At 50.5% G+C, this 143,624-nt stretch overlaps 1 protein-coding gene and 1 long non-coding RNA gene across 4 annotated transcripts; one reads left to right on the top strand and one right to left on the bottom strand.

Moving 5' to 3' along the window:
- Window positions 1-12,230: 12,230 nt before the first annotated feature.
- LOC309630404 lies at window positions 12,231-33,194 on the top strand. Its single transcript, XR_014245645.1, has 4 exons — window positions 12,231-24,657; window positions 28,160-28,217; window positions 31,210-31,305; window positions 31,413-33,194. It is a non-coding gene; the product is annotated as an uncharacterized lncRNA (long non-coding RNA).
- On the bottom strand, window positions 26,177-119,605 carry SH3BP4 (SH3 domain binding protein 4). Of its 3 annotated transcripts, none has more exons than XM_082395567.1 (6): window positions 119,159-119,605; window positions 64,760-64,832; window positions 46,224-46,471; window positions 39,233-41,592; window positions 29,069-29,257; window positions 26,177-28,252 (listed from the first exon to the last, which is right to left on the bottom strand). In XM_082395567.1, exons 3-6 carry the CDS (start codon window positions 46,339-46,341, stop codon window positions 28,028-28,030), a joined length of 2,892 nt encoding a protein of 963 aa, XP_082251693.1. In that variant the 5' UTR covers window positions 46,342-46,471; window positions 64,760-64,832; window positions 119,159-119,605; the 3' UTR covers window positions 26,177-28,027. The 3 variants fall into 3 exon arrangements, with proteins under 3 accessions (XP_082251693.1, XP_082251692.1, XP_082251691.1); XM_082395566.1 differs by lacking the exon at window positions 64,760-64,832 and adding an exon at window positions 81,932-82,007; XM_082395565.1 differs by lacking the exon at window positions 64,760-64,832.
- Window positions 119,606-143,624: the final 24,019 nt, after the last annotated feature.

The following is a 143,624-nucleotide window of genomic DNA, read 5'->3' on the forward strand; positions in this document are numbered from 1 at the left end:
GGAGGGTTTAGAGTTGACTCCAAGCCCTCAGTGGCACCCGCAGACCCAGTTTTCTGTGCATTTGAGCTCTGGGCTTCTTTGCCACGTGGCTTTCCTGGTGTTGTGTGTGGGGAGGGCTGCCATCTGCCCCTGTGCCCGTTTGCAAGGACTCTCAGGATGGGGAAATCAGTGATGTGATCCTCCCAACTGTGACCCGCATGCCTTCTGTGGACCCACGCCTGAGCCCTCACATCTACAAAGCTCTCGTGCACGTGACGATTCACACTTGCCCGTGTATATGGGGGTGGGGTGGGGGGAGCAGGATGTCACCAGGAGGTGCAGGAGGCCAGTTCAGTTCCTGCCTAGAAGCTTCTCACCCCTGGGCCCTGCTTTCCTTGTCCTTTCTCGGCCGGCCTGAGCGTGGGCACCAGCTGCCTGCAAATCTGTGCTACAGAGAAAGCGCCTCTTCTGTGACCTGTAGGAGGCTGCGTCAGGGATATGAAAGATAAGATATCTTTCAACTTTCCCCAACTTTTTGTATTGAAAATTTTCTAACTTACAGCAAAGTTGAAAGAATAATCTGGACATTGATTCATCACTTAACATTTGGCCTCATTTGTTCTCTCCCTGTATGTGTGTATATATACAGACATGATTTTGCATATATCTTATGTACGTATATGTACATGTACGTATACCTGTACCTATATCTGTATGGACTTGAACTATTTGATATTTGGAAGTTGCAGGTATCCTGAAGCTTCACTCTTAAATATTGGCTTGGCCAAAAAGTTCGTTCGGGTTTTTCGTAGGCTGTTACGAAAACCCAAACAAACTCTTTGGCCAACCCAAACTAAAAATAAAGACATTATCTCTTATCACCATTTATACTACTATTGCACGCAAAAAGTTTAACTTTAATATAATAATACTATCTCATATTCAATCCATATTCAAATTGCCCCAATTATGTCCTTTATAGATTATTTTAAAATCCAGGATTCAATTAAGAATCATGAATTATATTCAGTCGTCACGGCTCTTTCATCTTCTCTAATCTAAAGCAGCCCACTGTTTTGCTGTCTTTCATGAATGATATTTTCCAAGAGTCCAGGCTGGGCCCCGTTTTTTCCCTAGTGTCCCATAATTTGGGACATTGTTTTCTCATGATAGATTTGAGGATGGACGTTTCCGGCAGGAATACCGCATGGATGAGGCATGTGGACACGTGCACCGCATCAGGAGACTCACGCGATGAACATGAGTTTGTCCCGTTGCTGGAGATGTTAAATTACCATTTTAAAATACACCTTATCCTTTAGTAAGTAATCTGTGAAGTGACATTTTGAGATGATGTGAATATCCTGTTCCTCAGAAGCCTTCTACCTAATGGTTTAAGCACCGATTATGATCCTCACCTGAACAGGTTATTACATCAGCGGCTCTGAAACGGTGCTTTTTCTAATGCTATTGTTTCTTCTCTATTAATTAGCTGGCTTTCTTCCTTAAAGAAGACCTGTCCCTTCACCACTTTTTAAAGGTATCATTTTGGATTCATGAGTACTTTTCTAAAAAATTCAATGTGTTACAATCAAAAATCTTTTTACACCCAAATCATTCCAAATTTGTACAGTGAGAGGTCCTTCACGTCAGCTATTTTCATGTGCCCTCATACGTCTTTGGACACTTCCTTCTTTCTGACATTGTAAGACATTTCGGACTGACCTTGTACTTTCCCTGCTCCAGGCCTGGAATCTCATTTTTCCCTTTGGTGGAGAAAACTGTTTAGAAACCAAGATCTGGGTACTAGGTGTGCTCCCTGCAGCTGTGTCATTGTTTCCTTATCTCTTCAATAGAAAAAGACTCAAAATATATATTTTTTAAAAAATCATGAGCTCATACTGATGGTGCCTTTACCTCCAATGCAATGTCAGAGGTTTTGTCCTCACATTCCCACACCTCATATTAGTTTATCTCCCATCACAGCAAGAATCCTTGTTTCAAGAATCCTTGTTTCCCGACTTCCCTGGTGGCGCAGTGGTTAAGAATCCTCCTGCCAATGCAGGGGACACGGGTTCAAGCCCTGGTCTGGGAAGATCCCACATGCCGCGGAGCAACTAAGCCCGTGCGCCACAACTACCGAGCCTGCACTCTAGAGTCCGGAAGCCACAACTACTGAGCCCACATGCCACAACTACTGAAGCCCTCGCGCCTAGAGCCCGTGCTCCACAACAAGAGAAGCCACCGCAATGAGAAGCCCGCGCACCACAACGAAGAGTAGCCCCTGCTCGCCGCAACTAGAGAAAGCCCGCGCACAGCACTGAAGACCCAGTGCAGCCAAAAATATATAAATAATTTATTTAAAAAAAAAGAGAATCCTTGTTTCCGACATTTATATATTAACTCATTTGCCCAGTCCTAGAATACATGCAAAATGGTTTTGTAATTACTACCCCAATATCACTACTGAAAACAAACTTATTAAGTAAATTCCAACTTTTTTGTGGTTCTTTTGTCCTTAAAATATATCCCACTGGAGGGTCCATAGTCAGAGAAAACTTTTCAAAAGTTACTTGAATTCACTGTTTTTTTTAATGTGGTTGTGATATCAATTTGATCTATAGTTAGGCTCATATATTTCTGCTTGCAGTCAATTGTATTTAATCCCAATAACAAAAGCCCAGAAAAATAGAGTCACTTTATATAAAACATGTATACAGCACCATGACAATGAAAGATATTATTCAGGAATTTAAAATTAATTTCAAGTAAACAGAAGATATTTCTCAAGAGATTTGGTAACATGAGGTTGACCAGACTTAGAGGATGTATTTTTCCATCACTGTTCTTTTGAGCTATCTTTGGAGGTGTAGGGACACTTCCTAAATAGTCACACAATAAACAAGGGCAAAGATGAATTTGAGATGCAGGAGTAAACCGTAAAAGATGATCATGGACCAACCAAGAAAGGAAAAATAGTGTCTGCTGAAGGAATACACAAGCACCTAGTAATCTCAATGGATGCAAAATAAAATAAAATAAAATAAAATAAACCCCAGTATGCACTGGATATTAAGACTTGCCAGACATTTTTTTTTTTTTTTGGACTGGTAAATAAGGTGTAGAAGTAACTGACAAGATAGGGTCACAGTGAGGATGGTCTGTATGAAACATCAATGTTTTGTGTCATTTTTCCACTGATATAATATGCCGTTGCATTGTTTCTGCTGGAGACGCTGCTGCCTTTCGATTTACAAATTGTTTTGACCAAAATTTGGCAGCTCAGTGACTACTTTACATCTTTATTTTCCCAAAGTGTAATACGTAATATTAATTAAAATTTCAATTCTCATGTGATTCATAAATTCCATAATTTTTAAACTTTGTGATACAAATAACGCCGACCTCCCCATGGAGCTACTGCACATACAACAATAAAATTAAAATGTCAGATGTGAGTGAAATATGCTTTTCTGCCTTAATAAATAACTGAATACATGCACACTGTGAATTCAAATACATTCCCCTGTGGCTCTTCTTCCAGTTACCTAGCAAGACGGTGATTCATTATCCCGGGTTTCCCTGGAAACCATTGATAAGATTTCAAAACACTTCAAAACAGTATAACCCTTCTCATGAGATGTTTCCTTGGTCGCCTAGGAAACCTGTCTCTTATTTTGACTAGGGAGTGGACGGAATGGAGATTCTTATGCCAGGAGCAAAACGGGTTTCTGAAAATTCCTGAGAGGAGGGTCAGCCCCGAGCATGAGGGTCCTCAGATGTTTCCATCTCTCCACCCACTGGATTTAGCCCACCGCCCTCTGGTTAGGGGTCCTCACGTCCAGGATGACAGGGCTGTGGGAGATCTCTGCCCCGAAGGCCACAGCCTTCATTCCTCACCATCCTCCGCACAGCTGGAGGTGTCAGCTTTTGCGAAACGTGTAGGTGATGCAGTGTGTAGTATCGTGGGTCCCTCTTCTAGGTTTCTTGCTGTCATCCAGATAATTCATGGAAACCAAGCCTGGAAAAGCACATCCCACCCTCTCCTCCTGCTCCAGCCCAGAAGCTGTGGTGGTGGGCAAAGGTCTGGGGGAGGGGGGGTGTCAGTCAGAGCCTCCTCTGTCCCTTCCAGCCAAGGTTCGGTCTGTGCTCCCAGCTCCCCAGGGAGTAGAGGGAGTGCAGCACCGAGGTCAAGGTCAGCCTCTCCCCCTGGTCTTGTCAGAAGGTGCCTCAGGGCTCCAGGGGGCTGCAGGGTGGGCGGGGGGGGGGGGTGGGTGGGGCGTGGCGAGTGTCCCATGGGGATGAAGACAAGGAGGCAAGTGGAGGGAACTGTGTGGAGACCTGACTGGCCGTGTGTGTCCAGCAGTGGGCGTGACTGGGCAGCGGGCCAGGACGGGCTGAGACCAGGAGAGGAGTCCAGCCGCCACTGGTGGGAGGCTCCATGGGGGAGGGGAGGGAGGAGAAGCCCAAAAGGAATGTTCCAGAAGGAGTCGGAAGCATCAGTTTCCAGCCACAGGGTGAAGAGCCTCCTCACAAACACATAAATCCACTTTTTAGAGAAAGCACAATAATTTTCAGGAAAGTAAAACTGTGTCACTCAGGCTCAATTTTGTTTTCTGTTTTTTGGGGTTTTTTGAAAGTTTTTTTTTTTTTTTTTGATGTGGACCATTTTTAAAGCCTTTACTGAATTTGTTACAATATTGCTTCTGTTTTATGTCTTGGCTTTTTGGCCCCGAGGCAGGTGGGATCTCAGCTCCCCGACCAGGGATCAAACCCGCACCGCCTGCCTTGGAAGGCGAAGTCCCAACCACTGCACTGCCAGAGAAGCCCCTCAGGCTCAATTGTGAGTGATGAGTTTGACTCAGGGTGAGGCCTGATTCCCGGCCGCCCCAGCCCTGCGGAGGGATCACCAGACCCCCGGTGCCGGGGAGGGCAGAGGAGGGCTTTGGGAGCCTGGTTGCCCCCGGGCACACAAGGTGGCCGGACACCGCTGAGTCCTCGGGAGACGGGGGCGGGGTGGGTAGGGGACCTGGGGACCCTGCGTGTGGGACGCAGCATCTGCACGAAGCCTGAGGTCGTACGAACTGTTTCCTACCCTTGAGAAGGAAGGAAGACACCCCCGGGCGCAGCGTGACAGAAGAGTTGAGGGCCCAGTGTCTGGAGCTCAGGGTTCTGAAGGGGGAGATACAGGTGGGTCCCAGCAGGTACAGCAAGCCTCGGGGTCCCTCTGCAGACCGCTGGGGGAGCCCACAAACCTGGCGGTGGCTGAACGGCGGCTGAATGTGTCCTCCTTGGAAAAGTGGGAGATCTTCCTTTCCCCAGGAGAATGGGGGTACAGGCTGGATTCGGAGGAACCGCAGGCAGGTGGAGGGCAGAGCTTGCGTCTGGGGCTTTTCACATCCCTGCAGGTGCGGCCAAGCCTGCTGTGCGCCCGCAGGCCGGTGTGTAAGGGAGCCGCGAGGTCTCGGTTCACACCTGGCACCACGCTCCCCTGATGGAGGACCGCACCTTGTCAGGTGGGGACGGGCTCCTTCGCAGGCGGCTCTGCTGCTTGGCGTCGGGAAGGAGGGCGGGTTTGCTCCCCGGGCTCGGGGTCACGCTCCCTCTCGCCTCCTCAAGGACGTCGGTCCTGGATCTCCCTTGATCCTGCATCCTCCGTGTTGCCAGCTACCAGGTGATCGCCATTAGCAAATAAACTAAAAACGAACACACACAAAACCACCTGGGGACCTTACCTGCTCCTCTGGCTGCTCCCATGTTTTCTTCTCCCCTTCACTGCCCAGCCTCTTGAAAGAGCTGCTTTCTACCCCTTCTCTCCTCCCATGTCCATAGTCTCCTTCTGTGCCCTGTTGGGCCTCATGGACACAGAATCGCATTCATCACAGTCCTCGATTCCTGGTCTACCCTCGTGGTCGATCCATGGCTGCCCCACATTTGTTTATTTACTTACTAGTTATCGTGAAGCACCTTTGAACTCACCACCCAAAATGAAAGCTGGCACATTGACAATGACCTACATGTCACCACGTGGTTTTTCTACACCTGCCCATCCTCCTGGCTTCTGCCACCGGAAGCTGATCATCACCCTGAACCCTGGGTGCGTCTTTCCCCGGCTTTCCTTTCTGTATAGTTTTATCACCTTGCTGGGTGATAATGAAGAGGTCTTCTCTCCCATTGACTGGCTTGAGGTTGTTCCCACGTCTTTGCTAAGGCCCTAGGGCCGCAATGAACATTCCTGTGAAAGCTTCCTGTTGTATGCGAGCACCGTGTCTCCAGGGTTTGTCTCTCTTCTTTTTAAATTACTTTATCCAGAACTATTTTCAGTGCACACATATCTGTCTCCCTCAGGAAATGCACACAACAGCACGTTCTGTTTCTACTGTCCTCATGTAAAGTTGTCACAAAGTCCACGGCATGGATGTGGCCCTTTACCTGCCAGCTTCCTTATTGTGTGACTCACGGCTGAGGCAAATGATTCCACCAGGAGCGTACTGATGGCATAACTTCCTTTGAACTCAGAATCTTTGAATCCAGGATCTTCTGGAGGCTTCTTCACGCACACGTCTGGTGCTCGGGCTGGGGAGATTTGAAGGCTGATGTTTGGCCAGAGCTCTTCTCATGGCCTCCCGTGTGGCTTGGGCTTCCTGCAAGCATGGCAACCTCATAGGACCCCTTACATGGCGGTCAGGATTTCAAGAGCAAATGTTCCAGAGAAATGGCAGAAAGTAGGCGGCCCCTTCTGTCCCGCCCCAGACGTCACACAGCATCACTTGGCCGTACTCTGCTGGGTGAAGCAGTCACGGTCCTTGTAGCTTCAAGGGGAGGGTGCAGAGAATGTACATCTGGATGGGAGGAGTGGGTTGGTGCCATTTTTAAACTACAGACAGCAAGGGAAGGAAGCTCAGTCTGAAAGAAAGGGCAGCTCTGCTGTTCTGAGAGTCCCAGGAGAGAGCACGGTGGGCTGGAGGTGGGGTGGTGGGAGCCCAGCCTGGGGAACTCTGAAGACTTGGTGCCTTGGTCACGTTCTCCCAGAACCTGAGAGCTGGGCAGCTCCACAGCGCCCTTAATCCAGCCACACAGGGAGAAGGACCGACTGTCCAGATTCAAAACTGCCGAGGGGTCCACGGCTCCTGCTCTTCAAGTGTCTTCCCCACCGTCGTTCGGGCTTGGCGGCTGCTCCCTGAGTAAGATAAAATGAGTTGAGATTTAACTGGAATAAATCCATCCTAATGAGAAAGAAGAGAATCGGACAACTCTAGTAAAAGAGTGTTTGGGATCCACTGGCTTTTGGGCTGGAGAGAAGGAAGCAGGCTGGGGAGCTGGCAGAGGGGAAACGGACTGAGGAAGGGGGCGGCCAGTGGCCTCAACGGGGCCGTGGGGTCAGGAGCTGAGTGGGAACTGAGAGTTTCTTAATTGTGAAAATGGGAACCAACACCTCTACATCACTTTTCCAAAGATAAAATAAGCATCTGTGTGAATGACTAGTAAGAGAATCCCGTGTCCTTCATTTTGCTGTTTTTAAGGTGCAAATAATTTCCCCTTGGGGGCCTTTTTGAGAGAGGGGTCTGGGACCCAGGGCCACTCAGGGACAAAATCCTGCCTTCACAGCACTCCAAACTCAACCGTTATCCCCCTCTGTGCTCTGTGGATGTGTAAATGTTACCGCTGCCATGGTCACTAGCTGGAGTCCATCCCTGTGCCCCTCACCATGCCAACGGGGACTCTGTATTGGAATCCCCTCAAACCAGTAGATGACGAAAAACTGGTAAAAAACAAAATACACCAAATTCCAAAACATGTCCTTGATCAGGACCTGCAGCTCAAGAGAGTTTCTTGTGGCAGGGAAGGGAAATGCCTGCCTTGTAGGTGTTCTACACGCTCCCCGTGGGTGAGGGGTGGGCGTGGCAGCAGTCACAACAGTGCTTCTCAAGTCTTTCTTTCCTACAAAGTCCCGCGGGGGATTTTCAACATTTTCCACAAAGACACCTGGATTACTAAGAAGATTTTTTACATTGTTTTCCTTTTAAAAAATCTTTTGGTAGCAGTGCCTCGTACCTCTGAGAATACCGACCACATTGCTCTATGTCACTGTTTAGTGGGGACAGGGTTCCCGAGGCCCAGACTAACTTGTGCTCATCCCAAGAGTCAGACAGATTTGGGCATGTCTCTGTGGCCTCTGGGCTGATGTCACCAAGGTCATGTTTGTTGAGAGCCTTTGGAGCTTCCTGGGAGATAAGTCGTCTGAAGGGGAAGGAGAGGGGAAGAGCACAGGGTGACCCAAAGCCAATTTGGGAGGGGAGGGGCCATTGTGATTCAGGACAGTGTCTCTTCCACAAACTGCCCATGGCCCGGCCCATACAGACTCATGCCTGTGTCTTAGAAAGAGGATCTGGAAATTAAAAGGTGAGTTAGGAATGAACAGACTTAATGTTCCACTAAACTTCTCCCATTCTGCAGTGTGGACCATGACAGGGACAGGATGTAGAATTGGTGGCTTTGCAGCCTGTGAGCTGGAATCAGGGGCTGGCATCTCATACCTACCCGTGGCTCGGAATGTGGAGACAATTCCTAGGAGCTGTGCATGGAATGGTTTCTGCATCAAGCACTTCAAAGGGCTTGAGGAGAAGGGCAAGACAAGGAGTAGACCAGAGATGATGAAGACCCAGCAAGGAGACCTGGCAAGGAGGTAGGGAGATGAATCATGGAGGAATCCCTTGACTTGAAAAATAAGCAACAAATAACACCAACCAACTAAAACAGATGGCTCTCATTTCTCAGCTATCAAATTGGCAAAGATAATTTAAAATTATCATTCCAAGGGACAGCTAAAACCATTAGGTGAAAAGTTGACAGGCTGACAACAGCTGATGCCTTTCATCTATCTTAATGTTGCCAAAAGTGGGGCAGCTAGACCTCGTGTATCCCCTGAAGCTCTGCAATAGGAAGGTCACAGACCCACCTGAGAAGTATTATTGTTGTTAGATTGAACCTGAACCCAATCAAGCCTCTAGACCTAACTGCCCATTCACAGCAAATGTGAAGTTGAGAAGAGATTTAAATGATGCCCCAATGCGTCAGCCAGCCAAAGCCAGAAGTGAGACATTCTGTTGGACAAGTGACCTGGAAAATGATCAGATTGTTTCTAAGAAATAACTGGCATGGAAAAACCAGAAGAGGAGGTAAACTGTTAAGATTACGAAAGAATTAAGAGTCATATTATCTGAAAGCAAAGAGTAGAGCAAATGAACCATAAAGGCACTTCTGAGACAATCAGGAAACTTAAAGGTAGATTGGTTATCAGGCAATATGAAGAAATTATTGCTAATCTTTTGGGTGTAATAATGGTATTATGTGTGTGTGTTTAGCTTTGATCAATTATTTGTTAGAGATGAACACTGGAGTATTTATGAGTGGAATGATATGCTATCTGAGATTTGTTTTCAACACTCCAGATTTTTTTTAAAAAACTTTAAGAGGTCAAATGAAACACAAAGAGTAGAATTTGGGTAAATGTTGACATGAGTGATGAGCACCGGGAGTTCATCATACTCTTTTCTATACTTTTGTGTATGTTTGAGATATTTTCATATTAAAAGATAAAAAGAAATTAGTTCCTCTGGATTGGCAAAGGTGTGGAGAATTTTTTATTTCAGATTTGTATTATCCAGCTTATCAGTTTCCTTTGGTTTTATCTTCTATTTCTCTCTTCATTATATTCTTATTTTCCTTAAAATTCTTAAGCGTATTTATAACAACTGTTTTAAAGTCCTTCTCTGCTAATTCCATCATTTCTTCATCATCTACATCATTTCTGGATCTGTCTCTATGACTGATCTTTATCACGGTGATGTGTCACATTTTTTCACACCTTTGCATGTAGTAAATTTTGACTGGATATTGGACATTGTGACTATTGCATTATTGAATGTCCAGTTTTTGGTGGTTTTTTTTGGTCTTCCTTTAAATAGTATTGCAGGGTTTTTTGGCAGTCTGTTAAATTATTTTTGAATCAGATGGATATTTTTGAGTCTTGTTGTTAAGTTTTTAATGACAGGTTTAGAGTAGCCTTTACTGTTGGGCTAGTTTTATCTATGACTAATACATGACCTTTCTGAGTTCTTTTCTGAATGCCGTGTATGTTCTGTGAGTTCTCTCCACTTGACTGGTTGGAACTGTGTGAGGTCTGGAAATGGTTAACCTTACAAATCCTCTAATAGTTGTTTCCCTGACCTTGGAGAGTTGGTCCTATGCAGGCACATTATGATTTTCACCCAGAGACTCAAGGGCACGGAAGGAGGCCTCACAAAGAGGATTTTTTTCTGTGTAGCTCATTCTACTCCAGTACTCTGCTCCACAAATTCTGGCCTCCTTGGCCTCTCTGAACTCCGATCCCTGATGCTCAAGTCAGCGAGATCTTTACGACCTGCTTGGATTCCCTCTCCCTGTGCTGTGGTCCAGAAAGTGCCTCCCAGTGGAAATCTGGGGCCATGGTGGCATTCACCTCATTTGTTTTCCTTCTCTCAAAATCCTGCACTGACACACTGACTTTGGTCCAGTGTCTGAAAACTGCTGTTTCCTGTATTTTGTCCAGTTTTCTCATTGTTTATGGTAGGTAGGCAAGTTCAGAGCTGGTTACACCTCCTGGCTAGAAACAAGAGTCCAACTTTATCATTTCTTTTAAAAAAGTCATATAACCAGTCTAAAAGCTTCTTCTACAGAATGACCAAGACAGAAATGAGATCTAGACAAAAATAGAATCAGTGTTTTATGTCCAATATGAGGGACACTGAAGGGAAGAAGTGACCATGACTCATTATTTCTTCATTTGTTATCTTTACAGGAAGAAAAAAAAAAAGTGGACAAAACGAAACAACAATAAACCAGAATAGGAGAGGGAATCAGTTCCTCTGTGCCTGAAAGACTTTTAAAGATTTCCATCCTTAGAATGAATAATGACCAAGCTCACTGGTTAAAAACAAAACCAAAAATAGAAACAGACGTATCTTTTGCTCTCCAGCCACTGACCAACAGCAAGTCCAGAGGACTTGGTCTACTACCCACATATAATAGTATCTGGATTCAATACATTGCAAACTTGCATTGATCTCCATGGCAGGCACAGAGGGCTTTGAATTTCCAACAGCAGTGCTTGAGTGGAGAGGTGTTGGTACAAAACCCCTTTTATTAAGAGTGTGAATTCAAAACGAATGAACCCGTTCCAGAGCAGTCAACAAGAAGGGGGAGGATGAACAGTGAAATCCCCACTCATTTTCTCTTTAGGAAACTCCCCACCCTCCTCTCTCTCTTTCTCTCTCTCTCTCTCTCTCTCTCTCTCTCAAGCGCTCAGGTGCAGGGCAAAGCAGGCTTCTCTAAGTGCTGGGAGAGCGGTTGGCCTGGTGGAGATCACATCTGATCTTCCAGGGTGGAAGTGGGTTTTCTAGAATGTGGTTCAGGCCAGCCAGGGGAACACGAGCTAGCCACAGCCACTCATGTTCGCAGATGCAGCTGCATCTCCAACATTCTGAGCTGACCTCCTCATGGACTTCCACTTGTAACACAAAGAATCAAGCATTTCCCCTGATGTGAGCTTCAGGTTGACTTTGCAGAACTCAGGCATCATTTTGTCTTTCTTCATTTAACACTGGATGTGTATGGATAACTCAGGAGGAAAAAGCAGCAATGGAAAGTATTTGTTGCACAGCACAAGGCTGGTAAGAGCAGTTAAAGGTCCTAAGTTTTTCCAGAAGACTAAAAGGAACTTCAGCTGAGCTCCTGTTGGTCTATGGCAGCCCTCTATTTTGACGATATTGAGCTGTAAAGCCACAGGCAATGGTATTCGAACCAGACGCCTGTAGGCAATTTTCAGAAACGTACCATACATTCAGATCTCTGGGTATAAAATTAGTTTTATAAAACGTGATGGCAGTTTTGCCTAAGCAACTCTAGGCACGACAGACGATGCTGCTTGAAAGCGACATTAAAAATGGTTCAGGAGCAGCAAGGAAGTTGGCTGAGTTCTCCAAACGAAGGAAATTCTTGCTCTCCGGCTGGCAGTAGCTGGCTGTCTGCCTTTGGATATAATCAAAGCACGCAGCCAAATTAATTCTGTGTTCAGTTCCAATTTTGAGCTCTGTAGGGGTTGTCAGACCAGACCTTCCATGCGGGAATTCGGGTGACTCAGCAATGTGACCCCCCCACCCCCCCTCCCCCATCCCCAGCAACCCTCTCCCCTTCCCTTCCTTTCTTCCTCCACAAGTGTTTATTGTGCAGCCAGGGATACAGTGGCGAGCAGAGCCCCGAGTCTCCTTGGGGGGCAGACGTCAAGGAAACAATCATATTAAAGAAGGTGTAATTACAAAGTGAGATCAGTTCTCTGGAGGAAAGGGTCATGGGTCTAACAAAGGAAACAACCAAGGCCAGGGATGGAAGAGCATCCCTAGGACACGCTGGAGAAGAAGCTCCCTGGGGGCGGGGCAGGAAGGAGACGATGGAGAGATAGCTGTCTCCAAGGAGGGGACCCCACGCATGCCAAGGAGGCGTCAGGGAACTGAGAGCAGCTCCCAGATGTGATTTTTCAGGTCTCAAATGTGACCCTCCCGTTCATCTTGTCCCCAGAGGGTTCTCTGCTACGGTATGGCACTGTACGGCCTGACAATACATTATTTTGGTCCTCCTGAGTCTGTCCAGATAAGGAAATTCCTGCCGTTTCTCGTCGGAGAGACCAGAGCACCTTGAGGACCTGTGCCAGACACCCAGCACATGTTCGTGCGCTCACTTCACCCATGGCACTTACAGCGCCTACATTTTTTCCCGGGTATCTCTTTAGTTTTGTGTGCAGCTCCCACCGGGACATTTTAAAGATTCACAAGCTGTCGTAGAATGCTTTGAAATACTCTTAAAGAATCAGACTACATGAAATCTACCTCTATAAACATATTTTAGAGCCGTGATAAACAGAGAATATTTATGTGAAAGAAACAGGGATTTAAATTTATCCTCAGAAACTAAACGAAAGGACTAACATTTCCCCAAACTACAGCTTTTGAATCACCTTATAGTTATTCCTTTGGGTGTAGAGAAAACATAAATCAAAGGTACTTTGGAAGATTTTAAAAATACCATCCTGTGTAACCATGAAAGAGAAGCTATGATCTGAATTCGTTCTCAAATAATCTCTCTAAAAGGCTGAGCAAGTATCCATGTATTCTGAGGTTTCTCTTTTGGAAACGAAGAAAATCGTACTCTTTTTTCTTAAGCTGTGGGTACTTCTGTAAGGATATTACACTAGGTATTTTTTTCCTCATGTGTTATATTTTGATCCAGACAAATCTACCATGTTCGGGACAACTATTATATAGTCATAAACAGGAGGGAAAATTTGAACACTATATTTTCCAGTAGCATCTCTTTAAAATACAAGGTTTTCAAATTAAAACTTCAGAGTTAATGTAAAGAAAATGGAAGTTTCCCAAGGGAGAGAACGCTTTTAAGTTTATATTCATACTTAGTTTCTGGTGAAATGCTACCATTAATTAGTGGGTGCTTGGCCTTTGGAGAAACACCACATTGCAAAGATTTTCTTAACAAAACGTCCCCCAAAACAGAGAGAGAGAGACAGGCAGTGGTAGGTGTGATCCCAGGAGGCTGGCTGTTATCCTGCGCGGAGAATGCTTTTAGTTAGAATTCGAGACATCATCACAATAATAATGTCAGTATTATTTCCTTAAACTCAAATTCTCTGTCACCGTCTGAACAGTCACTCTCTGTACATTTAAACACCCATTTGGTCGTTTGGTCCAAGACCTACATCTCATCACTTCCGGCACCCACTTTTCTTCCATCAAAATTCTTCACGGGTGACCCACATCATTGCCTGCCCCAGCTCCAGGCCTCGGGTCCTAGTTCGGAGAAATCCACCCTTGTTGGATGGTATCTGGTGGTGTCTAGGAAAAGAGCTCAGAGAAAAGGCTTCCTTGTTTTGTTTTTTCCACAGTGAAGAATGTGAGCCAGGCTCATGGCATTTTTTGTTGATAACAGAGGTGCCCTGGAGAGTCTGCACAGAATTGGAACTTCGGCTGAATCAGGCACAGGTGGTTGCTTCATTTATTCTTTTCTTGTAGGTTATTTTTATTAAAATGTATTTTCCATTAAACTTATAAACTTAACTCGCTAAACTCATAAACCTTCAACTTAGACGGTGCTGTACGTCAATTATATCTCAATAAAACTGAAAAAGAAATGCGGTTTGCTTCCATCAGGAATTTTTTACCACGTCCCAAGCTGCGTCATGCACTTTTATTGGAGTTACATTGGAATAGTTTAAAATCATATGATATTCAGCTTTGACTCTAATGGCATTAGTGGATGCAGGTGTGTAAGTTACAGCCCCAGGCTGTACTTTCGAAATGAAGGTATTAGGCCAGTTTTCAGGCCCAACTGACCGAATAATCCATGCTTGTTGCTTCACGGTGCAGGAATAGGTCCAGACACACGTGCTCCCGTGGGTATGTACGGGCTCCACTTGGGGTCGTGCAATCGGCACTGGTCCCTATTCCTCCGTCCTAACAGGATTTCTAGTTGGTTTATGGTTACACAACAACCAATTAGTGAACAGAACGCTCCCCGCACCAGGCTCCCTTATAGCTGGGCGGGGGCTGTTTGAGTGTGCGCTAATGAAACACAAAGGAATTCTACTGAGTGCAGTTGCCAGGAAGGTTCTTGTTTCCCTTGTGAGAAAAAGACAGACAGCTGGCAGATCCCATACCCTTTGCCCTCTCCCCCTCTTGCTGACTGGAAAATGGACCTGGTACCCAGAGATGCAGCATGAAGCCACAGCCTAAGGATGGCTGTGCAGGGAGATGAAAGTCTAGTTCCCCGAGCTTGTGCATCAGCCCTGGACCGTGCACTCAGCCTGGGAACTGGTCAAGTTAGAAAAATAAACCCCTTCTTCGGCACAGCCGCTTTCGGCCAGGTTTCAGCTGCAGTCAGCCAAAAGTGGTCCCGGCAGACTGATAGAATGATGCATGTCATATATGTGATATGCGCAAGACGCAGTTGCTGGAAACCTCCGGGCAGGGTGTGCCCTGGGCGTGGGTGGGCTTCATTTGACCAAGGCCAGTACCTATGAGTACCTCTCATACTCATTAATGCTCTGCATACGAGAGTCTTTTAAACGGACATCGCCTTTTTTTCACAGCCTCTAGGCTAGTGGTTGTTGAACTTTGGGGGACATGAACCTGTGTGAGAATCTAAAAAAAAAACTCCAGACATCCTCCTTGGAGGATACACAGACCGAAGTAAAGAAAAAATAAGCGCACCGTTTGAGGGTTTCAGAGAACCTCCTAAAACCCATCCAGGGGTGCTGGCTGCAAGCGTTCTGCTCTGTTCAATCAGTTTTCATGATCCCTCTCTAAAGGCTCACTGTGCTAATTAACAGGATGCTAATTAGGTACTTGTTTGATTTTTAATTTTGCAAATTGGGGTATTCGTTTTATTCCTTGGATACTTACTAATTCTAAATTATTCTCATTTCATAAATCATTATCTATAGCAAAAAAAAATATCACTGGTACAGAGTAGGAAATCAAATGGCACAAAAACATATACAACGAAAACTGAGTTCTTCCCCCAAAGGCAGGACTCCAGACCTTAGCAACCCCATGACCAAGCTTCTTGGGTGTCATTCCAGGAATGTTTTGTGTGTAATTTCCATAAATGGGAGATTTTATGGTCACTGTTCTATTTTGTTTTTCACTTAGTATATCTTGGAGATCCTTTCACACCAATTATTATAGATCTGCCTATTCCTTTTAATGGTTGAACAGTATTCCATTGTGTAAGCGTACTGTGATTTATTGAACCACCTCAGTATCAATGGACATTTCTGTTGAGGCAGATTTTAAAATCACTCTTGGTTCAGCAGGCTCTGTGCTGTCTCCATGCCAGCCATTGAAATATGTGGAGAGAATACAAACTAATTACATCTGCTTAACCAAAGGAAATTAAAAACGAAAAGCCTGTTACAAACCCCTCCCCACTTTTCATCATCTCCATGTAGAACATTCTGAAGTCAGAAATACAAGTTTTGCTCTTTACCACTTTCAGTTATGCAAGTCCCTGTTTCCTCCTCTCGCTGGGGTTTTTGACTCACAGGAAAACATCACCTGGGTACGGTAGGAATGGGGTTCAGCAAAGACCTTGGAGCCAGACTGCCTGGGTTTGAATCTCAGCTCCACACTTTGTAGCTGTGTGACCTCGGGAAAGTTACTTAACCTCTCTGTGCCTTACTTTCTCATCTGTAAATGTGGATAATAATTTTACCAGTTGCACAGGGGTGTCAAGAGGATCAAATGAGTTAGAATCTCTAAAGTTCTTAGGACTGTGACACACAGAGAAAGCGCTAAGTGTTGGCCGTTACTTGTCTAGGTGGCCGTGGAATAAAACTGAGGGGCCAGTGGCTTCTGCAGTGGTGGTGTTGCCCACGGTGAGGAATGCTTGGAGGCTGTCTCAGAAGCCTCCTTGACCTCTGGCGCAGAGGCCCACATGTGTGCTTGCACACTTGTGCACACACAAGTACACCCCGCACACACCGCCCAGGCCCATCCGAGGTCTATTGAGCCAGGGATGGTGTGCAGGAGGGAGGGACTTCTGCAAAGTCCTCCTGGGGACCAGCATTAACCAAATGAGAGACTGTACGTCTGCCTGCACGGTGCCTCCCATGGGGGCAGGAAGCAGCTGGAAATCCCTACAGCCCTGGACATTAGCCCCTGAATGCAGAACACGGGGAAAGGTCCAAACCCCGGCCTGGCCTGGGGGGCACAGTGTCCAGCGGGGATAAACATCACTACCCCTGATGAATAGGAGGCCTGAGAAGGCCCAGGACAGAGGGAGGCGGGCCCATGGCTGAGCACTGGCCCATTTATTCCTCCCATCGGGGACAGTCCGACAAGCCCTAGAGACATCGTTCGTATCAGAGAAGCCTCCCTGAAAATAACTGCCTGGATTTTAATTAAGGTTCAGCAGGAGGTGACTGAAAAGTGGGACAGTGAGGAGAAGCCAAGAAGCCCAGGAGAGGAGTCTGGAGCCAAAGCTGCTGAAATATTTAGAAATCACAAAACGAAATCCATACCCATCCCCTCCTACTCAGAAATCATTTACATTTCTTTTCTGTCTAGTGTTTTACCATAAAATGAAAAATTGAGCTTGTCCCCATGCTTCAGAGCACCCAAGAATCAGATGGAAAGCTTGGTAAAATACAGATTTCCTGTACAGGTCCCACAGCATCTGACTCAAAAGCCCTGGGAGATCTTGGAATCTGCATTTTTAATACAGATGAAAATGCCACCAGGAGAGTCCTATTCAGGTGGTCCGTGGATTACACGTAAAAAATCAGGCCAGTGGTCACAGCAATTTCGTTTTAAAAAATGGCCTTAAATAGTTGAGTTATTTCATTTTCTCAAGATTACCAAGCTGGTACCCACTTCACTTCCTCCCAGAGTTGTGGATCCAAACCTATGGGAATCCCGAATAATAAGGATATTTTAGCTAGAGCTCTGTTCTGATCTGATTGACTTGCAAAATACCCAAATAAGAGTAAATATTATAAACCTTTGAATAATGTATATATTTTGAAGGCATTTTGAGAATAATTATACTAATAAACCACCTTGTTTGAAGTGAAATATATGAGTACTGTGCAAAGTTCTTTCTTTCAGGGACAGAGTGCTGCCTGATACATCAAAGGTATCCAATCATACTTCCAGCAGAATTTTGGAATATATCACATGTCACAAACAGAAAACGGAGTCGCTTTTACTTGGGTATGAATTTCGGAATGCAAAACCAATTTATTCTTGTTCTGATAGTTTGAGATACACTGTGCGTGGCATCGTGACACCAGCCATCAGGACATCTTTATGCATTTTCCACAAAGCTAATATTTGAAAAATGATCACTGTCTCCCAGGTCCTGGGAAAAATACATAAACCTCCAAGGTCTGTGTAAATTATTTCTAACTAGGTCAAGTGCCCTGAGTCCCTCAATACACATTCAGCACCTTTTCTGTCTTTAATTTCTCAACTCATCTACCACATAGAAAATGTGATAATTAGAAATATGTAAAGGTGTTTTGAAAAATGAACTTGCAGAACTGGAATATGATTTTCCAAATTATTTTAACCCATAATTGTTTTCCTATTAATTCACCAGTTGCACAAAGAATACACCTTCATACAGCACTTCCATATACACACAGGAGGTTGCATTTGTACATTTCAATCTCACATGTCATTAAGCTGACTTGTCAGTGAGGATTTTACTATGAATCCTTCATTCTGCAGATGTTGATCCTAACCAGGCTCAGGGTCAAAAATGAAAGTGACTCAGTTCTCCAGACCCTTTCTCTTCTAGGCAAGAAGGACGGCCCTGTGATTCCTTAGAGTTGCCAGGCAACCACCCTGCCTGCTCTACTCAGGTGACTGTCCAGGGAGGCCTGTGACACCAGGACAGCTGACCTGAGGCTGCAGGTGTTGGCCCTGTGTACCCACGTCTGCTATTCTCACCTAGGTGTGATCATCCACACCTTGGGTGTGAACTGATTTTGCACTTGGAGTGTAGAAAACTATGCTGCTGTGTGAAAAATAAAGCAAACACTTTTTTTTTTTTCCCGTAAAGTGTGAGCTTCAGCTGAGCTGAACATATGTAATGTTATAGTGGAAAGACCAGTGAACTAAAACAAGTAGAGATAGAACTTTCTAGAATAAAATCCAAAATGGACTCGCCACAAAACTTACATTTGTTTGATTTTTAAACATCATTACAATTACACACAAACCTGTTCAGGCACTTGGTACTTGGCCTCCATCCTCCCAAGCGAATCGGTCAGCAGTGGTCATTGGGAAGTTGTTTATTCAACAAGTCATTCATCCAAGAATGTATTGAGTGTGAGTGTGCGTTTCTTGAGCGTGAGCGGGACACTGTGGCATCTGCCTTGTCCAGTTTGCAGTCTGTGAGGGCACAACAAGGAAACACACGGCTCTAACACGGACAGATTCGGGTTATATCTGTGGTAAGGGCAGAGGGCTGGCACGTGGGTTTGCGTTTTCTGGGTTCCACGCATAGCAAGAGTGTCCTCAAGAGGAGGACAAACTGACCGCCTGGAAAGCATAATAAAGCCACTAGCTCAGTGAGCTCGAAACAGCCACAAGAGCAAAGAGCCACGGAAACAGAGAGTTCACCTTGTATCTCCCTTATTTGTCCAACGATCCAAGTCGTGAGGGCTGCACGGGAGTTGGTCATCAGCCAACATTGTACTTTGCCAAGAAAGGCATTAAAACAACTACGACAGGATTTCCCTGGTGGCGCAGCGGTTAAGAACCCGCCTGCTAATGCAGGGGACGCGGGTTCGAGCCCTGGTCCGGGAAGATCCCACATGCCGCAGAGCAACTAAGCCCGCGAGCCACAACTACTGAGCCCGCGTGCTACAACTACTGAAGCCCACACACCTAGGCCCGTGCTCCGCAACAAGAGAAGCCACCACAGTGAGAAACCTGCACACCGCAACGAAGAGTAGCCCCCACTCGCCGCAACTAGAGAAAGCCTGTGTGCAGCAACAAAGACCCAACGCAGCCAAAAATAAATAAATAAATTTTAAAAACAAAACAAAACAAAAAAACAACTACGACAATATACTATCTTTATCAGTTGCCAAAATAAAGGACACGTTAACACTAAAAAGGAACGAAGGCTTAATCTCAGGATCAGGGAGCGTCACCTGCTTTCTGTAAATCTGGCTTTCACGAAAGCCTCCGTGCACTGTCCTTATTCCTCTCATTTTGGGGGGGCAGGTGGAAGCTTAGCAGGGCCAACAAGAACCTGTGCGCCAGCGTCTGGGAGACACGCCTTCGTCGGCCCGCAAGGGTGGGGTTAAGCGGCAAGGGGCACGGGTTTCTAGTTCACAGGGACCACGCTGGCGGCCGTGTGGAGGAAGAGATGAGGGGGCGGGGCTGGAGATGCAGGTACAGGGAGAGGTGATGGTGGCCAGGACCAAGGTGGAGCCCGGGAGAGAGGGGAGAGGAAATGAGAGGGGGCGACCCAGGAGCCTTAGAGGTCGAGGTGATGGCACAGGTGCTGGGAGGGGAGGCCCCGTGGAGGATGTCCATTCAGGTTTCCACACGGTCTGCTCCAGCTTCTCGCTGGCTTTTTTGGTCTAAACTCTTTCAGTGACGCCTTCCATTCTTCTGCTTGGAGCCAGAGTCCTAGAACTGCTCCCCCGTCACTGCTGTCCCCGACAGCCACGTCCTCCACAGCTTAATCAACCCCTCCCCACCTCCCAGTGAAGCCGTTCGTCCACGCCGGGGACCCCCAGCCCTGACTCGCCGTGTTCTCAGAGGCCCCTCTTGGCCTCGCTGCTCCTACCCAATCAAAAGCCACACCGAGGGCTTCCCTGGTGGCGCAGTGGTTGGGAATCTGCCTGCCAATGCAGGGGACAGGAGTTCGAGTCCAGGTCTGGGAGGATCCCACATGCCGCGGAGCAACTAGGCCCGTGAGCCACAACTACTGAGCCTGCGCGTCTGGAGCCTGTGCTCCGCAACAAGAGAGGCCGCGATAGTGAGAGGCCCGCGCACCGCGATTAAGAGTGGCCCCCGCTCGCCACAACTAGAGAAAGCCCTCGCACAGAAACGAAGACCCAACACAGTCATAAATAAATAAATAAACAAATACTAAAAAAAAAAAAAAAAAAAAAAGCCACACCGAATCCATCTCCCCCTTCCGTCGCCCACACCCTCAGGCCCCTGACATCCAGGTCAGTGCAGGGGCTTTGGGACCCCGGGCTTCTCCTCGGCTAATCCGACCAACACCTCCTGGCCGGGTCTGTCACCTCCTCACTCCCATCCCCCAGAGCCTCCCCTTCCCTCTGCGTCTAACCTGGCATCAAGCCTGCTCACCCCACTCTCCTTCCCCCGGCCCTTCGTAGAGCAGCGTAAACCCCGGCGCCTCTGACCCCGCATTTGTCCCCAAACTTCGCCTCATCAGAGGCCTTCCAAGCCGTCCTGATCTACACCCGCTCCTTCCCCTAAGGTCACGGTTTTCTCAGTGTCCCTCCTAGCACTTCACCTCCACCTGACCTCACACTGAACATTGATCTAGTTTACCGGCTGTTTCCCCACTAGCGCGGTGGGCTCCATGGGGACAGGGGTTACAACCCCAGGGCCCGGAACAGTGCCGGGCAAACAGAAGGTACTCAATCAGCATGTCTTAGTAACCCCCTTCCCCTGCCCTTCCAGAATCGTCTCAGGATTTCCCCTCCACCTTGGGGTTTCTTCTCAGAACCCCCAAATACACAACCACACTCTCGTTCAAAGCCCCGTCACCCAACAGGCTCCGCCCTCCCTGGAATTCCTTCTTGGTCCACTCTCATGACAGTGCCTCAGTCTCCCTGGAGCTTTGAATATTTGCCCCTGCTCTGGGTTACAGACTCCTGGAAGCCCAGGAGCTGACTCCTCTCCCTTGATGGGTCGCCCTTGAGCCTCTGCATGCCCACGACGGCACCCAGACCACATATACCGACGAGCAGCTCGCTGGCCCTTCCGCCAAGCGGCCTGCATCCCGCTGAAGTCTATGCTGTTCCCTCAGTTTTGGTGGTTCTTTTGCTGTCCCCAAGGTGAAAATTGCCTTGAAAATTGTACCATAGACATATGACACGAATACAGATATTCTTGTATTGATAAAAAGTAAACCAATTGAAATAGAAAGTTGAGAAAAATGACTTGAGATATTTAAAAAGTCATAGACAAAACCAGCTAATTTCTTCCAGTTTTTCTTCTCCCCTGTTAGGTACGCTATTGACTCAGAGAAGCAGAGCTTTATAAAAAGACGATTCTTGCCAACCTGGAGCAGAAAATATTAATACAAGCAATTCAAACAACAGGTATAGCAAATCTTGGTGATTCACTTTCCTTAGGAGGAGCTTTTTTTTTTTTTTTAAATAAGGGAAAAAATTGCGTCTTTACTTTCATGAACTTTTAACTGCACATTAGCATTTCCTTCAAGTATGCATGGAGGCAACAAACCTCTGTAATATTAGAAATTCCTGTGGTTTTGTAAACAATTTCTAAATCTCAGATACTTTTATGCCCATTAATGTTTTTGCAGCTATTGAAATCCTCTTCACTACGTGGAGCTTATGGGGGATACGAGACCTGCTACTACACAATGTTATTTGGTGCATAAAGCAGCACGTCACAATTTAAAAAAATCTTTAGGTAACTGTATGTAAGAATAATTGCTTTCATTTGTGATCCCAGGTCACGAATGCACATTACTTGATGCATTTATGTGATTCTGAGGTGTCTACAGACTTCATCAAACTGTCAAGGGGGTCATGGCACAAAAAGAGTTAAGAGCCCTGAATCTCGCTCCCTAGTTTTCATAACCAGACCCTGGGGGTGCAGGGAACTGGAGCTATAACTTTTTTCTTTCACATTAAAAAACTTGTGGTAAAATGAACATAAATTTACCATCTTCCTGATTTTTAAGTGGTTCACTAAGTTCAGCAGCGTCAAGCACACGCATATTGCTGTGTAACCCACCAAGGATGAGCTCTCGGGTGGAAATGACTAGGTCTTAATAAAGGAAAACTTTGTTTGTATGTTCATTGTACCTCAATAAAGCTAAAATTCCAAAAACAAACCCAAAAGGGAAAACTTTGGCTAAGTGTAAATATTTTAAATACTCCTGATTTTAGGGAAACGGCCACAAAATAGTAATGCCCAGCGTGCATGCACATCCCGCCAGAGATCTGTGAGGGCAGAGTGGAGATGCCCGTCTAACCCTGACCCACAGCCGGCTTGTCAATGAAACTGCCCCGGCTCTGGCTTTGGGCATTTGCTTCTCAAGCAATGGCTTTTACACCGTTTCCTGCTTCTAATGCTCTGTATCTGATGTGGCACGGCTGGGGGTGGACAGAGCTGGGCGTTGGCCACTGCGCCAGCTGGGCCTGTTCGCTTTCCTTGAGTCTCAGGGTTCCCATTTGTGAAACCAAGGTGGTCCAGGGGGTTAAACAGAACCAACCTTTCGTAGAGCACAGGTGCTAAGCAAAGCCTGGGCACTTGGCATTCCCTTTTGCCCCAACATTCAGGTTACTTGACTATTTAGGATGAGGTCATTTCAATCTATTCTATGTAAAACTCAGTTTTATTACAGCAAAAACCAAGGTCCAAATATACGTTGCCGTTGTGCCAGGAAATGAATCATTAGGGCGTGTCATTGCTGTCGGTGTACACTCCATTGAGTTCCATCCCTGTCATGCTTTTCCCTTTGAACTCTTTTTATTTTTTAAAAAATTTATTTGGCCATGCCAGGTCTTAGTCGAAGCACACGGACTGACCAGGGATTGAACCCAGGCCCCCTGCATTGGGAACGTGGAGTCTTAACCACTGGACCACCAGGGAAGTCCCTGAACTCTTTTTAAAATATGAGCTGGGTTTGATGCTTTCACTGCTGGACAAGTTTCACTTATTTTTAACATTGGTTGTAAACCCAGCACAAAGCCCATTCTACCCACTCCAATAGCCAAAGTCATCCACATTCTGAGATGCATTTTTATGGCAGAGATATGGGTAGGTCCCTCATGCAACACACATTTACTGCACAAAGCTCTGGGGACTCAGAGACGAGTTTAGACACGGTCACCGCCCCAAGGAGCTCAGTGTGGCTGATGAAGGAAGGACAGGTGTTTCAGCTCAAGAAGAGCCCAGGCAAAAGCAGGGAGCTCTGAGAAGCGGAGACAGTCAAAGGAGTTCTGCAGTTGGGCGCTGGGAAACCCAGAGCTGACTGCACAACGGGCTGTAGGAGCGTCTCTGGGTCTTCCTTTGTATCCCATGGAGTGGGGAGGAGAGTGGGCAGGTGCACTAGGTGAGAGGGCGCTGGAGTAGCTTGGCCATGAAAAGCAATGAGAGCAAAGGCACAAGGCAGAGGTCGTTAAGTCCAGGCATGGCAGTAGGGATGGTTGGAAGACCAACTATGGGCTGCGGGGATCTGCAGACCAGACCCCTGGCAGGGAGGGTCCCAGGACTGAAACTGGGCTTGGCGGCTGTGGCCAGGTGACCGGAGACTACCTGAGAGGTGGGGTCTTGGTGACCACAAAGTAAACGATTTGGTGCATACCCCGTACGATGTGACTGCTCGACAACCAGGCGAAGACCAAGGCAGGAATTGACCAGGCACAAAATTGCCCTTTTCTTGGGAAATCAGAGCACAGCTTTTTTCAACGAAGTCTTTCTTCTGAATATTTGGTCCTCAAAAACACCTACAAATACCATAACTTTATATGCCAATTATTACCATTATCAATATCAAAATCAACATCAATAAAGAACTAGAAATTTTAACCAAGCTTCTTGGGAGTAACCTAGAGAATATTCAGTAAAAGTAGAAAAGTCGTTCATGTTCAGACTAGTAGTGCCCAATTCTGGACGTGCGCAAGCCAAGGAAAACTAGTGTGACTAAGTTCTCCTCATCTTTATCTGACATCATCCAGGTGTGAGAGGGATGTTTCCCTTTTAAGAGCAAATCCGTCACCCCTCCAGCTTTTCCATTTACAGCAGTCATCTGGGAATACCGAACCTGAGATTGAAGGGATGCCGGCCGCCATAACGCCACAGCCTCCGGGGCCTGGAGGTAAACTGGTTGCTGCAAAGCAAACCTTCAAAGGCGTCATTTGGGGACCTGGGCTTTGCTGCCTGACTCTTCCTCACCTTTAGGTCCCTGGAATTCCTTCTGTTCAATTGGGACAGTGGAGGGGTGCCCAGAAGGTTCTATGGGACCGGCCTGATGGCGCCTGTATCACCAACACTCAATGTGCCACTAGCTGAGTCACTCGGCCACTTACTTGCAAGGGAGGTTGGAAAACACTTGAGCTGTTTGCTCAGGAAGAAAGTAGGTTTGGTGACCTAGCCAGTCCCATCCGAAGTAGCTTCCCCTTTTAAAGATTTACCTTCCTCCGCCCCTCTGACTTTGGCATTAACCTGGGCAGAGACCTCCAGATAGATCCAGCTGGATTCCTTCCCTACCTTCCCCCAAGGAAGCCACATGCAAAGGCCTCGGGGAAGGAGGCGGGGCTGTGAGTTGAACTCTGTCCTTCAAGATCTGTTGGAGGTCCCATCCCCCCAACCTGTGAATGTGACCTTATTTGGAAATAGTGTCTTTGTAGAAGTAATCAAGTTAAGATGAGGTCACACTCAATTCAGGTGGGCCCTCATCCATGACTGGGGTCCTTAAGAAAAGAGAGGTTTGGATGCAGACACAGGGCAGACGGCCAAGTGATGCCTTGATCTTGGGACGTCTGGCCATCAGAACCTCAAGAAAATAAATTTGTTATTTTAAGCCACCCGGTATGTGGCACTTTGAGACAGCAGCTCTGGATTAAAATCTCCACTTCTGCCACTAGCCGTGCAAGTCAGTCAACTGCAAAATGGGTGTCAGGATATGGCTGGCGGGGCTGGAACTGAGAAGCACGGAGGGTACAGGTGCACCCCTGTATAACACGCCCCAGGCCCGTGGTGGGGAGGGGGTGAGCCCTTTGTGGTCCCTGTACTCTCAATGCTGCAGACACCCTGTTCCCCAGGTCTGGCCTGGCCTTGGGCTCACTGGTGCCTACTCAGCCTTTCGCCTTGGATTAAAGTTAACTTCTCAAGGGGGCTCTCCTTAGCCCCACTCCTCCCCACCACCTGCAGGTGGGGCTGGTCTCCATCAGTTGCCCACCTACCCTCATCCTGTTCTCTCCCTGGGCTTGGTCCAGAGGGCATGGTGAGCGCAGGGCCCGTGGGAGTCCAGCTTGTTGTAACCTGATGAAGATGCCCGGCACTGAGAAATGGCTCGGCCCTCAGCTGTGTATTGTGGGTTTGGGATTGGCCAATTCCAGGTACACAGGACCAAGAAAAAGGCAAGCCACCCACTTGCACCCTTTGGGTGCTCTAGGCAACACTGATTCCCATTAGTTAGTTGATGACTGAGAGCCCTATATTCCAAGAACAATTAAATCAATAGCAAGAAAACAGATACCCGCTAAACCAATTGTCACACTGTCACCTAGGGGAGACCGGGTTGGGACGGAGCCATTGTTCTATGCACAGATACTTACACTAGGTTTTGTGTTTTATTAAAAGTCTGGGTGGGTACAGAAAAAAAACACACACACTTATGTTAAAATATCCAAAGAAAATTTACTGCAACTTCTGTAGAATTGAATTTGTGCTACAAGACATGTTGCATAGGAAACTATTTAAAGCCCCTGAGGAAAAATCTCAATAATTAAGGTGCGACTGGTTTTGTTTCTTCTTTGGGGAAGAGTGAGAGACGCTCTCTGGGAAGACTGAAGGTGGAGAGTGAAGAACCAGTACGTAAGGTGATTTCGTGTGATGATTTGGGGGAATTGTGTATCTTGGTTCTTGCAGCATAAAACATGTAGTTTTTTTTTTTTTAATTGTTGCTGTTGTTTTCCAGTCAGTTGGTCTTCCGTATTTGAATCAATAGATATATAAGAATGTTTTAGCCCAATAAGGGATTTACATTGATTATACTAAGTAATTAGCATGCTTCCAGAAAGCAGATTTAGAGAGTGAGATGCCGGAACCCCAGATGGCCCAGCATCACTCACGTAAGCGCAGCGCATATCCTGGCCCCGTCCTGGGGATCAGCTCTATTGATCTGCCAGTATTTCTCCATCCCTGTCCCTCACTCCCTTCCGAGGTGCATCCACAACGCAATTGTAGAATTCAGCCCAGCAAGCTGATCTCCAACCATCAAGGTTATCAATGCAACAGTCCGCCAAGTCCCAGATTTTACGTGGGAAACATTTTCAGATGATATTCATCCTGCTCAGATAATCTTCATATTGTTAAAAAAAAAAAAAAAAAAAAAGATTTCCCTATGCTATTTATTTCCAAGGAGAGATGGGCACACCAGGAGGGGAGAGGGGTTACATTTTAGGTGGAATGAAGTAGAGAATTTGGCAAATGGCAGCGGGCACCTCTGGACGTCAGCGTAGGGTGTGCTTGTGGTGATGTTTTCTTCGTGCCCAGAGGAGAGGCTTCGAGCTCTGCAGCAAGCACTCCCCTGCCCCCGGGGAGAAGCAGGACCTCTCAGAGCTGCAGGGGCCACCTCTCTCCAAATGGCGTAGCTCTTTTGCAGGATTAAGGGCACACAGGCAGGGGCCATAGAGAATGCCACCTGCCCGCCGCCCTCTCATCTCAAGTGCACCCAAATTGCTCCTGTTGGATTTCACTCTTCCTGCTAAAGCTCAAAAAAGCTTCCCCGGTGCTGTGGCCGTTCCTTTACTGCAACACGAGGCCAAGGTACAGAAGGTAATAAAAATCACAGGAAATCGCAGGACTAGGACAGCCTCAGAAAGAATGGGCATGGACCACACTCATTTACTGAAACACCACGTTTCCTATTTGATTTCTTTTTTTTTTTTTTTTTTACAAGTACAGAGGCAAAAAGGTCCACCATCTGAACAAGTGTCTTTCCGTGCTAAGTGTTGAAATGCAAAGAGAATCCGGCAATCAGAAATGCCCCCATGACCCTTAAATACATATATACATCTGTAACATAATTTAAAAAGGTCTTTATAGAACATAAAAACCTCAACAGCATCTGCCCCTATGAAGTGTTTTCTTTTTTTTTTTTTTTACCTTTACGGTTCGTTAAAAAATTAGATACCACCTTTCTCGTACGCGCCCCACCCCCCATACTTTAAAAAAAAAGTGATTTAAATTTAAATTTATACTTAACAAATAGAAAGCTATTTGATTGGCAACAACCTGCAGTAGAAATTCCCTTCAAGTCTCCCCCGTGACAGAGGAGGCGGGTGGAACATCGCGTGTGCTCGGTCCTGGGTGTGGATCCAGCCAGGAGGGACCCTGGGTCTGTCTGAGCTGACCTTCCCTCCCTCCCCAGCTCTATGTGCCCGCCTGGGCATCCGGGGCAGACAGAGGGCATGAGCCCCGGAGCAGCCCTCCGGGAGGGCATCAGGAGGTCGGAGACCAGTTCAAATCACAAAGTCGTCGTGGTCCACGGGACTGAAAGCAGCCGCTCGCAGGATGTCCAGGGAGTTCACCAGGATCAGGGTCCCTGTGAGGTGTTTCCAGCGCTTGGTGATGGGGTTTTTCATCTTATCCAGGCCGATGTGCAGCTCCTGGATGACATCCCGGTAGCTGTCCCCGATCTGGTGGCTCCAGGTGAGTAGAAAGTCGTACGCAGGCTTCCACATGGCCTGGATAGTGGAGTTGTCCAAAACCAAAAGAGAGAGAAAAAATTGGGGGACACTGAGAGACTGGGTCTTAGAACCTCTCCTAGTACCAGCATCTCTGTTCATCACTGATGCTACTTTTTAAAGAGTGAAATGAACCCAAATAGGCCGCCTCTGTCCCGGGCCAGCACATTTCAGAGGGAAGAACACACTTTGTGTGAGAGCAGGTGTATAGTACCAAGTAGTGACCGAACAAACAGAAAGGGTTTCTCTTTCCTTCCAACCTCCCGTAGCACCTTCCATTTATTTAGAAACTCATCACATCCATAAAGGATGCCCTTATTCTTGGGACCTCTGCTTCTGAGCTCTTGCAAGCCTGACTGTCTTTCCAGAAACTTAAAGTGACCACCACAAAACAAGTGAGAAAACAAAGACTCCCTGAGCAGGAACCCAACCAGCCTTGGCCGAAGCTGACAACATACCAGGTATGCATTTCACACCGTGCAGGGCAGAGCCCCAGCCAGAACTGATCACAAAGGGCTCCGTCAAGCATCATTGGGCTGAAGGTAATTCAAGATCAGCATCAGGGACGGATGGGCAGTTCCGAAGATGCTGTTCCAACGTCCCGCTTGACGGGAGAGTGGCCTTGCCGCCGCCGCCGGGGCCCGGCTCACAACTAAGGATCCCGAGGAGGATAAGACTTGCTCCCGCTCAGCGAGAGCCTACTAGGTGCTAAGCACTTGCTTCCACATTTTACCTGTGTTGTCCTCGTAAAAATGCTGTACAGTAGACGTCGTCATCACTGCATCTTACAGGTGGAGGGAAGGGCACCCCACTCACCTCGCTGTCTACCACCCCGTTCCTGTCGCGGTGAGGGGACTCGTACGCGTCCATCTGTCGCTTGGACACCTTGGCGAGCTTCTCGGCCAGCTCCCTCCAGCGCTGGGCCACCTCGACCGCCGTGGTCAGGAGCACGAAGTCCTGGATGAGTCTGACCACCAGGCCCTGGCAGTCCATCTTCAGTAAGGCCTAAGGAGGAAGGAGCAGGCATGAGGCAGAACAGACGTGAGGCAGGACAGAGGGCAGGCTCCGGTTTCATGGGAAGCCCGCACCGCAGAGACCACGAGCCAGTACCCTCAACGCGGCAAGGCCTGAGCGCCAGCACCGCCGCGACTCCCAGGTGCAGGAAAAACCACGATCTGTGGGAGGTACCGGGTCCCCCGCCCACAAATTCTCGTCCTCCTGGAACCTCCCAACGTGACCGAATGCCAAAGTAGGGATCTTGGCAGATGTAATTAGCTAACATGAGGTCCCACTGGACTAGGGTGGGCCCCTCATCCAATGACTGGTGTCCTCATAAAGAGAGAAACAGACATGCAGAGACAGAGAGAAGAAGTCCACGTAAGGATGGAGGCAGACGTGGGGTGATGCGGCCACGTCACTGGAGCCACCAGGAGCTGGGAGAGGGGCACGGGCCAGACCCCCGCAAAGCCTCGAGGAGGAGCCAGCCCTGCCGACACCTCCAGACCCGTCCCAGGATGAACCTCTGCGGCTCGGAGCCTCCCAGCTTGCGGTACTCGGTCGCGGCAGCCCCGGGACGCCGCCAGGCAGGGTGCGTGTGATGACGGCTGTTCATCTGTTCCCTCCCCGACTGGGGCACCTGGAGAGGTGATGCCCTTTGCCCAGACAGCCAGCTCGGCACGGCCTGGGGCTCAGAGCAGGACAAGCTGACGTCAGCAGCGGGGGAGCCCCAACGGGCAGAAGAGGTGCAGGTGAGGGCTCAGAACCAGGCCTCTCAGGTTCTGGAGACACACGAAGGCCTCGCGTGGAGGGGAGGCTAACAGGGCCATCAAGAAAGTCTCCAGAATTGCTGGGACTCTGCTCCCTTGACAAAGCTGCGAGAGCCTTCTGGTGTCTCTAGGACAGGGATCACTGACTATGGAGGGACACAAACGCCCGTCAGCCGGGAAGGAGGCAACGGGCAGAGCCTTGCCCAAGCCCCGGCTCGGCCCGAACAGCACAGGCCCACCTTGGACTCGATCCCCCATCCAGGAAAGGGGCTGGTCAGTCAGGGGGGCTTCCAACACAGGGCTCGACGTCCTGTGGGTTCTGTGCGGCCCCAGGCTGGAGGCTGTGTCACATGAGCATTTCTGGCTTAAGGAAACACAAAGCCACATCAGTAGCACAAACCTGCAGGCCTCCTGTCCGCACGCATCACCCCGAGCTACGAGCTACACGGACGGCTGCTGGGTGTCGGGCTGCGGGTCCGGTGAGGCCGGTACAATGAGTGTGCAGCTCTGGGCGGCCAGGATGGAGCCCCAGGCAGGGGGAGAAGGCGCGGTGAGGACCAGCTCTCCTGGGCCATGGAAGGCGCGGCTCGCCCTGCTCTCATCCGCAGATCCTCTGCCGGACTACAGCCTGACACCTGCAGAAGCGACGGGGTCTGAGACCCCCTTGGGTCCTCGGACGTCGAGGATGCAACCAAAGAGATACCGCTACCAGTCACCGGGCCCGGCCCTCTTTCTGTCCCTCTACGCTCTGTCCAAGCACCTGACGTCGCTTCAAGGCTCCGAAGAGAAAGTGTTAGAGACGGCAACCGACCGACCAGCCAGCCCCTCCCCAGCTGAGCCAAACACGCCGCTCACGCGCTCCCTTCAAACATTTCGTGACGACGCAGGCAGCCTGGCATCTGTGCAGGATCAGTCTGCGGGGCTGCTACTTGAAAGAACGCAGCTATTTTTGAGTATTCTCACCTACGTTTTATGTTTATTTGGGGGCAACTTAACAAATGAAGAAATGGTGACTTTTGGGGGAGTCCCTGAATGCAGAGCCTGATGCCCCAGCATCTCAATCTTTGCCTTTAAAACATAAGATCAATCGGAGGCCGTCCTGGGTCCGAGGGGGCTATAACGGTGGGAAGAAAGAAGGCAGCTTGAGGACCACGTGGTCCTTTTCTTATTTTTGTTTTTGATTTTAAATAGACTACCTTCCCTGAGTGTTCCCAGTGAGCCGGGTGCAGGGCGCGTCTACCTCTCAGAACCCCCATGAAGGGAAGCCAGGCTCACCCCAATTTGCAGGTAAAATCGGAGGGAAAGGGAGGGGCTCCCAGACCTGGGGAGGGCCTCCAGGCAGGCTGTCCCCAGCTGCTACCCACCGTGTGGGTTGCACTGTGTCTGTTTTATAGACCCCGTAGATGCTGGGTGGCTTGTCCAGGGGTCCCACAGCTCGAGGGCACAGAAGTGGAGGCAGGTCCAGATTTCCCAGTGCTCAGGCCAATGGCCTTTCCAACTGTGTGGGCACCACGTGACATCAGCACGAGGCTTCATCGCAACGATTTACACATTTCAGAAAATGGTCTCTGAACTTTGGTATCTTCAAGTGAAATTGTTTGAAAAAACTTAAATGTTTACTAGATTTGTGCTGCCGAAGATGTGAAGAGTATACAGGGATGTGTTTATGGTATGGGGGAGACGTGTGACAAATTGGTAGAATTCTGGATTTAAATTCTTTTGCTTGAATAAAAAACAACAACAAGGTCCTACTTATAGCACAGGGAACTATAGTCAATATCCTGTGATAAACCATAATAGAAAAGAATATGAAAAACAATGTATGTATATGCATAACTGAGCCCTTTTGCTGTACAGCAGAAAGTAACACAACAATGTAATTCAACTCTACTTAAATAAAATAAATTAAAAAAAAAAAGTTAAGAAGAAATTCTTTTGGCGTGGCGTGGTTTGAGCCCAGACACACAGGAGACGCAGGGTGCCCTCTAGCCACGCCTGGTGTCCTGAGAAGGCGTCTGGCCAACCTCCCGTGACAATGGTCCCACCCAGGCTTCCTCATGGTGTCCCAGCAGTGTCTGTGTGCTCAGCTGCCAGGTTCCGCAGGTGGCCTTGTTTTCCAGGTAACAGAACACTTCAGAGTCGCCTGCTTCTGATTTGGGTATCCCTGGTGGGGGCGATCAAAGCTGCTCTCTCCCAGGGCACTGGGTGCAGGCACAAAGGTCCTGAGAAACTCAAACCCTCTCTCTGGCCCCGAGCAGTCACAGCTGGGGCAGAGCGCTGCCCACACCACCGCCAAGGGGTAGTTCATGCATTTATTTTTTCTGAACGGCACATTTTGGGTGCCCACCAAGTCTCAGCAATAGAAAACTTCTCAGTGGCAGGGATATGGTGCTGGAACCCTTTCCCTGAAGCACACACAGCAGTATACACAGGTGATACCAGAAAAAAAGCACAAGGCTGGTTCCAGCTGGACTCCCACGAACTGGAGTGACCCATGACTTCAGTCAGGGTGGCCAAGTCTGTTCCAAGGGCAAGACAGGACCTATTTTTGGCTTTGCGGGCATGGCGTCTCTGCCTCAGCCACTTGACTCTGCCAGTGGGGCGTGAGAACAGCACGACAACACTTGAACGAGTGGGCAGGGCTGCGTTCCAGTAAAATTTCATTTACAGAAGCAGGTGGCCCGCGGGCCAGTGTGTCAACCCCTGTTTGAAGGGACATTCTTATGAAAATACAACGAAACATCCCTTTGCTGTATGTCCACCCCAGTCATGCTCCCATTCCTGAGATGTTAGAACACCAGAGGGCAGTCACCATGGCAACCCTGCTCCTCCCTGTATCCGCAGCCTTGGGCTTTGGGACCACCCGGCAGGAAGTCCCCAGGCACCTCCCTAAGTGCACAGCAGGTAATTACTGTGTCCTCTTCTGGGGGGTAAAGAGCTTTTGGCTCCTGATTCAGAGCACCGCTCCACACCGTCCTCTCCAGCCCTAGCTCTCCCTGATCTCAACATCCCCCTTTATTTCCATTAGTTTTCAAGGTTCTCGGTGTTGATTTCACCCCGCACCTCACTCCTAAAGCAACCACCCACCTTGACTTATATCCCACAGTAACTTTCCCTTTTTCAGAGAAACTTCTCCAAGAGCCCAGAGCACTCTTCCTTCCTTCCTTCCTTCCTTCCTTCCTTCCTTCCTTCCTTCCTTCCTTCCTTCCTTCCTTCTTTCCCTCCCTCCCTCCGCCCTCCCTCCCGGCCAGGAGGACACTGCGCCTCTCGTAATCCCCAAAGTCGGGAACAATCTCTTACACTGAAAGTGTGTCGTTGAATGAAAACACTTCCAGTTCTCAGAGCTGGGCTCCTCAGGGTTCTCTCTGCCACCCTCCACACACACACACACACACACACACACACACACAAGCACGAGATGGCCATCACCCCAATCCACGCAGTTCTACAGCATGAGCCAAATCCTTCTCTCTACTCAGTGCTGAGTGTTGTCATTAAGTCCTGGTACAAACACATAGCAATGTCTTCCGCTTGGGCTTTCGACCACACTCAGAAAACCCTTCCCCAAACCCACAAAGTGTATCAGAAGCAACATTAATGCCCTAAAAACAGAGGAACATACTCTGTCGTTTCTTGCCTTCATGAAACAGAACAAAAACCGACATCGAAACCCAAGGCTCAGAGAGGTGAGGGGAGTGTGTACACACCAGCAGGGCCGTCCAGTCTGGTCGCTGCAGTGATAGCTCTCGACACCAGCAGGGCTGTTAAAGCATCCCCTGTCATTCTCAGGCCTTGCACGCCCCGAAGTGACACCCACTGCCACGCGCCAACGCTGGCTCCTCCCGTGTCTGGAGGGCTCCTACAGCTCGCACATGGAACGCACAGGGACAAGCGTGCAGAGCCACGGGGCCGGGACCCGGCTCGGAGCAGCGGGGGTAACGGTGAGACCAGGCGCCACCGCCCTACCGGAGACCGAGGACCAGAGCACCTGCCCAGCTGGGGGGCCCGCAGGCTCCACGCAGACACAGACAGAGCCGCCTGTACATGCTCTCCAGGCGTGTACAGAATGCAGGATGTGGACAGCGCAGGGCAGACGCAGGGGACTGAGGAATACCCGCAGTGTCTACACTGCAGACCGCTAACACAGGCTGCCTCTGGGAGACGGGCCGGGGGCCTTCTCTGCTGCTGTTCCTCAGGCCTGGCAAATAGCAACGCAAAAAGCAGCATCTGCTGTTTTTACAAACAGAAGAGTCAATGAGGATGATCTTCATTCTGGAAAAAAGCAAAACCTGGGGTGAGCCACAGCAGCGGGGCAGACCCCAGGACCCCAGAGGCTCTGACGGTCAGCACCGATGTGCACGTGGCCTGGGAACTGCCCCTCTCGGCCACGCCGCAACCCAGACCCAGGGCCATCGGCCATCCAATCCCCACCCGCCAGGGCAGGATGGAAAAAAACCCAGGGCTACTGCACAGGGCGCCCTCTTGCTAAGGTCGGCCAGGTCTGAAGGCAGATGGGGGTAAAAAGCCAAGGGATCTAGGCACAAGCGTGTGAGGGGCTCCCTGACTCACAGCACTTCCGTTTCACCTGTACTTTTCATCTCTGACCTCTGCTAAAAATGACCCGCCCACTCATTGCCTTAAATAGAGGAGAATGCAGGGATGTGTGTGAAAATTAGATCCTCCACCGCCAGGTGTCCTGGTATTCTGAAAGAATGACACTCAGGGGGGCGGGGAGGGAGGGGGAGACTGGCTGTCACCTGAGTGGCTCTGAGACTAGAAGGCAGCAAGGAGCAACACACCTGGGTAGATCCCCAAGGAGCAGGACACACCTGATCCCCAAGGAGCAAGGACACACCTGGATCCCCAAGGAGCAGGGACACACATGGATCCCCAAGGAGCAGGGACACACCTGATTCCCAAGGAGCAGGGACACACCTGGATCCCCAAGGAGCAGGGACACACCTGATCCCCAAGGAGCAGGGACACATCTGCATCCCCAAGGAGCAGGGACACATCTGCATCCCCAAGGAGCAGGACACACCTGATTCCCAAGGAGCAGGGAGACACCTGGATCCCCAAGGAGCAGGACACACCTGGATCCCCAAGGTGCAGGGACACACCTGGATCCCCAAGGAGTAGGGACACACCTGGGTAGATCCCCAAGGCACAGGGACACACCTGGATCCACCTGGCTCCCCTTCACATCCCCTAAAATAACACACCCCTCCCCAATGCCCACGGAATAAAGCACAAGCATTATCCAGCCCAGGTGGCTGTGTGCCTCCCTCCCATCCCCCCACGTATCATCAACTTGATTCAGCCCAGCCTCCGGCCTCTCGCAGCCTCTGGTTCTACCCCATCCCCTGTTCCTCTGCACCCTTGGCCCTTGCCCATACTGTGCTTTCAACCCGACAGCCCCTCCCTGTTGGATGGGATTCTGCACATCCCCCCTGAGTCAGGGGGGATATTTGCCTTTCCCTGGTCCACCCACGCCAAGGGGATCTTTTCTTCAGGGCCCATTACGAGTCTGTCTTGCACTCCTGTGGTTGTTCACTCCGCATGTCCCTCAGGGAAAGGCCCAACACCCAGCATCCCCACTAAGCACACAAATAGGCACCCAAGAAATGTTGAAAGAGTATGGAGTGCAAACACCTGCCCCTGGCCGGCCGTGATGGCTCTTCCGAGCTCTGTTAGAAGCTGCAGCCATCTACCCGCCACCAGCTCTCGCGGGCCTGTTTCTGACAACAGAATTTGACTTCAAAAGCTCTTCAAATAGGTGGTGCCCATTCCAACCCACAAGTCCCCCCAGCTAAGAGATCCCCAGGGGTTCATTCAATGCCCTCTAATGCGTGGGGACTCTGGGAGCTCTGTCCACCCTGGTCACTCTCCTTGGGGTCAGCCCAGCATCATGCCTCCCCCCATTTTCATTATAGTCGGCGGGGGGGGCATCATCGGTGTTGGATGGCCATCCTCTGTCACAGACATGCATGGCTTCTACTGGAGAGCTGGGCGGACCGGGCACAGAGGGGCATTTTCCACGGTGGTCACACCATGCAGGTAAGCAAGGGCAGCAGAGGCACAGCGGGAGGTCATACGGTTACACAAGATGCCTCTGGACCAGCTCTGAGATTGAAAATATGCACTAAAACAATAGAAAGAGGGAACGGAACCAGAGAGCAGAAACACGTCTGACCTCACGAGACTGCGTCCAGATCAGATTCTTAGTCTGCATCCATTCATTCATTCACTCAACTATCTGGTTGTTTCCTACGTGCCAGCGTCCTTTCCCTCGTGGAGTTCATATCCAGTTAGGGTAATGACAAGAGCCATGAATACAAGTAAACAAGACCATTTCAAATTCGAGAAAGCACTGTGAAGACAATGATACAATAACACAGAGGGTCAGTGACCCAGAGACACAAGGTTGCTTTATCCAGGGCTGCAGGAAAGGTCTGACAAGAGGACATTTGAGCTGGAATCTGAAGGACGATAAAAAGCCACGACATGAAACTGGGGGAAGACAATTCCAGGCAGAGGGAACAGCACGTGCAAAGGCCTGGGGCAGGGCAGCTGGGTGTGTCCGAGATACAGAGAAAAGGCCAGAATGGCTGGTGTGCAGGGGCAGGTAGGGGCCCCCGGGGTGTGATAGGCGGGGCTGGGTCTTACAGGGCCTGTGGGGCCGAGGAAGGGGCCGGACCTCGTGCAGAGGGCAGTGGAGGGATGGACACCTCAGTCCTTGATTCCTTTCTCCTTCCCATCTCCCGCAAATTTACCATCCAAAACCTTCACCACTTCTAATTCGTTCAATCACTGCTTCCAAACCAAGGAGCCATACTAAACAGAAAACTACCTTCAAAATGAGAGGGGTGGGGAAGAGGTGATCTGGCTGTGACAGGGCTGGAGAGGGGGTGGGTTAAATCAGTGGTTGAGGCCATAGGAAGCTTGACTGCTCAGTGATTTGTTACGTCCCTGGAAATAAAACACCTGGTTTCCAGTGACTCCTGAGACACGCTGGGATAAATCAGCCTGTGGTTTCTAGAAGTCTGGCCAACCATTCAAATCTGCCAGCCCACAAGATGAAGAGATAGGAGAGGAGTGGGGGAAATGTTGCAAAACCAGTTTCACTTCTGTACCGCAAATCTAACCTAACCTGTCTCGGGGCCAAGTTCCTGCCAAGGTCAAGGTTCATTTCCTCCTCTCTGGGAGTCCTGGTGGGTGTGGGGCTGGCGGGGGGGCGGGGGCCAGGGAGAGGGACTTGGGACGCACACAGACCCCCGTCCTCACACACACTAACCCAAGGAAGCCACCTGAAAAACCTGCTCTCAGAGAAAGTTCTCCAAGTTGAATAAAAAAAGATGAAAAGAAATGAGGAGGAAATGGAAGTGAGAGCCACCTCTGTCCAGGGCGGGAGGAAGCCATTCAGGTTGATGCATCCTGCACGTCTGCCGGTTCCAGGTGGGCGTTTTCTAGCTGTGACGAAGGAATGGTCAATACCCTTTATGTTCCATGAATGCACATCATTCCACCATCGAGCGCGGATCCCAGCTGGACGCTCACCCCGCCCACTGTGCGAGGTCCATCCACGAGGGCACCGGGCAGCTCGGGCTGGAAGCAAGCTCCGGGAATTGATCTCACAGGTGGGCCGGCGAGGCAAGCCCCTGAAGGGAGGGTCCTGGGTCCCCGCTGTGCAGGAGCCCCATCCGGCTCGGGGGGAGTTTCCTCTGCTGCCCATCCCCACCCCCGCCTCACCCCCCCATTGCCATGACAACCGGCTTCCTCCCCCGCCTCCCCCAACCGAAGCTGCCATCGGCGACCCATCAGCGATGGATGCCCCCAACTACCCCCCGGTTGCCACCTCCAGTTCCCGTCTCCCTCCTCTGGGCAATTTCAGGCTCTCATCTTGCTCCACGCACCTGGCGCTTTCTAGTATCTTGGGGCCACCGACAAGGGGTCTTTCTTCACGCCCCGATCCCTTGCCGGGCTGCAATGCATATTCCCTGCGGCAGGGGCCGTGCCACCGTGGACCGTATCCCTTCTGTCCCCCCAGCCCCACGGGGCAGCCCAGGACGTTCATGCAACGATGACCCTCAGCTGTACAGCTCTGGCCGCGCGTGCGTCCTCGCTCACGCAGACACGCCTGGCCCATCCGTTCCAACAGGCGTTCACTCAGAATGGCAAGTGTGGGGGGAAGGAGGGGAGTTGAAGTGGCAGAAATTCAGGGGCGCTGGGAGTCACACCTTACAGAGATCAGGAGGCGAAAAGGACCGTGTGGAGTCGGCGGAACACGAGAGAAAAGCCTATGACCAAGTCCCGGGGGTTTCCCGTGGGAACAAAAACTAGGGACGTGTCCACATCATGAGGACCAGGAAGAGACCTGAGTCGGCTTCTATCATAGAAAGAAGTCGACAGAGAATGTCCGGCACAGATGTGACCAGGGATGCCCAAGGACATTAGGCTTCTCCCAGGTAACTCCTCCAAGGCCACCACAACTGAACTGGCAGTTAGAGTGGACCGCCTGCGGGCGGCATGACCAGCGCAGAGCGCAAGCCTGTTGGAGGCCGTGATCGGGCCCAGAAAGCTTCCCATTTGGCTTGTGGGCCGGCTGTGCCCAGCAGTGGGACTCTTAACTCCCCCTTCTTTACTTCTTAGGGTCCAAGTTCCCAGTTGTGCTGGCAAAACAGAGGCCGTCCTCACCCCAACTCAAACACACACAAGAAGGAGGAAGAGGAAATGACACAGAGAGAGGGGAGAACCTTCAAGTAAGGCCTGGAGAGAAAAATTCACCACAAGATAAAGTCAGACTTTGGGGCGGTGGTTCATCAAACTTTCGAGTCACAGATCCCGCTGGGAATCTGATGAAAGGATGGATCTTGTCCCAAGAGATCTAAACAGGGGCGGGTGGAGCACAGGGCCCCCTTGCGTCCCCGACCGGGCAGGCAGAGATGCATTCTGGACCTCCAGAGGAGCTCACAAATTCAGCAGGAAGAGACCTGAACGACCCTCGCCACAGTGGCTCCGAGCTGTTTGGGGGTCCCTACCGGTCCCACGTCAATGCCTATCCCCAGGTGTGTGTGAGTTTCAGGGAGCAGAACGGGGGCCCAGACACCGGTCCACGGACTCCCGACACCACACCCGTTCCCACACGTGCAAGGGGAGAGGCTGAGGCTGGACCGAGCCCCATTCTCCACGCATCCGAGCCCCACCCGGCGCTTACCATCATGAGCTCCTTCTGGAAGGACTTCCGGTCTTTGCTCTCCGTGCTGTTACAATCCTCCTTCAGCTTCTCCAGGACGGACGCCACCCGCTCGGGCTCGCTGTCCAGCTCGGCCCGGCAGAAGAAGGTGAGCGGCAGGTTCCCGTAGCCCAGGGCGTCGGCGAAGGAGCGCCAGCTACTGATGTTCTCCATGAGCAGCGTGCGGACGGAGGCGTAGATGTAGGTGAGGAACTTGCACGGGCGCAGGATCTGTTCCAGCAGCACCGCCGTGCTCAGCTCGGGCCCGGACAGGAGGCTGGGCCGCGCCTTGCCCACCACCAGCACGTTCTTGGCATGCACGAGGCCGACCCTGCCCTGGTGGTAGCCGATGTACCACTCCTTGGTCCACAGCTGCCCCTTCAGCCGGATCTTCTCCTCGCTGAGCAGGGCGATGGCGTCCCCCTTCTTGTACTCCAGCAGGTAGTGGTTCTTGCTCTGCCGCACCACCGTCTTGAGTAACCTGCCGAACTTGAGGCTGGACACAGGGCGGTCCTGAAAAGTCGGGTACTTGGTGGTGGCAGCAAACGGGGACAGGATGATCTTCCCGACCTCGTTCTTCTTGAGGAACCGTCTCTGCCCGGACGGCTTGATGGCACTTTTCGGGGGTGGCTGTGGGGTCTGGACGCAAAACTGGGTCAGGATGGCCTCCTGGTCGTCTTTCACCTGGACCCTCAAGGTGAAGTCGGAGAGCTCGCTGGCGTTGTGGCAGCTGATGGGGAAGATGAGGCGGCTCACCTTGCCCAGCTTCACCTGGAACCCTCTCACGGCTTTGGCCTGCTCGCTGGCTTTGACCTCGTAGTTGGTCATGTTGGAAAACATGCAGACTCGGAGATCCTGGGGCCTAGACAAGATGAACTGGTGCTTGCCCCAGAGCTGCAGTGCCACTGGGGCCGGGCTAGGGGCCTGGCGGGTGACCTCGCTGACCAGCAGGGTCTTGGGGGCACAGTCATGCCCGAAAATGGTCACCACCGTCTTGAAGGATGGGTGGATGTGTTTGGGGCCATAGAGACCCACGGTGACTTTTTTATTGATGAAGTCCCAGACCGTGGAAGGGTAGAGGATGTTCGGGCCGTGGGCAACGATGGCCAGGTACATACAGGGCTCCAGGTTGTCCAGCTGGACCCGGACCGTGTCCCCATAGCTGTAGGTGAGTGGGATGGGGACAAAGGGCCCCTCCTTTGAGTCGCTCCTCAGGCACTGGAGGCCCACTGTGCTTTTGCTGAAAATGTCATCTTTCACCTCAGCTGAAACCTTCATCTCCAAGACGATGTGGGTTTTCACCTCCAGGGTGCTCAGCTTCACCTCCAGCACCGGGCTGATGCAGCTGCACCTGTCGCTGTTGAGCTCCAGCGGGGGGTCCAGCAGAGCCTTCATGGAGATCTGCTGCGTCTCCCCTGGGGCCACGTGGCCTTCGGGCACGTGGATGCTGATGTTGGTGTCAGGAAGCTGCACGGCGCCCCCCGAACTCTCCAGCTTGCACACGATGTTCGTCTCCACCGCTTGGGTCTGGCCCCACCCGGGACTTTGGCCCAGCAAGTCCAGGTCGTGGCAGGACCGGGCCAGCTTCCGGTGGCTCAGCCAGGCAGCCCGGAAGTCCTCCCGGCTCTGGAACTGCTCGGGGGCCGGCGATTTCAAGCCCGTGAAAAAGCCCGAGGACGCGGGAGTATCGGACTTGGCTTGGAGGACGGAGAGTTCCGAGAGGCTGTAGGAACGCTTGCTCCGGAAGAAAGGGTTGTCCCGCCTGACCGTCGGCTCCGCGTGAAGGCGGCTGGTGGCCGGCAGCTCGTCGAAGATGTTGCCGGCACTGTTGGTCATCGCTGAGCTGGACTCGGTGAACAAAGATGTGCCCGTGTCGAAGAGGAGCAAGTCCACGGTGCTTTTGGGAGTCGGTAGGTCCGCGCTGGGCATGGCTGGCACGTTCCCATTGAGAAAGGGGTTTGTCTGGACACCGTTCCAGAAAGGATTATTACTGTAGGTTTTGCTGGACTCCCTCCTGTCATCTGTCCATCCTCCGAGCAAATCTAACTCCTTGGCTACTTCGTCCGGGCTGTCTGGAAGATTGTCGATCATCCCGCTGTCACTTAAGGTGGAGTTCCGGTAGTTTAAGGGCTGCACGTAAGAAGAAGGGATGTAGCCCATCTCTGTGGTGTTGTGTGCGTACCACCACTCCCCGCCTGACGTATCCAGGACGTAGAGGTGGTCGCCCTTGGAGAACTTGAGGGTGGTGAAGTTGGTTGGGCAGTAGTCCTTGATTGCGATCACTTCCTTTGCATTTCCAAAGGGCGTGGGATTGTCTACGAGCAAGGCACTGGGAGAAGGCACTGCGTAAAACACAAAGAACAGGAGGTGAGGGCGGGCCCTCAGGGCGAGGCAGAGCAGCGTCAACACCAGGGAGAAGAGAGGTCTGGAAAACCATCACCCCCGACATGGAGACAACGAGTCCGGGAAGTAAACGACAGACACAAACCAAAGTAAAATCTGGTGGGCGATTCACCTGGCCGACAGCCTAAATCGAGCGTTGTCTCCCCAGATTCTATCCCATCCCAACGCGCAGTCTGAGTCAGGTGGAAAGGCCACAGAGAGTCTCTCCACCATCCACAGAAACATGAATCAGCATAATGGAATTATCAATATGTCCCAGGTTTTAAACATCTCATTTTGACCCAACTTTTCTTTATGTTACTAACTTACCGGGACTGCTGCTAGGTCGAAAGAGAAGCTGAATGTGATTTACTTAGAAAACACAGTGATGCTGAGTTAAGTGACCCAATGCATGTAACCAGGGACTGGAAAAGACCCGCAACAGAATCTCTCGGTGTCTAAGAGCTGATTCCATGTCCTGCCTTCAGCATAAAATACATAAACCAAGGGGAAGGTTCCCTTGACTATCAGGCCTGTTTCCTAGTTTCCAAGTTGAACCCATTCTTCATCAAACTGTTTATATGAAATAAGAATTTTGAGGTTGGTCTCTTTCAACCTCTTTTAAACGATCATTCAGAACAACATGGAAATGGTCTCTCTGTCATCCCTTGAAAATCAAAGGTTTAGGTCTGGTTGTAATTCACATTCTTTTTGAACAACTCTTTAAGCAGTCTGAAAAATCCCAACACTTTAAACGGTGACGCAAGCTAATTTATGGTTCTTGGCGTTCAACTGAGTGTTACCAAGGTAAACAGCAATTGGAACAGCAAAAAAAAAAAAAAAAAAAAAAAGTCATCTAAACAAGTGGGGTGTGTTTTGAAAAGTAACAGATAATTAGAAACCTAAGTGTTTTCTCTCCCTCCCATACATAACAAAGTACATATACTCAGAGGATGAAGAAACTTCTTTCTTCTTTTGTGCCAGGGGCTAACGACAGGAAGGTAAGCCCATATATTTCTCTCCAACCCCCCCATCCCAACTGTCCTTGTTTTATGGAGTTTGCTGCCTTCCTGTAACAAACAAATGAAAGTAAACTTTTTTTAGTTGCTTATGTAAACAAGCAAAGAAAGGACTACATTTTTACTGGAACTACACCTACATCTTGTCTAATGTATGATTAAGTCAACAGACATCCTATTCTACCAAATTGGCCCTCCCCCCCCAAAAAAAATCATTTGCCAGTTTCCCTTTCCTTTAAAAGGAAATAGTGAGGGGACTTCCCTGGCAGTCCAGTGGTTAAGACTTTGCCTTCTAATGCAGGCGTTGTGGGTTTGATTCCTGGTGGGGGAGCTAAGATCCTACACACACAAAAAAAAAACCCAAAACATAAAACAGAAGCAATATTGTAACAAATTCAATAAAGACTTAAAAAAAAAAAAAAAGGTCCACATTAAAAAAAAAAATCTTTAAAAATAAATAAATAAAAGAAAATAATGAAAATTAAATTCCATGTCCTCAGCAAAGTCTCAGGCAATAAAGTAGGAAGCTTCTATTTATTTATACTAACTAAATTACAGATATACGCTTATTAGCAGGGTGTGAATCTGGGCCTCGAAGGCTGTCACCTACCACCCTGTCTGGGGTGTCGGGGAGAAGCTGGTACTGGGATCACCAGACCTGGGATTTGAATCTACACCCTTAGCAGCGGTGTGATCTCCGGAGCCTGACATTCTTCACGATGGATGAACCACCTTTCCTCGATGGGCTCTGGCGAGGATTAAGCAAGATGATGGTGATGAAGTGATTAGCATAATAATGCTTAGTACAAGGTAAAGACTCACAAAATGTTATGTTTAAATAGACATCTCCGGCCCCCTCCTAATTTAATTTTTCTTCATAGCATTCATCATTAACCAATATAAAATGTACCATACGTATTTATGTTGGTTTTGTCGGGGAGGGCTCCATTGCCCCACTAGGGTGTAAACTCTGTTAGGCTATGTTTTGCTCGCAGTGGTGTCCTTGGAACAGGGCCTGTGTCACATAGCAGGTGCCCAATAAACATCCGTGGAATGAATGCTCATCCTGTAAGCTTACAACAGAGACGCCATACCCATGTTATTGGGACAAGGTGTTGTCCAAAGGCTACGTTCGAATCCCCCTGGGCTGTGCCCTTCTGCTATAAAATCACACCAGAGAGCAATCACTTAACACTGAAGGGGGGCAGTGAATAAAAACAGCAAAGTCAAAGATAATGGCTTCGAGGGGAGGTGGAAGAAGGTAGATGGGTCAGCTGGGGTCAGGGGATAATAAATATAAGATTTTCCCTCCCACTTTGTTTTCCAGTCACAGGCTCCAGTTTCCTTGACACATCTAATGAAAATGTCACATAAAAATTAAAACCAAATGAAAATCAAAGAAAGCTGGCCAGCTACTAAAATCTTGTTGGAATTCCTCAAAAGTTATATCCCTATTGTGTTCGTCCAGAATAATTCTCTTACAGTAATATTTTTAAAATTAAAAACCAAAGCTATTAGGCAGGCTGTGTACACAACTTGAGAAAACGTATCAGTGCAAATGATCACTTTAGTCTTCTTACCAGACGGGAGAATAAAAATGGTTTTACTCAAAATTCCAAGCACTCTCCTTAGGAGAGGAGCAGTAATAGATATTTCACTCAAGGATGAGGCTTGTCTGATGGGAGACGGCGCCCCTTCCCGTCGGGCCCCCGTGGAAGTGGACCGCGGTGTGAGCTCCCTTCCAAGACCCGGCCCTCTATCAGACAAGGGCCACAGACACCTGGGGTGTACACAAGGCTGGGGCTTCCATCCAATCAAATGCAGGAAAATCCGTATCGAATTCCATCTTAATGAATTCTGGAGAGTGTTGCCCAGATTCCCAGGTACCTTGATTTTAATACAAAAAAAATATCCCTGGGTGTCAGGAGGTTCGGTTCACTGAATAATACATTTCCTACCCTCTGCCTCGGTTCTTGTGCAGGAAAAACATTCATTAGGGCAGAAGATTCTGCAGCAGATATTCTGGCTGGAATAGATTCCCACCTTGAAGCCAGTTCTACCATCGGCATGTGTGGGGAGCAGCTGGGCCGAAATGCTGCCTGGGCCACAGGCTGCCCCTCGGGAGTGGAGTCAGGGGGTCTCCCCGCCCCCCCCCCCGCTAACCAGCCCCTCCCCACATCCCCGGCTGTCTCGCCTGCCTTCCTCCCCCAGCTGCAGTGTTCCTCCCACATCAGCAGCGGCATCATCATTATCTTTTAAAATTCAGCTCTCTGCCCCTCGTTTCAAAATCCCAGCCCAAACTGCACGACTTGAGCTCCCAGTTTCCCGCTTCAACCATGACTAGCTGGGTTACAAAGTAAGAAAACAATGCCCATTACCAGACCACGAAAAACAAATGGCGTGATTACGTATAGCAACACCCAACAGGTCCGCTGCTCTTATTAATAAAACCTCATGATTCCCTTGTTAGCCTTTTCTTTAAAAGAACATTTTAAGCACTGGTCAGGGCCACAAGCATAAAGGACAGACAGGAAGAAGAGGAAGTTGAGGGTAACTGGAAGAGAGAAGAAGAAAGGCAGAAACAGGCACATTATGATTTTAGCACATCGGGGTGGTGCATCATGATTTTATCTGGGAGGCAGCAGATTAGTTCCAGAAATATTTATTTAGCACCGATTTTGTGCCAGGGGCTAACGACACAAAGGTAAAGCGAAAGCTCTTGCCGTTGAGCTGTCTGTGGGCAGCGCAATGGATCATTTCAACAGAATTCGGTAAACGTGGTGGGAAAGTCAACTGACGGTGGTGATGGTGACGAGGACGATGAAGTACAAGATGCCAGGACGCTCACGGGAGACACCGACCATGGCCGGTGAGGGCAGGATGGACTCTAGAAGGAAAATGACCCACTGGCATCCACCTCGGTGTCCAAAAGATAGGCTTTATCACCAGCCCAGTTTTACGTGGCTGTTAGGGAAACCCCGGGGCCACCTCTAAACCAGGGCTTGGCAAACTCTGGCCCCCGGGCCAAATTCAGCCGGCCGTTTCTGTAAAGTTCTGCTGGAACACAGCCATGGCCATTTGTTTTCTCTCTTCCGTGACTGCTTTCTCGTTACAATCTCGGAGTTAAATAGCTGTGACAGAGGCCATATGGCCTACACAGATTCAAGTATTCACTCTCTGACCTTCTGCAGAGAAAGCGTGCTGACCCCTGTCCCCGGCCACCCTTTTACTCTCCAGTGGCTCGCAGGACCTCACTGACTTAGTACACTCTCCTTCCCCTTAGTTTTGTACACCACCAAGCTCTTACCTTAATGTCACCAAAACTCATGAAAAGAGAAACATATTCTGCATTAAGAAGAAGTATCATTACAAAGAGGAAAATTCAAAACAACCTCCCAACCCATCAAAACAAAACAAGTGGATATTGTTCCAGGGCTGAATTCATAACACGATGAAGTTTAGAGAGCTGAGATTTAATTATCTGAACGTGAACGTGGCAGCCTGTAAGGAGAGGAGTCCTTGGGTCTTAGAGCTCTTGCAAACCCCAGCCAGTACCGTTCCCAGGAGCTCACCTTTGACATCATTAAAGCTTGCTTCTGAAAACCCTTCACTCAGGTCAATCAAGGTCCCCTCGGACTTGCACCGCGGGAGGCCGCTGGAGTTGGCAGCTCGGATGCGCTGAGCTGCCATCTTGAAACTCTCTTGCCGGGTGAACGGCTAAGGTTTCATATTTCCCCTCCAGTTATTCCAGCAATTGCTGAAGCTTCTGTCTCAGGCAACCATGCTGCGCTACGGCGTCAGCTCTGCAATGTGCTTCTTCCTGTGAGCAGGGGAAGGAGAAAGGAATTGCCCTTGAGCAAGTGAAACACGGTTAAAGAGCAAACTGACGGCAAGTGGGAATCCTCTTTCTTCCAGAGGCCGTGTCACTTTTCCTGGCGCAAGGGAGCGGAGCAGGGCTCACTCCCCGGATTCTATGCCCACTTTATGCCCGTCTCATCTGTTCTCTTGCTGTACACAGCCCCAGCAGTGTTCCCTACCCTGCTGTTTGCCCTCCCTCTTCCTGGGGCACAATGAGGCTTGTGAGATCTGCGTGAGCACCTGGCCGGCCCATTCATTACAGTCAAAGAGGAGGACAAAACAGGATCTGTCCACACCGCGAGTTCCAGGGTGCAGGGAAGGGGAAATAAATCTCCTTCTGCCCAGAAAGTGGCTGGTCCCATCGTAGGAACAGCCACCGCTGTGATTCCAGCCCTGGGCAAGCAACACTCGGCATCGCTGCCGTGGATTTGAGGGGACGGCTCCCTGCCCACATGCTCCCTAAATCCTCCCTGGACCCCAAATACACAAACACAAATAAGACACACGTGGCCGCTTGTGGATATAAGGTATTCTTGTGTGACTTCTGCAGATGAAACGTGGGTATATTCACTGGATCACTGTGCTGTTACCAAGTCAGCAAAGGAAATGTTTGTGGGAAAGAACACAGATTCTCTCCTAAGGCCTCGGTTTCTCTGGGAAAGGGGCACCCAGGCGTGTGGCGGGTTCTGGAGGTGAACAAGGTGGCTGGTTCCAAGCAGACCTCTCACCAGGGCCAACGGACAGGAAAGGACCTGCCAGGAGCCAATTTCAGAGCAGGGAATTTCACATGCTCTCCCAGAGCGGACCTGGGCAGACGACGCTCCAGCTGGCCACAGCTGGCCACAGCTGGGCCACAGCTGGGCCACAGCACTCGGAGCTGAGGGCTACCCGAGGGCAGGTGAGTTTCACCCCAGTATGGCTGGGTTCATGTAACCTGTTCTCAGGTCCCTTGTTCTTTGACTGCTGTCCGCAGGCAGCTGGAAATTCGTCTTCTGACACAGGTGGGTGGCCCTACTCATGCGAGGGACCTGGGGGCCCAGCGCCAGCCTCCGCAGCTCCTGCAGTGGGGATGACATAGCCCGGCCCCAGGCTCCGCGTGCAGTGAGCATGCAGCCAGCAGACCGAGTCTGCGTCCACACTCTATGGCTCCCGGGGATGACCCTGAGTTAAACAGCTTACACAAGATTCATTTTCATCTTTGTAACATGGGGTAGTAATAGCACTGTTCTGATTTGATTTGCGTGAAGGAGAAAAAGGGAACCCAGGCAAGGCGCTGAGAACAAGGGGCAGGGCTCAGTGACTACTGAACCCCCCCTGCCTCGGCCAACACAGGCGGGCATCAGCAGCCCCAGTCCTGGCTCTGAGTGACCCGCTGGCAGTGGCTCTAGGGTGGATTCCAGGTCATCCCGAGGCCAGAGAAGGCCGCATTCCTGCACCTGAACACCCTGGAGAGAAGACCTGGGTTATGGGCTGAACGCGTCCCCCTCCAAATTCATCTGTTGAAGCTCTAACACCCAATGTGGTTATATTTGGAGGAGAGGTCTTTGCCGGGGGGCGGGGAGGGATGAGGTTAGATGAGGTGGGTGGAATCAGGGCTCTTACAGGAGGAGGCACCAGAGAGCTCACTTCTCTCTCTGCTGTCTGCCAGGTGAGGACACAGCAAGAAGGCAGCTGTCTGCAAGCCAGGAATCGGGCCCTCACTCAAGATCCAAATCAGCACCTTGGTCCTGGGCTTCGCAAACTCCAGAAATGTGAGGAAATAAATTTCCATTGTGCAAGCCCCCCATCCTACGGCATTTTGTTACAGCAGCCCTAGCTGACTCATACAGTGTGTGAGGAGGGCAGAAGGGGAGAGCAAGGGCCCTGGCATCCTCAGGGCCAGGGGGCCTAGACACACATGCACAGGAGGCAGGACAGCAGTGGCTGCCTCTCTGGGGAGGGAGCAAAGGGGGGCCTGGGGGTGACGCGTCCCTTAAAAACATGCCCAACCCGCGCCCAGACCGCCGTCCCTCCCACCCACCTCCCATCCTGGAGTTCCCCAGTCCATCCGGAACACCCCCCTGCAAAACACACACACACACACTTCTATTTGTGACTCATACATCAGCACTCACAAACATGCCAGTTATTTGAAGGAAGGGGTGAAGCACCTGGATGGTTTCCCCAGTTGAGTGGGATCCCAGATTACTTCCATGCCGGCCCTGTGAGGTTACAACGGATGTGACCACGCGCTCGGACTCCCTTTCCCGCCCCCGGGCTCCTCTCCGCAGAGAACCGTGCACGGAGCTGGGCCTCCAGGAGAGGACGGCACTGACCCAGCTGGAGGCACGAGGCAGCTGGGGCCAGGAAGTGCTGCCGGGCTTTGTCTCCCGGTCCCCACGCAGTTCGCATGGCTCCTCCCCACCCAGAGTCCACCCTCCAGCGGGGGACACCGGCCCCCCCCCCGCCCATCAGTCGCGGTGACCGCACGGCTCTGTCCGCACAGGCTGTGTCGGAGCTGGACCAGAGGTCTGGTCACCGGGCTGGCACGGCTCTGCCCCGACCAGGCAACCTGTGGCCGCGTGTGGAGCCATTTACTGAGACGAGAGAACGTGAAAATACTTCGGATCCAAAAGATGAAGCCTTGTTTCCTGATGGGAATCAACGCAGAGGATAAAATGGGATTTGTGGGTGGGCGGGTGAGGAAGGAGAGCTTTATGATGGTTTCGAGCCCGCAGCCTGCGTGTGACGGGTGGGCTGTCACATTAATGACAATTCCTACTTGAGACTCTGGGTCTGACTGGGCCTCTTAGGAAGCGGCAGCCGGACACAGGGGAAGGAGCTGGGAGGCAGTGGTTATGGCCAGGGGATGCGGTTAGCTGCGGGATCTGACGGCTCCGCCAGGCCAGGCTGCTCCCGGGACTGAGAGGCACGTCCAGAGAGGGGACCGCGCTTCCTGCTCCACGTCCTCCAGGGCCCCCACCCCACAGGCTCCCGCTCAGGACACGGGGACCCCAGCAGCGGTGTGCGTCAGGACAAAGGACGCCAGGGCTCTCCCAGGGCAGTGCATCCTGACCACGCTTCGAGAGATCGAGAGATCGGAGTGAAAGAGGCGCCGGCCCTGCCCCCCACCGCCCTTGGGAGTATTACCGAGTCCCACTCACTGCAGGGGTGGGGAGCATCTAGTGGAGGGTTTTAAAAGAAGCCGAGATGGGCACAATCTCGAGGCCTTACTGCACAGCCCTGCTCCCAAGGCCCCCAAGGCCTGCTGCACCAGCGAGGCTCCGCAGACCCGGGCCAGCTGCCCAGAGGAGGTGAGGTGCCCAGAGGAGGTGAGGTGCCCCTGGGTTCTAAGCGGGGTGGGCGGGGGGAATAGCCAGGCAGAGCAGGGCACGCAGGCCTGGAGGACACGGCGGGCTGAGCACTGCGGAAGCTGGAGCGCAGGCGCCAGAACGTGACGGCCAAGGGTCTAGCCGCGGCCCTGGACGCTACGGGAAGCCACAGAAGGCTTCTGATCGAGAGACTTCGGCTGCTGATGACATGAACGCAAGCAGCAATGCCGTTTTGTCTTTGAAAACTACTGGCACAGTTTAGGAGAAGCCGCTGAGAGAGCTGGCGGAGGGGAGAGACACAGGTGGACGTGGCAACGGAGAGAGGACATCCAGACGAGCCCCAGCCCGCCTCAAAGCCCCGCAGAGACGGCCACGTCCTCAACGGAGGGGCTGGGTGAAGTCCGGATGGGGCGGATTTTACCCAGGGCTGGAAGCCTGAGAGCCGAGAACTCAGCTGAGGCCCCTACAGGACACTGAGACAGCTTGCCAAGGGCGGCCAAGAAAAGCGGAAATTAACATTTAAGAGCGATCGGATTCCTGCCGCCCCTGCCAAGAAGGCAGGAGGGCCGGGGGAGAGGCCGGGAGAGGGGCGGAAAGCAGGGCCTCAGGGCTGGGCAGGGAGAACAGAGCACAGGCCACCACTGGGACTCTGGGAGACAGATCCTTGTTCTTGTTTGGTCATTGATGGGGGACACAGTGATTACCCTGAGCCACTGTGTGTTAGCAGCTGCATAGAGATGTGCAGTCCTTTTAAAACACAGATACACGCACTGAGCTTGCCATTCAAGGAAGCTGGAAGCCAGTGTAACTGCGCGGCCCTGACAATGTCGCCACTTCCCAGCCAGGGACTGAAGTCTGAGTCTGATTCCCGGACCACCAGCAGCCTTGTTCACAGGAGCTTCAGGGCACTCATTCACTCTCTCTTCCGCGGGACCAGGACCCTTTTGTCCCGTGATGTTCAATGCCCCGTGGACAGCCCAGAATGGCAGCTTTTCCCAGGGGCAGGCGGAGACTGTCCTCGGACCCAGTCCTGACGTCCACCAATACATTCGCAGAGTGCAGACACCAACCTTCGCCTCGAGCATGTTACTTTATAGCAGAGACAGACAGGCAGGCAGCCTGGCTGGGCCACGCCTGGGGTCTCGCCCCTCCTGGCACCCTCAGGGTGAGGGCTCAGGGCTGAGGCTCTGTGTCTCCACCTCCTCCGGACCCCGGCGTGGAGAGACCCCTGGAGGGACCCGCCTGCCCGGAGGCGCAGCTACTAGACTCTGTCAGCTTCCCGCCCTGCTTAACAGAGCTCACACCTCTGCGGCTGCCCGTGGCCGTCAGATCCCTGAATACTCCATCCCTGGTGCAATCCATATGTGACCTTAATTTTCTCAAAGGTCCCTCCTGCAGCTCAAAACCCTCCAGGTGTGACTTGCTTTTAAAGGTGGACTTCCCGCCCTGGCACTCGGAGCCCTCCACTGCTAGGCTCACCTGGGCACCCAGGTTTATCACTTACCTCCACCCCCATGCGAACCAGGGACACACTTCTCAAGCATGCGTGTCTCACCTTGGAGCTCGCTGCCCTCACCTGTGGCACCAGGAACACCGCCTTCTCTCTCCCCACCCTCTTTCTGCTCCACCCTCCTCCCCACAGCCCTGCAAGCTCCCGGTTGACTCGATGTGCTGACTTCAGCTCTGTAGCCAGTATCTTGGAGCCTCAAATTCAAGTGGCCCAAGTTCAAGGCCACGCCACTTGAGTTAATCCCTGCTTTATTAGAAAATAATGTGGGAAACTGAGTTATTTGTAGTGAGGTGGATGGACCTAGAGTCTGTCATACAGAGTGAAGTAAGTCAGAAAGAGAAAAAAAAATACCATATGCTAACACATATATATGGAATCTAAAAAAAAAAAATGGTTCTGAAGAACCTAGGGGCAGGGCAGGAATAAAGTCACAGATATAGAGAATGGACTTCAGGACACGGGGAGGGGGAAGGGGAAGCTGGGACGAAGTGACAGAGTGGCATGGACATTGTATACACTACCAGATATAAAATAGATAGCTAGTGGGAAGCAGCCACATAGCACAGGGAGATCAGCAAGGTGCTTTGTGACCACCTAGAGGGGTGGGATAGGGAGGGTGGGAGGGAGACGCAAGAGGGAGGGGATATGGGAATATATGTATATGTATATGTATAGCTGACTCACTTTGTTATAAAGCAGCAACTAACACACCATTGTAAAGCAATTATACTCCAATAAAGATGTTAAAAAAAAAAGAAAAGAAAAGAACGTGGGGGTAGATGACCTGATGGTCTGATCTGCTTTATAATGAGCTCACAAAGGTTCACTAACACTGCATTTTACTGTATGTTATACTACTAGTATATATTACTATACGCTATGCTATTTTTTCTATTTTTTAACCATTTCTCTATTTTCTTATTTAATTTTTATTACTATTACTTTCATTATTAATTATTTTTACCATTTTCTTATTTATGTACATATTTCAAAACGTCCACAACAAAATATTTTTTAAAATTAGGAAAGTAATACTAGGAAAACTTCATCACCTGCCTTTCCAAGAGGGATGTGTCAGGAATGAAGGTGTGTGTGTGTCTTCTTTTGACTGGGAAAAACTCTAAGGAACCCTAAATCTAAATGCCCAGGCGGTCTGAGCCCCCTCACAGCACAAGTGGATGTGGCTGAGTTCCCACTTAACTGACAAGTGACCCTGTGAATCCGCCAGATTCCATCACTGAGGGCTCCCCTTCAGGACTGATGGGCATTCAGCACCTCCCAGGTCCAAACCCAACTTGGGGTTTGCCCCAAACCCCCTCCCCAACTTCACCATCTCAGCCAACGGGTGAAGGGCTCACTCAGCCAGCCCCAAAGCCCATGTCCCTCCCCAGCGGCCCCTCCCTTACCCCCCCCCCCCCCCCCCCGTGGAGGGCATGCACTGCGTGTGTGCACGCCACCCCCAGGCAGCTCCGGCTGAGCTCCCCGCAGCACCTCCACGCCACTGTCACCTCTCAACTCACTCATCAGCTCCCTTCCACCAGGTCTAACGCGTCCAGCTCTGCCCTCCCACAGTCCACCCGTCAATTAGCAGCCAGGACTTTACAAAAGTCAGTCGGGACCCTGTTCAAAACCCTCCAAAGCTCCTTAGGTCTTCGTGCTTACAATGAATGCCCTCAAGGCCAGCATCCTGGGTCCTGCTGGCTCACTGGTCCTGTTTCTTGAAGTTCTCTCCCTCCCACTGCAGGGCCTTTGCACATGCTGTTCCTGCGTCCTGGGAGGCCCCTGCCTATTATTCGCCAGACTGGATCCCTCACTGTGTTCAGGTGTCTGCAATAGAAGCATCCCTCAGCCCACCCTCTTCCCCTACTTTCCTTTTTAACACTAGACATATCCTGTGCTCTTCACTTTCTAGCCTGATTTCTCCAAGAGAACGTAAGCTCTCCGAGGCCACGGGACTCAGCCTGTTACCTCGCTCCCTGCATTGTGACAGGCCTGTACAGAGCAGGCGCTCAAATATGAATGAGCAAATGAACTCCATTTAAATAAAGAATACAGCTTTGGAGCTATCTGGTAGGTATCCCTGGGATCATCTCCTTGAAAGAGCCCAAATCCCCCGAAAGTGTCAAATGTCCCCCCAGATGGCTGATGTGACTTAATTATACTCAGCAGGCTACATTTAGGAATCTTATTCTCTTTTGGAAATCCAAGTTATACATTTCTAAAACACTGATGGGTTAGCTGGGTGGGCACCTGGGAGGTACCTGGGCAGCTTGGCCTACAAGTTTGGCCACCCTCCACTAGGGTCTGGACGTCACCCACGGGCCCCAGGAGCCACCACCTCTCGGGTACAGCCTGCAGCTGCACGCACTCCTGGTCAGGGCGGCCGGCACTGGACCTCAGGACATCTCAGAAGGGTAGGCTGTGGCAGTCACTGTATCCCCCATCCCCGGAACCACGCCTCGACTTGGGAAGCCTCCCGCCCCCCGCTTCACCTCCACATGGTAGAAGTCAGGTCTAAGAAGTCAGGAAGGGACATTAAAGCTTACTAACGTCTGAGCCACAGCTAATGAGGTTTTCTTATCTTTAGTATAAAGGCCAATTCACTCAGAGAGAAAAGAGCCTGCTGCCAGCTCCTCCCTGCTAACTACGGGGCTGGCCTCTGAACAGACGACACCGCTGTACAAGGACAGACTTATCTACAGATTCCGGTGGCAAACTCGCGACCCCGCACACAGCCCCTCAGCTACCCCCGTGGATTTGACACGCCCAGATCCTAGAATCCCAGAATATTCTTGTGGGGGCCTGTATGCCAACGTTCTGCCCGAGGAACAATTAAAAAACCAACCAACCAAGAAAAATAACGGAACACGAGCATCTGCAGGGTGGAGAACACCCTGGTCAGGACCCCAGCGTGTGCACAGCCAAGCGCCAGGTCCTCCGGGTGGCCCAGACCCAGGAAGGTGCAAAAGGAAGGCGCTGGGCCTGGACCCCTCCCGCAGGAGGGCATCGGGCATCGAGACTGCCTTGGGCTCCTCCCTGGAGAATTCTGTTGGTGCCTTGTTTAAGATGACTCATTCTCCACATTTGATTTTAATTTCTGGAGTAGGAGTATCATGTTGATTTCATCAGATTTCCTCTGGGTTAAAAAGAAAGCATGAGTTTCGACCCGCTCCGGGCGATGTCAGTCACCAGGCTCTGTGGACAAACACTCCAACCCATCTGTCCCCACCTCACTCTCTCCCCAAGAAAGAACATGTTCCCAAGGATGAACGTAATCCAGAGATATCCTCCCTCCCAAGCTGATCTGCTTCCTGTGAGCAACTGCCCGAAACCCAACGCCCTGGGCTCCCAACCCGACGGGCCGCCGCGGAGAAGCCGATGTGCCCGGTCAGGCTGCAGGGATGGACCAGGGACACCTGGTGTCACACCTCCCCACGTCGAGGAAGATCCCGTGAGGAAGGCGAGCCGGTGGTGACCCAGCAGGGTGACAGTGAGCCTGTCTGCGTGCCTGTAGACGTCTACGACATCCTTTTCCCTCCAAAGCAAACTGCCCTGGAGGGAGGCCCATCCCACAGACTCCAAACAGCACCCCAGCTCCCCCCGCCTCCTGATCCTTGACCCGACTAGTCTGGGCAACGGCCCAAGTGGAAAGGCAAAACGTGACTGGTGTCCCCTTTCCAGGCTCTCCTCTCTTGGCAGGGAAAGGCACAGGTTCCGGTTACGAGAGCACAGTCTACACAGCGAAACTCGAACCTTCCCATCGCGGTGGCGGGACGCTGCCTCCCACCTACAGGAGCCTGATCTCCAGAACCCTCCTATATCCACCTGGAGCAGAGCCGAAAGCGCTGCCCGGTGGCCTGGAGGAGGGCTGCCTCCTTTAGGGGGAAAGCGCATAGCCCCACCGGAGAGAGGGGACCACAGGGAATCAGCTGGTCGTTCCAGCGTTTGGGATGCATTTCACTTTGGTTCAACAGTGACCTCAATTTACGAGCAGCAGCGCGGCTATCGGAGGCCCCCAGCCGGCCATCTGGGCAGAGCAATGAGGTTCGCGGGCAGAATCGTGGGTCCTGCTCCCTGGGCACCTCCCGAGTAGGGGACCACAGTGCCTGGGTGAGCAGCCCAGCCCACGAGAGCTGCACCTGCTTCTAGGAACAAGGCTGTTGTGTGCAGGCGCTGGGCTGGCAACATGCACACGTTCAAGGCCTTCTCTGTTCACCCAAAGCTGGTGACTCAAGCTCAACACCCCCTCAGGCTCTACGGGGTGCGTGGGAGGGGACCCCGCAGTTGCGGGTGCCCGCTTCTCACTTGCTGCTTTTATGGTGTAAAGTGTGATCATTGGAGAGAGCTGGCCCAATGACTCGGGGCGTTTTCACCAGCCAGTGACAAAGTAAGAAAATCAGAGCCTGGAGAATCACGGGTTGTGGGTAACGGTCAGGGAGATGAAGGGGTGGCCAAGCCTCTCTCCACCGCCTCTGCGGGGCCTGAGCCTCTTACGCCCTGGCCTCTTGTCTCCAGCCTACTTGATGCCCAGCTGTGAGACTGTGCTTCAGGGCGGGCTGGACCAATCCCATCATCTCCTTGGGTAGAAACAACAATCTCAGACTTCCCTGGTGGCGCAGTGGTTAAGAATCCGCCTGCCAATGCAGGGGACACGGTTCGATCCCTGGTCTGGGAAGATCCCACATGCTGCGGAGCAAATAAGCCTGTGAGCCACAACTACTGAGCCTGCGCGCTAGAGCCGTGAGCCACAACTACTGAGCCCGCGTGCCACAACTACTGAAGCTCACGTGCCTAGAGCCCGTGCTCCGCAACAAGAGAAGCCATTGCAATGAGAAGCGTGCACTGCAACAAAGAGTGGCCCCCGCTCGCCGCAACTAGAGAAAGCCCGCGCACAGCAACGAAGACCCAAAGCAGCCAAAAATAAAATAAAATAAAAAATAAATAAATTAAAACAAAACAACAACAATCTCAGCCTCCTCAGAGGCTCCTACAGTCTGTAGAAGTCAATACAAACCTGGCTTGTCTTTCCAGACCCTCCTTGCACTAACTCACCCGCCATGTCCGCGTCACACTCTCATTTGGATGCCCTGAGCTCTCCAAGCACAGCGACTGTTTCTTTCACTCGGCTCCAAACACCCCCCCACCAGCCCTCCCCCGACCTCAAGCCTCCATCGCCCCACTGACTTGAAGACCCAACAGTGCCCCCAGTTTCTGCTACGTTAGGACCTACCCATTTGAGAGGGACCCCCGTCAAACAGTGCCTTTGCCGATGGAATCCTACCTCTTCCCTGAGCTCTCTTGGGACTCATCCGTCATCTTCTCTGGGCACTTACCGCTTGCATTCTGGGCACCACAGCTGTGATTCTGCACGTGATTTCTCAGTTCCCTAACAACTACCCTCGTCTCTTCGAAAGCCAACTGGATACCTGGCTCCTCTGTAATCCTCCCGCACCAAGCACAGTGCCTGGCCCAGGCTGGTGTGTGGTGCCATCTGTTGAAAGGACAAATGCTCCACCCAAACATTTATTCAGCACCACCATGCAGCGGGGACCACCAAAGACACAAGTGGATGGAGACCTGGTCTTTTCCCTCAACTGCTGAGCATTTAGTTGGGATGACAACGTGTATGAAACTGACCCCAAGAGGAGGGGGAGGGGTGATGTCTCCACCACACCTTCCGGGTCTGCTCAGGACCTTCCGAGCCTGCTCGGGACTTTCCGGGCCTGCACGGACCTTCTGGGCCTGCGTGGGACCGGAAGCCCAGACACCTCGGTTTGCCCAACACACCGTGTGTGCTATGTGGACGCCTTCCACCCACATGTCCTCCTGCCCTATCACCCTGCTGCTGACAATGGCAAGGAGTTCAAAGATGACCCGACACGTGCATGTCAAGTGCTCCCCAAGCACGGGGTTTAGGAGGTCTGGTGGAGTGGGGTCAGCCTCCCCGAGTCACATGGGAAGAGCTGCAGCAGACAGGCTGGGAAGTAAAATCTTGTGATCAGCCCAGACTAGAAAAACTTCCCCACTCTGGTCCCCAGCCAGCGACTTGAAAGAAAAAGCATGATTATCTCTGCAGATGTTACAAAAGACATGAGAAGAGAGGCCCATTCACTTGACCGGCTGGCTGGGGGTAGACTCAGATTCCTGACCCCCGTCTGATGAGTTCAACAAAACTGCAAAACATCAGCACTGGAAAGACTTGTGGTTTCCAAACATTAACCGCTCATCTACTGTCTTCCTTAAAAAAAAAAAAAAAAAAATCAAATTACTGGGCTTCCCCGGTGGTCCAGTGGTTAAGACTCCGTGCTCCCAATTCAGGGGCCCCGGGTTCGATCCCTGGTCAGGGAACTAGATCCCACATGCCACAACTAAGACCCGGAGCAGCCAAATAAATAAACAAATGAATGAATAAATAAATAAATAAATAAATGTTTTAAAAAATCAAATTATTTAATATTTCTCTTTAAACCAACCTACTTTAACAATGTAAGTTTATTCAAGAAAGTTATTTTAAAGGCAGCTTTCTATAGCATTAAAAAGGAAGCTTCTATCCTTTAAAAAAAAAGGTCTTCCTTAGATATACTGATAAATCTTTTCCAGTATATATTAACTTAAAACCTTTTTTTAAAGTTCAGCTTAGCTACCATTCTGGGAAACACAAAGCAGCTGGTGCCACTCATTTTACAGGTGAGGAAACTGAGGCTTTTTTGGTTTTTATTGAAAGAGGTTTTCCCTGGGGTTCATTTCTGAGACTCAGATGAAAATGCCAGATTCAGACGAGCTAGCTGGCCTGGGGAGGCAGCTCCTAAGGCTTCATGATGCCCCCAAATCTACTGATGGTTCTCATTAATGACAGACGTGCCACGTCTGAGGCTCAAGTTCAAGTTCAAGTGAAGACCCGGGAGGAGGCAAGAGTTGCAGAGACCAAAGTGGTAATGGGGGTGGGGGGGCGGGTGATGAGCAGGGTGAGAACACTCCCCAGGCAGAGACCAGAGCCACGCCCACCAGATGGCACCACTGAAAACAACCGGCAAACACAGTGAGAGCCTGTCGATGGGCCCCCAGAGCTGGGGAAGAGACCGTTACATGCGGCCCAACTGCTGAGGACCCAGGTGAGGTCAGTGCTCAGCTGACTGGTTCACTGCTGCCTCTCAGCCAGACCCTCCCCCGGATGGAAGAACTGTTTCGGCTTTATCCACCCGTTTCGGGTGTTATCCACTGTTACGGCTTTATCCACCCATTTATCGAGGATCTGGCACCTAGCACAGGAAGCAACCAATGAAACTCATGGAATGAACGAATTTCTTTACAGAAGTTCTACCGTGTCCATGAATGACAAATTGAGATATCCAGGGCAATAAACCAATCACTGATCTATATACTTCATCAATATTTATTAAAGGAAGTAGAGGGGACAGGATTCTTGTTCTGCCTCCCGTCCCACTGCCCCTCAAACTATCTGTCCTTAGGAAATCAAAGATGTGGATGAAGTGACATGTACAGCACTGTTTACAGTGATCCAGGAGGGGGTTCTACCTCCAGGACGGGTTACGTAGCTGTTAAAATTTGTTTTCTAATACTCAGCAGAATGGAAAACCCATACAACAGAACGCTGAGAAAAATGAAATCGACAAACTTCACAATAAAACTCATTCCACTTTGTTCTTAGAAATGTATATTTACTAGAAAAAAGAAGAGTAATTTTCACACCAAATGCTGACAGCGACCACGTCCAGGTGTGGCAATCGTGTGGATCATTTTGTTCTTTATTTTTCCTAAGTTTTCTACTGTTTGTAATTTTAAAAAAAACACACACATTTTATAAAAGAAACTTCCATTCTCCTTCCCCAACACCATGATTCCAGCAGGTTCTTTCCAGCCTTGCAAGGCCATTTTCTGAGCGTGTATAACAGTATGCCATCTCTGGGGTTAATCCCAAACACCTTCAAACACTTGACTGAGCGCCTAGAACGATGTATTAATCCCAGTGGATCTAAATCCAGCCTTCCCAATTCCAGCTCCATGACTTGGGGAAAGTCATTTTCCCAATAACTGAAAAAAATGCATTCCTATTCCTCCTGGCCTCATGATTCTACTAACTAGGAAACAGAGGATACCTGATTGTGATATTGTGATTTATAGTATATAATATATATATTAAATAAATAAATATAATATATATATATAAGTCTGTGTTCTATTTCTGGCACAGAGCTCCTAAAACCCTGGGGGATTTCTTAAGCAAATAGAGCAGTAAAGGCATCTTTTGTTATGTTAATGAGGTGACTTTGGGGCCGCCCCCAGGTAACCTAAGGATGGGGGCTTTCAGTCCTGCCCTCTGACTTCTGCGGAGGGGAGAGAGGCTGCACAGTCGCATAAACTACAGATGGCCAATGATTTAATCAATCATGTCTGTATAATGAGCCCCCCGTAAAAGCCCAAGGCTGGAGTTCTGAATGCTTCTGGGCTGGTGAACACACGGAGATTTGGGGAGGGGATGCTAGGAGACGGCGTGGAAGCTCCGTGCTCTTTCTCGATACCTTGCCTTCCGTGTCTCTCCCATCTGGCTGTTCCAGAGTTATATCCTGTTATACTAAACCTGTAATCTAATTAGTAAAATGTTTGACTTCTGTGAGCTGCTCTAGCAAATTAATCAAACCCAAGGAGGGAGGGTCATGGCAAGCTCCAATCTATAGCCAGTTGGTCAGAAGCACAGGTGACAACCTGGACTTGTCATGCGCGTCTGAAGTGGGGAGGTGGGGGGCAGTCTTGTGGGACTGAGCCCTCAACCTGTGGGACCAGACTTCATTCATCTCCAGGTAGAGAGTGTCCGAATTGAGCCGACCGGCTGGACACCCAGCCGGTGCCTGAGAATTGGCAGCGGCTTTTGGCAGGAGAAAGCCCTTTGCAGGAAAGAGCTCTCTGCAGGAGGCCCCTCTGTCCTGTCATTAACCTTAAACCAGATGCCCCCATGCGCTACTCACCTCTGGCCCTAGCACACCTTTCAAATCTTTTGATCACGAAATACTCTGCCTAACCTGTTGGTTCTTTCCGTAGATGGAAGAAGTAGAAATGAAGAATAAGTAATTAACAGATGACGAGATCTCTTTCCCAGCTCCCCCTTCAGTAATTTCGCCAACAAACTGTGAACAAAATAGTATCTAAAGAAAGATCACGAGGAGTTGACAAGCCCGTACACAAGCCTGCACGCAAGCCTGCACACAGTGGGGGATGGCCACAGCGCTGACCCCCCTACCTCACTGATTAACTGAGATGACTTCCCTGTTTCCCTTCAAAAGCTTTCATGGCTAAGCAGAATCTCTGGAGGTGGTTTTTGGGGGACGCTGAGTCCACCATCTCCCCAGATTGCCGGCATTCCGATTAAGGGCATCTTTCCTTTCTAACAACACTTGCGAGCACTGATTTTGCATGCGGCGAGCAGCGGGACCTGATTCAAAAACAGAATCATTCCTGATGGAGAGTCATCACCAAAGCTCCGACCAGCGGGGCTTGAGGCGGGGGAGCACCCTGACCTGCTGCTCACCGAAGGCTCCCGACTTTCCACTACTATAAACGGCAGGGCGGTTGGTGACCATCTTTATCCCTAATCTTCCTCTGAATTTTGGATTATTTTCTTAAGAACACTTTCTAGTAGAGGACGAAGCATTGCCAAATGCTTTCCTGGAAAGCTGCAGACATTTATCCTCGCCACAGCACTGGGGGGGGGGGGGGGTCCCTTTTCACCCTTCTGCCAGCAATCTGAGAAAACCTTCCCTAATATGACAACTGGGCAACGAAATACCGAGTTTAAATTCACATTCCTTTGACCATCGGTCAGAAACTTTCAAATATGGACATCTTATTTCTTGATTCGTGACTATCATTTTGCATCCTTTGCTTGATTAGAGTCTGAAGTTTCATATCAGTTTCAAATACCTTCCCCACTGTTGCTCACGCACACCCATCCATTTGCTAACTTTAGGTAAAGTCTCAGCTCTCTGACCCTATCAATCCTTCCTTTGTAATTTCACCCTGAAGCACAGAAAAGACTCCCCTAATGAAAAATTTGATAAACATTTCACATCTATTTTCCTCTATTTAAAAAAAAAATGGTGTGTGGACTGACATCAATGTACAAAGAATTTATTTTGCTGCTCAGCAAGGAACTTTACAAAATTAATTAGCAAACAGCTAAGCGATTACTCCGGTATCGGTTCCCGAACAATCTGTCCCCTCCGTGATGTCATCTTAATGCTTTTTAAATGTGCATAGACACCAGGGTTTGAATCTGGCCAATTCCATGTCATGAGTCTGCCTATTTTTATAACAACACCAGCCCTTATGTAACTCCGGGAGCTTTACCAAGTTTGGCCATCTGGAAGGACCAGCCCCCAAGAACCATTCTATTTCAAAGTCTCCTATCAGTTATTTGAACCTGTTTTTTCCTTCCAAATGAACTTCGGAATAATTAAGTAATATGTCTTCCCACCTCTTCATTACTTCAAAAAAGTTACCCCACTGGGTTTTTGTTTTTGTTGGCACAGCAATGGTAAGAACTGACATCTTTATACTATTTTATCTTTTCTTCCAGAAATAGGGTGGGTCTCTGTTTATTTAAAAATGAGTGCCAGGACAGTGTATAGGGACTGGCACACTCTTCCTGTAAAGGGGCAGACTGTAAATTAAGCTCTGGGGACCATACGGACTCTGTCAAAACCCCTCACATCCAGGCAGTTGCACAAGTCCAAGCAATTCCACCTCCGAAGTATGCGGATCTGACCTCTTCTCTCTGCTCTCTGCTCCCAGCTAAGCACCTCCTCTCTCTCTGGACTCGCCTCAGCAGCCTCCCACCTGGTCTCCCTGCTCCTCCGGCCCCCAAAACACACCACGAAACCATCCTCCTTAGAGCAGCTGGGCCCCTCAGCAAGTAAGTCTCTTCAGGGGCATTTCCCTGCAGTCACAATAAATCGAACCTCCTTCTTGGGACTACGTGACTATGGCCCCACCTGCTCCTCCACGACCTTGTTTCCTTCTTGTGCACTCAGTTTCTGAATTTAACTCATTTCTGTCCCAGGACCCTTGCACTGGCAGTTCCCTCTGGCTGGCAAGCTCTGTTCTGCAAACTTCACTTGCTGACAACTCTTGCCACTCAGGTTGACTCGGGTCAATGTCACACTTCAGAAAAAACCCACCTGACCACTCACCAACGTAGCCATGCTCAGTCTGACCTCTGTGCCTCAATGTCCGTAAGTGCAAGAGGACCATAGAGAGAGCTTGCACGTGGGAATCACGGTGTGCACACACAGGGCACGGGGGCCCCCGGGCATGGTACACTCCCCCTCCGACAGAGTTTGTGGTCATGCTGTTTACACTGACCCAGTTCACGCATAAGCCCTGTACTTTACACCAAGTTCTAGATACACCCCATTTTTTACACACCACCATGGTCTGGAATGCTATGAGTTTCACTGCAGCAAAGAACTAACCTTCCTTGGCTCATAGGTGCTTTACTAAATGAGGTAGTATAATTTCTTTATAAACCACTAATCACTTCATAAATTCTATCTCCATTGCTAGTTACTACAACTGTGGGTTGTGGGTAGTGAAAGTTTAGTATCACTGTACCTTATTTCCATTTGCTTGAGCTATTTAAGGCCCGACCAAGGGGTTCAGGTCAAGCACTTAAGCAAGCATCTTTTGGCTAAAACCTAAAAGCCACCAGGCTGGGGAGAGGACAGCACTGAGAAGTCACGTATGCTCACATTTTTCTAATACCCTCTTGTTATGAGTTGAACTGTGTCCCCCGCAAAGGATGTTGAAGTCCTAACTTCCACTACCTGCAAATACAACCTGATTTGGAAACAGGGTCTTTGCGGATGACCACGTTCAGATAAAGTGCTACGGGTGGGCCCTCCTCCAATATGACAGGTGTCCTCACAAAACGGGGAAGTGTGGGCACAGAGTGAAGATGACGCGGAGACAGGGAGAAGGCGGCCGTCTGCAAGCCAAGGAGAGAGGCCCGGGACAGCTTCTCCCTCACGGCCTCAGAAGGAGCCAGCCCTGCCGACACCTCAGCCCCAGACTTCAGGCCTCCAGAGCCATGAGAGAATGAATTTCGGTTGTGTTAAGTGACCCAGTGTGTGGCAGTTTGTTCTGGTGGTCTCAGGAAAGTCACACACCCTCCTAGGGGTGTGGACACAGATTCGGCTTCTCAGACCCTCACTCTCCTTGGCCGGCGTGGCCTCCTGACCCCAGCGAACTTCTCCCCCGCTTCCTCTCTTTCTGTCACATCTAACACAAATGGAACTCCACGAAGCAAATGAAAGCCAAGACCCCCAAACAGAGTTCCGGCCTCTGCAAAGTGTGGTCTTGCCTCCACGCTTCCGGAACACTCTCTCCTAAGATCCCAAACTATCAGGTCATTGCCCGACCGCCCCTCACCTCACATTCCTGACGGCTGAGTCTGATGCCAGGGGCAATCAGACCTCTATATCCTGAGTGTTACTGTGGAAAATCTTGCTAAGTCACCGCAAGCGCCCCGCAGAGGCATTTCTCGGTGGCAACCAAATAAGTCGGGGTATGCAACAAGCTACTCTCACCAAGATTCCGGAGCTCTCCGAACATTTCGACTCACTGAGAACACACTGGAACCACTAGAAAATAGGAGGCCAGTGCCCCCTAAGCTGCGGGGAGAACCGGGGACAGCCCCCCGCCCCGGGCTCCACCGCAGGGGCTCCGAGGCCACGAGGTCAGGTTCCTTCCGAGGGGGCCCAACGGGTCTGCAGCAGGACATGCACCAAAGGCACAAACATTTAGTAACACGGAAAGACACCCAATGTAGCCACAGTGCAGAGGCAAAACCCTGACAGAAATTTCCAGCCGCTGGTAGAAGCCGAGTGGGAAAGCAGCTGAGGGCGACAGCTAAGGAGGCAGGGGGCACTCGGGCTCCCCAGGGACACGGAGACGGAGGGGGCAGGAGAGCACAGCTCCGGATACAACGGAGATTCGATGGGACCCGCTGTCCGGAAGGAGAAAGGCCGGCTGAGGGAATGCCAGGCCGGCGGGGAGAGCAGAGGCCTGCAGGCCAGACAGCCTGCTGATGGGCATTTAGGGGTTTAGCATGTCTTCTGGCACAAGCCGAATCCCACCTTCTCTCATTCCTCGACTTACAGTAATACTGGGAAAACGCCAGGGAGGAAAAGGCTGTTTTGGAAACATTTGCTGTGAGCGGATATAAGCTCATCCTCTCCCCCGAGGCCTACCGTCCCTACAGCCGAGGAGATAAGCAGTTCGTTTCATCCGGCACCGCCAAGGGGAGACATGGCAGGTTTGCACGCCCAGCACCTTGCCTCCAGCCCGGACGTGGAAAGGCCCAGCTCTGTTCCCTGAGGCCCTGCTTGGCCTTCTAGCTGGCCCTTGGCTTCCTCACCTGATCCTTTATCACCAGCGTCTTCCTCCTCCTCCTCGCCTGTAGGCGGGACTAAATTAAGGTTGACAGCATCCTATAAAGAAAGAAACACAGGGTTCTGGAGCCAGATCGGAGTGTGACCGGCAGCTCCAGCTGTGTGCTCTTGGACAGGTGACTTAACCTCTCTGAGCGTCTATTTGTATCACCTGCAGCAGGAAGATCGTAAAATCTGGCTCACCAGGTGCGCGCATAGGAGGCGCTCAATGAGGACCATTCCTCGTCATCGTGCCTGGAGATGAACGCCAGTCGGCCCAGCACTGACGTCCCCAAACAGTGATGTACCACGGACTCAAACCAACTTACAAAGTCTCCTGCAAACCACAAATTCTCTGCATTTTCACTTGGAGGCGTTGGCATTTTTACTCAAAACCCAGGTCACCACCTGCTCACCTTCGATGACTTTCCCTTCAGCCCTGGTGGAACCCCTCAGATGGGCGTAACTTAACTTCCTGGGGCCTCCACTTCCTCATCTATAACTTGGGGAAAATTACGCTCTTGACCGCTTCAGAGTGTGTGGATAAAACCTGCTGGTTCACGCCGAGTGCTTAGGGAAGAGCCAGCACGCAGCGCTCCCCAAGTCAGGGTTTCCTGCTCTTGGTGCCAGAAACACTTTGGGTGGGACCGCCCTGCCCACTGCAAGATTCCTGGCAACACCCCTGCCCTCCGCCCACCGGAAGCTGGGGGCATGCCCACCCCAGACAGCCCAAATGTCTCCAGGCACTGCCAAGTGTCCCCCAGTATCGCCCCTCTCATAACCACTGTCCTCGGTCCCTGCCCTCCGCCCACCGGAAGCTGGGGGCATGCCCACCCCAGACAGCCCAAATGTCTCCAGGCACTGCCAAGTGTCCCCCAGTATCGCCCCTCTCATAACCACTGTCCTCGGTCCCTGCCCTCCGCCCACCGGAAGCTGGGGGCATGCCCACCCCAGACAGCCCAAATGTCTCCAGGCACTGCCAAGTGTCCCCCAGTATCGCCCCTCTCATAACCACTGTCCTCGGTCCCTGCCCTCCGCCCACCGGAAGCTGGGGGCATGCCCACCCCAGACAGCCCAAATGTCTCCAGGCACTGCCAAGTGTCCCCCAGTATCGCCCCTCTCATAACCACTGTCCTCGGTCCCTGCCCTCCGCCCACCAGAAGCTGGGGGCATGCCCACCCCAGACAGCCCAAATGTCTCCAGGCACTGCCAAGTGTCCCCCAGTATCGCCCCTCTCATAACCACTGTCCTCGGTCCCTGCCCTCCGCCCACCGGAAGCTGGGGGCATGCCCACCCCAGACAGCCCAAATGTCTCCAGGCACTGCCAAGTGTCCCCCAGTATCGCCCCTCTCATAACCACTGTCCTCGGTCCCTGCCCTCCGCCCACCAGAAGCTGGGGGCATGCCCACCCCAGACACCCCAAATGTCTCCAGGCACTGCCAAGTGTCCCCCAGTATCGCCCCTCTCATAACCACTGTCCTCGGTCCCTGCCCTCCGCCCACCAGAAGCTGGGGGCATGCCCACCCCAGACAGCCCAAATGTCTCCAGGCACTGCCAAGTGTCCCCCAGTATCGCCCCTCTCATAACCACTGTCCTCGGTGAGGGCTATTGTTATTAATGTTATTTATCCTCTTCCTTTACCTCTAAGTCTGATCCCGGCTGGTGTGTTGCCACCTCTTCTCTCTGGCTCCCTTCCTTCCATTTCCAATCTCCACCTCCCACGCTCCACCCCACGGCCACGCCCGGCACCCCTGCACCCCAAAGGGCTCCCCTTAACAGTTTCCCCACCCTGGATGTCGATGCCAACCACCTGGAGAGGCTTTTGAATAATACAGTCCCACCCTGGAGATTCAGCAGTATTTTTAAAAAGCTCTCCCGTGATTCTAACGCACACACAGGGCAGAGAATCACCGTGCAGCCCGGACTCTCTCACCGGCCACCAAAGAACCTACAACAGTCCTTTCACTTAGAACCCAGGCCCCATTGCCTCAACTTCAAATGGTGGTCCGAGGTCCCCCCTGACTGCCTGGAAAAAAGCCCACTTGTTCAACCCCCTGCTTCATGCCCACCCAACCCCCAGCTACAAGGGTCCCAAAGGCCAGCTAACAGGTCCCCTCCCCAAATTCGGCACACTCAGCTGGGCATGCTACTCACCGTACCTGGAAGGTTCTCTCGGGCTCCTCTAACCCTGGCCAAACCCATCTACCCTTCAACAAATCCTCCCTGGAATGCTCTGCCGTCACTGATTCCACAGCCCGACCCCTCACAGAACCACCCAAGGGCAGTTTCTGGGTCTTACACACAAGGTCCTGGGTCAACACACCCCGGGAACTAAAGTCCTGGAGGCAAGTTCTGCAGACGTACACAAGGCACAGACACAGGGACTCTCCAGATGACTCATCCCCCACAGGGCACAAGCCCGCAATGCGGGTGATGTAAGCTCTGCGAATCCATGGGCCACTGTGCCCAAAAAGCATTTGACCTTGAAGGGGTCACCATGTGTTTTAACAGGTTAAGTGACGGCTGGAGGCCAGACAGAAGGCCCAGTATGGAGCAGCCTGATGTGGTCTCAGGAATCCCAGGACCTCTTCGTGGCCTTCAACCCCAATTCCTGGTGTCATTGTCGCTGCCTCCAGAACAGATCCAACCGCACTTCGCTGGGCGTTGAGTCTGAATTGAAGCAGATCACTGGAATACCAAGCACCTGGGAGAACTCCCTGTATCAGAAGGGCCCTGGGAGCACGCAAGGTTTTATTTTTAGAAGCAGGACACATTCTTCAAAGAAAATCTTTGCACAAACCTTGAGCCAGAACTAGGTAAATACAAAGCAGCTCTGTCAGAAGGGTGGAAAGGGGAGGCGTGAGAACAGGTCTGGGGAGGAGACGGGTCCACCCCCTAGCCCACCTGCCGCCTGCCCAGCCCCATCACTTCCTAGCCCAGATGCAGGAATCCTTCACTGACCATCCACCTGCACGAAGCGCAGCATAAACACTTTACATGCACCAGACATAGCCATTCCACCCCAGGCACACGCACCCAAGGGAAAAGGAAGTGGATGTCCACAGAAGGGCCCGCGTACAGATGTTTGGACTGGATTCACTTTTCATAACGGCCCCAAACTGGAAACAACCGTGACGTCCACCAACAGGAGGAAATAAACCAATGGCGGCACATTCATACGGTACCACTGATAGGAAATACACATCCACAACGCACCGAGGTGGCCCACGGGCATGAAGCTGAACACGGAAGCCAAACCCAGGAGCACGTGTCTTACAGGATGTATGAGAACAGGCAGGTGGACCCGCAGACGTCGGCAAGAGTGGATGGCGGGAGGAGGCGGGGCCGGATGGGGAGGGGCGCAGGGAGCCACTGGGTGATGGGGACACAACTTGAAGGAGTGTGGGTGACGCAGGCATCAAACCTCAAGGATGCATGACGTACGAAAGTGCAACGATGACATGGCACGCCTTTCAGAGTATAAAGAAGTATAAAGAAGCAACTGAAGCAGAAACGAGGGGTTTCTGCCTGCAGCTAGGGAGCTGATCGCAGAGCTGGGCTGAGAACCGGGCCTCCGGGGAGCCTCCACTGACTGGAGGGTTTCACTGCGCCGGACGGAATTATCTGGCATCACCTGCAGCTGATGCCCCAAGCCTGGCCCCCATGTGCCCACACGCACCAGGGTCTTCAACGATCGGCTTTCCAACCACACAGACAGAGGCCTACCTGACCACCCCTCCGCTCCCCCTCCCCCGCCCCACGTGGCCGCTCCGAGTCCCCGGGGGCCCCCGGGGTGTGCTGTGCTGGCTGACACCTCGCCAAGGTGCCCTGGGGTCAGCGAGGCCTCGGACGGGCTGGTTCCCGAGCTGCTGTAACAGATCACACCAAATGGGGTGGCTTAAAACAAAGAAACCGTTCTCTCCCGGCTTTGGATGCTAGAGGTCTGAAATCAAGGTCTCTGCAGGGCCCTGCTCCCAAAGGCTCAGGAAGAATGTGATCCAGGCCTCTCTCCTGGCTCGTGGCGTCACGGGCAAGCCTTGTCTTTCCTTGGTTTGCAGATGCCCCCAAATCTGCCTCCATCTCACGTGGCCTTCCTCCCTGTGTCTCCACGTGGCTGTCTTCTGTGGACACCAGTCATGGGATGAGGGTCCACTCACTTTGACTAAGCCAGGTACATCTGCAAAGACCCTATTTCCACATAAGGTCACATTCCGAGGTGCCAGTAGACGTGACCTTCCGGGGACACGATAGCACCTTGGACATCAAGTAACAAGGGAAGGCAGGTCGGGGGAAGGCCAGGCAAGAGGCAGGCGGCGGGCTGGTTCCTGCCCAGAGCAGCCCCGCGGGGACTTCGGCCCAGCCAGCCGGGCAGGTGAGACCTGGGCCCTTGTGAGAGTGGCCTGGGACTTTGTGCGACGCTGGCTGAGAGCTAAGGGAACATCCCTCTCGTCTAGTGAAGCGGTCACATGCCCGGTTAGACGCAGAAGTGTCAACCCCTTTGGGGCCTTCTTTACCTAAGACATGCACGTAAGGTTATCCAGTAACAATACGGGTGAAAACTTGGCAGGTAACTCGGGTTTCACCCTCAGCTCCGGTTAAAAGAACTTCATGGAGCACGTTCTTAACTGTTACGCTTCTCACCGGGGCAAACAGAGCCGACTCTGATGACAGACTGTCTGGCGAAGATGCTGGGTCAGTCGCTGCGTCAGTCACTAAACGTTGCCGTACCGCGGGGGCCCGCGGGACCCGTGGGCAGGTGCAGGGACGTTCCCGTCCCCTGTGCGCCCATGCTAGGGCAAACGGGGAGCTGCCAGAGTCCGAGGGACGTCCCAAGTCCTTAAAGCAATAGGCTGCCCTCTGCCAACACCACATCTGTGGTCACCAGCCCTGGCACCCCGGGCCCCCCTACAACAGGACCTGATCGCGTGACTGTAACTGCTCATTTAATTGTGTGTCTCTCCAACCAGGCCGTGAGCTCGAGATCAGCAAGGACCTCTAGTATCCCTGGCGCACAGCAACAATCTCTCAATGAGTAGCACTTACACCAACCAAGGGCTTACAGGTTGCTCCAAACTCACAGCATATGAATGGGGCGGCTTCCCCAAAGCAAGACTTCTTATGTTCATAGCCTTCTTCATATCTGTCCTGAAAACCTGAAGGTCATCAGAAGTGGAGTCCTCTTTAGTTTAAGTCACTAACTACAGGGGTGCTGAGCACTTGTCATGCGCCTTGTTAGCTGCTACAAGAACACAAAGAAAAGCAAGACCATCCTGCTCTTAGCAGGCCCGCAGAAATGATGAAGACAGACATGAACTACAACAGAAACCATAATACAGGTAAAACAGCCAACCACATCCACTGCTGTCAGCTGAACGGTGTCCCCCCCAAAAAGATATGCTCGAATCCTAAATCACAGACAGACCCTAAATCAATCCCTGGTGTCCCTATAAGACACTGGGATACAGAGACACAGACACACAGAGAGAAGATGGCCACACGACGATGGAGACAGAGATGGAAGTGATGCAGCTTAAGCCAGAGGGCGTCAAGGTGGTGGGTGAACGACCCGAGCCGGAAGGAGGCAAGGAGGAGTCCTCCTTGAGCCCTCAGAGGGAACCTGGCCCTGCAGACATCTTGACTTCAGACTTGCAGCCTCCAGATTGGAAAGGATCCATTTCTGTTGTTCAAAGCCATGCCGTTTATGGTCATTTGTTATGCAGCCCTGGGAAACTACAGGTAGACCTCCGAGATAACACAGGTTCAGCTCCAGACCACTGCAATAAAGCACATATCAAGATAAAGCGAGTCACATGAATTTTTTGGTTTCCTGGTGCATAGAAAAGTTTTACTCTACACCTTGTACTATAGTCTATTGACTGTGCAACAGCATTGTCTAACAAATGTGCAGGGGCTTCCCTGGTGGCGCAGTGGTTACGAATCCGCCTGCCAATGCAGGGGACATGGGTTTGAGCCCTGGTCCGGGAAGACCCACATGCCGCGGAGCAACTAAGCCCGTGTGTCACAACTACTGAGCCTGCGCTCTAGAGCCTGCGAGCCACAACTACTGAAGCTCGTGCACCTAAAGCTCACGCTCCACAACAAGAGAAGCCACCGCAATGAGAAGCCCACACACTGCAACAAACAGAACCCCCCCCTCGCCACAACTAGGGAAAGCCCGTGCGCAGCAACGAAGACCCAACGCAGCCAAAAATAAAATAAATAGAATAAATACATTTATTAAAAAATAAAAGTAAATTAAAAAATAAAAAAATGTGCAGGCCTTTATTAAAAAATACTTTATTGCTAAAAAATGTTAACCATCATCTGAGCCTTCAGTGAATCGTCTTTTTGCCACAGTCACATCAAAGATCACTGATCATGGATCCCCAGGACAAAAATAAGTTATTATGTGAAATAGTTAAATAAGTATTTATTTTAAAAAGTAAAAATAAAAAAAAAGTTTGAAATAGTTGAAGAATTACTGAAATGTGACTCAGAGACACAAAGTGAGGAACTCTTGCTGGAAAAAGGACGCCAACAGACCTGCTCGATGCGCAGTCGCCAAAAACCTTCAATTTGTTAAAAAAAAAAAAAAAAAAAAAGTATCTGCGAAGTGCAATAAAACGAGGGTGCCTGTCGCCCCGCCCTACCCTCACAGCATTTGCTGGTCGTGTGTCAGGCACTATTCTAAGTGCTTCTGTGCCCACTGATTTACATGTCACAGCCACCCCATGACACAGACGGTTGATCATTCCCTCCAACGAACAGTCGAGAAAACCGAGGTGCAGAGAAGCTAGGTCACTGGTCCAAGGTTTCCCAGCTGGGTGGCCGCAGGGCCTGCTGCGTGTGAGCCCAGCACAAAGACGGCGGGGTCGGAGCAGCTCCTTTCTAGACCATTCCGAGACCACCAGCTGCTCCTCCCCTGCCCGCTGGGCCAACAGCAGCCCGGCTCCTGGAGACCAGAGCAGGACCCCCAAGCTGGGCTGCTGGACAGAGCTAGCCGGATAGTCTTAAGTGTCTGCTCCGTGGTTTTGTTCTGTTTTTGTAATCAATGCATAAATTAACAAACCTGGCGTGAAATCACTCCCTGTTTTTCTGCAGAGCCTCTGCTACAAGTCTGTACCAGGCAGAGATGAAATGGAATCCAACCGACCCGACAGGTTTCCTGCGGGGAGGGTGAGTTCACCAGAGGCCCTGGAACCCAGGTCCCTGGCCTTTTGATAATCAGCTAATTTCCTTCCAGTTCTGAGGGTGACACAGGAGAGGCGCTTGGCCAGGGAGAAAGTGTGACCTGGTGCCAGAGGGCAGTCGGAGAAGCTTTCCTTTCGCCTCCAACTAAAAGGTGCCCGAGAATGATTATTTTATACAGGGAGTAAGAAAAAGGATCAGGGGAAGAAAAAAATTACCCACCGTAGAAAGGGGCTCCTCCTCAACCATTCCCATCCTCTGCTTTGTTTTGTCACCATTCATACCCAGCCGTCTAGCGGATTCTTAGCGGCATCTTCTCCCTGCTGCCACCCCCTGCCCCATCCTTCCTCCTCCTCCTGGTCCGCAGGAAGGCTGTGCCCTCTGTCACCCAGAGCCTCGGCTTGGACCAGAGCCCCGGGCGGCACCGGGGCTCCCTTTCCTACAAAACCAGCAGCTGGCTCGAGCCCAGGGCTCCTTGCTGGCTGGCGTTGGTGCCTTTCTGCTTACAAATATCCTCCCTGGCTCCCCACGGCCCCCGGGCTGCTGCTCTCCTCCCCTCACCTCCCCCGAAGCGGCTCCTGCCCCAAGCCTTGGACACACTGTTCCCACTGGGGTTGGTGATGAGGCCACCGGAGCCCCAGGTCCTGAGGGCGTTTTCCTGCATGCGTCTCACCGGGCGGCTTTCTAACTACTGACCTCTCCATGGCCTCCCAGGGTGACGGCTCTCTCCTTCCTCTCTGAGCTGGTCTTTGAAGCCTGTCTTGCAGGTGTCTTCCCGGCACCTGCATGGCTGGTCCTTCCCCCTTCCTTCTGAGATTTCCCCTCCTCTGTCTGCCTTCAAGTGTCCAATGTCCCGCGTCCATCCTTGCCCTTCTGCTTTTGTCCCCTGGAGCGTTCTCCTTAGGGGCCATAGCCACCCCAGGGAACAGGGCGGGGATGGCACCACCTAGTCTCTGCTGTCCCGCGTCCATCCTTGTCCTTCTGCTTTTGTCCCCTGGAGCGTTCTCCTTAGGGGGCATAGCCACCCCAGGGAACAGGGCGGGGATGGCACCACCTAGTCTCTGCTGTCTCGCGTCCATTCTTGCCCTTCTGCTTTTGTCCCCTGGAGCGTTCTCCTTAGGGGGCGTAGCCACCCCAGGGAACAGGGCGGGGATGGCACCACCTCGTCTCTGCAGCACCTCCCACACGCCCTCAGGATGGCGACCTCAGGGCCAGCATGCCTGGCTCATCTTCCCCCACCCGAGCCTGCCCCATTTCCTGCATCCTCATTCCAACAAAAGCACCGCCCACCTCCCCCGAACCAGTCCGTTCTCTAGTAGAAACAGAAATTTTTTTTCTGGAAAGCATCGTTTCTCAACGTTGGCACTACTGACATTTGGGGCCGGATCATGTTTCGCTGTGGGACCCGTCCTGTGCACTGCAGATGGCCAGCAGCACACCTGCCTCCACCCCCTCGATGCCAGTAGCTGCCCCCAACCTCAGCTGTGACGAGCAAAAATGTCTCCAGACGCTGCCAATGTCCCCTGGGGACACCACTGCCGGAAAGGGCCAGACAGGGAAGATCACGGGCTTCGTGGGCCACTTGGCCTCAACTCCAGCCACTCAGCTCTGCCTCTGAAAGGCAAAGACGGCCACAGACAGTGAGTGTGCATGGCTGGGTCCCAATAAAACCTTATTTACAAAAGCAGGCTGCATGCAGGATTTGGTCCACTTGGTCCTGAGGCCACACCCCACTGGCCCCTACTCCGGGCGTCGCCTGCTCTCTGGCCGGCTCCCCTCCCCATCCCCTCCGTGCCTTCTTTGGGGCACTACCCATGCCTCACCTGGACGCCCACGTCCTTCAAACTGCCTGCCATCTGGACCCCCTACTCAATTTCTCAGGTACGAGCCCACCCTGACCCTACAAAAACAGAAATCGTTTGAATCCTAACTAGGAAGATAACACCCTTCATCTTGGGCCAGGCCCTGTGCTACAGGCTTTACCAACTAATTTAAATCTCCAAAGCGGATCTGGTGAGTAGAGATAACGAAGCAGATGTGGAGAAGCAACTTGTCCTAGGACACACAGATACCGCGTGGACCCCACACCTTCATCCTACCTGGATCCCACGTGGACAATTCGCTGCTGTCACTGCCCGACCCCCCGGCGCCCTCCTCCACCATCTCCTGTCTCGGCCCCTCTGCATCCACGAGCAGGGCCATGGGACAGAGGGGTGGCGCTGGAGGCCTGCGGCAGCACAGGCCAACACTCGCATCCTCGGACAGGCTCACGCCCTCCTGGGGACACGGGCCCAGCAGAAATCCAGGCCGGCAGCCCCGGGCGGCATCTCAGAGTGACACCCATGGTTCTGAGCATGCGGTGGTCCTGGCTGCCTCCGTCCGGCTGGTTTCCTTTCTGGAAGGTTTTTGTATTACACTTACAAATCATTAAAAACGAAAAAGAATATACTTTGTTTCCCGTAAAAATGCTACGCCAGAGGTTTCCGGTTGATCTATTCTTTATCAAAACCTAGGAATGTCAGGTATGATACCCCCGAAGCAGCAAGTAGCCCTTATGAGGTTTTCTGAACATACCCAGGCCCAAAGGAAAAGAAAAAAGAAAGGAAACAGAGCAGCAGCTCCCTATGGGAACAAAGCAGGAAGAGATGGGGGGGCGAGCCTGAGCCCCACTCCCACATGCCGTCCTTTCTCTGTTTCGCACCCCCCGCAGGAAGAGACAGCAGGCTCCCAGCACGGCTTCCCAGTACAGAGAGGGCAGCTTTCTCGGGTGCCCCCGCTCGGCCAGCCCAGGACAGGATTAGGGTCGGAGCCAGAGGGCTGGAGCTGGACAGCTGCAGGGGCTCCGCCTGCTGCCCACCCACCCGGAGGTCAAAACCCCTCCCTCGCAGGACACAGGTTCCTGGGCCCACCTTGAGGTTCTCACTGGGTAGGGACAGACAGGCTGAGCCGTCACTCAGATTAGCATCATTTGAGTCGAGTTTAGTAAAGGTACAATGACAGCAAGGTGGGAGGTTGCAGGAATGCCCTGGGGTAGCGACAGCAGCGGGGTGGTGGAGGGCGAGGAAGGTACTGGAATCTGGGGACACAGGGAAGGGCTGCTCCAACCTTCCCCCGACCTCCTCACCCCCCGGCCTTTCTACTGGAGGCAAGGGAGCCCACCTGATGCACTGATTTCAGATGAACCCCCGGGCCAACCCCGCACCCCCCCGCAGGTGTGGAAAGAGCACGAGGGGCAGCCCCAAGGCAGACAACGCGCAGGGGGCTGCTTTCTCGCAACAAGCCTCCCTGCGGTCCTGATGCAGGAGACCGAGGGGCCACACCTGGAGAGACGCCTGGCCTGGGCCTGCTGTTGACGCCCCTCACTCAGTAAGCAGCACTTCCCGGCACTGCCGTGTTAGCTCACGGATGGCTGAATCCACAGGGGACAGCACCAGACCGGCCACCGCACGACAGTGACCCAAGCCGGTCCACACCTAAGGGTGACTTCAAGTCCAGGGCAAGCCCTGGCTCTTGGAGATCTGTAAGATACCAGGGACAGGCGTGCAGGCGGAGGGACAGGGCTGGTGGGGGCAGGGAGCTGGAGTCTAGAACTAGGGGTCTCGACAAGAACTTGGAGATGAGAGAAGATGGCTCTTAAAATTAAGTCAGAACATCACAGTGTGATGAATCCTAGGAGCACTATTCACAACAGCCCAAAGGCAGAAACAAGCCGAGCATCCAGTGACGGATGAGTGGACCCACACAGCGTGGTCCCTCCATACAGTGAATATCACCCAGTGCGAAAAGGAAGGACATTCTGACACATGCTGCAATGTGGGTGAACCTTGAACACACTACGATAAACGGAAGAAGACAGTCACAAAAAGTCACGTATTGTACAGTTCCGCTTATAAGAAATACCAAGAAGAGGCAAATCAAGAGAGACAGAAAGCAGGTCAGTGGCTGCCAGTAGCTGGGGAGGGGAGGGACGCCCCGTGGCTGCTCCCAGGTCTCCTGTTGGGTTGGTAAAAGGCTTTGGAACTAGAGGTGGTGGTGGTACAACTTCGTGACTATACTAAGTATCACCACATTGGGACACCTGAAAATGTGCCCATCAGAAACCCAATTCAGGCTAAAATGTGTGTGCGCGCGGAGAACAGTCTGAAAAGATACCTTTACTTAAAAAATTGTATACGTTGAGATATATTTTTGTTATAATCGGGGTAAACTACTAAAGGATGGAGAAAAAAACCCCTACATTTAGTCAGGAGGGAGGCTGATCCAGCCAAGGGAAGAAGCCGTAACAGGAGGAATCAAGGCGAACTGCACCCCAGTTACGGCCAGGAGGCAGCCGCTGGTCAAGGGTGCTGACCCAGAGCCCCCAGGCACTGTGGTCCCACTAGAGCAAGGCATCCCCAGTAGGGACAGGTGCGGGGAATCTGAGGGCGGGGGGCGGGGCGGGTTTAGGACTCTAAACACGCAACTCAAACTCGCTAAGCAGAAATGGGAACAGACTGGGGCAGCCAAAGCAAGCTGCGGGAGGACAGGATGGGGGCCTGGAGCCACCTGGATGCAGAGACTCAGGCCTCCCAGCCTGCAGGCCCTCGTCCCCACCCCGTGGGTTCAGCTTCATTACACCAGATCCACTACTCCACCACGATGTGGGAGCGAACTGTGAAGGCACCGCCCTCCCCTAACTGCAGCCCCCATCCCCATTCTGCAGAACAGCAAACTAAGGCACCACTGAGGGCCGGTGGGCAGAGCCACACAGCTTTAGTGCCTGAGATTTGCATGCAGACAGGCTTGTTTCAGAGTCCAGGCCACACCCTGTGGCCAGGACCCCATCAACCGGAGCTCAGTGAGATTCACTCTGAAGCCCACTCGTGAGTGGTACCCTGAAGAATGTCTACCAAAACTTAGCATCCCCAAGGAGGGCAAACTATTTCCTAGCGACATATGCAAGCCTGCCTCGTGACCAATATTTATGCCCAAGCAGATGGAGGCCCGGTTCTCAAGTTACATTAAGTCCGCTGGAAATCTAGAGATCCCTGGGGTGTCCTCTGATGGAGCCCAATGGTCTGGGCCTTGGCCCATTGAACACAATCTTTATCAGTAACAGGTGTGTCCCCATGAGGCTTATGGACCTCTAGCTGTCGGTCCATTTAGAGGGTCCTCAAGACCCCAAAATGATAGGTACAACTTTACAGGTATAGCTGATTTTCTAAAGGGAAAGCCCATAGCCCTTATCAGAGTCCTCAAATGATTTTTGCCCTCGAAACCCCTGACTTGGAGGAAGGCCTAAGACTGGCTTGGAGATAAGGTGACCGGGAGATAAGCCTGTGTTGGGTCTGACTGAGGGCCTGAAGGTCTGCCCTTGACCAAGAGTATTATTCAGCCCAAGCCCAGATGAAACTCTTCTTTCCTTTATCTGGTTATTATTTCTGTTGCTTTTTGTTCAGTCCCAATGATATTTGCTCCTTTACAGAATGGGAAGGACCTGGCTTATGAAAATCACCTTTGGATTGTAGCCGACCTGGGCTTGCTCTGATTCAGACCTGAAAATCGGAGATGTTGTGCGGGTGGTTGACAGGGGCAACTAAGCCCGCGTGCTGCAACTACTGAGCCCTCGAGACGCCTCCTCATTCTCCTGGGAGTTTCACTGCCCGGCCCAGGCACACCCCCAGGCTGGACACCCCATGGCCCCGCCCCTCCGATGGGTCAGCCGCAGATACCACGTATAGGTGAACCAATCCACTGTCTGCCTGCCGACCCAGCAATTGAGGACCAGCTCAAAAGGGTCAGTGGGGCCCAACCCACTTCTAAGAGCAGGGAGCTGAGAAAGTCAAAAGCGGCCCAGGGGCACATCCTACGCAGGACTGCTGGGCCTTGGCTGGTGGCCATTCCTAGGCCAGGTGCACGCTGGCTGAGCAGCAGAGGCCGGGTGACAGGGGAACATGCAATTCGATTCTTGAAGAGCAGTTTCACGTCTCAAATCCCAGTTCCCAGGTCTTCTGTGATCTGGAGGCTTGATCTCTGGATCTTTCCAACAATCCTCCCACTTTTTCTCTTGAGCAAGTTTGAGTGCATATTCGATTCCTTTTTATCTCTGAGAACCTTCTGAGACTGGCTCCATCTTTACAGATGAGGAAACCGAGGACCAAGGAAATTAATTTATGCAAAATGCTTATGGGCTCCTAACTGAAATTTGTCTCTGCTTGGAAAAGACCAACACGATAAGCTCTCTGCATAGACATTTTTCTGACCCAAGAATGAAATACAGTCACTCTGTCCTTCCTAAATTGCAATCGGCCCAGTCAACTTTAAATAATGAACAAAAGGGGAAAACTCCAGCCAGAGATAGGGAAACTGGGGTTTTCTGATTAGATTGGGAAATTCTTTGTAGTCTAAGCAGGTTTCAGCGAGATGGAAGGCTCTGGAAAATAAACAACGGTGGAATCTTTCTTTGACTCACCTCTTTTATCTCCAGAGCCTCAAGTATGTTAAAAATGTCTCAGCGGTCCTCATGGCACGCCTGCTTTAAGAAGGGTGAAAAGGCAGGCTGGTGATGAGACTAAAACACAAGGCCTGTAAGGATGCAGATGCCGTTTCTGGGGGAGCACGTGGGTTTCTCACCCGCCCGCAATCTCCAGGCTTCACTCCGTGGCACCTGACCTCACTCACAGTCAACTGCAGCCTTTATTTAATGAGGCAGCGCTTACGTGAGGCTTATTCATACAGAGGTTTTGAAAGATGCTGAGCACCGCCTTACATTCAGGCGATGCGTGGCCGGGTCCCCATCCCCCCAGTGCATCACCTGCCGACCACTGTGACCACTGTGACGTCAGACCTCACCTCCAGAGGGGCCCTGCAGGCCTGGGATGCCAGCCTTGGTTGCTCTGTCCTGAGGCCACCTGAAAGCCAGGATCTCCCTTACATACATTGCTCCCAATTCAAACCTCAAAAGTAAACCAATTAGTGGTGGCCAGGGCATGGGGACAGGGGGCAATGGTAGTAGTTACTTAATGGGGAGGGCGGTCTTCTTCTGGGGTGATGAAAATGTTTTGAGACCAGAGACAGGTGGTGGTCACACAACACTGTGAATGCACTAAATACCAATCAATCTGTATCCTTTTAAATGGTTAATTGAATGCTATGTGAATTTCACATGAAAAAAACAAACTCACACAGTCAGAAAATGTGGAGATCCCCGGTATGAAAAGTAACCCCTGCAGAGCAAGAATTTGTCAGTGACTGTACACGTGGTCCAGACGGTGCCTGGCCAGAGTTCCCCAACAGGAAGAGCGGACAAGTCCAGGCAGCTGGACAGCACCAGCCTTTGAGATCATCCAGCTCACTTCCTAACTGCATCCTGTTTTAAGTAAATTTACAGTTCTAAGAGAGAAACTTTAATTCCATCTGTTTATTTTTACTCTAAAGATTACCTACGTGGCTCACGTTTGTGACTCACAGTTGATAGCTACTGGCCGGAGTGGGACTCGGGGATACTGGCCCACGTAGCTCATGTGTCCTCCCAATAAGGAAGGATGGCTTGGGGCACACAAACAGGCTTATTAATAACTCTCTGAACTTGAACTTGAATGAGGCACTCTCTGAGCCTCACTTCTTGTCTGTAAAATGGGCAGAACGTATGGAGTGTTCCTGGGCTGGAGGAGATACGACAGAGGAGGGTGAGCGGAGGCTGGAGCTCCCGCTTCCACGGCCACTGGCAGGACCATGGGAACCAGCCTTGACCTCCGTCTCCCCACAGGGCTCCTCCTTGGCTGGCACACCCCCCAAGGAGCTGTCGGGCCAAGCTGCTATTTGCCGTTACACCGGTCCCTCACAGGGGTCTTGAAGTCAAGGGAACTGGAGCCAGACATCTTTCCTGCCCCCCCACCTGGTCCATCACCTTGAATAGCAGCATCCACCAGCCCTTCAATACACTATTCCTGACAGTGATAACAGAGGTGGAATTACATTCAAATCACAAAATTAGGCACCAGCAAAACCCTGGGAAGCTCTGCCTCACAATGAACTTGAGACAAATCAGATCTTGAATATTAAGAAGCAAAGAGGAAACACTGCATTTATGTTTCTGGAGGAAAAAAAGCCACAAAAATTGGCCAGATGTCAAGATCCCATTTTGGCCACAGCCAGTGTGGGTGGTCTCTTTAAATGCTGGGAGACACATGCCCACTCCCCTAAGTTCCGCAGAGGGCCCGTCTGTCATCTCCAAGGCAAGCAGAGGTGATCCTCCAGACTCCCAGGAACCCCTAATGACAAGATGAGAACAGCGGGCACTGCTTCAGGTCACCTTGAGATGGAAGGCTCCGTCTCAACCTCCTGTTTCCTCTTCCCAGAGGTCCTGCTGCCCCAGGGATCCTGGCTCAGTGCCGGACAAAGCAAACCACATAAATGACGCCCAGGGAAGTGCCAGAGCCAGAGAAGGGTCCTAGGCGGGGCCCCATTGACCTCCTTTTCTGCTTTGCTCAGGAGGGGGTCTGCACCAGACCCCCAATTCAAACGCAGAGGTGGGATCCTGTGGGGGTCAGGCGGGGAGCCCTGCCGCACCACCGCTGGCATCTATCACGTTTATCTACAGAAAAGAACCCAGCTGCGTACTTGCTTGCTGGACTTCAGAAACCCCAGCATTCAGGCCAATGCCAGTCCAAAAGAATGCGAGGAATGTGGGTGCCTTTCACTGGGCTTCACTGCAACCCAAACAGACCACAGCCTCCAGGGCTTGCTGATGGCTGCTTCCTGGGCAGAAATATTTTAAGTCTCTAAGACCTCAGTGGGGTGAGGATTAACCCTGGGACCAGAACACTCCTGAATTCCTCACTCACCATTAAAAGCCCCCGGGTCATAACCTGCAAACATCCCCAAACATTCTTTCCGTTCTAAAGCACAGGCTAATACTGGAAAACAAAGAAATGTGATATAAAAGGTGGGGAGGGAAGAAAGTTGAACCAAAGCCAATCATCTTCCCCCAGGTGAACAGGAGGCGCACATGATGTAAAGAATAACCTTCACTAATTCAGGCACCTTATTTGGAACGGCTTTTATTATTCAAACCTGACCCTGAAAGGAAGCAGCCTCTGAGCTGTTCCGTCTCAACTCCCCTCTTCACCCCGGGTCTGCAAATGACCCCTTTAAATTATACCCACTCCTTTCACCTGGAGAGGAAAGTCTCATTTTTTTTAAACACATGAAGCCTGCACCATATTCTGTAGATGATCTTACTCAACTGATTTTACAAATGATGGTTTTTCCTACTAGTATTGCCAGCCGCAGGAATAAAGATCAAGAACAGCCGAGAAAATACCCGAGAACATTCTACCCGGCCATCCTTTACTCTCCCTTCTGCCGGGAGTTGCCGGATGCCTCCCGTTCTTCCTCCCGAACACGGGCTAATGCTTCCTGTTAACATTTTCTGCCATCGTACTCCTCCTTCCCAGGACTAACCTCTCCCAGACCCACACAGCCAAACGCGTCGCACCTCGTCACTGGTGCCCATTGTTCGGGAAACTCAGAACCTCTTAGGTTTTAAGAATAATTCCTTTGTGTAAACACACAGGACAGCCAACCTGGGCTCAGTCCCCCGGCTGTGCTGTCGGGGAGGAGGACAAGCTGCCCGGCTGGTTTCTGGGGAGAGCGAGAACATTCCATTGGTGGCCACAGAGAGGGACGTCGCGAAGGTAAACAGAAACCAGGGGCTGTTCTGGGAACTCGCCCGTGCCAGGCACACCGGCGACATCTGACCTTCCCACGTGGGGACACGGAGAGCTGACGAGGATGTGAAGACAGGGCTGCAGAGCCGGGAAAGGCCGAGAAAGGTCACGGGGAAGCGACCTCTCCCTCCCGAGAGGCTCTGCAGGCACGCGGGGCCCGTCCCCCGACACGGGTCTGTGCCTCTCGGTCCCGACACAGCCGCCTCCCTGCGGCAGGCCCCGGTCCGGCTGTTCATCAGATGCCCCGTCTGCAGCACTCACCTGCAACAGGGCCCAGCTCTCTGACGTCAAGAGGACCAGTCCCAGGACCCGGCCTTCTGTCCAGAGCAGGAAGATGCTACCAGACAAAAGGGGGAAACGTGACTGAGATTCAGAGTCTCATTCAGCTGAAGAACTCATTTCCACCTCTTCCCTCCAAGACTCTTCCACGCCAAGAGCAGATTATGTTCTAAAGTGCATTTATTGGGAAGGTGAGGACGGCGGTGGATCGCTGGGATGGGGCACCGGGACCCCTTTGCATCCCGGCTGCTGGGAGTGTGGCCGGCTTCCTAGAACTGCCTCCTGGAAAGAGGCACTCCTCCCCCCGGGTCACGGCCCCGTCCTGGGGCAGCTACCTACGAAGGGGCAAAAGGATGCCCGCCACCCCTCTCCCAACCCGGACAAATGGGAAGTGCAGTCCCAGGGCCGGAGTGTCTGTGGGGTCTCCAAGGGCTTCCCTCTGCCCCCAACCCCCGGTCCCTTCCAAGGGGGCCGACCCCAAGAGGGCATCACAGTAAACCTGCATGGTGACCTGTGTCACCGTTGGCTTCTGGGAGCCCAGCCTGCCACAAGGGCTTTTTTTGCTTGTTTCTCCCCGATGCTGCACCGTCTTCCCTCACCTGCTGTTACTTCTGCTGCAGAGACGGGCAGTGTTGGCTCAACAGAATAATCTTATCAGCTGAACCCAAAAGATGTATTCCCGATGCCTTCCCAGCAGTGGGGTTTCCTCCCCACTTGCTGGTCATTTAGGAGGCGGTTACTAACAAGTAACCATGGAGGCCATGTCTGTGACAGATTCCTTAAACAAGGATGGTGACGGATGGTGGAACTGAAGGTACCACCACCGCATGGCAGCCCCCCGCCACCTCGATGTTCTGGACGGCAGTAACAGAGCTGCTCCGAGCTTTACAAGAACGCTGCACCTGGCCAGACTGTGAAACAGGAGGAAATTTCATCCTGGATACCTTCCCTAAATCACTGTCCTCGCCGGAACAGACAGCCCAGAACAGACCCTCAGCTGCGTAAATGATTCACATGCAATTACAAGGAGCGTCACCAGAGGGCAAGAATTATCCCCTGAGATGCCGGGGCAGCTGGCCGGTCTTCAGAACATGGTTTCCCCTTGGGGCTTCCACGGTTAAACGAATTCCAGATGTACAGAAAGCCCAGAGGGAGGGAGAGGGAGGCACGGAAGGAAATCAACCAGAAGCAAAGAGAAAAGCCGGCAGGTGTACAGTTAACTCTCGAGGTAGAGACAGACCTAAGCGCACAAGCAACGTAGGAAACCACAAAGGCAAAAGCAAAAACTCCAGTGAGATCGATGAACACTACGAAAAAGGCAGCAACGACCGAGGAAATATATATTTAAATGTGACAAAAGATTTAGATCTTGAGAAGATGAGAAAATGCGGGGATGGGGGAGAATGCTCAGGACTCAGAGGCCGCCGTCCACCCATCACGCGGAGTTTGGACGCGTCCGCCACGCTGCTCTCGGGTCCAAGGACCTCGGGGTATCATCAGATGGCCCGCAGGACCCCAAAGACTGTCAAGACAGAGCAGGTGAGAACCTCATTGTATTAGGGGGCGGAGGCACTGAAAAGACCCCCTTTTTTTTTTTTCAAGTCACTATACCAGCCTAAAAACTTGGATGTCCCCTTTCCTTTATAAACCCCAAAGCCCCCGTATCTAGGCTGGGGGATGGGACTTTCTACCCTACATCCCGACCAGGGGCCCACACTGCTGGGCCTCTGACCCCTGCATGGGTCCATCTGCAGGCCCTTCAGGAAGGGCAAGAAGTGGTTGGGGGCTGGCGAGGCCACGGGGTTTCCCTGCAAAGAGCATCTCCGTGCGGCTACCGGCCTTGGCCTCTGGCGTCCACGTTACCGCTCACGCTACAGCCCGTCTCCCAGACACAGAGTAGCTGTACACTCTGCGGAACCAGAGGAGACGGCCACCAGGTCTTTATGGAGAGAGAAGGATGCCTCCCTTCACTGTCCACTTGCAGCATCCTCATTCACCACGGCTTTAGGCGCCGGGCCGCTCAGCACTCGGGGCGAAGGGCCTAGGGAGCCCCTGGGTTTTGCTCTTGTCTACTCCAGCAGGCTCCTGGGTACAGAGCTTCTGTTTACAGCCCAACGGCCCTGAAGCCGAGCTCTATTCCCTCAAATGGACCCTGGCAGGTTCCTGGATGGGCCATGGGCAGGTACAAGTGCACACCTGGAGTCCTCTACCCACTCGGTGTTCACAGCTCTGGCCGTGAACAGTCATGCAGATGAGGTCCAGGGTGGGGGGGATTAGGTGAACGGGACCAGCTGGCCCCTTTCCACCTCCCCAGCTCCAGGCTCTACCTCTCTAGAAGCCCCAGGTTTCTGCACAAAGACCAGCTTTCCTGACAGGAGAGGGGCGTGGTCCTTCGGCCAAAGAAGGAGCCGCCAGTCACCAGGGGGCCCATCAGTCCCCACGGCCCCCAAAAGAAAACACGGGACTTAGTGTGTGTGGACCAGGTTAGCCCAAAGCTCTGGAGTGTAGAACATGCCTAATTCCCTGATTTTCTGGTTTGTTCCCAGACACATCAGTGCTTTCATTAGCCGAAGTTTGGGGGAAATCTCCGAGAACCACAGAGCTGTAAATAGCAATGCTGAGAAGACTCTGCTGTCTTCCAGAGCCTCCGAGCACGAGTACAGTCCAGTGAGAACAGCACTGAGGTCGCCCTCACGCATCACTTAGCAGCTGTTTTAGCCACAGCTTACAATCTCGGCTGACGATGTAGCTACAGAGTTAATCCTACCTGAGGAAGTCTGGAAAGCCTGGTAGGTAAACTTAGAGGTTCAAGAAACTTAGACAGTAGACTCTATTCCAACAAAGACAGAGATGACGGCCCTGTCTTCAATTCCCACCCCAGGACAGGCCCCAACAAGACACTCAGCCATTCTCTCCACTTGCCCTATGTCATGAATGAAATTATGCCCCCCAGCCCATGTCTATGTTGAAGCCCTAACCTCCAGACCCTCAGAATGTGACCGTATTTGGAGAAAGGGTCTTTATAGAGGTAATCAAGTTATAATGAGGTCATTAGGTCATTGACTCTAAACCCAATATGACTGGTGTCTTTACAAAGGGGGAAATTTGGAGGCAGATACACACACAGGGAAAACTCCACATAAAGATGAAGGCAGGGGTCGGAGTGATGCTTCTACAAGCCAAGGGCTGCCAGCAAACTACCAGAAGCCAGAGAGAGGCCTGGGACAGCTTCTCTGGGACAGCTTCAGAAGGAACCAACCCTGCGGACACTCAGTCTTAGAGTTCCAGCCTCCAGAACTGTGAGACAATAAATTTCCGTTGTTTAAGCCCCTCAGCTTGTGGTCCTTTGTTACAGCACCCTGGCAAACTAATACAACCTATCTGCAAAATGGGATTAGGAATTCTCACCATGCTGCCTGTCTTCAGAGCTGAAAGTGACAGATTCAAAAATGCTCTGTAACCTCGGATCCACCTCGACCTACAGCTTGGCCTGTGTTAACCCCGCAAGAGCCGTCTGTGCTGCAGGACCAAGCCTCTCGGGGCAGGACCTACGTAGTCCTTTGATGTCACTGAACACCCACACCTGCGTGCTTTGTTCCTACAATCCCAGTATGTGCTCAGTGGCCCTATATCCACGCAGACGCCCAGCACAGTTCTTCAAAGCTGGAGGGGAAGCGTTTCCAGGGTGGTTTGGGGGAAACTGGAAAACCAGGAAGCTTTTTCCTTAGGTTTCCAACCGTCACAATGGAGACAGATGGATCCACCAGCCAAAGGATCCTTTACATCCAGCACCTGACAATAGCTAGACTGGGATCTCTCCATGGCAGGGCTCGGTTCTCGACCACCCCTGACCCACCACACCTGGAAACACCAAAGTAGCAGCGCTAAAGCACAAAGCAGAGCCAAACCCAGCCCGACACGTGTCTGAAGAATGAAGAACAGACACGTGTCTGCCCGTGAATGAAGAATAGTTTTCAACAGCTGGAGGGGAAAATCAAAAGACTATTTCATGACATAAAAATTATATGAAATTCAGGTCGCAGTGTCCAGAAATATAATTTTACTGAACACAGGCACACCCGTCGTTCCTTTACGGTTTGTCTGTGGTTCTTTTGTGTGTCAATGACACACAAAAGTAGCTGCCGCAGAGACCCGAGGGGCCACAAAGCCGACATACTTACTGCCTGGCCTTTTACAGTAGACGTGTGCCGACCCCTGGTCTACACCAGCCCTACACAGGCCACGGGGCAGAGGGCCAGGCCGGGGTCGGCTCAAGCCACAGGGAGGTGGGCAGCACCCACGGCGGAGGGCTGGCCAGGTAGCAGATAGGATCTGAGACGGCAAGAGGGAAGGGGAGGCAAACAATGGGAGGTGTGTCTGCATATGGAAACAGGAATGGCCCAAAGGTAAACTTCATGCACTGGGAACTGTTTCCTGGAGCTGGCTCCAACCTCGAGTGAGGAGAGTTCCCGGCCCCCAGCCCTGAGCGCAGGTTAGCACCATTGTCCGGTCCCTTCGCAAGGGGTGCCCAAGGCGCATCGGGGTCCTGTGGCCTGGCCGTGGACTTCACCCTCGGTTTTTCACTGTTTATGGAAGAAACTACAAGGCAACCAATGGACAAAACTGAGAAAAATCACGCTTCTGCAGACTGACCTTTGTATTTAATGCTAACAAAATAAACACTAGTAAAACTGTTCACTGAAACAGTATTTAGGTACGAGGTGGGTGATGCAGCCAAGTGAAATCGTGCGTGATCTATGGGGCAGAATCTTCTTACACAGAATACGGAACTGGTTCACCTACCTCTCCTAACATTTCATAACATTTCAAATGGTATAGATGGTGCGGTAAGGAATATCCTTTCCTCTCTCGTGTATGAAACCAATATTAAACATGAAGCACAAAAGGGGGATTATTGAGACACACATCAACCAGACGTCCACAGTGGTTTCACCCTGTGCATCTGTGGGTTCCCACCTGGTGCCTGACATGGTATCAAGTGGGTGGTTTAGTTCATTGTCCGTGGCCAGCGTTTCTGAGCATCCTTCCTCCCTGGCGGGGCGGGGAAGAGGGTGGAGGCCCCTGTGTGTGACCTGTGCCCACTCCCTCTCAGGTATGGGGACGCCCACACCTGTGGCCAGAAGGCTGCCTTCTCCTCGTCCTTTAGGCTTCTGCTCCCACTGGATGGAGCTGGTGGGCCTTGTTATGGACATTTTAATGGATTTAATTATCACATAAATAATTATGTGAGATGAGCAGCTTCCAGGACTGGTCAGGTGGAATATTTTGTAAAAGACTCAATAATGGGGAATCGCTTAAAAACAGGCTGGCAAACTAGACCACGTTAAACATTTAAGGAAAAAAACAATAAAACTCCAGAAGAACTCTGGACTCAGATGGCTTCGCCAGCCTTTGTGTTGTCACTTGACTTTAAATGGGGAATCAAGAGGATGTACTAGGCTGTGGTCCATGCCAGACACAGCCATGAAACCCACACTCAGAGAAAGACCTTCACCCCATATAGGAAGACTGGAAGATCCATGGACACTGGCTTTTTCCATTTAAAAAAAAAAAAAAATTCTATTTCTTCCAGGCTTACACTAACTTTTGCTACTCACTGACCAATGACTTAGGGACTTTTACAATCTGACCCGGGTCACAGTTCTGGGCTCCCAGCGGGGCTGGAGGCTTAAATCCAATGTCTTGATGATCACCGCTTAAAAGCTGATGAGGGAGTGCTTCCGGGGGAAGTCCTAGGTTTTTGATTCTGACCATAACCTGCTCCTTTGAATAATCAGGGAGCCGGCGCCAGCCCGGGGCTGGGCGTGGGAGCTACCACCTGAAGGAAGGCAGCCTGGAAACAGAGGCTTCTGAGATGGTTCCCAGTCAGACCTGTGGGCTCACAGGTCAGCGCCGCCCTTCACTGGCCTGATGACCTCTGCTCCATGACCTAAGTTGACTCTGGGCCTTGGTTTCCTCAAGTGTAAAAGGGCTCTCCATATCATGTGAGAGATTACTCTTTTCTCTCTTTTTGCCTACTTTATCATCTTTTTTCTCCGTATCACATGAGAGTGTACTCTCTCCTTCTTTTCTACTAGCCTATGGACCACCTTGAGGGCAGGGACCCTGCCTTTCTCTTCTTTGAAACATAAAAGTCCAGAGATTTAAGCCACATACATAGTGGAAAACTCGCAAAATGCTTATGGCATAAATGGCTGAGAACTTAACTTCTTATATGTGAATAAAGCAGTGGTTCTCAAACACGGGCACGTATCAGACTCACCTGGAGGGTTTGTTCAAACCCAGACTGCCGGTCTCCACCACCCGCCGAGGCCTGAGCCGGGTCTGAGAATACGCATCTCTAACTTGCACCCAGGTGATGCTGGTGCAGCTGGTCCCCCGACCACACTGTGAAAACCACTGACATCATGCACAGTAGCTGACAAGGTGCTTCTCCAGCTGGCCTCCTGGTGGTTGGAGGTGGGCAAGGCCGGCATCACTGTGTCCTTTTCAGCAGACGAGGGAACTGAGGTTCAACAGGGTTTCAATGACTGACCGAGGTCAAGAAATGGGAAGCTGGGATCATAACCCCCGGTGCAAAGCAGCCCCCATGACCTTGATGAACAGACTAACAGTCAAGTGCAGAGAAAACAAAGGCAGAAAAAGGAGATTGCAGGGACTTTCCTGACAGTCCAGAGGTTAAGACTCTGTGCTTTCCATGTAGGAGGCGCGGATTCGATCCCTGATCAGGGAACTAGGATCCCACATGTCACGTGGCTTGGCCAAAAAATAAAACAAGAAAATATTAAAAAGACAAAGCAGGCTGCAGTCAGACCAGATGTCTCCATGTGAGGGTATAAAATGCCAGCCTGGGTTCCAACATTGAACGGCCTTCCTTCTTTCCTTCTTCCAAGACAGCAATTATAACCACACACCCCCTTCCCAAGTCTACTAAAGTAGGAAGAAGTGCAATATCCTGCCTGATGTTTATGAACCACAGGAAGGGAGTTTCTGTGCCAGTCCTGGGAGATGGCACAGAGCAAAGAGCCTCCCGACAAACGTAGAAGAGGCTGAAAATCCTGGGACAAGTCAGTGGTGGAAGCTCAGACTCTGTTTGAACAGGGCCTCAAATCCCAGCTCGGCCCCTGAACGTGTGACCCCGGGATGTGTACCCTTGTTCCTCGGTTCCGGGTGGGGTGGGGAATTACCCAGCCTGGTGTGAGTGGCAGCCTCAGCCCCTGCACACATGGTATCCAGCGCTGGTCCCTTTCTGCCAGAATCCCCACAGCTACCTCCTTCCTCAAAGCTGCCCTCCTGCTGGCTCACCCCTCCTGACCTCGGGCAGAGCTCGGGCAGAGCTGGGGCAGAGCTGTCGCGATGAGGACCACCCACCCTCTGACCTCTTGGATTCTTCTTCCTGGGGACCTTCACCCGGGCAACCTCTCACCTCAGCAACTGTGAAAGAGGCAGGAGGGGGGGAACGCAGCTGGAGCCACCCTAGCGGACCTTTCCAGCTGACCCAAATTCCCCTCCACGCCCGACTCACCCAGAATAAGGCCCCCGAGAGGCCCCTTCCCCGCTGAGCTTTGCAAAGAGGGCTCATTTCAGTTCCATAAACCTAGCCGAAGCGGTGGAGAAAGGGTGGAATACCTACTTTATAAGAGCATCGAACGATATGTAATTCGTTAATCTGCTACGTATTGCAAAAATCACAGACCACCCCCTACTTTTAGATAACAAGTCCTACTCTCAAAGACATGTAGAAACTGGGTCAGAAACAGAATCACTGCAACAAACATTTTCTGAAGCCCACGACCTGATTCTGGTTATTAGAGGACCATTCTGTATTTTTTTTTTTCCCCCAAAGTGAATCCTCGGTTTCTTAATCACTTCTTTGAGATAAGTACAATGCTATCCAGAAATGCAAGGCGGTCCCCAACCTCGGAATATCCTACTTTTTGAATGAGACTTTTTAAAAAAATGCAATCTTCCCCAAAAAAGTTAAAAAAAAAAAAAAAAAAAAAAGCCAACCTGAAGAAGCCATTTCAATGGCCGGCTGTCCACTGGAGTGGTGGGCATTTGGGCAGATGCGTGCATTAGTGGACACAGGGTTGGGTGACCACAATTCCCCACCACCAGCAAGGCTGGGCAAAGGGCACAGCTCCATGGGGTCACTTCTCTCCGATCCCCCAGCTCCTAACTACAGGCTGGAACGAGTGAGCAAGTGTGGTATCAGGTCCTGGTCAGAACCCTCCAGCCCAGGTAGTTATGCGACATGAAAGGTGGGTTGTGTTTACCATCCCTCACTCCCCGCCAGAAACATCTGAAGCTCTATGATGAGTCTCTCCTCCCAGTGACTGCTCTGCATATCTACTTATTCTTACCTTCGTCACAAGCAACCACCAACTGGTGGTGTAAAAGGATAACACAACTTTAAACACAGTTCAAGCTCTCCTGGCTGGTGTGCATTTGGCTTTGAGGGACATGAGATTAGAGTGTCGACAGATCCCTCCGTCATCTCCCAAATCCTCACTCGGCTCTGTTCCTTGCAAGCTACAGAGGGACGGACAACATAAATACAACACGTGGGTCCTGCGCTCTAGAATGGAAGTTTAAGAGAAAGCAAGTACCTAAATAAAAGACGAGGCTGAGAACAGAAAATGCCAGGACATAAAGCTGCTGGTGTGAGTACAGAACTAGATGGAGAGAGAACCCCTGGATGGAGAAGGGGTTCCTGGGACACGGAGAAGGTACCACCTGGGCTGACCGGGCTCCAAACAGGTATCGAGAGAGGATGCTACACACAGGGGTCGAGAGTCCTTCCACGGGAGAGGTGCTCGGTACCTCTGGGCCCCCATCACTCCCCACACACATCTGAAATTTCTCCGATGATCGTCTGAACACCGTGTGCTTTGCTGGTGACTGACAGTCGTGAGGACAGACCTTGGTGGCTGTCTCAGCTCTCGCTGGATGGGGCTGAAATACCTGCCTTTCTCACGATCCACAGGGAACAGTCAAGTCTGGATTTCGTGGAGGCCACACCGTACTGGATTGGCGTGCAATCAGTTACCCCCTCGCTGTGCTGTCAAGATACCCTCCAAACGGGCAGCTACGAGCCCTCCACAGCAGCCAGGCCCACAGCCCTCACTCAGCCTGCAGGGACACGCTCCCCGGGACAGCCCGTCCTCCAGAGGGACGACGCCAAGGTTCCTCAGGGGGGTCCCCAGCAGTCACGGGGACCACGAGCTCGGCAGTCACTCACCCTGCACGTGCCTCCCCAACTTCCTCGTGTCGCCCTCCTGCGTCCCTTTCCTGCTTCTGGGGACCACCTCTCCCCCAAGTCCTCGCCTCCGGCTCTGCACTCGAGGGTCCCAAACGAGAACAGACGGCAAATGTCAAGCTGGCACTAGGCCACCGGGGGCCTTCTGGTCAAGACACGAGCCCGGCTGAGTGATGTGCGCGCACATTCCCGGTCATTTCTGGTCAAAGCCGGTGGGCTATTTTGTCCTGTTAGAAATTCCCGATTTAGAAAGCCAAGGAAATATTTGGTTCCATTAATAAGATACACTTACACTCAGCTAAAACTGGACAAAAGCGAAGGGTATTTATATCCCGACTGACGTTTTTACATTGAAAACGTATAAATGCACTGCGGCTCACTCAGGTCCAGGCTGGAGGCCGTCAGAGCTCATGGTTCCCAAGGAACTTCTGACTCTAAGCTGGGCCTGTATCCCGGTTCAGGCCCCGTGGTCCCAGCCCACAGGTCAGCAGGGAAGCCCACCCCCACCTTCTGAAAGCATCATGAGTTAGGACCTTCAGTCACCTACACCTAGGGCTCTGCTCGAATGCCACCTCCTCAAATCCCCAGGCTTCTGTGTTACTTTCCTAGGCTGCTGTTACAAACTGCCACAAACTCGGTGGCTTAAAACCAATTTATTCTTACAGTCTGGAGGCCAGAAATCTGAAACCAGTTTCACTGGGCGAAAGTCAAGGTATTGCTGGGTCTGGTGCCTTGTGGAGGCTCTAAAGGGAGAATCCGTTTCCCTGCTGGCATCCTAGAAGCCACCTGGATTCGCAGCGTGTGGCCCCTTCCTCCATCTTCAAAACCCATCACTCTGCCTCTGTCTCCATCATCACATGGTCTTCTGCTCCGTAATCACATCTCCCTCTGCCTCTCTCATAAAATGACACTGGTCATTACATTACATTCAGGGCCCCTCCGGATATGCGGGGTAATCTCTCCGTCTCAAGATCCTTAAATTATCACACCTGCCAAGTCCTTCTTGCCGTCTAAAGTCACATTCACAGGTTCTGGGAATTAGCATGTGACTATCCCTGGGGGCCCATTATTCAGCCTACTACACACTCTCTCAAAACAACACAGCTTTTCCGCCCATGTCTCCACCTGGCTTCAGGGATCACTCCCAACATTCTTTATCATCTGTTTATTTCCTTTCTCTTCCACCAGAGAAAATGCTCCTCGAAGGCAAGGACTCCATGCTGTACCTCCGAAACCACCTGGAACACAGCACGCACTCAGTAAATTGCTACAGAATCCCCTCAAGGAATCAGCATCTGTATCTTTCACAAGCTCATCTGTAGGGTCCATGGGCAGGAATCCACCCTCCTGACTCAATGTTGCATCCCAGCCCCTGCACGGAGCACGAGGTAAGATGCTCTATTAGTAGTACCTGTTGCCTGAACATAAAAGAAAAGTCCCCCAGGTACCTGTGATCTGCATCCCAGTTTTGGAGCAAATGATCAGCTATCTCCCGGATGGTCCCAGCTGCACCTACACCATCCATCCTCCGGCTCCCTCACCTTCGGCGATTATTCCCCTACCCGTGAACACAAAGTGCCCTTCTCCCTCCTGCCACCACCCCACCTGGGGGCCAGGCTTCTCTGCCCCAGCTCAAGCTCCCCCCAGCTTGGCCCCATCCCACCAGCCTCCTTAGCACCCACTGCCAATTCCCTTCACTCCAGCCAGATCAGCCACCCACCAGAAAACTCCTACACACACATCCCACCTCCTCCTTCAAGGCCCAGTGGCTAGCCAGGGCTCCCACAAAGAGACCCGTGATTCCAGGTCTCGGTGACACGCACGCCACCTCCTCCTGTTAAGGGACGGCACTTCCGGGCAGTGCGGTGCAGGTGAGCTTGTGATGCCTCTGCTTCCCTGGGCGTGAGCCTCTGAAGAGCACTTCTGTTCTCCAGGGAAGATGACGTTCCGTTTCTCCTGTGCCCTCCAGCCTCTGGGCTTCGAGTGACAAAGCAGGAGGACTCTGATGTTTATGAGCTACTCGAGCCCTCAAGCACGCCCTCCATCCATAAAATGGGCACAGCACGATCCACGACCACCTGACCGCAAGCTTTACCCCAGCAGGGGAGAGCGACCGGCCCAGCGCCGGCACGAAGAAGTGTCCAAACACAAAAGGGACAACCCTGGAAAAGCCACAGGTGCCACCAGCCAGCCAAGAGCAGGCGACATCCCTCCTCATCTGGGAGAGACCAAGAGAGACCAAGACCGAGGACCACAAAGTATCGCCGGGGGTGAGAGGGGGGGGGTGTTAGGGCCTCCAGATAAAATCCAGGACACCCAGTTAAATTTGAATTTCAGATACACAACAAATAATTTTATTACTCTAAGTATGTCCCAAATAGTCAAACACACTGGGATGTAGTACATTTTTACTTGCTAAACCTGGAGGAAGGGCGGTGTGAGGGTGGGCCCCCAGGCTGTGCCAATCAGAGGGGGCTCCCCAAGAAGTCCAGCCTCAAGGGGAGAGGTGGGAGGTGGCCCCCCTGGGAGGGGGCAGGGTGAGCCAAGCCCCCATGGGTCCAGGTCCGCTCCTTGCAGAGTTCACTGACAAAGAGATGCACTCCACGGTATCAACTTGCCGTTAAAGAGCTTTCTCAAAAAATAAAACCTTTCTTGCTAGCTATAAAAAGGAGTCGTTTCAAGAATATTTTTTCATGCCGGCATAATTCTACAAGAATCCACAAACAAAGCCGTTGATTCTGACAACAAAGATTGCCATGGAAACGGATCACCTCCATCTCGAAAATCATGACTTCACCTCACATTCCACCCGAAACCGACCCCAGATTGTTACCAGAAGAATCCTTGTGCAAACAAACACCAGCCAACTGCGGCTGAATGGCAGGAAGTGTAGCCGCTTTTTCTAATTTTAACTTCCTCCAGGAATGCATTCGTTCTAAACACGCTGGGCCCAGGCTCCCCAGACCCCGCATTCCTTTAGTAAAACACCCACCTCCAGGGGCCACAGTGAAATGCAGATTTAAAGCTGCAGGGCCGGGAGAGGTGCACCCCGCGCCCGCCCGAGGTCCAGCGCTGACTCAGATTTTCTCCGAAAATGACTAAGAGACTAAAGCAAGCAATTTGAGCAGGAAAGCACTCCCAGACCAGAGGGTGAGCCAAGAGGGGAACAGAAAGCGAGAGACGCCTTGGGAAGGCAGCAACAAATAATTACAGTAAGTGGGACCTAATCTCCCAGGCACGATGCCTTGGCCAAGACCAAGGACCCATGGGCCAGAACTGGAAACGCCTGGAAAACAGTTCTGCAAATTATCGCCCAGGACAGGATTCGGGAAGTGCCTCATTGGATTTCTGAAGCCCGTGTGGGCAAGTAAACTGGGAGGCAATATTTGCAATGCTCACAGCCAAGAAAGGCTTACTCTCCAGAAAATTCAAAGAACTACAATACGGTAAGAAAAATAGGAAAAACCATGAAAACGATCTTCAGATCAGAAGAAACTGGAGCAGCCAATAAACATTACTTTATGGCTGATAATGAAGAAAGCGTAAATTAAAAGCCCTCTCACCTCCATCAGACCTCCTCCCAAAATGAACAGTCAGACAACAGCAGGGATGGAGGGCTGGTGAGGATGTGGAACAACATGAATGACCTGGAATGTGGTTGGTGGGACGTGAAGGGGACACCCTCCATCCCATAGCCAGATTTGTCCCATAGATGGGTATAGAGATGCTATGCTGAAAAGGCGACTTGTAACAGCAAAGCGCTGAAAAGAGCTCTGATCCCCAAGGGCAGAAGGAATAAGGAAACTGAGGTCTAGTACACATGGAAAACCGTGTCAGAGAACTGCAGCTGTGGACCTCACGAACACATGAGCCAGAAGGGAACGCTCAGAAGGATGTTTATCAGTTACCTAGTGCTGGGTAACAAAAGACCACAAACAGGAATCCAGGTGTGACTTAGCTGGGTCCTTTGCTTCAGGCTGCAGTCAATGCCTGGGCCGGGCTGGGGTCTCACTGAAGGCTCGACTGGGGAAGGCTCTCCTCCTACACGCCCATGCTTCATGGCAGCACTCGGTCCCTGGCTGGCTGTTGGACTGAGGGCCTCAGCTCCTTGCCATGTGGGCCCCTCTATACGGAAGCTTGCTTCGCCAAAGCTAGCCAGAGAGAAAGTCCGTTCTCAAGAAGGACGTGATAATCTTATGTATCCTGTTCGTGGCAGGGACACCCATCACTTTGGACGAATTCCATCAGTTAGAAGCAGGTCGCTAGGCTGGCCACATCCCGGGGAGGATGACACAAGGCTGTGAATGCCTGCAGGTGGGGATCACGGGGGCCACATTAGGGATGGCCAGCCACAGACAGATAGCGTGTGGTTCCATTTACATAAATAAGAAGACGTGAAAAACAAACGATATTGCTTGAGGAGACGATGTACGTGTATGCTGTACAACTATAAATAGCAAGGGAATGACAACCACAAAATTCAGGAGGGACTACCTTGAACACCTATGGCATATCAGATAAAACACATTTGGAAGGGGGCAGGTGAGAGGGTGTTGGGATGGGGAGGGGCAACAGAACTTCAAAGTCAAGGGTAAAGTTCCACTTCTTGGCCTTGGTAGAGGCTATCCCAGTCTATACGAGTGTTCACTGTTTCTGCATTTGCTATTCATCCCATATATTTAAGTTTTATTTGTATCTATTCAAGATTTAGGGACCACATGGCTTGGCCCCTGATACCCCATGGAATAGGGGTATCACTGCAGGGCCGGGGATCGAGCCACTGTTTCCCCCGTTCACCTCGCCCTGCAGAGAAACAGACCAGCTGTGACCTGAAGTAGGGCCCCACCCAGAAATCCTCCTCCCAAACCAAACTCACAGGCCTCCAGCTTCACCTGGAAGCCGTGTCCTCCTGGGCTGGATTATGACTCTCAGAATTCGCCCCACCTCTTCCCGCTCCCTCCCCTGCAATTAAAGGCGCAGGTCCCAGACGCTGCTGAGCTGGGCTCTTCATTAATCCAGGGCTCCCCACCCAGGGCCCTGAAGTGCCCTGTGACTGTGGGGTTTGTCCCTCTTCAGGCAGCAGAAAACAAGAACCTTCGATTGCTGGAAGTTGGGAGTGACCCAGACCACATCCTGTTTGGCTGCGGCATGGATTCAATCATGGCAATATCATGGAACAAAAGAACTTTCTACGCGGGCTGATGGGCGAGACTGCAGCCTGCAGCAGGGAAGGAGCCCAGACAGAGATCTGTGCGCAGGGTGACCCTGTTTGGTGAGCACACACGGCCAAGTGCACGCCAGCTGGGCCTGGGGGGGTCATGGGGTGCAGGGAAAGGGTATCTGGTCCCTGCTGCCCACGGGCGGAAAGCGGACTGTGCCGGGAGCCCTGCCCTTTGCCCACCGCCTCCACCCCCGGACGCAGCGGGCTCTCAAATACTTGTTGAATGAATGAGTGACAAAGCGCTTCCAGATGGAGTGAGGAAGGGAGGTGAAGCTGCTCTTGGCCGTGAGAGCAAAGCCCCTGAGGACCACGGCAAGGCGGCCACCCTGCTCCTGGGGTTCCTGTCCCACAGCCGGCAGACACACAGGGAACATTCAGTACCGAAAAGTCAGGCTCTCTGTAGAAAACCCTCCACAAGCTGCACAGCCTGCTCGCCCTGAAGAGCTGAAAAGACCAGAAAAGGTGTTTTCACAGCACACCCTAAGCATGTAAGGAATCTGGAGGAGTTTCTTCCAGGAACCGCTGGGGAATGTGGTGGTATTAACTCAAACGTACTGTGAGTCTCAGTCGGGGATGAGATCGGCACACCTGAGTTTGGGAAGCAAAGAGTGGTGAAGAGAGAACCTTTGGGAAAGCCCAGACAGCAAGGAAGAGGCCCCTGGTGGGGTCAGGTCAGAACACCAAAGCGGCCATCCCGGCGCTACGTCCATCACGTACGTGAGCCTCTGGACCCAGCGCTCGTCTGCGAGAAGGGTGAGCCCAGAAGTTCCCAGGACCCGGAGCTCACCCAGGGCAGGGACCCTAAGCTCCGGTCGGATGCTCGTCCGTGTAAACACATCGGCTGGGAAACCCCACCTGAGCAGGTGCCGGGCTGAGTGGGTTGCCCGGGTCCAGGAGCGCAGCTCCCAGCCCCCTCCCACCAGTGGAGACTCGAGCAAGGAGCAGACCTGCCCTCATCTCTAAAAAGGTGCAAAAGGGACTTGCCCGGCGGTCCAGTGGTTAGGATTCCGCGCTTCCACTGCAGGGGGCACGAGTTCGATCCCTGATCGGGGAACTAAGATCCCTCATGTTGCACGGCATGGCCCCCCCGCCAAAAAAATTAATTAAAATAAATAAATAAAGAGGCGCAAAAACGGCATCCAAACGGACATCCAACACGCAGGCTGCCGTGGGGACTGAACGGTACATGTGAAGCGCTTAGAACAGCTCGGGGTCCTCGGGGCCGACACTACGTAGGTGCTCGCGGTTTTACTCTCCGATGAGGGACCACGTGTGCACACAAGGGCCGCCCAGGACGGCTGCCATCTCTCCTGCTCTCCCACCTGCCACGCCCTTGTCGCTTGCCAGCTGAATCTCATCCCTGTACTCACGTTCAGGCTTACCTCCCGATTTATCCACCTGAAAAAATTTCAGTCCCAGCCCCCAAGGAGAAGCATGAGCCCCACTCCTTCCAGAAGTCACCCCCCACCAGCCCAGACTGAGCCTCTGCCACTCAGAGTGCGGTCCCCAGGCCGGCCACCTCCTCCCTATCACTCGGGAGCTGGTCAGGAATGCCCCTGTCCCAGGCGATTCCTGGGCACGTAAGATGGGCCAGAGGACGGCAGGTCCAGCTGGAGATGGACATTTGTCCCCATGCCATCCTGGAGCTCGGTCCTCTAGGAAAGCCTTCTGGCCTAAGAAGATTACAAGCTCCAGTGCAGGGGCCCTGTGCCTGCGTGCGTGTGTACGCGTGTGCACGTGCGCTCAGTGACGTTCCCGGCGCTGGGCGTGTAACAGTGCTTATTCCCTGAGCGCTGACTCACCGCATCAGCAGAAAGTACCTAAAGGAGCCGATGCCTCGATGCAGCTGTGCATACTTTAATCAGCCATCTTCGGAGCAGAGATGGTCTCACCATCTCATGCCACTTTCCGTGCATCAACCCCTGATCCGCTAACAGGATTAGCGGGACCCTCGGTCACCACCGCAACTCCCACCGCCAGCCTAATGCTCCACATTCTGAATTTGAGAGCAGTTTATAAGCAGGCCCATTGTCCCCACTGCTCTGCTGCCTTTCTCAAGTTCACCTGGCAGAGATGACCTGTGTTTGTGTTTGGAAGCCGGCTTCCTCGCCGGCTGGGAGAGCAGCTCACCGTTCAAAGTCTGGTCCAGGAGAGAACAAAGAACACGCTGGCCGGAAGAGACAGGCCGTGGCCTGATGACCTGGAGGGCGCTGGACACCATGCTTGGCAGAAAAGGCAGCTACTAGCCCGGGTGTGGAGGCCGGGGCTTCTCCCTGGCAGGGGGCGGCCGGTACCACTGGCCGGCACTGCAGGGCGCCCTCCGGACACCAGCTGCGGTCACTGCACAAAGCAGATGCAAGAGCAGAGGCCCATCCCTGGCCTGAGAGCCGCGCCAGGGAATCCCTGCCACCCACTGGCCTTCCCTGCCGCTGTTTTGTCTCTTTTCTAAAATAAACTTTCTTTCAGAATAGGTTTAGATTTATAGAAAAGATAGCACAGGGCGTTCCCACATGCCAACCAACACCTAATTTCCCCATGATTAAATCGTGCTCTAGGACAGCCCGTTCGCCAACGAATGAGGATGACACATTATTACGATCGAAAGTCCGTTCCTTGTTCAGATTCCCTTAGTTTCTCCCTCATGTCCTTCTTCTGCTCCAGAACCCCATCCAAGCACCACATGACATTCAGCCCTGTCTCCTGAGGCTCCTCTGGGCTGTGACAATTCCATAGAGGCTCTTTGTTTTCAACGACCTTGACAGTTTTGAGCAGGACCCGGCAGGTACTTTGTAAGCCAGGTACTTTGTAAGCGTCCCCTCAGCTGGAATGTGTCTGATGGTTTTTTTCATGGTGAGACTAGGTTTGTGGATTCGGGGGAGGAAGGGGGCAGAGGTGAAGTACCCTCATCACACCGTATCAAGGGCACGTACTGTCAACAGGACTTAATACTGATGATGTTGACCTTGGTCACCTGGCCTGGCCTCTATGAACCCCCTTCTCCAGGCCCCTCCCTCCTTCTCCGCTGAAAGATCCCCCTACATCCATTGCCAGCCAGAAGGGCAAAAAATACAAGCTTTTCTATTTATTATAAAACAAGCAACAGAAGTGCTCAGCCCGAGTGCAAGAGAACAAAGGCCTAGCACAGCTGCAGGAAGCTCTATGTAAAGGCCTCTCACCCACACACACACTGCCCTCCACTCTCCTAAGGATTTAAGTTGGCGACTCAGAACTTTCAGTTGACTATAATAACATCAACAGGAAGTCACAACCTGAGAGGCTGGATAAATAAATAGAGGTGAAAACCTGGCCTGTATTTATAAAAAAAAGCAATTTCTAGGAGAAGGGTGCAAATACCACCTGTCCTGCTTGGGCCTTTATACATACCTGGCCAAGTGACCTGGGGGACCCCGCTGCACGGATGGATGGATTACCTGATGAGGTCCCTCAAGTCTGGGGGAGTCCTTCAGAGGGGTCACTGGATGAGAGCTGGGCCCTGAACCCTAGGAGACGCCAGCATGTATGGGGACATACACTGTCCCTGACACTGAACTCTGCCCCAGACCCCTGTGCTCTGGAGTCATCAATCAGTTTACAGAAGTGCTCAGCGTCTGTGTGCGACCTGGAAACTCTGGGTGGAGGATCCCCGAGGATGAGACGGGAGAAAAGAAACACATCCTCTTTTAGCTCCTTTCTGGAAGAGAAGCAGCAAAGTGGCTGGGGGGTGGGGAGGGAAGAGAAAAGGCTCCAAGTCAAACCACTCTTGTTTGACTTTTGACCCTCAAAGTTAGGGGGAACTTCTCGATGCCTCAGTTTCCCCAAACGCTGAATGAAGATGCTCACAGTGCCTGCTTCCTAGGTAGGATTCTAGAACCAGGCATGAGCCTGCAGGCAAGGGTAGGTGAAAGCTGGTTACAGGATGGAATTCAGGCCCTGGATGGAAGGGGCCCCAAGCTCGGGGGCAGCAGGTCGTCTGGGTTCAGGTCTGCCACGGTGGCCTTGGCACGTGACTGAACTTCCCCAGGGAAGTTTTTCCAACTGTGAAAGTGACAAAGGGCAGCAGCTGCGGGCAGAGGGCTCAGTACTGCGCTGCCCCCGTGCTCACAGGCTGGAAGGATTCCTGTTGGGGAAAACAGCTCAACCCAAACCAAGCTCCTTTCCCCCGAAGAGCTCTCCGAAACAGAGCTGCTGGACGCTGCCAGGCACGTCCAGCTCTGCGCCAAGCCAATCGCAAGAAAGCACCGCACCCCCAGCCAACGCACACCCGTGTCCCTGCCCTGTCTCCCCAGGGTACCAGGCAGCTACCAGCTGGGCTGAGACGTGAGCCAGGCACACTCCGCGCGCGCCTGTCATCGGGGTTAAGGTTTACGATTATCCCCGTCACAAATCGCCACATGTCTCGGGCAGCAGGCTTGAGCGGTTCAGGATGAACTGCATGCCCCAGGGTGGGCACACAGACTGGCTCAGAGCCACCTAATTCCTGCCCCTCCTCCCACCCAGCGGCCAAAAGCAACCCAATACCTGCTAGTGAATGGGGAAGCCGGTGGGGGGGGTACAGAGAAGCCGGAGCAGGTGTGCTGGGCACGGACCCCTCACTCTTTCCGAGCTAAGGAAGCTGGTCCATGCAGCGAGAACGGAGCTCCAGCCTCGCGGAGCAGCTGAAGGGCCAGCCCATCAAGGCAGGAGCCTCAGGGCCAAGTGGAGCTAAAGATTCCAGAAGCTTCTGGGCTCCCAGCGGGCCTGGCAGACCCAGAGTTGCATTTCAGGTTAACTGCTAGCCAAGGGCTGCGAGCCCACAGAGCCGCCCACCCTACCCGCCCCCTACACTGCACATTTTAGGGGGCAGCAAAGGATCCAGTTCACGCCTTTCCCGTATCTCCAACTGACCTTCCCCCAGGGGAAGAGCTGACCCACTGAGGCAAGTGAAAACATTCCTTCTCGAAGGTTCCAAACCACACCTACCAAAGTGGACGCAAGAAAAACACTTCGAGATTGGCCCGCACTCTGTGTGGGCAGTGTGAGCTACAGCCCCCAAATTCAGGCTTCAGAAAAAGAAGGGGGTCTCTGGGAAGCGTCCGGCCAAAGGGGTGAGGCAGCCTCACGATCCCAGAGGGTGTGTAACGTGCATGTCTCCCCCGGAAGCTGGAGTCACTTCCAGCCTGGTGCCACCGCAGGACAGGCAGTGAGGGGCTAGCTCCTTGCTGGCTCCACTTCGGAACAGAGCACGGAAGCTACCAATCTGCAGCGCGAAGGTGCTTCTCCTGCCGGAGGCCGCCTGCTGCAATTCCACCTTAGGCAGCGAGGCTGGGAGGGAGATGTCCAAACCGGAATGCACAGGAGTGGGTGAGCTACTGCTTTCAATCAACGCAGGGGTCGTGAACAAGTGCTGACATCACCCCCTCAGACCACGGCACTCAACTCGTCCCAGGGACAGCTAAGGAGCCGCATGGCATGGGTGACATCGGTGTGGCCAGAGGACGCCGTTCCTCACAGCTGCTGAGTGAAAAAAGCAGGCTGCAGGAGTGAGCACGAATGACCCCGTTTCTAACACCACATCCATGTGACAGCGATGGGGTGACAGGGAGTCAGATGACTTTTCATTTCTTCTGCAGGCTGTATTTTCTACATCTGTGATAAGCATGGACTACTTGTAAAGAAACAAAGAAGACAACCGATGGCCCCTCTTTAGAGGCATTGCGTGCGTGGCTTCAAGTCTCACATTTCAAGTCTACAGGGTGACAGTCGTGTTTCACAGGTGTCATTCATCACAACGCACTTGAACTATATCGACTCTTTAAACAACCTGCAAAGGAGAAAGTGGCTTTCTGGGATGAAAACGGGGAAGAGTGAGGGTGGGAGCGGGGGTGTGCCCACTTTTCACAAGAAACTCCTCCTTCTAAATGGTCTATTCAGAAATAAGCTCCCCTAGCACATGTACGTGGGAGAGTCCCTCAAAATCTACAACAATTCACTTGAGTTTTCATTTTTACCACAAGTACCTATAAAGAAAAAGGCTCCTCAGAAACACTTTAAAGAAAATCTAACTAAATACTGTTTAAAAAGGGCAGGCTAAGCCAATAAGCGTATGAAAAGATGCTCAGTACCACTAATCTTTAGAGAATGCAAATCAAAACCATGGGCTGTCACCTCACACCCCTTAGCTGGCTACGGGCAAAAAACAGAAACTGACAAGTGTGGACGAGAATGGAAAAACTGGAACCCTTGTGCGGCGTTGGTGGGAATGTAAACTGGTACAACCGCCGTGGAAAACGGTATGGAGGATCCTCCAAAAGTTAAACATAAAACTATCCTATGATAAAGTAACCCCACCTCTGGGTATCTATCCAAAGGAAGTGAAAGCAGCACCTCAAAGAGATATTTGCCCACCCACATTCATGGTAGCATCGTTCACAATGGCCAAGAGGTACAAAACGGATGTCCAAGAACAGAGGGATGGATAAACAAATTGTGGTCTCTCCATAGAACAGAATATCTTTCAGCCTTAAGAAGGAAGGCAGCTGTCACATGCTACAACTAACACCACATCCATGGTGTTGATGAACCTTGCTGGATGAACCTTGAGGACATTATAAGTGAAATAAACACCAGTCACAAAAAGACAAATACTATATGATTCCACTTATATGGGCTGTGTAAAAGAGTCAAATTCACAGAAACAGAAAGCAGAACGGTGGTTAGTTATCAGGGGGTGCTAGGGGAGAGGGGGAAATGGGGAAAAGTTTAATGGGTAAGTTTCAGTTTTCCAAGAGGAAAAAGTTTTAAAGACCTGTGTACCACCATGTGAATACAATTTACACTACTCAACTGTACACTTTAAAGAACTGTTAAGATGGTAAATTTTTTACTAGGGTTTTTTTTTTTTTTGAAACCACAATTCAAAATAAATAAAATTTTTAAAAAGAGAGGGAGGTCCTATACAGTAGCCTATTTTGTTTTCTTCACGTAGTTTCTGGAATTTGAGTCTGGCAACGCCCTGCAGCAACACACATCTAACTCCTTCCCATTGGGGCCTGGTGCCCCACAAGATAGGTCTGAAGCAGCTTAAAAAAAAGTCTCCTTGCCAATCGCTTTACGAGGCAAAAAGTGATCCTGATCCGTAAAGCTAACAAACTAAAAAGGAAACTATACCTAAACCCCACTTGGGAATACAGTCTCGGAAACCTGAGCGATACAGGTCGGCAGAAGAATCCACAACACAATGGAATTAGCCCGAGGAAGGTTGTTAAAAGCAGAGACACATACTGAGCCTGCGCGTCTGGAGCCTGTGCTCCGCAACGGGAGAGGCCGCGATAGGGAGAGGCCCACGCACTGCAATGAAGAGTGGCCCCCGCTTGCCACAACTGGAGAAAGCCCTCGCACAGAAACGAAGACCCAACACAGCCATAAATAAATTAAATAAATAAATAAATAAATAAAGCATGACACAAATTAAGCAATGTGAATACTATCAAGCTTTAAAAAAAAAAAAAAGCAGAGACACAGCCTGCTCCAGTGGGGACGAGTGACTCACTTTTCACTTGCCAGGTGTCGGTAATATTTGGAATTGTTATACAAAAGCACTCTATTCTTACAATAAAACAATTTAATAAGCACAGCGACATTTTTGAAAAACCATCGTCTAAGGAATGATACCATTCAAGACATGGGTTCCAATGGGGGTCACTCTAAGCTGGGCATAGAGTCACCCAGGATGCTTTTAAAACGAAGGATGCAAGGGGCCCAGCCAACGCATCAGGTTGGGGACCACTGTGGCATCTCAGGGACCAGCGGGCGGCTGCAGAGACGGGCAGGCCAGACAGAAAGCTCGAAGGCCGGCCTGCCAGACCCAATGCTGTGCTGAAAAGGTCAGGCTTACTCTGTGAAACCAGGAAGGCCTCGGAGTGTGCAGGTCAGGAAGAAACACGATCAGCTTGTGTTCTCAGCTCTTGGCAAAGGGCAAAGGTCACGGCTGAACCGTGTCCAGCACGCTGAAGCCGCCAGGCGTGTCTGCTGAGGGAACCAAGGAATGAGCAGGAAGAACAGGAGGGGGTCGGCCTCCCAGGCAAAGGCAGGTCACAGAGCCACACCAGGCACAACTGAGGCCAGCACCCGGTGCCATGCGACCACGGGGTCCCACCGAAACCCACAGCCCACGTGACAACACACAGCCCCCCCAGACACACAGAAGGGACCGAGCGCTGGGGAGGGGGCCCCGAAAGTCTACGGGCCAGACTCTGACTGCACCTCAGTCATCCCCAGATCCAAGCGTTACACACACAAAATCAAACCACACTCGAGACCGCAAACCCCAACCGATTAGAGAACCAGAGAACTCGGCAACATCACCGATGCAACATCGCAGGAGGAAAACGGCGCCTGTGGACCCTGGGAAGGGGGGACCTGGGGGAGGAGGCCTGGCTGAAATGCTCGCTTTGTCCGGGGAGCAGCAGACCCGAGTCCTGACACGGCTCTCAACACGCACCAAGCACTTACAGCAGAAATTTCCCCTTTTCAATGAATGTAACTAAGCCACCGGCCATGGGTCTACCTTCCAAACCACAGTCAGCAAGAGGACGGGAGAAGCAAGCCCTTCAAGGAACAGGGCAGCAATGGAACCAAGCGTATGAGTTACGACACCAAACGTGAATCACCCAGGAAGGGGCTCTAACCCAGTGAGGAGAAGCACTTGTCTCTGCGTGAAACACACCTGAAAATGACTCATAAGGGGTGACAGTAAAGCAGTATCAGAAAAGGTAAAATTCAGGCCACAAGCACTGAATACACACACAAGAGCATTTTTTGATTGACAAAATGGGGAAGCGATCAAAAGATCCAATTATGCTGAAAGAACAGCTAATATGTACAGAGGAGAAGCCGCTAGAGTTGATCCAGAGACCTCGACAAAACTGCAGTCACGTCGGGAAACAGGAGCCCGACCCGTGAAGCTGACAGCGCAGCGGAAAGAGTATCACCTGGTTACAACGTGAAACATAACATCATCAACGAGCATCATCTAAATGATCCACACCCACCTCCGCGTCCTGGAGAAAATGCAAAGGGCGTGCGAGTATCCAAGGAACGTTCGCAAACACTCAGAAGCATTCTTGAAACCCAAAAAACTCTCCAAATTAGAAAACTGTATGGGACAGCCCCTGGCCCCAATGCAGTCATACCAGAAGTTAACCAGAAAGTAAGAGGGAGGAAAAAGGGGAAAACAGACAAGGAAAAAAATTAAATACTTAAACAAATAACTCTTGGGTTAAAGAGAATATTAAAATAAAAAGGAGAGATGCCTTAGAAAACAACAAGGACGGCATTGGGGTCCACCTGGCGCCAGGCACTCAGGTGCCTCGCCAGAGTACCACATCACGGAAGCACAACCGTAAACCCACCCACCCCACGGCCCACCAATGGTTCTACTGATGTTCCTACTTCCAAATATTCCCCCATGAGTTCAAGCGGCCAAAGAGGCAAGATCTGGAACCTTTCATCAGTCATCACTGTGGTCACCAAGGTAACCGGAGTCCCAGATCCCTTGGTGGACCAAAGCCCACCTTTCATGCCATCAGCCGTGGATGGATGGGTCCCAGAGGACTAGATGCCCGCCCTTACTTGATGGAGGCAAGTCCAGTGGGGCTCCTCCATGGCTGGCAGGCAGGAAAACCGGAGGCACCGTGACAGTAAGCAGGGAGCTTCCCGTACTGCACTAATTCTTAGTTGAACATGTCACGGCTAATCAGAAAAGCACCATAAAACAGAGTTACTTGAGTACAAGCTCTTTAGGTACAAAGATTTACCTCTAAAACATTTACCACGCAGAGTCATGAAGACACCTTGACCGAGTGTCTGGCACAGGGCCTGATGGGGTGCAGATGTTGATAAACGACAGCTTTGAAGGAGGCAGGAGAGGACTGGGTCACAGCAGGAGGGCTCACATGTGTGCCAAGTGTGACAGTGCAGTGGGCGGGGTGGGGGAAACTGAGATGCCCCTTCCTGCCCAGCTCCCCCGCCACCACCCCCACCCCCCAGCATTAAGGTCTCTCTCCCGTGTTCAAGCCTTGGCTCTGGCTGGGGGTCGGGAATCGTCCCCGTCAGATGAGCCACCTGGCTGTTACCTGCCCATCCTCATCTCACCTGAGACTTCACGTTCCCTGACCCGTCCCCCCCGCCCCCCGGCCTGGTTCCCATAAGCACCTTCTTGGCCCCAGGATTTCCCTGCCTGGGGGAGACCTGGCCCCCGGTGCGGGGCAGAACAGGTAAAAGTTGATGGCTCAGTGAGAGGCCCGCGCAGCGCGATGAAGAGTGGCCCCCACTCGCCGCAACTGGAGAAAGCCCTCACACAGAAACGAAGCCCCAACACAGCCAAAAATTAAAATAATAAATAAATAATAAATAAATAATTAAAAAAAAAAAAAGTTGATGGCTCAGACTCAGATCCTGGCTTCTGCACTCATGGGTCAGACAAGTCCCTTCCCCTTTGGCACCCTAGCTTCCCTGTAATCCAGACATGCTAAGAGTCCCTCCCATCATAGGATGGAAAGGTGAATAGTTTAGAGGTAAAATGCTGAAGACGTTGGCTGGCATACGGCATATGCTACTGGTGTCCTAATTATTACCATCATTATGAGCACAGCATAAAGGTGCTATGTAAGAACGCCAGACAAGGACCCAAAGGAGAGGGGATACGTAAACACAGTTTGCTAGCAAAGTGGGATTACATATTTTTTTACTACTCCTATTATCAAGGATAATGTTAGCTTCGTTAAGGAGAGCATGTATGCCTTCTCCGCAGACAGGCAATGTTCACATTAGTTTGATACGGGCACTATTTGCCACCAGTGAAAAGAACTATTTCCGAAGTTTCTGAGTATCCTTGTAATTCAAAGGAAGATAAGAGAGTCAAGGCGCAGGCATCCTCATCAAATGCAGGATGTGAGAAAGAGTCGGTATAACATTAAAAACAAGATGCCAGTGTCTAAGACGGGCTCACAGGGGCGAGAAGTGGGCGGCGTGTCGCAGCGCTGATCTGACGGGTGCTCGTGAACGAATACCCTCCAGGGCCACATCTGGTTTTGTGTCATTTTCAATGCACTTAATCCTCCCTCTCCAATAGCCCACGGATCCACAATAGGACAGCGGCACCTAAGGCCTGGCATTCATGTTTTGGGTAAATAACCCCCTCGGCTAATATCCAGGCATAAGGACCCCATAAACCTGTTTACTCCCTGGTATATTCCGATACTCACTGTGTCCATGGACACAATAACTACCCTCTCGGTTTCAGTTTCATCATCGGTAAGATGTGAACAACGCCCCCTGCCCCGCTGCGTTTTGGGAGGATCTCATGCGTAAGTGAGAGGACCTGGTATACTGACTGCCTGTAGGTGTTTTACAAATATTAGCCGCCATTTCTCGTCTTTCTCCCCAAAACATGTTAAATTTACAGTTTACTTTGTCTTGTTAAAGACAACGGAGGGGGTTGCGGTTGGGTGGGAGATGACGGCCCCAGACCTGTCCCCCAATTTTCACACCCAAACCACTGTTATTTCTGTTCACTCCCTTCCAGCCCTGTGTGCAAGCTCTACAGAGCGGCCTATCTGCAATTCCCAGCAGTAAAACCTGAAGGCAAAGGACAAACAACCTGACATATTCAAAGTCACACATGCTCAAGTTTTCCCCTTAATGCCTAATTTACAATCATCTGCTAAGCTGCAAATCGGCACTTTGTCCTGAATGCCTTACTCACCTGTTACTCTCAGGCTGCCAACACCGGATCCCCAAGGGAATCACTGCTATTCTTTCCATTTTCCTGCTCATCAAAATAACCCTGCTTCTTTCCAGAATAATAATGACCCTCAATTTAGCAAGCAGCCAACTTCTTGACAATTTCACTAATGACAAAAAAAGCGGTGTTTATGACATCATTTTCCAGCTTTCAGTTCTGTCCCTTTTAACCTTGATAAAGTCACGGCTTTACCCCGAGCAAGTTGAGGACAGCTGGTTGTCTGACTGGAGCAGAAGATCGGACTGAAGTTTTTCCCCAGAAGTAGACACAGGATTAGCCAGGTTAATGTGGGTTAAACACAGAAATCCTCCAGAAGGCCAGCAAAGCTCCAACTCTGCAGCGACCAACCCAAGTGGGGTAGAGAAGGGGGAATGTCAGGAGGTGAATGACTGGCCGGCCTGGTGAGTTTCGCAACCTGACAAGGAAAACCAGGACTCGCCCTGCCTGTGCCCCCGAGCCGTGTCCTGGGGGGACAGCCACGCTCAGAGACCGCCAGGGACTCAACTGACCAGGGCGAGGTGCTCTGATCTGTCTCACTGGGTCCTTCCGATGTTGTTTTATCTGGAAAATCTCCACACCTTCATCAGTACCTTTTCCTTTCTGGAATATAAGATGCTGGGACTCTTTTAACGACCCGACAGTTGGCTCAGTTTCTAAGTGTCATTTTGGGTAAGAAGCGTAACTCTTAAAACTGAACAAGGTGGTCATTTAATCAATCGGATGATTCTATGAGACTCTCACAACAGGTCAGGAGGGAGAGGGGCCCCATGTGGGTCGCAGAGTAGGGCGCCAGGAGCCCCAGGAGGGGAACCCAAGGCGGCTGCCGGGCGTCAGGGCTGTGAGAGGGAGGCACGGTCATCCTCTCACCTCCCGGGCCCCTTGCAAGTCAGGCTCACACGTGTGATCGTCTCCTGGTGGCCTGAGATAAAAGTTCAAAGCTGACTGAAGCCCAGAAGGACCTGCCCTTCCAGCCACCTGCCACCTGCCTCTTGCATCCCCACCAGGTGCTCCCAGAAGGCCGGCACCCCTATCGGTTCCCGGCACTCACTCAACCACCCACCGCCCCCAAGTCCCCCCTGTAGGCACCCACCCAATTCCTTCCGGTCCCCCTACTTAATAGTAGGGCTTCTTTGGGGAGCCAGTCCCGAACCCCAGCACACCCGGGGAAACTTGACCTCCTCTCCTGGGGCACTGGTGGCCGATTCCCTGCACAGAGGCTGTCCCTGGTGGTCTCTCCATCCCCCCAATCCCCCACCCCCCATCTGGCATGCACTGGATTTGGAGTGAGGGAGGGAATGAGTGAGTTCAAGTCAAACAGGAGCTAACAAGGGGGGAGGGAGAGGGGCTAGGGCAACGTCCCAGAGTTGCAGGAGGGCACGGCTCTCAAGCCCCCCAAAACTCCATGAGGTGGACCTGGCACCCAGAACAAATAGCCAGCACGAAAGGACAGCCTGAAAAGTGCCGCCTCATCTTACACTAGTGGGCAATGACTCATGGATACCTCGGCGCCAAGAAAGAGGAGGCAGCCCGGGCCCCTGCAAAACCACACTCGGGACACAGGCCAACGAATATTCCGCCCATAACTCAGCTTCCCTCTCCTGCCAGAATGCAGAAGTCCTGTGACACCAGACCACAGCTAGAAATCAAAATTACAGCCTTACCATCAGTGGAAGGTATTAAGCACTTTCTCCTCTTAATGAACCCGAAGGTCTCAAAAATGAAGTCTGTGCCATCACCGTGTGCCAGATCAAACTGCAGCTCATCAAGGGACGCAGCTCCACGAATCACTCAACGCCCATAGTGACAGGACCCTGGGGAGCTTGAAGTGACAGTTCTTGAAGCTGAATGCATGGAAATCAGACTCGTCCCCTTCTGGGAAGGAGTGAGCCCTGAAGACGTCCACCAGAAACATCTCCTAGGTTTTAGGACACACGGTTTCCCCCATATGTTACTGTTTCTGAAACTGGCATGTATGTGCTCTCCCTAAGATTGAGATGTGCACTTCCAACCCCTGCCCGCAAAGCTCACAAGACAGAGAACATTAGCACTCTTGATGATCAGAAATCGATTCCCCCCAAAGGAGTCCCAGCAAGGCTAAGACTGGTCTCAAAGTTCACCAAGTCTTATTCAACAGATAGGGAAACTTTCCTGACTATCACTCCCTTTGGACGTGCTTTTCTGAGCAGCAATTATACGGTTCACCCAACCATTAATATAGTTAAAAGTTCCTTATACATTTTAAGGATAAAAGAAAAAAACTCATTGGAAGGAGAAACTTACATGTATTGAAAGATGTTCACTGCAGTGCTGTTTATAATTTCAAAGTCACTGGAAACTGTCCATGAACGTGGACTTGTTAAAGAGGGTGCATCCCCGAATACATTTGACGGTAAAACTGAGGATGCAAACCTGTACTTATTGATCTGGAGATATGTCAACAATTTTCAATAAAAAGCATAATGTTCATTCAACAATGAATGACTGCTTGAAGGATTACTACACGTCAGGTATCTAGTGAACTAAAAACAAGTTCCCACTCCACCATCTTGTTTTGTTTGGAAGAGTCTAGATTTACATGTGAAAATAACTGAAAGACACAAAAATGCCCAGAGCAGTTACCATGAGTGGCAGAATTCCACTGATGAAACTTTTTTCTCCTTTTGCATTTTCTAAGGTTTCTAAGATGAACATACGATTACTTGAGTAACTGCGGGGGGGTGGGGTGGGGGGACTTAAGCAGACAGGGTTTTTTAAAAAAAAAAAATGAAAAATCACAACAAACTCTTTCCCTCTTCCCATAACAATTTATATATCTAGAAAGGACATATGTTGAACACAAGATGCTTCACCTCCTTCTCCCACCCCCCAAGGTAGCTAGGGCAGGTAAGGCCTTCTTGCAAAGAGGCACAGAGGCCTCCAGCCACTGGCTGCTGGTCCCCCCAGCCTACCAGCCAGGGCCATTCTGGATCCCAGGTCTCGGACTGGGGTGCCACTTGCTGACTCCACCCCTCTCCTCACTTGTCACCTTCCAGTCGGTGAAAACTTATTTCAGCTATTTCTGTTCCCTGACGATGCCTTGGGTACAAAAAACAGTGTTTAGGAGAACATGATGGATGGTTAGTCACTTAATTCTTGAATCACCTATGATGAATTTCAGTTGTGCAAATCGTGTTGCTTCATATTTGGTTGACGGCAAAGAAAGAGCCATTTACAGAAGACTCCAACATGGGCCTGAAATGTGACCAAAATTTGAAATTTTGGTTTCGTAATCCAGCACGTAAAGGTGAAACAGCCAAATGGCTGCCAACCGGCACAAAACCAGAATAGAGCTGTCCTCCTAAAAATGTCGTAAACACTGATTTCTGAAGTCACAAGGGGGAAAAAACCACAACTTCTGCAAGGGGATATTTGGGACGGGATGATGGGGAGGAAAAGTGAGACCCGACCATAGTAGGCGACTGCTTTTACACCATCACTACCGCCACCACAGGTTGCCGAGTGGCCCTGGATCACAGGCCCGGGCCCAGCCCTTTACATGAATTACTTATATGTGCTATCAATACACCAGCTCCAACCATTATTCCCAGTGAAATTCAAACACGGACCTTTATTTTCTACTTCTGTAAGGGACATATACAAATATTTGACACCACTTGTCAAAACGATGATTCTTAGGGTAATTTTAAAATGCTTAAAGGTACCTGCATTTTTCAGATATTCCATTTACAGATGGTCCTTGACTTACATCTCTTGACTTTACGAGGGTGTGAGAGCAATATGCATTCAGTAGAAACAGTACTTCGAATTTTGAATTTTGCTCTTTTCCGGAGCTAGCGTATGTGGGTTTGATGCTTTCCCAAGATGCTGGGCAGGGCAGGGAGCGATCACCAGGGCCAGGAACGGACACACTTAAAACTATTCTGCACCCAGACAATCATTCTGTTTCTCACTTTCAGTACAATATTCAATCAATTACATGAGATATTCAAAACTCGATTACCAAACAGGCTTTGTGTTCGATGATTCTGCCCAACTGTCGGCTACTCTAAGTGTCTGGAGCACGTTTAAGTTAGAGAAGTCTAAACTATGACGTTGGGTAGTTTAGGTGTAATTAAAATGCACTTGCAACTGACGACATTTTCAGCGTAGGAGGGATTTATCGGGACACAAACCCCATCCTAAGTTGAGGAAGAGCTGTATTTCTCTGTATCCGAAAGCTATAAAAATTAAAATCCTTTCCAAAAGGGCAACAGCATGAACGGGTAAACAAAGGCGGGAAGCCGGACTCAATGAAACAGTAAAGGGCAGAGCTGCGAGGGGGCCACTGGACAGCGTTTACAAGTCAGCTGATCATGATTCACAGAAGTTACTTCTGTCCTCTAGCGTAATTTTTAGCTGTGAAGACGTCTAAGGAGACTCTCAGCGTTGCTGCTGTACGGTTACGTGGTAAGGCACCACCCTCGGTCTTCATCCTGGCTGGTCCCTCTTCGTTCACGGAATGCGCTGTCTGTGCAGCGAGGATGCAGAGATAACGATGCAGCCCCATGCCTAGCAGAGCCCCGCCTAGGGGGGCAACGGACGGGTGAGGAAGCAGCGGTCAGCTCCTGGCCTGGGCAGTCAGGAAAGGCTTCCATGAGAAGCCTCAGGGAGCTGGGACTTAGGGGCAAATGAGGCCCCCAGCCAACCCCCAAAAGAGGCTGGTGAAAAGGCATGGGGGGGGGCGAGGGAGTCTTCTAACCAGTTCCTCCTGATGAGAACCACTCACACCCACCTCTCTGCCTCACAGTCCGGGCCGCTCACACCCCCTCACTGGACCCTCCATCGCTCTGGGCTGGTCCTAGCACCCCGTCAGCCCCCGACCAGGCCTCCGCAGTCCGGAACATCCCAGGCCCTCTGACGCAACTCTGGGTCCTTCCTGCCTTGATATCCTCAAAAGACAGTCCTTTTTCTTTTATCACTAACTCAGCGGCCTATGCCCCTTGTCCTTGGTTTTCTAGAAGCTTCCCCACTACCACAGTCACATGGCTCTAACAAGCCAAACCCAGTGGCCCCTAGACTTCCAGGTGTTACTTCTCTGATCATTCATAACCCAGAACTGTCCTGTTTGCACGGGGCTCCCAAGCCCCTTCCTCCACACCCCGACCTTCTCCTCGGCTTCAGGGACACACGGTACACATTCTCCCACCTCCAGCTGCTTCTCTCCTCCGCCCCCTTGGCCTTCCCACCCCATCTTCATGGGGTGACTGAGAAGCACACTCCCAGGCCCCCTCCACACTCAAGTCCGCAGTCAGCTCTTCCACGATCACGGGTTCGACTCCAAGGAAGCGAGGCCCGCGCCAGCCCTCTCTCACACGGGCGACCCCTGACCAGCAGGGCGGACCCTGCGTGGGTACAACCCAAGGGTGATGTCTCCTTAAATCTGCACCTGCGGGCCTGGCTGGCCCCTTCCTGCTCCCAAACCCGCTCCCAAAAATGGCTCAGAAGTTCAGTGACACTCCCCTTCCCACGCGCTTGCTGCCTCTCAAGGAAGCTCTTACATTTTAAATAATTTGACTGCTAATTACGACAGAGAAAAAGTAATCAGCTTACGTGAGCAACCAAGCCCAGAGTCTTAAAGAGCCCTCAGCCATGGAGTTTCTCCTTTCTTCACTTGGGTGGTCCTGGGAAGCTCCTCTAGACGCCAGCTCTCTGCTGCAACATCCGAGGTCAGCTCACCAAACCGACCCAAGGAGCCGTCTCCCCAAGGAGCGACCTCTCACTTCATCCTGACCCCTTCCTCTACGAAGACCCATCTCCGTTCCAGACCAGCAGAAGCAACCAAGGCAAAACAATGTCGACCGCCACCGTGGAGGGCCACTGGAGTCAGACTGGCAACTGGGAAAATGTGGGCCCTTCCTCCACTCCGAGGCTTCTGCTGGAAAACCTTCCCTCACCCCACACGGAAAACGTTCAACTCCTTGGCCTCAAATACAGGGTCTGCCATGCCTAATTCCGAACCACACCTCTAATTTTCTTTTTACACAAATTCCCTACATCAGTGGAGTTCAACCCCGGATACACACACGATGCCGATTCCACTGGGCAGCTTTTAAAATCCCCCAGGTGAGTTTAATGCGGAGTCTGAGTTGTGAAGCACTCTACTCTTGCTGGCCAAACTAGGCTACTCAAGGACATCCAAATCCCCTCAGTACATACAGCTCCTGGCAGCCGTGGTCCAAGCAGAAGCCAGGCAACCATTTCATCCATTCTACAAGGGGGGCTGTGCTGGTGAGCTCAGTGCAATGAAAGGCAAGCTGAAGCCCACTCTTATTGGCTACACAGATTGTCAAATACTTAGTAATATTGCCAGACCCAACTGGCAGCTTGAAATCAGCCATGGTGGGAGGATTTACACCAGGGCAGTTGACAGATGCTACCATCAAGACGCTTTGTTTTTTTCCTGGGAGCCGGTTGACCAGCACACTTCGGACTCAGGGACCTGCAACATGGAAAAAGCCAGGAAAGGGAACATGTGAATTCCTTCCAGGCCTACAGAGCTTAGAAGGCTTCCTTGTTTCACAAGAATGGGGCAGGGTTTTCCTCAGTGAAGCAGACTGGGAGAACAGGGAAGGGGAGAGAGATGAGAGGGAAATTTAGTAAGAACATGGAACCACAGAAATCCGTTCACGGAGAGGATTCTTTTCAATTTGTTCAGAAGAGTCGGGCTACCAGGCATCAGCTCTGAGAGTTCCCCGAAGAAGAGCTTTGATGGAGCAGATAAGAATAATCTCATTAGCATATCCTTTATTTGATTGTAAAGTGGAAGGTGGACCCTTATCTTACATTTACTTAACAGCCTCCCCATAATCTTAATCTTATTCTAGTGACTTCATCTGCCCAGAATACCCTCTTTTCATGGTACAAAGACAAACTTCAGAGCAGATTCTGAGTTGTCCCACCTTCAAAATCGCAATCTTCCAAATACATCAAATTTTACCTTGCAGACCGGGCGCAAGGGCACGGCTCTCGGGGAGCAAAGGTGCAAACGGGTTGCTTTCCGTTTAGACTACGAAAATTCTTAGGGTTTTAAAGATTTCATCACCTTTTTTGGGTCATTGTGTAAGGGAGGCAGGCACTCTGCTATCTCCATGCCTGTGTCTTCACGCTCCCGAAGGTGTGACCTGTTTCTTTCGTTCTGGCACACTGGGAGCTGTGATGAAGAGCCCAGGCAGGTCCAGGTTCAAATCAAGCACTTACTGGGACGATTAGATTGGAGCAACTACTTCAATTCTAGCTTCCCTGTAAAATGGAACCCTTCGCTGTTTGTGCGAGGATAAAAGTGTGCACCCCGGACCTGGTCTATCACAAACCCTCAGCAAGCGATGCCCGTTAAAAAACACCCTGAATCTCGACTTAAATTAGTTGAACTCAGGACACCATTCTGCTCCCACAAGTCCATATCTTCTTATCGAAGGTTTGGGAAGCTATTTTTTTACACCTGGTGGATGGGAAGCAGTGAGGCACGATAAGGAATTTCACCCTTCCTAGAAACACATCACACACCCTGTTTCTAAAATACCTTCGGTGTTCTCTTGCCTTCTAAAGGCTGAACATCGCGACATCCTTTCCCCTGGGACACTGGTCCTCATGGCATCAGACGTGCGGTCCAATAACACACGATGCCCTCGGGGCCCACGGAGAAGCAGGCTCGGGCTCCCTGAAGACCCTGAGTAAGTAGCTGGATGGTTCCCTTGTGTGTGAGGGCTGGCTGAACTGTTTTTTTGTTAACTCTCCAGGGCGTGATGGGAGAACATGGGGCTTCTATTGTGCAAACAGCTGGGGAGGCGGGAGACCCAGCTCGCTGGAAGCTGAGTGCGACACTGGATGGCCCCCGGGCTCCCCTCCTGGCCACGCAGTCACGGCGAAGTCTACTTACCTGCACGGTGACCCTTCCCAGTTCCTGGTCATCAGGCAGTGACCTCAGGGCAAAGAAGTCCTAGCGCCCATCTTCAGGGCCTTAGGAAATATCCCAGGGGCCTGAATTCAATTCTCAGAAGAAAAACTGCAACCTGACCCAATGCGGGTGTCGAATCTGAAAATAACAAAGCTAAGGGAAACCCACGTGGATGGAGCAAGGCCCACTGGCTGAACAACGGCTTCTCCTCAGTTGAGTATCGGGCAGGCGCAAGGCTGGTTCCTCAAACACGGAGCCATGGAGGTTTGCCCCGAGCTGGGGGTGAGGTCAGCCAGGGCCCAACACAGCAGTTAACTCCTAACCTTGTTTGGGCCAAGGGCTCCCCTTAAGAAGCTGAGGGAAGCCAGCTGGCCTCCTCCCCGGGAAGAAGGAAGCGCACACACCCTCCCACACTTCGCAGGCCCGGGTGCCAGGATTTAAACTCAGGAGTGGCCTCCCAGGACCCTGGGCGCAAACCCCACTTAGGTTAGCAAATCTTATCATCACACTAGAACCATTAGAATAAGAAAAAGGTCTGTTGAAGCAGCTGGCAGGAAAACAATTCCAGGCTACTGGGTAACCAGAAATCCAGTTAGCAAACAGCAGCAGAGAAGAAAATCCAGGAAGACTCCCCCTTTCCTCCCTACGCGGAGAAAATTCGGGGCACAGTACTAAGAGCCGATGAGCCCCGGAAGGACACTTATAAGCAACTTGTCCAGACCACTTTCTGGGTCCCCCCTGTGTCTGGGCTGTGGTCAGCTACTAGACATTGGGCAGAACAAAGTGCTGGTGGAAGCGACAATAAAAAAAAAAATGAAACTATCAAATGACAAACTGGAGCCCTCGAGACCTGCTAAAGAAAGAGGAGCTTCCATCACCGCTGCTTTGTGCAAGGGGAACAAAAGGCAACCTGTGCGGCACCTCCCGCTTTCGGTATCAGACGTTAACAAATGATATGAGTTTCTCCCAATTGTTTAAAAAGCCCCGTAAAGCACGATGCCAGAGGCTTGGGACAACAGGAAAAAAATTAAAGCTCACAGAAGCTTCTCAGGCACCGCAGATCTGAGCTGGTCATTGTTCATTTCGTAAACAAGAGAGCCATAAAACAAATGCCTAGGAAGCCAGGGTTGTTCACAGCCTGAGCCCTTCTCCCAGAACTAACTGTTCCCTCTTGGATCAGCAGGCCTCGGCATTCTGGATGGGCGGGCATCAGGCCTGTGAACCCTGGGTCCCGTCTTAACGTCAAAGCCCCCTCACACTCTCCACATCTGCCCACGTGCAGAAAGCAGACAGGGAAGGTGGATTGGGGAGTTCTGTCTCCTTCCAAGCCCCCCATTTTCTGAGGGGCTTAGCCTGGGCCGACTGTACCGAGCAGGGAACCAAGGAACCTTCTCCGGACCCCACCAGTCACTCCTGGCGCCCGTTTCCTGGTCAGGATGGCCAAGTAGGAGACAGACTGTTTTATTTGATGACGAAAGCAAGGGACACCCCCAGCCCCACAAAGCACCGCCGCTGTCCACCCAAGGGTGTCAAAACGCTTTGCAAACCACCCATTAATTTTTATGGTGCCCTCAGCAGCAGATTGAGAAACATTACCTTCATTTTTTCAAGGCAAGGAACCAAAACCACAGCCAATCCAGTCTGAGCCAGTGGTCTAGCTGACTGCTGTCTCTCTCTCCATCTCCAGCCTACAGAAGGCATGGAGAACACCACACACTGGAAAGGGGACTCAGCCTGAGAAGGGAGCCTGGACGATACACCCAAACTTTGGTGCTCGGAGACAAACCCAGTTAGAAGGGTGGGAAGGGGAGAGTTGCACAAAAGGATTGCTTTCATTTAGTCAAGAGAGGCTCCACTTGTAAACTTATCGATTAGATCCGCAAGTCTGTGAAATGTGAATATCAAAGTGTAAATATTGAGGCCGGCAGGAACTGTGGGATCAATGATGGTTTGTTTCACTGTTTATACTTCTGATTTCTACCCAGAGAATATATTGCTTTTGTGATCGAAACAAAAGTTATGCGAACTTACTACTGACAAAGCACACGGTACCGATCTGCTGCACTAACTTTGAAAGAATAAGCACGGATAAAATCCAACCCGGCGTTCCCTTTTTAAATCTCATTGACCGGTGAGGCTCCACCCGCCTCTCCTCACGCAGGAAGCCCGGCCGCTGTCCCGCTGCGCCCCCCTGGCGGCACCGCTGGCCGCCCAACACCCCGGGGAAGAGCCAGCGCGGCCTGGTCCCACCGGCTGCACGACCTGCCCCGGGCTAGGAGCCGCCGCACTCCAAGGCTGGGATCCTGCAGACCACCAAGCCGCACCGCGGAGCGGGCTTCCCGGCAAACACCACTCAGCAACGTGCGTCTCTGCCGGCCGTCCCCACCCGCCCGCCGCCGGCGCTGTCACCTCGCGGCTGCTCGGTCCCCGGACGGCCAAGCCAGAAATCGGGGTTTTCATTTCCATCCTAAAATAAAAGGTCTCCGAAGAAGTTGAAATATGCATTGTCACCAAGTTTAACCCGGGACCGCGCGCCCTTCCCTCCTCCCCTGGGCCACGCCAGAGAAAGCCCCGGCCCCTCCAGCCCTGGGAGCGCCCAAGCCCCCCGAGCCGAGCGCCCCGAGGACGCGTCCGGTCGCCGAGGCGGGCCACCCTTCAGGGCCGGCCTCGGGAAGCGCTAGGGCCAGGGAAGGGGGATCGCCCGGGCGCACGCGGGGGCCACGAGTGCCGCTCCGTGCCCGGAACCCCGGCTCGCCCGCCTGCGCCGGGGTGACTGGGTCCCCCAGGAGCACGAGGGGCGCGAGAGGCTTCCCGAAGCCGTCCGGCGCCAGCCGCGCCCGGGCACCCCGGAGCCCCGAACTCAGGCGGCGGGGGAACGAGCGGCGCCCGCGAGGCGTGCAAACCCGCCGAGCCCCAGCAGGCGCCGCGGGAGAGAGGCTGGGCGCGGGGCTGGAGCGGCCCGCAGGGGACGGCCCGGGGTGCAGCCTGCCTACCTGGCTCGCATTGCGTCCCACGGGTTCCTGCGGCTCTCCTCGCGGTCTGAGAGCTCTCCCGGCCGGCGGCGCGCGCGGATCCGCAGGAACCACCGCGCGGCGGCGGCGGCGGCGGCGGCAAAGGGCCGGGACAGCCGAGAGTGCCCCGAGCGCTTGGCCCCCGCCTCCGCGGGCGGAGGGTGGTCCCCGCGCCGGGGCGGGGCCGCGGGGGCGGGGGCGGGGGCGGGGCGCGCGAGACCAAGACCTGGGATCCGGCTGCAGGGGTGGTCTCCCGACCCGGGCGGGGTCCAGGGGGCGGGGGTTCGGAGGCGGGGCCGCGGGAGAGGGGTGGTCCTGCGCCGGCGCTGGGCCTTGGGCGGCGGGGGCAGAGTCTGAGCCGAGCCCCCTGGGGAGACTGGGGTGGGAGGAAAACCTGGAGAAGGAGGTGACGGGTCCTATCCTGGGCCTCCGGGAGGCAGGGGCGGAGTGTGGACTAGCAGGGGGCGGGGCAAGCTCAGAGGGGGCGGGGTCTAGAAGGCGGCCGAAAGGCGGGGCGGGGTGTGAATAATTAGTGGGCGAGGCTATAGTGGAGGGGCGGGGCCTATCTGAAGCTGCCGAGGGGAGGGCGGGGGTGAGGGGTGGAAAAGCAGGGGGTGGGGCCGAGCCTTTGTCGCCTGGAGGCTGGGGGAGGGGCGAGCCGCGGCGGCCGGGAGGCGGGGGTGGGATGTGGTCCGGGGGGCGGGGCGAGGGCGGAGGGGCGTGGCCGAGCCGGGGCGCGCGGGGAGGCCGGGCGGGGGAGCGCGCGCAGGCTGGGTCTGGCGCCGCGTCTCCCTGAGCCCCGGCGGGGATCCGGCCTCGGCGTCTCCTCCTCTTCCTCCTTTAGGCGCCGGCCAGGGAGCGAGGTCCAGGCGGCCGGGCGCCCCCGGGAACGTGGTCCTTGATACCGAGCAAATCTAGAAGTGGCTGTTGCATCGCGACCTTTTGGCAGCGCTCATAAGCCCCTGGCATCTCCATCCACCCGCTCCTTCTCTGGGAGCCCCAAGCGGAGACCCCTGGGTGAGGTTTGGATCCGCAAGCTGGCGTTGACCAGGCCGCGGACGGTGGCGCCTAATTCTCAAAATCCTTCTTACAACACACTTGTCTAGGACCGTGGAAAAAAAGCAGGTACGAGACTGCGGACCAGCGCAAAGTTTAAAAAGTAAGAACAAGAAAAAGGCAGTCACATGGAGAATTACAAAGAACTTCCTGCTAAGCAGATCGCAAATGGAATACATAGCGTCTAGCCATTTACACTTTCAATGGCCGGTACACCGCTGGGTCACCATCGCCTAGAACATGCCTGGCACGTAGCAGGTACTCAATAAATGCTCTGTGAATGAACGCACCACTTACTGTGTGGCAAGCACTTTCCATGGACTGGAACATTTAATCCTCAAGAAATCCCACACTTGGCTACCCTCCTTAGTCCATTTCATGCATGAGTAGCCTGAACCTTGGAGAATTAATTTGACAGCAACAAACTGGTAGAACCAGAATTTGACCCGAGGCCACTCCAGAGGTTGGGCTCTGACCGATTCGGGGACCACCAACTACCCTACTGCAGGCCTGGAAGCCCCCTGCAACGCAGAAAGCAGAAGGAAGCACAGGTCTTCAGCGGGAGAAACGCTAACGTTTGCTGTTCCGTGGCCAGAACTAGACACTCCTTGAGTCATTCCTCACCATTACCTAGCAAAGCCAAGAGTATTACTATTCCCATTTTGTAGGTGACTTTAGACCTTATGTACTGTGTCATGATCCCTTGGGGCATGAGTCTAAATTTAAACCCAGTATTTTCTGGATCCCAAGCCCTTGCAGCTCCGTTGGTCTTGGAGACCTCCCTTTACCTCAGGGATCTGGTTTTCTACCACCTCAACTTGAAGTCCGTGTTGAATTTTCAGAAGGAGACACAGGAAGATAGAGACATGGATCTGGAAGGGTGGAGACTGGTGTTCTGATTTGGGTGTCATCTATGTGTTAGGACAATTGAATTTCTGAAAATGGATACAGTTAGCCCTAAAATATATGTTGCAGATTTCAAAAGGAAGCAGTCACCCTGAAAGGACAGGTAGAAAAGCCTCGAAGAGGAGGAGGGTGTCTAGGGCATGTGAGGGCCCAGGATGTCCTTAGTGGTATAAGAACACGTTGGGAGCACTAACCTGGGAGCCAGCCTGCTGGGCTTGAATCTCTGTGACTGAGGTTCCTAAATGAGAATGAAAATTCAGTGGAGCATGTAAAGTGCGTAGCAGAGGGCCTGGTGCAGAGTAGCATTCGTTATGCTTTAGCTACTATTATTACTGCTTTTCCCAATGACTAATAGCCTTACTGTGTAAAAATGGCTGTAAAGCACTGAACAAGACAGGCCAGTAGAAAATGGACAAAGGGTATGAAAAAACAATCCCCAGAAGCACACAAATGGCCCAACGCATGGAAAAGCTCGCAGCCACGCTGAGGAAGGGAGCAAGGGCAAAACACAAAAACAATCAAATAAGAAAGTCAAGGTCCAGTCTGGGAAAAGCTGAGTTCACTGATCAGTGAGGGAGGAAGAGATGTTAAAATGCACAAAGAACGAATTGCGGTAGAAATGCAGGGTACAGTGCAAATAAGCAAAGCGCCTGCTCCGTTCACCTGGAGGGACAAAGAGCATGTCTCATGGTGTCCACAGCTGTACCAACCCAGTACTTGGTATCGTGGTGCCATGAGCATCTTCAAACCAGCCGGCATCCTTCGAGAGGATGAGTTTATGGAAGTCAGAATGTTCAAAGAGAGTCGCGAAAAAGACATGAACAGATTCTCTTGTACTCTTACTGCCGAAGCGCTTGGATTTGAGGCAGGAATGAGCTGGAGAGACAGTGTCCCGTGGCCAGGGGTAAGTTGTCTGTGGACTGTCCGGTCCTTGGTGTTCTGGAAGGCAAGGAGGTCTCAAGATGCTGCTCCCTGTTAACTTTATGCTTTCTCTTCCCGCCAGTTTTTCCTACTTGCCCTTCCAAAGGCAAAAGAAAAGAAAAAAACATGAGCCATACATAACATTCAGTGACTCAGTAAACATTTCTAGTGGAGACACATTCAGCAAAATCGATAACTTGGTTTTTTTCAGTACAGAAATAATCCATGTTTGTTTCAAAGGATTCAAATGATTAGAGGAATGGGTAGGGTAACAAGTAGGCATCGACCCCCAATTTCATACCCCTTCCCACAGTTAACAGAGTATTGTGTCCACCCAGAAACTTTTCTTAAGCATTTACATGTACGTTAGCACGTGTGTATGTATATATGATACGTGTGTGATGTGGATTGTGTACATATACATATATGAATGTACACACGCACAAATAGAGTACTGAAATCAAGCTGCCTGGGGTCGAATGCCAGCCCCACCACTTAATGGCTGGGTGTTTTCTCATCTTGAGATGGGCACAATACTTGCAAGGATTGAATGAAATATTTTGTGCAGATTGCTCAGCGCAGAGCATACAGCATTTATAAATATAAGCTATTGTTATCATGTATACACACACATACTTACAAGTTATTCTCTCATTCCTGGTTTTACATCAGCTGTACATAGACATACCTTTTTGCAAGCCACCTTAGTTCCCAAGGAGCTGACCACATTACCCTGAGGGTAAAGTGTTGATGAGAGAGTCCAAGAAAAGTGACCTTCAGACGTCACAAAATGACTTCACCTGCCAAATTTCTCCAGGAGTGTGGGCTCCTCTATAACGGCATGTACTCAGTGTATCGGAGAAAATGCCGTTTGAGGAAGTCTCCTGTGTGTAGGAAAGTGAAAGGCACAGGAAGTTAGAGGAGGCTGGAGTGGATTTGGGCCGTCAACATGGCAGCGCTTTTATTTAAGGCAGCGGTGGTGTGCGCTTAATCCACACCAACCATCACCACCAAAGATTCATTCCTGGGGCTTCCCAAAGTACATACAGCACTGCCAGAAATAGCAGCTCAAACAAGAATAACTCCTAAGGGATATATACTGCCCTGAACTCTACCAAAGCTTGCTAATGTTGTAGCATTCTAGCCGCCTGTAAAAATATTCTTCACATTAGGAAGTAACTACTCAGAAATCTCAGGTGGGCTCATGGTGAAAGTATCTTTCTATGTACAAGGGCATTCTCAACAAGGAAATCAAAAGAATAATGTTATTTTGGTGAAGAGAAATCAGTACTGACCAAATGTCCACGTCATGGGGAAAAGAGAATAAAAAGATACAAAACACAGCTAAGGGAGAAAAGATGAGCGTAAGGCATAAGGTATTTTTCCAGTGGGATCTATATCATCAATGTGGCCGAATGGAATTTCAAATTTGCAGTCTCTGACTCAGAATGTGAAGAGGGGGCTCTTAGGAAAACACTGGCCTGGCTGAGGACCCTCTGTGGATTTCAGTTGAGGGAGAACATGCTCCCGGCGTGAGCCACAAGCCTACAGAGTGACAGTTGTGCACTTGAGAAATATTTATTGAACACCTGTGTGCTAGGCCCTGGGCTCAGTCCTGAGAACAGGAGGCTGGGCGAGACAGCATCAGCTCTGCTCTCTTGGTGCTGAGAGTCCGGTGGTAGTTTGAGACAGAAGGAGAGGGACAAGCCTGTGGGTGGCACATGCTCTAAAGGAAATCACCTGAGCCAAGAGATAATGAGACACTTGACTTAGGTAGGACAGGGGACATCAGACCCAAAGTGAAACAAATCAGGGAGGGGCACGCCAGGCAGAGAGAACAGCATATGCGAAGACTTTGAGGTGTCGATGGAAAAAAATGGCGCAACCTAAAAGTTGAGCGTTATGTTTTACTTGGCAGACATTCCGAGGACTTCAAGCCCAGGACACAGCATCTCAGATAACGCTAAGAAACTGTTCTGAATAGGCAAGGGCGGTTGAGGGAGCCAGGATATACAGGAGTTTTTGCAACAAAGATCAGGTAGTCGGAACGTCAAAAGATTACTGTTAGTGAAGGAAAACCAGGTATCTCAACTTAAGGAGTGTAGCGCTTTTTTACGTATGGGAAGATGCAAGAGTCTGGGCGTACTGAAATCATTCCTTTGATACACACCTCAGCTATCTGGGGCCAGCGTCCTGTGCTCTCTTATCCTGAGTCTCCTTGGGTGCACCACGTGTGGGGTGGGTGGCTGCAGCCTGATGATTCGATGGGGGGGGGCATCCTGCCTCCATTCAGAGTTCCCTTGGGGCTCACCGTCAGGGCAGCTTTAATGTGATGGCTTGATGGCTGCAACGTCCTTTGTTTACTGATACGGCAGGCAATATTTTAGTTCACAGAGGCTAGAAAAAGCTTCATGCCCTTCTGGAACTGCCACGACAGCAGTGCAGTTGGAATGAAAGAGTGAGGTGGAGAACCATGAGAGGTGCCGGTGGAGAGGTTCGCAGGTGCTGGGCCCCCAAAGCCCAGTGACTGTGCAGGGATGCGGGGAATCAGGGGGCGTTCAGATGCTGCTGCATCCTCACCTGCTCCCCGCTCAGCTCAGAATTCAACAAGTCATGAGCTGCAAGAGAGTCTCTGTTTGGTCAGAAAATGTTGGGTGACCTATTTGCCGTTCTCGGAAGCCTCTATCCTTCCCACCCTAAAATGCTGTGACACTGAGCCCTCCATCCTGCTGGGTGTCCTTAATTAATTCATACACACAGGGGCATGACTAGGATGTCACAGGTGCATGTGCAGAATCCAGAAGGGAGATAGACAAAAAAGTCAGCTGAAAGGAGTTCTGTGGCTTTCCGGAAACTTCTAGAAATACTTCTAAATAAATATTCATTTCCTTCCTCATTTATTCAGTTACTCATTTAACAAATATGTCTAGAATGCTTATTATATAGCAGGCAGTGTGCTAGGATCCCGGGATAAGAACATAAGTACAACTTAGATCCTTTTATCTAAGAATCAGACAGCTGTGGGAACAAGAAATTACTCTGTAGGGTGTTAAGTAGTCAATTAGGTATCAGGGTGCACACAGGACAGCCACCTGACCCAGCCTGGACGCAGGTGGGGGTGGGCATCCTCAGGGCTGGATTGCAAAGGGCAAGTATAATTTGCCTTAGGCTTAGAAGCCGGGAGGAGGGGGCAGAGTCCCAAGCAGAAGCTGCTCTGGGAAGGAAACAAGCTGCTCACTGGGTGTCGTGCCAGGTGGGATGTGTGGCCCCAGGGACGCTGTGGCTGTACAGACAGGCTAGCTCCAACCCTGGGGTGTCCTGCACAGCGCAGAACCCCAATTGCATAAGGCTGGCCTCACCACAGTGAATATTTCCACGTCAAACTATGAGAGTTTAACAAAATTCAGTCAGTTTGAGCATTTAAGGGTGAGGTCAGTTTGGGAATTGCAAGCGGTGCTTAGGAAGCAGCATGAAGAGCAGAAAAGTCTGCCTGGAGGTCTGAGATTTGCCTGGACTTGTTCCTATTGTGTGCACATGGCTTTCCACATGGCCAGGGGCATGCTGCTTTCTTCTTTTTCAAAAAAAATCAGTTCCTACTGGCCATATCAACATGGGTTTAAATTAGGCTTAAATATGGGTTCAAATTGGGATTAGAATTTTCCAGAACCAGTGAAAACTGTTGCACTGCTGCCATAGGGAGTGCTGATTCCTTTTCGCAGTGCCCTTGCCGTAAAACACGTAATCCACTGCTTTCTGTTAAGCAGTCCGTTGGGAAAGACCCTTGGGTGGATTTCAAATATGTTAGCGTGGCGGGAAGGAGAGCCTTTTAGAATCCTAGGTGTCTAAAACCTTCCAGGGGGAAGTCATTGTTTATAAGAATTCATTGTTTGTAAGAAAAAGAGAATTACACTGGAAAATAGTACCTTGGTCCAAAACCCACCATGTCTTTCCTAAAACTCAACTATCAACATAAATTTTTCAATTTTTATAGAGCATGAACGGCCACAAGAAGCGTTAGACTCTCTTCCTAATGACAGAGAATTGATGTGGACACAGATTCCTTAGCAAAGTTTTTCTTCTGTTTTGCTGTTATGTCTTCTGGTGGAGTGGGTTTTTCTATGTATAAGATTTTAAGAAGAGCATTCTTCTCCTTCCCTCACTCTCTCTCTCCTTTCCTTCCTTCTTCTTTCCTTTTTCTTTTTCTCTGCTGTGATAAGAAGCTTTTCTTCACATTGTACCCATCTTAGCCACATTTTTGCTTTTGTAGTCTTTTTTGGGGTCAGAGAGAAAAATGGACTTGAGGTGACTAATTAAATAGCATGTTTCTCACTGGATAGAGACAAAGTTCTGGTCCTCATGTGGTTTTTAACCCTTCAAAAGTTAACAACAACCATTTGAACTACTGGCTTCTAGTGTGTGCTTGGATTATCTTATCTACCATCTAAACCCCCTAGGTTTCTTTCAGGGAATCATGTGTGCTTCTAGTAAGGCTCACCCCACCCCCAGCTCCAGGCCCGGCCAATCAGAACCTCCAAATCTGGGGCTTCCCTGGTGGCGCAGTGGTTGAGAATCTGCCTGCCAATGCAGGGGACACGAGTTCGAGCCCTGGTCCGGGAAGATCCCACATGCCGCAGAGTGACCAAGCCCGTGCGCCACAACTACTGAGCCTGCGCTCTAGAGCCCGCGAGCCGCAACTACTGAGCGCGTGTGCTGCAACTACTGAAGCCTGTGCGCCCAGAGCCCGTGCTCCGCAGCAAGAGAAGCCACCACAATGAGAAGACTGCGCACCACAACGAAGAGTAGCCCCCGCTCGCCACAACTAGAGAAAGCCCGCGCGCAGCAACGAAGACCCAACGCAGCCAAAAATAAATAAATAAAATAAATTAAAAAAAAAAAAAAAAAAACTCCACATCTTACGTATGGACACAGAACAAGTCAGCCAACGGGACATAAATCTGTCACTTTTTCTGGAAGCGTGGCCCTGGGATGTAGAGGTTTTCAGGTAATGAAGATGGTAATAATTGCCACAGTGTATCAGTCCTGGCAGGGGCCTTGTGCCAGCACCTTAGGTGGGTTACTGTGCTCAGCCCCCACAGCAGCCCTAGAAGGCGGGCATAACCCTCATCATCCCCACTCTGAAGTTATGGAAACTGTTTTCAGGGTACCCAGGATTTGTCCTAATCATGTATGATAGGACACGCAGATGCAGAAGTGACAAAGACAAAGAAGCCTATCATACAGTTCCCTAGAAACAGGAGACGTGGCCCCCAGGGCCACATGGAGAGGCACCAGGCTTTGGTGGGAGGCAGAGGGAATAGGGGGATGTGGGCAAGAAAGCTGTACTGTGCTTTCCAAGGCAAGGAATGGGCACCGCAGGGTAAGCAGGCTTGGACTGGCTATTTTGAATAATTGCAGCAGGTTCTGGGGCATATGAGCTGCCCCTAGCTGTCTGCTATCTGGCCCTAGTGTGATTAGGGCAGGTGGATAATAGCCTGGAATGTGAGGGCCTAATAAATGAGGTGTGTGAACTCTGGACTGGTTGCTTTGCATTTGAAAAGCACGCTTCAGGGCAAGTTGTTTACTATGTTGAGGAATTGGCCCCAGGTGTCATCGAAGTACCACATGGTTAATCCAGAAACAGAGGCTCAGAGAATTTGAATGACTCAGCTAAGAATAGACATAGACTTTGACTCTGGGTCTGCCCCACTCTAAAATCTGAGATTCCAGCCACTGACGAGTGCACGGGCCCTATTTCTCCAGTGCACTTGGCATCAAGGGGAGGTCATGCTCATTGGGCCTCCACAACAGTCTCAGTCTTGACTTCATGATTCATTCTTCCCCAGCCACCAGCAGACCTTACTGCTCATCTGAACGTCCTGGAAGTGAATCCGGAAGCTGTCAGGCAGACCTTCCCTCTGGTCAGCAGCAAGTCAAGCATCCTCGGAACCACTACACAGGAGGAGAGGATGGTGCTGGGAGGTGGCCGGCTCTGGGCTTTGCCCCGGGGTGACCCCCACCCCCGCTCCAGTGCCTCCCTTTGAGCTGATTGTTCAGCGTATCAGCCTGAGGGGCTTCAGCCACTGTCCCCCAGATGAGGCCAAATTAGGGTTAGGGTAGGGCAGAGAGCAGGTGACAGTTGACCTGCCCTCTCTCCAGATAACCAGGTATGTTCAGAGAGAACCGCCATGAGACAGCAATCAGATAGATTCTCTGTCCAGATGCACTTGGAAAGAGGGCCCGTGGGGCTTTTTTGTTTCCACTCTGAGCAACAGAATCTAAACTTTCAGAGATGGGGGAGGGGAGCCATCTGTTTCTGGAGTCGAATACATTAGAGATTCTTTTAGACAGCAGCAAAAGCACTTGCTCTTGAAGTATGGATCAAGAACTGTCACATGTTAGGAATGTATAACTATGTACTGCACACAAAAAAAGATGCCCAGGTGTCCGGTACCCATTTCTGGTTCTTCCTCCTAGAGGCCAGGGTGTGGCCTTAAGGGAGCAGGATGCTGGTTCCTGGGTTGTTTCTTAGTTCTTTGCTGAGCTGATCTATTTCATCCGCACTAGGACCCTGTGACTAGGTCCTTGTTACTGCATCTCTCAAATGAGGACTCTCAGGCCCAGGTGATTGGCACTCTGTTTACACACTTGCTCAGAATACCAGCTTTGGATTCCAAGTCTTTATCAGTTGTTTCCATGGGAAGCTCCTCCTGACATTTATTCTGCTCTGCACCGTGCAGGTGGACCACCTAGCCTGAGCTTGGGGACTCTCTGATCCCCTCACCTCTGGGTCTAGCTTCGCAAGCAGCTGCAAAAAGAGTCAAAGGCGCAGACGATCTCCATCATCATAGGATCCCGAACATGCTTTCCAAGGCAGCTCTTCCCCAAGAAACACTGAGTCAAATTTAACTCACAGTTCTTGAGTGCTTCTAGCATGCCAGATGTTATGCTACGTGCTTGACCTCGTATTATTTTCATTTTTACAAAAGTCATTCTCAATGATTAAATAGGTGCTCAAGATCACACATAGCTAGGAAGTGGCACAGCGGAGACTTGAACCCAGGTCTGTTTAACATCAGATGTTCTTCACCAGCCACTGTTGCACCTGCTACTGCTTCCTAGCAAGTGAGGCCTGTAGTCCTAGGTGTGCCCACTGCTGCCTCTGTGACCATGAATGGGTTACTTTTCCTCTCTGAGTTTGGGTCAAATAAGCAGATGGCCCAGACCATCTCTGAAATCCCCTCAAGCTCCAAGATTCTAGCTTCATTTATTCACTTAACAAATATTGAAGAGCTGTTATGGGCTGAATTGTGTCCCCCCTGTACCATATTCCCATGTTGTAGCCCTAACTCCGGTGTGACTGTATTTGGTGACACAGGCTGTAGGGAGTTAATTAAGCTTAAATGAGGTCATGAGGGTGGGGCCCTAATCTAAGAGGATTGGTGTCCTTATAAGAAGAGGAAGAGACACCAGAGAGCTCTCCCTTTCCAAGCCAAGGAAAGGCCATGTGAAGACACAGTGAGAAGGTGGCCGTCTGCAAGCCAGGAAGAGAACTCTCACAAGAAACCAAATTTTCCAGCACCTTGATCTTGGACTTCCAACCTCCAGAACTGTGAGAAAATAAACACCTCTTATTGAAGCAACCCAGTCTGTGATATTTTGCATGACAGCCCAGCAGATTAATAGAAGAGCTTTCTATGTGCCAGGCATTGTTGTAACCATGGGGAATATAGCCTGGGGTACGCACTCACAACATTAAAAATCTGGTAGAGGAAACAAACAATAAGTAACTACATTAAAAAGTCTAGGTTGGGGGGGTTTCCCTGGTGGCGTAGTGGTTGAGAATCTGCCTGCCAATGCAGGGGACACGGGTTCGAGCCCTGGTCTGGGAAGATCCCACATGCCGCGGAGCAACTAGGCCCGTGAGCCACAACTACTGAGCCTGTGTGTCTGGAGCCTGTGCTCCGCAACAAGAGAGGCCGCGACAGTGAGAGGCCCGCACACCACAATGAAGAGTGGACCCCGCTCGCCGCAACTGGAGAAAGCCCTCGCACAGAAACGAAGACCCAACACAGCCAAAAATAAATAAATAAATTAATTAAAACACTTACTAGCAATATTTAAATAAAAAAAAGTCTAGGTTGGTTGTTTTTCTTTCTCCTTTCCCCAAACATGACAACCATTGCAAAAGAAGATCATCAGTGGTTCAGAGGGAAGAAAGAACAGTTCAGAAGAAGGGGTGGCTACCATCAACAGGGGTGCCCTGGGCTGCAGGTAAGTCCCCATCAGGGGCTGGACACACCTGGAAAGCTGTGATGGAAAGAAGGGAGATCTTCCTTCAGGCTTATTTTTCATGCTCATGTGTCTCCCAAAGGATTTAGACAGTTTATGATAAGTAATACATAGGCCATAATGCCATTAAAAGGAAAATAAATGTTTAAGAGCCTTGAAATGTTATTTAAAGATGGAAGTAGTTTTTCCTCAGCAAAACTTGACTGATCAGAGTGCCTGCAATTGAGACTAGAATTGGACTCTGAGCTCCCTGGCAACCAAAGAGAAGGGAAAACCCAGGAACCCATGAATAAGTAAGTTATCTGTTAACAAGAACTTTATCACTTCATCCAGAGAGACCGACTGTTTTCACATCTAATGTGCAGAGCCCATCTTATGGATATATATTTTTTCTCTCTCTCAGTGTACTTAGAAACTTCTTTGTTTCCAGGTTGTGAATTTCTTGAGCTCTCTCTTGATGTTTTTCATCTATTCTGGTTTGTGATGGATAATTTAACAGCCCTTTCAATCTGGAAACACGTATCTTTAAATTGTGGGAAATTTTTCTGAATTTTTTTCTTTAATAAACTGAGAAATAAATTGTTACTCCATTTTCTCTTTCTGGAGCTCCTGTTATTCAGATGTTTGACTTCCTGGATTGATGCCGTTTTTCTTATATTTTCCCCCCACCTATTTTCTATCTCTTTGTCCTTTGCTCTGTTTTTTTCTCTCTTTTTTTTTTTTGTGGTTTTTATTCTTTTTTTTTTTAACATCTTTATTGGAGTATAATTGCTTTACAATGTTGTGTTAGTTTCTGCTGTATAACAAAGTGAATCAGGTAGACGTGTACATATATCCCCACATCCCCTCCCTCTTGCATGCTCTGTTTTTAAAAGATATCACCTCCATTTTCTTTTTCAAATATTCTACCAAATTATCTTTACTTCTGCTATTGTATTTCTAATATTCTTTTTTTGCCCACAAATGATAGCATCCCATGCACAACATTCTGCAGCTTGCTTTTTTGCATAAACACAAAAATCCTACAGATGCTTCTGAAGCAGTTTACAGAGCTCTGCCTCCTTCTGTTTAATGAGAATAGTGTTTCTTTATATGGATGTGCCAGCATTTACTTAACCAGCTGGGGCTATATTTTGAAGCAAGATAGGCATAAATTAATTGAAGAGGTTCTAGGCATTATAAGCAGAGGAACACGGGAGACGGGTGGGGGAAGGAATGGGGATACAGAACAGCAAGAGATAAAGCCAGGGCTAACTGGTGACTCGGGGTGGGATGGAAGAGTGTGTGTGCGTGTGTGTGTGTGTGTGTTGGGGAGGAGTACACTTAAGAGTCAAATGATGGACAGATCCCCTTTCCAAGTGATTTGGACTAAAAACTCTAGACTTAAAGCAGGGTAGGAATATAGTGAAATCAGTTCTTCAAATGTCCCCTCTGTCAGGCATATACAGGATGTACCAGAAGAGGGTCAGATTTAGGTCACAGAGAACAGTTAACTGGTTGTTACATTTGCGGCGAGAACTGCTGAGTACTGGGACCAGGATGGTGGCATTGTAACAAAGCAGAGGGCACAGGCAGAGGTGGTAGATCTAAAGGAGCAGAAACTATACAGTTTGGTGGTTGCGTTGGGGGGATGAGGGAGGAGGGGTCTGGAGAGAGGCCTCAAGTTCAGCCCGGTGGCCTTAGTGGACCATGACTCCTTTCCTGGCATGGCAAATCCTAGATGAGGAGAAGTTCTGGGGGGAAATGATGTAATCAGGTTTGGACATGTTGAGTCTGAGATGCATATGGCACATCTGAGTAGAGCTGCCTTAACTAGGATCTGATTCTTCACTGAGAAGTTTGAGCTGAAGTAGACTTGGCTTCACTGGGATGAAGGTGGTAATGGAAGTTCTAGGCTTGGATGAGGTCCCTCTCTGAAAATATACAAAGAAAAAAGACTAATGGCAGCTCCCTGGAGAACACTGGCCTTCCTCCTTGGTGTGCAGGTGCCTTTGTCATTTACCCCTGGACACCTTGGCTTTCACTTTCCCTCTCATCTTGCTTCTCCCACCATATTCCCCTTGCTGCTCTTGGAACATGCCTAATAGACATCTACCTCAGCATATTTGGACTTGCTGTTCTATTTTCCAGATGCACGGTCCCCCAGGTCTTCACATCGGTCACTCGCTCACATCATTCCAGCTCTGAGGAAGTGTCTCCTTGGAGATGTCTTCTCTGATCACCTTAATCCAATGAAAGACCCCATCCCACTGTTACTCTCTATTAGCTTTGCCTTGCTTTATTTTGCTGCCTAGAACTTATGACCCTTTGACATCAGATGACATACTTATTCATTCACCACTCGCTCCTTGCTCTTCCTCCCTCCCCCCACATTGGATTGTAAGTTCCACTAGAGAAGAGACTATTGTCACTGCTCTATCCACCGGCCAATAGTCGGTGCTCCATAAATATTTGTTGAGTGAATGAATGAGTATCCAAAGAGTAGTTGAGAGAAGGGACAGACAAAGTCATAGAAAGGAAGTCAGGGTAGATAAGGGTCTCTCAAGGAAAATAGTGAAAATATTTCTAGTAAGAGAAAGGGTTCGGCAGTGTCAAATGTCAGGGAGATGACTAAAAAGATGAATGCAGGAAAACATTGGCTTGGCCATGGGAAGATCGTGGGTCACTTTAGTGATGGCATGGCAGAGGGGCAGGGGGGAAGAGGGCAGACTGCAGGGGATTGGGCAAGGCACAGGAAGTGAAGGCGGGTGACCAGTGCTCAGGACTTTCTCAAGAAATCGGACTGAATGGATGAGGACAAGGAGGGCAATAACAAGAGGGTGACCACTTTTTTTCAACTTGCTGTATGTTGGTTTTAGGGGCAGCAGCCAGAACAGATGAGAGGGTGCAGTCTGAATGGGCGTCTGGGAGCATCATTTCAGAGGCGGAAGCATTTGGGATGGTGGTCACAAAGGTGGGTGATGGGAGGGACCACGGTGGCTCTGCATCTGCTTTCTTCAATATTCATCCCGCTGAGGTCAAGTCAGGATTAGAGTCTCCTCCTGCTTCATCCCTTCTGCTGCTCCTGATGTCCTTTTAAGTGGTATGCTGACAAAATTGGCTTCTGTAAATACCTGTTTTCTGCCAGGGACAGTGCTGCTAGAAGCAAATAGAAGAAGCACAGCCCATTGTCTTATAAAGGGGGGTGTAAGTGTATGTTTTTGTCCCCCTAAAATTCATATGTTGAAACCCTAACCCACAAGGTGATGGTATTTGGAGATGGGGCCTTTGGGAGGTCATTAGGTCATGAGGGTGGAGCCCTCATTGTGGGATTAGTGCCTTTATAAGAGAGACCCTAGAGGGCTTCCTCATCTCTCTGCTCTCCACCATGTGCAGACACAGTGAGGAGGTGGCCATCTGCAAACCAGGAAGAGGGTTCACACCTCGCCTGACAGAGCTGGTTCCCTGATCTCAGACTTCCAGTCTCCAGATCTGTGAGACATAAAAGTCTATTGTTTAAGTCACCTAGTCTGTGCTATTTGTCAGAGCAGCCTGAGCTGACTAAACTAAGAGAGAAGGAAAAACTATATGAAGGATAGCTCTAAAGATTACAGAAAGAGAGTGCAGAATGGAGATGGAGCAAAACCAATAATTAAAGAAGTAGTGGAATTAAAGAAATTAAAAAAAATAGTGGAATAAAATAAAAATCAGCCCTAAAATAGAACTCAAAATTGAGGAAATCATGGCTGGAAAGAGCAGAGGGTGAGCAGAGTTAAATACTGAAATAAAGGTAATTTTTAAACAAACCCACTGTCTTCCTCAAGGGCTATTATAATGCGTGCTTACCTGCTGACTTTGATGGCTGGTTTCCCTTAAGGTTAAGAATGAATTTTAAATGCATTTTAAAAATCTATGATGTGACAATTAACAGAATTAAAAGGCTATTTGCCCTACAGATCACAAAGAAGTCTAGTATCGCAAAAGAAAAAAATGGAAAAACAAAAACATACCCAAACAAAATAGACTAGAAAGCAAACAATCAGAAAACAAAGAAAAGAGCATAAAACAAGAAGACAGAAGCAAGTTGGAATATAAATGATGATGCTGAGTGAAAATGGGTTATTTCTCTAAGTAAAAGGGGACAATTGAATTAAAAAACCAAAAAAAAACAACACGATATGCTCCTTACAAAATCAGGCCTAAAATATGATGATGAAAGAAGTGGTACATAGAGGCAGACACATATCAGGTAAACGAGAACTGAAAAGGAAGTGAGGGAGGATAGGTTAGTAACTGTCAACAAGTTTAATGTGAGAAGCATCCCCAGGGAAGTGGATGTCAGTTCACTTTGATGAGAGAGAACTCGCGTTCTCTCCCTGCACCCAGTTCATTATCAGCCATGTGCTAACCACCCCCAATTTACACCTCAGGCCCACATCCATCCTATCCACTCCATACAACTGTCTGCTCACCACCCCTTCCCAGCAGTGGCCACTCCTACCTGCTAGGTGACCAACCAATTTCCAGTTTGCCCAGGACTGAGTGACTTTTGGCACTGAACTGGGACAGTCCCAGGCAAACCAGGATGGTCGGTCAGCCCGAGTCCCTCCGTCACAAGACGTCACAAGAAGGGAGACGTCTTGCCACTTTCCTCAGGGTCGCTCACCAGATTGTTTTCATTCCAGGCTTACTTCTGTTTCCTTGTCTCTAAGTTCAGGAGGGCAAAGCCTGTGCTTGGGTGTGTTTGCCTTTGTATGCCACCCTCTCTCACAGTGTCTGATGCTCAGTCAGTCCTGGTTGGATGAGAGAATACATGAATGATGGCATTATAGTCAGGAACTTTCCTGTGCTACATAACAGCATCAGAAAATGCAAGGCAACTTCCAAATAATTTGCTCATTTAAATACATTTCTAAAAAACAGTACAAAATGACAAAACGTAACTGCGTGTGTGTGTGTGTGTGTGTGTGTGTGTGTGTGTGTGTGTGTATTCCATTTGGCCATCTTCTCTCACAGAGATCATTCTGGAACACTTCTGTCTCCACAAAACCCATCCCCTGCCCTTCAATTGTCTGCATCCCTTTGTTTTGCTTCCCCAAAGCTTAACTTTTGCAGGCATTTTAGTTTCCTAAGATTTTGGAATTTCTTCCACTTTGTTGAGTAAGTTCGGATTCCCAAAATCAAGAATTAAAATAGATTCACTGCTTATTACCAACTAAAGATTTTCCTCTTGACGTAAGAATTGCTCATCTTGGTACCATTTACAGAAACACTTTCACTTCCCTAAATATTTATTAATGAAATATTTTTATCGGCCAACATGCCTTCTAAATATTTACTTCTTAGGAATCCTCTTACAATGCTCTGTTTAGAAAAGTGCTCGGAACACGCGAGAGCAGCTCTGCCTTCACGGGACTGGAGTGATTTTGACACCCGAGGTGAAAGTTTGTTTGGCTCTTGGCTTCGCTGCTATTTTCTGAGTAGATCTGATGCTGTCGTGTTTTGTGCAGTTGTTCTAATGTTTAGAAATACTTATCCAAGAATAGATGCATGCAGATTCTCTGGAGGGGCTCTCCTGTTAGTCCCAAAGAGGAGAGTGAAACGTGAGACTCAGGACTGGGGACTCTAATTTTTGGTTCACAGCAGTGCAGGCTGGTGGACACAGCCCCGTGCTGCCTCGCCAGGCACAAAGACACGCCCACCACGCCCACCTCATGCTCACATGGATCGGGCAGCTCCCCCCACTCCTCTCTGCCCTCTGGATCTTTTTCCCTCCCTAACTGTCCACCTCTGTCCCCATTTGGGCTGAGCATCTCAGTGCTTCCCTTGCCTGACTTCACGACATCTTAGATTTTACAGGACCATCTTGAATTTAAATATTTAGTCTGTTTTTTGACCATCTGCAGCAGATTTGTTCCAATTTGGGGCTTGGAAAATGTGATCTTCCCAGAGCTGGGTGCCTTTCAGTACTTTACTTGGTAAAAGAGAATGGATATTCTTCAGTGTGCCTATCCCCAACTCCCTAGGAGACTTTGGGCTTAGATTTAATGTGTTTAGTTGCTTGCAAAATAACTGCCATTTTTTTTTTTTTTTTTGGAGTGTGTCACTTAAGATGACGAGGTTGTTTTATTCTATACTCTGTGCCAGCTCGTTTCGTCTGGGCTGTTGCAACACGCGGCGGTAGCCTGCATGACTGGTGTACTCCAAGTAATTTGTTACTGGCAACGTGTGAAGGACTAAAGCTGGTGAATGACTTACTTTACAACAAGTCAGAGATGCTACTTCCGGGATGGAATCCTCACTGACTCACATGTGTTTTGCTTTATTGGAAGGGGAGGAGGATTGGAATGACAGCCAGCAAGCAGGGTCTTGCTCCTGCACCCGGGCAAGGCCCCGGGACTGTGTCACGCCTGTGAGCATCATGTGGTCAGTGTAACTGGGGGGGAGCCAAGCTTGAGGATGCCTGCATTATGTCACTTGTTTCCCAAAAACGCTTCCAGCTCTTTTCTTTCTCTTTGAGGTGAAGGAAGCAGCTCTGGGAAAGGTGCTGGATGTCTGATTGGAAATGGAAACCTTTAAGCAGAGCTAAGGAAATCGTTTATTACAAGAGTCATAATAGTTTCGATGTACTTTATACAACTATATTATTTGTGCTAATGGAGGAGGTAACGAGAAGACAATGCAAAATGGGTGCAAAACCTAACGGTCTTTATTTTTAGCTTTAGATCGTGCCTCTGTGTGTCTCCAACCAATTGTCCTGCCCAATTCTATTTTCTTAGGTCAGTGTTACACTGAATGGCATTCCCATTTGTGGTGAGCAAGCTGTAGCCAATCACAAGAAATGTGTCCAAAATGGCTAAATGAGAAAACCTAGAACTTAATGTTGATTATAGAAATCCACAAATTGGATACTCTGCACTCCCTTAGTTGCGTGTTAGTTAAAAACAAACAGACAGGGGTGGGGGGCTGGGAAGGATAAATTAGGAGCTTGGGATTAACAGATACACACCACTATATATGAAATAGATAAACAACAAGGACCTACTGTATGGCACAGAGACTATATTCAATATCTTGTAATAAACTGTAATGGAAAAGAATCTGCAAAAGAATATATATGTATATAAAACTGCATCACTTTGCTGTACACCTGAAGCTAACACAACATTGTAAATCAACTCTACTTCAATTAAAAACAAAAAAACAGACAAACAGAAACCAGCACTGTGTCCAAGTAAATGGAAATGTTATAATTTATGAAGGCTCTAATAATGAGTGATGTCATCAAGATCTAGTGAAACTGACCACTTAACGAATTTATCCTACTTACTCATTCTGCTGAAAAATATGTCTTCTAGATGTCTATGGGAGTATGTCTAAAATTCAGTATTCTTCAAATAGCAATTTTATCTTTAAATATCACCTAGCAATTATTCCTCAACTGCCATAGGGTATCCACCCAATTGTTTAGCTGCTATTTAGAATTTTAATTATTCAAATTTTCTCATGCTTTCTTTTCATCTGTTCAGTATTAGGGATTATTTTAGTAACCAGAACCCTCTGAAGGGCCGAGAACAATGTCTATACGGGGTAAAGTTCCAGCCAATTTTTATTTATTTATTTATTTATTTATTTATTTATTTATTTATTTATTTTTGGCTGTGTTGGGTCTTCGTTTCTGTGCGAGGGCTTTCTCTAGTTGCGGCAAGCGGGGGCCACTCTTCATCGTGGTGTGCGGGCCTCTCACTATCGCGGCCTCTCTTGTTGCGGAGCACAGGCTCCAGACGCGCAGGCTCAGTAGTTGTGGCTCACGGGCCCAGTTGCTCCACGGCATGTGGGATCCTCCCAGACCAGGGCTCGAACCCGTGTCCCCTGCATTGGCAGGCAAATTCTCAACCACTGCGCCACCAGGGAAGCCCTAGTTCCAGCCAATTTTAATTCGATTTGCTTCTCTCCTCTCAGAGCACAAGGTCTCCTCTCCTTTCAAGGTCACGTGTTCACAGAGAATGTTAAATACCATCTCTTTACACAGACAGGGCTCACCCCAGACGTGGGGTTCAGAAAGCATCACCTCAGGGCTGGAGAGCGGACCACAGGGTGTGCTGGGTTAATGGAGCAGCTGTGTGGTTGATCCTGTTTTTAGCTTCGGCCACTTTGAGGATGTTGTTGAGAAACCTGGATGATTCTCCGTCTCGCAGCCCCGTGGGGGGGTTGAGCACCACCCGCTGCCCTCCATTGCTGGGCCCTAGAGCTGAGCTCCTTGTGGGCGCCCACCAGCAGCTCAGTTCTCTTCCTTCACTGCCTTTGCCTCTGAACAACGGTGAGCCGTGGAGTTTCACTGTAAATGCTTTGTCACGGTGATGTGCTCTTGACCCAGCTGTACATCCAGGATCTGCTACGGGCAGGCCAGACAGACGGGGCAGCTCTCACTGATGGAAGAGCTGGCTCCTTGAGTTTTCCCTGGGAATTACAGGTTTTCCTGCAGATCATGGGGAGCGTGTCTTTTGTGCCCCAGTCTGGCATGGGACTCGAACACGTTTCCCAGTGTGCCCAGCTCGGTCGTGAAGGACTAGCTGGAGAGCTCCTGAGGCCACCTGTGGGCACTTGAGATCTACTTTTCTTGTCTTCTTTGTAATCCCCCCATGACAAAATTCATATAGATGAATGCATTTTCTAGAAAAATGGAAAGCACATCAGGAACAAATTACAAAATGCTCATGATTCCTCCTACTTTGTTTCCTAAAATAGACTGAATATAAAACGATGTATATTGGAGGCTTGCTGTTCTAGTAACAGAATTTATGATTCCGGATTATGTTGAGAAGCAAGTTTTAAATATGTTTCCCCTGGTATTTCCAGGAATTTGCCCTCTAAAATGGACTTGAGGGACTTCCCAGGTGGTCCAGTGGTTAAGACTTGGCCCTTCCAATGCAGGGGTCTCTGGTTCCATCCCTGGTCGGGGAACTGAGATCCCATAGGCCACGTGGCGTGGCCAAAAACAAAAAATAAAATAATAATAATAAATAAAATGGACTTGGAGATGGAGGCTGCTTCCACCACCCTGTTTTACTGTGGTTGACTCTGAGTGAGCTCTGAAGAGTGCTAACCCCGCATTCCTATTTTCTGAATATTTAACATCCCACAAATGTGTTTAATGTACCATCTGAATGCATAACCATTTATCTTTCACTGTAAAATGCATGGTCAAAATGATGTACTGTTCACTGAACTGTGTGTGTGTCAAAGATTTGATATCAAATGTCTTAGTCCAATTATAAGGGATCTCAAACAGGCAGGTATGGCTGGAGGTACTATATCACCATAGAAACTGGAAGCTTCTAACAGAGTGAAATAATTAGCATCATGTTTTCCTGAAATCTTGAAAATGCAGTATTGTTAAGGAAAGTCTACATTTCCATCTATCTATCTATCATCTATCTATCTATCTATCAATCATCTATCTATCTATCATTCTCCATACCTGTAGGAAGGTGTAAATTTTACTAGCTTAAGAATTAGAACTAGAATTTTTCTTGGGAAAAAAGCTGTCTATTGAAGAAAATACTGTGATAAGCCACTTGATGAAAATCTAAAACCCTGAGAGTATTGGATGGTAAAGTACAGAGAGACAAAAAGTTAGCTAATCTGCTTCATTTTAAAACGATATGCAGGAAAAAATGGATGAGAGGCCTAAGGGGAGATGAGTGATGTAGGCAACCTAGAATCTAAGTTGTAAAAATAGGTAGAGGACTTCTAAGAATTGGCACATTGGCCATTATATTTTTAAAAACTAATTTAATATTATAAAAATATACAAACATAAATATTTATAGTAAGTCTTGAAATCAGGTAGTCTTAGCTCTTCAACCCATTCTTCTTTTTCAATATTGTTTTGGCTATTCTAGATTATTTGCATTTCCAAATAAATTGTAGAATCAGCTTGTAGAATCCCAACTACCAAAATGCTTGTTGGGATTTTGGTTGGGATTGCATTAAATCTATAGATCACTTTGGGGACGTTTGACATTTTAACAATATTGGATTATCCAATTCATTAACTTGATATACCTCTTTATTTATTTCGGTCTCTTTTGATTATTTGCAGCAGCACTTTGTAATTTCCAGCGTAGAGGTCTTGCACGTAGTTTGTTAAATTTCTCCCTCAATATTCCATAGTTTTTTGATGCTGTTGTAAATGGTGTTGTTTTTGTTTCAAATTTTATTTTCCAATTATTTGTTGCTAGTATATAGAAACTCAATTGTTTTTCATATACGGATTGTTACTTTATCCTGTGATCTTGCTAAATTCACTTAGTAGTTTTAATAGCTTTGTTATCATCAGATCCTTTGGATTTTCCCTATGAATGATCTGCAAACAAAACAGCTTTACTTCTTCTTTTCCAAGTTTATACTTTTATTTCATTTTATTTTCTTGTTGAACTGGCTAGAAACTCAAGGACAAAATTGAACAAGATTGGTGAGAGTGAAAACACTTGCCTTGTTCCCAGTATTAGGGGAAAGCATCCAGTTTCTCACCATTAAGTACAATGTAAGCTGTAGTTTTTTAATAGATGCCCTTTATCAGCTTGGGGAGGGATGCTTTTATTCTCAGTTTGTTGAAGGTATTTTTTAAAAATCATGAATGAGTATTGGATTGTGTTAAATTCTTTTTATTTTTTTGCCTCTCTTCAATTTATTCTGAATTTATTCAGAATAATTTATTCTGTTAATAAATTATGTTGATTGATTTTTAAATGTTAAATCAACCTTTCATTCCTGGAATAAACCCAACTGATCATGATGTAGTTTCCTTGTTACTGGGTTCAATTTGCTAGCAAAGATGGTTGTATCTATGTTCCTAAAGGATATATGTCTGTAATTTTCCTTTTTTGTAATGTCTTTTTTGGTTTTGGTATGAGGGTAACACAAGCCTCACAAAGTGAGTTGGGGAATGTTTACTATTTTTCTGTTTTCCAAACAAATGTATAGAGCTGGTCTCATTTCTTTCCTAAAGTTTTTCCAGCATTCAGCAATAAGGCCATTTGTCTGGTGTTTTCTTTATGGAAATAATTTTTATTGCTTTGAACTCAATCTCTTTAATAGGTATAGAGCTACTCAGATTTTATATTTTTTGTTTTGTCAGTTTTGGTTATTTGTGTTTTTCAAGGAATTTATCTAAGTTATTATTGGCATGAAAATGTTCATAATATTTCCTTATTATTCTAATATCTCTAATATCTATAGCAATGTCTTCTTTGTTATTTCTGATATTAATTTGTATGTTTCTGTTTTCTTAATGACTTTAGCTAAGGTTTATCTATTTTAATAATTCTTTTTCAAAAAATCAGCTTTTTGTTTTATCAGTATTCCCTGTTATTTATCTGTTTGCAATTTTATTCATTTTTACTCATTTTTAAATTTCTTCTACTTACTTTGGTTCTAAAGCTCTTAATTTTTACCTTAAGGTGGAAGATTAAATAATTGTTATTAGACTTAAACTCTTCTAATATAAGCATTTAAGCTATAAATTCCTTTATAAGTGCAGTTTTGACATATTGTATTTTTATTTTCATTCATTTGGAAATATTTTCTTGTATCTCTTCTTTTTTCTTAAACCAATGGGTTATTTAAAAATGTGTTATTTAACTTCCACATGTTTGGAAGTTTTCCAGATTTCTTTTTCTTATGGATTTCTAATTTAATTCCATCATGTTTAGAGAACATACTCTGTGTGATTTCAGTCCTTCTATATTTATTAAGGCTTGCTTTATGGACAGCACAAGGTTTTTCTTGGTGAATGGTCTGTATGCATTTGTAAAGAATGTTTTGTAAATAATTGTAAAGAATGTAAAGAACTGCATTTTTTGGGTGGACTTTTCTAGCAAAGTCAACTATGTTATGTTGGTTTACAGTGTTGTTCAGATCTCCTATATCTTTACTCATTTTCTGTCTATTTGTTCTATCAGTATCACTTTTTAAGTTGCTAGCACTGCCACAATATAACTATTTCCATCTTCCTTAACACAAATACCTTTTCTAAATGTTTTATAGACTAATCCAATTTAAAAGGCTGAATTTCAATGCAATCAGAAGAGAGACAGCCCAAGGAGCATGGAGACAAGGTACCAAAATTGAATTGTTAGAAATCCCAGATGGTAAGAACCAGAAGTATCCATGGAATATCTAGACCTCCCTAGAAAACCTGGAGAAGGTTTGGGGGAGGAGGGGTCATTGGACTATTATGTAATATATGGAGAGTAATTTAAAGCAACTCTATCTGGAATCCAAGAGACTGAGTGACACTAACGTCTATACATTAAGCTGGTATTTTTTAATTGCGCACTTACTATGTTGCAAATACTATTCTGGGCTTTGAGTCACAGTAGTGAAGAGAGTAGTTACTCCCTTTCCTAGTACAGATTACATTTTAGTGGAGAAGACATCTATTAAGCAAATAATTAGATGTATAAAGTACAGGTGATAATAAACCTGTGAAGACAAATGAAGCAGAATATGAATATGGAGAGTCATGGGCACATGTACTTTTAGACGTGTAATTGTGGAAGACCACTCTAAGGAGGTAACGTTGTGTGGAGGTCTGAACATAGACCATGTGAAGGTTTGAAAGCAGAGAGACTATTTCAGAAAGAGCAGCTAGTGCAAAGGGCCTGAGGTGGCAGCTTGCTTGAAGGGGAGTTATAGTTTTGTTATTGCAATACCACCAGAAGAGGGAAACTTCTGTGTCCTGTTAGAGGTTGCAAGAGAAGATGAGGATGGAGTTCTCATGGTGGTGGGGCATACATACTGATTTTGAATGAGGGGTAAGGCTGTTCCGTGAAGGAGATACTTCCTCTTTGGAATACTCTGAGACCTTTGGAAAAAAAGCTAGGAAAGACCTCCCGCCATCAACCCAGGGTCTCTAAAGCAGGGAAGAAGGACACAAAAAATGCAGGTATGGTGACTAGTTGTCTTGTTTGCCCAAAACTAAGTCAGTTCTCAGGACACGTCCTGGGCAAACCAGGACCAGCTGGTCACTCTGGGAGCAGATCCAGGCTATGGGCTGGACCTTCTTGTCCCCTGAGGCACAGTCCTCTCCTAGGGATCCTCGGACCTGTTGACCACCCAGCCATGACTCAGGATACTCCACGCTTGAGGTTCTTTACAACTGGGTGGAGCTGAGCTCCGTGGCAAGGAGCCAGCTTTTTGCACAGACCATGACTGATGCAAGGGGTCTCATGAGGCCCCAGTGACGTCTCTTAAGGGAATCGCCTGCTCAGCCAAACCTTGTTGAAGAGTT

Source organism: Balaenoptera borealis, assembly GCF_965194805.1.
Source record: "Balaenoptera borealis genome assembly, chromosome: 6".
Lineage (NCBI taxonomy): Eukaryota > Metazoa > Chordata > Mammalia > Artiodactyla > Balaenopteridae > Balaenoptera > Balaenoptera borealis.

Bases quoted from the DNA above. Each gene is read 5' to 3' on its own strand.
- SH3BP4 (XM_082395565.1), bottom strand. From the start codon at position 46,341: ATGGCAGCTCAGCGCATCCGAGCTGCCAACTCCAGCGGCCTCCCGCGG. The intron at 41,593-46,223 runs GTGAGCTCCTGG...TGTTTTACGCAG, and splicing joins AAGCTTTAATGATGTCAAAG to TGCCTTCTCCCAGTGCCTTG. The intron at 28,253-29,068 runs GTGAGTGGGGTG...TCCACTATCCAG, and splicing joins ACGGGGTGGTAGACAGCGAG to GCCATGTGGAAGCCTGCGTA.